Source organism: Sparus aurata, chromosome 23 (genome assembly GCF_900880675.1).
Source record: "Sparus aurata chromosome 23, fSpaAur1.1, whole genome shotgun sequence".
NCBI lineage: Eukaryota > Metazoa > Chordata > Actinopteri > Spariformes > Sparidae > Sparus > Sparus aurata.
The window spans coordinates 376,633-520,811 of record NC_044209.1 but is presented as its reverse complement, the minus strand read 5'-3'; the positions used below and the strand labels follow the sequence as shown (position 1 = coordinate 520,811).

At 41.9% G+C, this 144,179-nt stretch overlaps 4 protein-coding genes and 2 long non-coding RNA genes across 13 annotated transcripts; 3 read left to right on the top strand and 3 right to left on the bottom strand.

The window, feature by feature from the left end:
* Nucleotides 1-25,537: 25,537 nt before the first annotated feature.
* On the bottom strand, nt 25,538-48,272 carry hspb9 (heat shock protein, alpha-crystallin-related, 9). 2 transcript variants are annotated; one of them, XM_030407802.1, is made up of 4 exons: nt 47,859-48,272; nt 46,475-46,879; nt 26,011-26,334; nt 25,538-25,632 (listed from the first exon to the last, which is right to left on the bottom strand). In XM_030407802.1, exons 1-3 carry the CDS (start codon nt 48,071-48,073, stop codon nt 26,289-26,291), a joined length of 666 nt encoding a protein of 221 aa, XP_030263662.1. In that variant the 5' UTR covers nt 48,074-48,272; the 3' UTR covers nt 25,538-25,632; nt 26,011-26,288. The 2 variants fall into 2 exon arrangements, with proteins under 2 accessions (XP_030263662.1, XP_030263661.1); XM_030407801.1 differs by lacking the exons at nt 25,538-25,632; nt 26,011-26,334 and having other exon boundaries at nt 44,699-46,879.
* A 30,348-nt stretch (nt 48,273-78,620) lies between these two features.
* LOC115575606 (uncharacterized) lies at nt 78,621-84,167 on the top strand. The gene is made up of 3 exons (XR_003982702.1): nt 78,621-79,109; nt 80,716-81,789; nt 82,868-84,167. It is a non-coding gene; the product is annotated as an uncharacterized LOC115575606 (long non-coding RNA).
* A 2,995-nt stretch (nt 84,168-87,162) lies between these two features.
* Nucleotides 87,163-91,971, top strand: LOC115575601 (guanine nucleotide-binding protein G(I)/G(S)/G(O) subunit gamma-5). 2 transcript variants are annotated; one of them, XM_030407809.1, is made up of 5 exons: nt 87,163-87,217; nt 87,507-87,731; nt 88,195-88,347; nt 90,868-90,994; nt 91,183-91,971. In XM_030407809.1, the coding sequence occupies exons 3-4, from the start codon at nt 88,255-88,257 to the stop codon at nt 90,991-90,993; spliced, it is 219 nt and encodes a 72-aa protein (XP_030263669.1). In that variant the 5' UTR covers nt 87,163-87,217; nt 87,507-87,731; nt 88,195-88,254; the 3' UTR covers nt 90,994; nt 91,183-91,971. The 2 variants fall into 2 exon arrangements, with proteins under 2 accessions (XP_030263669.1, XP_030263668.1); XM_030407808.1 differs by having other exon boundaries at nt 87,507-87,858.
* Nucleotides 91,972-93,832: 1,861 nt separating this feature from the next.
* Nucleotides 93,833-95,306, bottom strand: LOC115575608 (uncharacterized). Its single transcript, XR_003982704.1, has 2 exons — nt 95,174-95,306; nt 93,833-94,410 (listed from the first exon to the last, which is right to left on the bottom strand). It is a non-coding gene; the product is annotated as an uncharacterized LOC115575608 (long non-coding RNA).
* carm1 (coactivator-associated arginine methyltransferase 1) lies at nt 94,275-135,332 on the top strand. 6 transcript variants are annotated; one of them, XM_030407774.1, is made up of 17 exons: nt 94,292-94,465; nt 107,711-107,836; nt 110,502-110,594; nt 113,375-113,481; nt 121,558-121,662; nt 123,619-123,729; nt 124,353-124,530; nt 124,714-124,804; nt 125,114-125,195; nt 125,613-125,698; nt 125,822-125,911; nt 126,043-126,180; nt 127,005-127,094; nt 127,214-127,326; nt 128,663-128,740; nt 129,814-129,882; nt 131,427-135,332. In XM_030407774.1, the coding sequence occupies exons 1-17, from the start codon at nt 94,324-94,326 to the stop codon at nt 131,564-131,566; spliced, it is 1,839 nt and encodes a 612-aa protein (XP_030263634.1). In that variant the 5' UTR covers nt 94,292-94,323; the 3' UTR covers nt 131,567-135,332. The 6 variants fall into 6 exon arrangements, 5 of the variants coding, with proteins under 5 accessions (XP_030263636.1, XP_030263635.1, XP_030263634.1 ...); XM_030407773.1 differs by having other exon boundaries at nt 129,814-129,894; XM_030407776.1 differs by lacking the exon at nt 110,502-110,594 and having other exon boundaries at nt 94,275-94,465.
* A 3,712-nt stretch (nt 135,333-139,044) lies between these two features.
* On the bottom strand, nt 139,045-139,812 carry LOC115575596 (uncharacterized). The gene has a single exon (XM_030407800.1). The coding sequence runs from the start codon at nt 139,800-139,802 to the stop codon at nt 139,059-139,061; it is 744 nt and encodes a 247-aa protein (XP_030263660.1). The 5' UTR covers nt 139,803-139,812; the 3' UTR covers nt 139,045-139,058.
* Between the last annotated feature and the right edge of the window lie 4,367 nt (nt 139,813-144,179).

Sequence of the window (144,179 nt, the reverse complement as noted above, 5' to 3'; positions counted from 1 at the left end):
TTCATGATTCAGCCCTGAGGTTCCCGTTCACTTACTGAGGGACGGTGCGTTCACGGACTATAGTACACAATCATTCGCAGGAGATGCAGCGCTGCTTTGAGTGGTATACATGCACTAAAATTATTACATGGTGAAAGTGTCCTCTGTGCACAGTAAAATCACTTAACATGATGCTACACAGATGTTAGCAACACAGCGCTAATTTCAGCAGTACGGTTACTGAACGTGAATCAACTCCTCTGCCCTGAGTGAGTGGGTGAGTGACACAGCGCCACTTTCAGCACAGTAGGTGAACGAGAATCACGTCCTCAGCAACAGTTCTCTGTGTGCAGTAAGTTCGCTAATCATGAACGAATCACAGCGCGAACTTGAATCATGTCCTCACAGTTCTCTGTGTGCAGGGCAGTTGGAGTCACTCAGAGTCAGAGAGTGTTGTCGTTCACTGAGTGATATGTGTCATTCGTTTGCAGTGAACGAATCACGAGTCACGTTCGCCCAGGCGTCAACAACAGTACCTCCCCACCCACACGCTGGCTGCGTCACTCGCCGAAGATTCACGAGTGAGTCGCGGCAGTTCCACTCCTGGCCGGCATGCTTGCAGCTGAGCTCAACTGAACTGAGAAAGGAACGAATCAGTTCATGAAGTGATTCTGTTCAGTTCGTTCACTCAAAAGATTTTTTCGTTCGAACGACACGTTCGCGACCGACACAACACTAATCGTGTCCCAGCCGCAGAGGACAGAAGAGCGGCATGGATTTATTCATTTTTGAAGGCAACGTCCCAGCTACAGTTAGCAAAAACTGTTTGTGTGTGCTAACCACTTCCAGACTGACTGTTTCTCCAACCTAGGTCAGTACAAGGCAGGAGTAGTCGGGAGACTTTTTCCAACTTTGCGTGGAATACCTGCAGATGAGGGACATGTAAGTATACAAATAATTAGCTGTGTGTTTCTGTAGATAAGGGTGAACTCGTGCGTGATGTAATGTGTGTTTTGCCATTGAGAACAAGGTATGGTTAGCGGCTAAGCGCTAACATTAGCTTTTCTGACCACACAAGTTAGTGCTACAGCAGAATCATTGTGTGTAGTACGTTTCTGATCTTGCACATTATGTAATGTGTGTCCTAGGGAAATGTCTTCATGTACAAATATTTAGCTGTGTTTATTTAGCAATTTTACACAAACTAACCAAGCAGTATCACATAGTACCAGCTAACGCTAACCGTGAGCTTCTAAGCTAATGCTAACCGCAAGCCTCTAGTTCGCGATCAACACGGTTTCCACATGCAAACCCAGAGACGCGGTTGGTCAAGCAGTACATACACACACCCTCAACTGGGTCTAAGTTTTTAGGATTTTGTGAAATAATGCATTTGAAAATGTTTTCTAAACTGGAATATGTTAGCATAGGCCGGGGCAAAACGAGTGTATTGTTGACTGCTACATAGCACAAAAGGTTGAAAACACAAACACTTAAAATCTGAATTCTTTTAAGATGGTTTTCAAAATAAATTTCAAGGAGAATGTATAAATAAGAAGTAATTAGGAGAAATAAGAGAAACTTTACAACACTACAGCACAAGGCTTTTTGGTTTTACTGCAATTTTCCTGTAAACATACATTTTTGTTTATTGCACTGCAGACTGCTGTGATGCTCTGTTGGACCTGATCTTCGAGAAGGTTTTCCAGGACCCTGCCCCATATGTGAACAAGGTGCTGAAACTAACAATCCCTGAAGACCTCTCGGACCACACAGACACGCAGCACAACTCTCACTCTCGTCCCAGAGAGCCCCAGCACCAGCTGACAAAGCTGCTGTAGGCTATATTGGCTGAACACAATTCAGTATAAAGTCAGCACTGAATGTTTACACCCATGGCAACTAGATACTTTCTTTGTTATTATTTTCATATTGATATTGAAGTTAATATATAAAGTCAAACTGATTCATGTCAACACATGTTTACAAATGTTTCTTACAATAAAACATCTTTCCTAACTGCTCTGTGTTTTCATTGTTTGATATGTGATTTTCATGTTAATAAGTAAAAGATAATAAACTATAAGCAATGTAAGATAGAGGAAGCAGTTATGTACTTTTCATCCTAAAAGAGTATGGTTTTTGGGCACCATATTTGCTTGAACAAATTGATCATGTTATATTTGCGAAAAAATGAATGGCGTTCTGAAAAATCACATTCTCAAAATCTGCCAACACACAGGTCTAAATTGGGTAGCGGTGCTTCCGCTTGCATTGATGACGTGACGTTCAAGCGCACTTCGGGATTTGCATATGACACCTCATGATTTGGTCACAGGTAGACAAATGCCGACACCCTGTTTGAGCACAAGCGGAAAGGGTCCAAGTCTATCCCTTTTGGAAGACGACATGAAGGCGTATGTCAAATATTTGACTAATTTACATAGGAGTATATCCACGTATGTCTCCGACAGGCAAAAGCAGGAGGAGGTGCTAGAGAGGCTCGAGAAGCAAAAAAGGGACAGAGTGAAACCTGGGGACAAGGTCTTCGTGAAAGTGTTCAGAAGAAAATGGTTCAATGAACGCAGAGAAGGTCCTTATGAAGTTGTTCGTTGTACTGAAACAGCAGTCCAGGTCAAAGGATCGCCGATGTGGTATCATCTATCACACTGTGTCAAGGCACCATTAGAAGAAACCCTACCTCCTGAGGACCAAGATTTCGAAAGCACGGGAGCAGCAGGGGAAGAAATCAGAGAAACAGAAGCCCGAGAGGACACCCACGTTCAAGACCCAGAAGGAGGTATTGACGATGTCATGGATATTCAAGATAATGGTGTGTGTGCTCCTGGCGAGACCGGGAATGTCCTCTCAGATAATGAACAAGAAAGAAGAGTCGATGACATCGATTCACAACATGGCTCAGAGGCAGCAGAACATACTGTCCCAGGGGATGATTCGTCAAAGACTCCGGAGAGACACAGTGGTGACGCAGAAGGAACTGGAGATCCAGTCAAAGCAAGGAGCCCGAGGCCCGTTCGACAAAGAACCAGACCCAAACGTTTCGAAGACTGAGATTCAAGTGACCAGGGGAAAGTCTGGATTGGATCTGGATTTCATCAGGGATTCACGTGTGCTTTAAGTAACTGACAGTATGCCTGAAACATCCCATGCAACTTTAATCCCTGGATGGACAACAGTAAAAGCTAGGTTAGGACATTCGGCTCAATTACCTTGCAGCTGTACTAAATGGAATACTGTTAATAGAATTCCTCCAGTGTGGAGAGAAAATCAGGATAAAAACATGAAGGTGACAGGAATTATGGTTGATGGTGTATCTACTATTCAGGGAAAATATTCTTTGTTTACCAAAAATACGTGGGTGAAAGCTGAAGATGATTACTCAGTTGTATTGAATGATGCTCAGTGGGAAGACCAAGGTGAATACACTTGCACTTATTTTGCTCCCTTGGGTCGATTTATCCCAGAGTGTAATTCATGGGTTATATAGCTCATAGAATATTATTATAGTGGAAGATGGTATTTCCATTTATCCTCTACAGAGGTTGAAAAGATTGCTGAAGAAAACACTATAGTGACAGGTTTCACCTCAACTGTGGAAGCCAGCAGTGGTGCTAGTACACCATCCTTAGCTACCTCACCATGCATGACTATAAAAGAAACAGATGTAACATCGACGACGACAGTAACTTCCACTGAAACTTCCAGTGAGATGGAAGGACAGATACAAGTAGCAGGAGACGTTGAAGTAGTTGCTAACAATACAACAATGTTATCCTTGGTACAGACAGAGGTTGTAGAGACAACACCGGAATCTATTATGATAGCCCCAGAGCCCATCAATTCACATAAGTCCATCATAGAAGTAGAAATTAGCTCGAATAGTGTTATTAAGGAATTGGGGAGTACTTCAATCCCATTTGTTGGTAAACTAGTGACTGAAGAGGATGACACAAAACTGCCTGTTACGACTTTGACAACTATGACTGAAAAAGCAAGTGATCTAACCGACATTGATTGGTCACAAGATGATATAATTGAATCTGTTCATACAGTACGAAAGCGAGAGGCTCAATGGAAGGCATTTGGGTTTGATTCCTCAGTATTACAGATCACCGATCCGTGGGAAAGCAAGAATATGTGGTACCAACAGCTAACTCACTCAGTAAGAGCGTCTACCAGACAGGGTTGTCCGTGTGTAGTTAGGATTCCAACACCAAATACCTGGCCTTCAATAATGGAAACAGTCCCTGAGCCGTTGAATTGAGTCTGTCAATCGTATGCACTGTCATGGTTGCTGTATAAACAAAATGCTCCAAAAGACAAGTGGATGTCCAGATCGACAGGGTTATTTAGACCCCAAGGTGCATGCCGGTGGTTGAGCCAACTGCCATATGTAAATTTGCTGGATCAGCTTGAGGATATAACAACAGCAGTCCCTGAACCAATGGACGGAAAACCTGTAAAAGCAGAAGATTGTTTTTGTTCAAATAACACTCATGGGGGAGTCGGCATGTTTAGGGAAATTTCTGAATGTAACGGTTACATAATGCAATTTGGTATGCAGGGCTGACGCATTGACAGAGGGCCGCATCAAGTAACCTTTCATGCGCCAGATCGGCGACTGAGTAAGACCTTAATGGTGATAAACCAAGAAATTCCAGTTAATGTAACTATAGGGAGTTTTAAAGACATCTAGCGGGTTTGTGGTAAAACAGCCTACTTATTTTTACCCTATTGATGGACAGGATGTTGTTATATGGCAAAATTGAAACTCCCGTATGAGGTTTTGACTGTCGGGCAAGGACAGGAACCAAACATAACTAATTTCAATAACATTCCTGGTAGCAGAAGAAAGAGAGAGTTGGCACAATTTCACAGTCTAGAGGCCTATCATTGGAGGATAAGCCTGGGTGAGAAATGGGGATTGGACTACTTCCATGGTATGGTGTAACATTTTTAGCTGATCATATTGATAATGTCATAAGGGGATTTGAGCATTTGTCTAACACTCAGAGAAGCCATAGATTGACATTATTGAAACACGACATGGCTCTTGATTCTATTCTAGCTAAGCAAGGAGGCCTGTGCATGGCTTTGAATTTGACAGGAGATGCTTGTTACACTTTGATTCCTGATAACTCGGATAATATGACCAGTGAGCTGGATGTGTTGCGTCACATCAGAGATAATTTGGTGCCTCTGCAGGGTCAGGATGGTCTGCAAATTCTTGGTTACAAGATAGATTTGGACCAATGGGTGCCATGTTGGCTCAATTGCTGGCGGTGCTCATCCTGGCATTGTGTGTGATGTTTTGGTTTTGCACATTGCTGTTGACTTTTGCTAAAGCCATGATACTGCATTGGGTTGGAGTAGTGATGCCAGGGTGATCAAACTCAGATGCCATTACTGGATAGGAATGACTCAGAAGGGGAGGAGGAGGAAGGAGTAATAGAAGACGAGATGATGGATATGTACCCAATCTGAATTCTTAACCTTGGTAAACTTTATCATTTGTTTTGATGTTATGTTATTTTTAACCTTCAGTTATCCATTATTTGACTGGAGTTATACCTCTTTTTGTTTGGTTTGTTTTGATAAATACATGTTTCTTAGTTTGCTGATAAAAATGAAATGACAGATGAGTTGTTATAAATAACAACAAGGGAAAACAGCAGCGTTGCCTAGAGCAGAGGTGTCCAAACTTTGAATGGGAATCAGAATGGACAAAGGGGGAAATAGAAAATAAAACTTTGCCAAAATGTAGATTGAATGCAAAATCGAAAATTATAAATTTTAACTTTGGAAAATGCACGATATTAAATGGGAGGATAGTAAAACATGCTGTAAGTGCTCTGTTTCTAATCCTAGAATTGGAGTTTGGACATGCCTGATCTAAAAACAGTAACAGTGGTGGATGTTTTACTCATTATATATTGTTTGATGTTTTTGTCTGCAAAGATACTGGTTGGTGTTTACTCTCTTTCTAGGAGGACAGCAGAGACATTAACCTGTCCAGGGACCCGAGTGTGGACTCAGAGGATCAAACATGGACAGTAAGAGAGACTTGCGGGCCCTGGACAGGAGGAGACAGGAGGATCGAGAGAGAGAATGCATTGATTTGAGAGTGTTATAAACAACATGCCACCCTAAATGGCAACACTGCTGAAGAGCGAGAGTTCAGTTAATAAAACCGGATGATATATTTTTATGTTATGTAGAATCAGACAGATTTCTATGTTCTCATATATATGTATATCTATATATCATTATGTGGAAATTGTTGTGGTTTGTTGTAATGTATGCAAATGAAATATGGAATGAGCAATAATCTTTATGATATAATACGTTAATAGGACCTGTGAAAGGTTTGGAGTTCAATGGCCGATTGGCATATGGTCATTCAAGTAGAGGACAAATTGTCATTGGTACTTGTAAATTACAAAGGAGTTTTCCTGCCTGGATTGGCTTGAAGGTGTGGATACTCCATAGTTGATTAGTAAGGTTTCCTATTTCTTTTTGATACTCCTTAGGAGGAGTAGGGTTTGGAATAGGATGCAAAGGCTGATTTGTGGGATTCCCTCACAACTACACCTGAGAAGCCATAAGCAAAGATTTTCGAGAGTAAGAGGTACTTTTCAGAGTTTGCTGAAAAGAAGTGTACTTGAAAGGAATCCTGCAGATGAGGCTAAGAGTAGCCGGATTCGACCTAATTAGAATAAATAATGAGTTTACTCAGTCATAAAGTAACTTAAAATAATGTGCTATAGAGCCTAATAAGAAATTAATTAAGTAGCTTTCCCTAAATTGTAGTTCAAAAGAGGACTCCGAACTTAGTATCAGGATTGGATGAGAAGGACTTTGTTGAAACCAGACAAGCTGCGACAAGAGTTGCATGAAGGTGAATTATCGCGAATGTGCTTGTAGGCCTTTTTCGAGACCTAGTTGGTCTCGAAGGGGGGAATTATGTAGTGTCTGTGTTTTTCTTACACATCCTGGGCACCAAGACAATAGTGAATAGAGGGAAGACAGGATGGGATAGGACCAGATGTTCCCCTGTAGACAAGTGTGGGAATACGACAGGATATGGGTCCCCAGGACCAGGAGCCCTGATCAGCCCTGTGGTGGGCATCAGAGATAAGCTACAGGACGGAGCCCACACTAGAGGTTTGGAGCTGACTCAACTACACATTGTCATCTAAGTTTAAGAGAGACCATCCTGTCTACTTTAGCTGACATCAGCAAAGTTAAGTAACACACACAAGAGATATTTCATAGGGGATGTGAGGCATACCCATCCTTCTTCTTTCCCATTGGATAGATGTACCTTTAATCTATCAAAGTAACCAATTAGGAGAAGTGGGTGGATATGGACAATAGGCTCTAAAATGGCCCCACACACCAGAGAAGGGTGCTGGTTTTTGGTAGAATTCCTAAGATCGAAGGCAATGATAGAGCAGAGGGCAAAGCGTTTGGCATAACTTTGCCATCAATTTGAGAACACCAGACGTGCGGCCGCACTCTTTTGGATGCAGGCATTTGAGATCTGTTTTTAATTGAGATTGCTCTATCATTCCACCCAGCCTTGCCTCCGCAGAATTCTTTTGTCAACATACTACACGCCGACACCTTTGAAGACGAGAGCCCAGAGACGACATCATCATAACACTTTTGCGATAAATGAATAGTATTTATGTGACTAAAAGCTTACTGCACTATTCCCCCCAGACGTAAAGGTCCATAGTCGATAAATGTTCAGTGCATTCCGCAGTGCAGATACATTCAGGCAGACAGGTTCCAGGCCAGGATGATCCACCATGCATGATGGTGGCTCAGGATGCTGCTGTAGTCTTCGTGTCACCTAGAAATTATGAAAGGTAAGTGAGTGACAATAGATTAGAGAAAAGAAAGACTGCAAAATGACAACCTTGTTTGTTCACACTTAATTGTGGTATTTCCATACAGCAGATATTCTCAGGTTCTGTAGTCATTTGTTCACAATTGCCACAGGAACACCTGTTTTTATACAGAATTTGTATTATTCATTGGAAACTATGATCGCTAGTCACGTCGCATTGTTCCTTTGGTAATATATTTAAAGTTTATAAACCGTTGTAACTGGTTACAGCTAATCACATGCTAATAGTAGCTAATTACAGGTTGTCACTGCAAATAAGACGAGGTTCTCATCAACTGGCTACATAAAGGTAAATAATAATATGGGGTTACGCTTTTCTCTTGTAACGGCTATTGCTAAATTGCATCCGCGTTACTGCAACTGAACAGCAGTAATTGCCAGCCGAGGTTTGGCTAAGCTTTATGATGTAAACACTCGAGGCAGGAGAAGGGGGCTGTTATCTGTAACAACGCCGGGCAGACGGCCAGTAAGCACGTAAAACTTTCGTTAGTCTGCAGCAACATAAAAGTAATGTTGAGGTAACAAACTTAACTACTAACCACTCAGAAACATCAATCTTCATTCTTGGCTGCTTACTTTCTTCTGGAGCCTCTGTTGTTCTGTGTCAGACCGCAGTCTGTTACTCCCACAAACTCAGCCGTTGCCATGGTCACACGATGCACGTCTTCCGCAGGCAGGAAGAGGTGAATGGTACCGAGGGTGGCGCACGCAGTAGCTCATTAGCATTTAAAGGGAAAGGCACTGAAACCGGCCACCTGGAGCATGGCTGTGAAACTGGTGTTTCAAGAACCCTGCTGTGCTCAATACTTCAGCTTTTTTCAACCAAAGCATGTTACTAACATTCCATTTAGACATTAAGGAACCATGTCAAGAAGCAGAAATGACCATAATATGGGACCTTTAAGTGGTACAGGGAATGTCAGGCGGGTTGGGGAAAAGAAGGGACTCCCATTTCTGAGTACCGTGTCTCCCGGGGAAACAGCTTGTGGCTTATGAAAGCCACCAGTCGTTGACCAGACTTTCTGGTCAGGTCATTGAGGTGTGCAGCTTTGCACGCAAAGTTTGGCACAAACCACCTGTACCAACCAGCAAGCCCCAAAAAGGACCGGATATGCTTCTTGGTCAGGGGCTGCGGGCAGTCGCGGATAGCCTCAATTTTGTCCTTCTGGGGTCTGATTACCCCACGACCTAGGATATGCCCCAGGTACTGCACCTCCCGCTTGGCCAAAGCACATTTCCTGGGCTCGGCTGTCAGCCCTGCCTGATGTATGCACTGTAGCACCTCAGCAAGATGCCTAATGTGCTCATCCTAGGTGGCACTGAAGATAACAATGTCGTCCAGGTATGCCAGTCCCATCCAGCCACGGTCCATCAACCGCTGGAAGGTGGCTGGTGCCCCTTGCAGGCGAAACGGCACAACTTTAAACTGAAACAGTCTCTGGGGCATCCTGACGGCAGTGCAGGGCCTTGCCTCCTTAGCCATTGGCACCTGCCAGTAGCCCTTACACAGGTCCAAGGTGGAAATGAAGTGCGCCTTTCCAAGGCGCTTGATAAGGTCTTCCAGCCTAGGCATGGGATATGCATCAAAGTGGGATTGATTATTTACCTGGCGGAAGTCAATGCAGAAATGCATGTTGCCATCCTTCTTTGGAACAAGGATGACAGGGCTGCTCCAGGCGCTCTCTGACCGCTCAATCACGGCAAGTCTTTGCATCACCTGCAGCTCCTCCTGGAGGGCAGGCAACATTTGCTCCGGAACTTGGTACATCCACTGCCAGAGGAGTGTGGTGTCCTTCACCAGGACATTGTGCTAAGCCATGAGTGTGGCTCCGGGCTGGTCGCTGAACAGGGATCAGGGATGACAGTGTGTAACTCCTGCTGCTGTTGTATGGTGAGATGTGTGATGTCAATCTCAGAAGAACTGGCCCGGAGTGTCTTCCTCCTCGTTCTTGCTTGTACCAGCAGCTGTTGGCTCGGTGGCAACTCTCTCTCATGCCACTCTTACAGCAGGTTAATGTGAAATACCTGCCGCTGTTTTCTCCTCTCTGGAATTTCCAGCTCGTAGGTGGTGGGTCCCAGTTTTTCTACTGATGCTGTTATGTCCCTGCCACTTGGCCAACAGCTTGTTCTTCTGCATAGTCTGGAGTAGAAGAACTTTCTGGCCTGGCTGGAAGGTTCGCTTCCTCGCTCTCTGGTGATACCAGCTGGTCTGGGTCTGTTGTGCTTGCTGAGTAAGCAGTGGTCCTAATACCTTAATCCCTAACAGCACATACACCTTCTTCATTGTGTGTGACAGAAAAGCTGTTCCCTGATCAGTTTGAATCTACTGGGGAATCCCTACCATGGAGAATAACTGTAAAAGTACGGGGGCAAGAGTTCTAGCTGTGACCTTTAATAGGTATAGGTAGCTGGTGGCGTAATCACAGACTACCATTATATATTGGCAGCATGCCTGTGTGCGCTCTAGGGGGCCAACAATGCCCATTCCTATCCTAGTGAATAGCACATCAATAACTGGGAGACGCTGTAGTGGAAAAGGCTTGACTTTGTGTTTGCTTGTGAGTTGACATGTGGGGCAAGTTTTGCAGTGTCAGTATATATGCCCGGCTCAACCTTCTGACAATGCCAGCTTTAAGCTTGTAAGTCTGCTCTTGTACCTTAAGACAGATCTCAGCTATAGGGTACTCATGCTCATCTCCGTTGACACAGCACACTCTGAGGCCTCTTGTCATTGATAAGAGCCCTTGCTGGCCTGCCAGTCACTGTGACCTCTATGGTATGTACCTTGCCAACATAAGAGGGTTCCTTTCTAGTTCAAGGACCAGAACACATGTTAACACTTTTTGCTGTCTTAAAAGGGCATTCTCGGATGTAATTATAATGTAATTAAAAATAATTTCCCAGTCTGGGATCATTAAAGTAATTCTATTCTATGTGTCCTGGCTTACCACAAAAGTGACATACAAAGCTGTCTCTACTCCTGGGGGGTGTGGTTGTAGGTGGGCTGTTAGGTCTGGCGTGAGTGTTGTGCAGTGGTGGGTAATATCTGGTGCTTGGCCCCTACTCTGCTCGCTATATCTAGTACCAACTCCACTCCCATAACCCACAGACTTACTCTTAATCATCGGTCTGCTGGAGCCTTGTTGGCGGAAGTCCTTTGGTCCATGGCGAGCAGCCAGGAAAGAGTCAACAAGCTCGGCTGCTATTTGTCCAGTGTGTGGGTCGTGCTCCTTGACCCACACCTGCACATCTGGAGACAGGGAGCGCAGAAACTACTCCAAAATTAGGATCTCCCCAATCTCCTCAACAGTCTTTTCAGCTGGCCTTAGCCACTTGTGGTAGCCCTTCAGCCTGTTGTAGAATTCCCTTGGGGTCTCCCTCGGTTGCAGGTTTGGTTCTCTAAACCTTTGCCGGTTTGCATGACCTCTGCACTTATTTCATATTTTGCCAATATGGCTTCTTTCACCTTGTTGTACTCCACTGTGTCGTACGGATCCATGGCTACATATACAGCCCATGCCCTACCAGTCAGATATGGCGCCAGGAAATAGCCCAGTCAGCTTTGGGCCACCTGTAGGCTGTAGCCAGTCGCTCAAATGTGGTCAGGTACTGGTCCAACTCGTCCCCTTCCTCCAGCCTCGGCACGGCTGCTCTGGTCCACGTCGCTGGAGACGGCACCACTAGTGGTGCAGCGCTTTTACATACGACATACAATGTACATATGACAAAAATCTTTTGGGGAAATGAGATTGCAGATACACCAGATATTTATATTCCTCAACAGTGTCCGCAGGAACCCCATGGGTGGAAATATCTTTAGTATAACCTGGGTGTATGGGGGTAAGGTCACTGAGGAAATGAACCTGCACTGACCAAACAATGCTCAGTCACTGCAGTGAACATGACTCAGGTAAAATATACACTGTCAAAACTAAATTGTTTTATAACATTTATGTATGTCTATGTAGAAAAATAGACAGCCTTACATATGGTGGTTTCAGGTGTAGTTAAAGGGTTCCATAGGTGCTTGAACTAATACAATAGTACTTATTTTTAGGAATGCACCATTGACAGTAAAAACTGAAAAACTTTTGAAACGAAAAGCAGACTTACAGTCTCAAAAAGCAGGATCATTTAAAACAGGGTTTAATTAATCAGATCAGAATCAGAATCAGAAATACTTTAATAATCCCAGGGGGAAATTCTTTTTGTTACACACTCCAGATATACAAACAACATATATTATACACGCAACATATATTAAGAACAAAATATAAATATATATATATATATATATATATATATATATATATATATATACACATAACAATATATAAAAGATCAATGTACAGTTTAAATAATGTGCAAAAATTGCAAACAAAAACAAACAAAAAAAAAAAGAAAAGAAGAATGATTGTCCATATTTTTGCTTGAGTCAGGTTACAGAAGGAGGGGTGTCTGACTCTCTTAGAGAGGCGCTATAAAGTTTAATGACCACAGGCAGGAATGATTATCTGCGGCGCTCCGTGGTGCATCTGGGTGAGAGGAGTCTTCCACTGAATGTGCTCCACTGCTGGGCCAGTGTGTCGTAGAGAGGGTGTGTGACATTATCCAAGATGGACTTAAAGGAGAACTTCGGTCGATTTAAACATGCAGCTTCATTGCTCAAGCTACCCTTGACTTGCCAGTACTGAAGACGCGAACAAATTTGGTCCAACCATTACAGAGCTCCGTGAACGGAGACTTAGCATTGAACGCTAACAGCATGGGGTCAGAACTTTACACTGTGTTTTAAGCGTCTTAACATGCTCCACATCTCACACCAAAAGTTATGCAACATCAGCAGACACCTTAGCACACAGCACTGTAGCGTGTATGACTCAAACTGAATAAAAAAGTAGTTAAAACAGTGTGTTTGTGCAAGCAGCTACTTGCCTGTTTGTTGACATCCGTGTCTTCCGGTAGCTAGACCAAACTAGTCAATCCGTCGAGTGTGCACTTAACAGGCGTAACAGGCTATTGTAAGGCTCATGGCTCATGACAGGCTGTAACATGGACATGTACATTATGAATATAAACACGAAAATGCTGGATCACGTTGTCGTCTCCGCCAGTGAGGGTGTAAGTGCACGCTCGACGGATTGACTAATAGTAACTTTTGGTGTGAGTTGTGGAGCATGTTAAGATGCTTAAAACACAGTGTAAAGTTCTGACCCCATGCTGTTAGCGTTCAATGCTAAGTCTTCGTTCACAGAGCTCTGTAATGGTTGGACCAAATTTGTTCACGTCTTCGGTACTGGCAAGTCAAGGGTAGCTTGAGCAATGAAGCTGCATGTTTAAATCGACCAAAGTTCTCCTTTAAGCTTGGATAGCATCCTCCTCTCTGCCACAGTCGTCAGAGTGTCCAGCTCCTCCCCCACGACATCACCAGCCCTCCTGATCAGTTTGTGTAGTCTGTTGTTATTTGCTACCTTCAGCCCACTGCCCCAGCATGTGACAGCGATCGCACTGGCCACAACCGACTCATAGAACATCCTCAGCATTGTCCGGCAGATGTTAAATGACCTTAGCCTCCTTAGGAAAAAGAGTCTGCTTTGACTTCCTTTTTTATAGACCGCCTCGGGGTTTCTAGTCCAGTCCAACTCATTATTAAAGTACACCCCCAGATATTTATATTCCTCAACAGTGTCTGCAGGGACCCCATGGATGGAAACAGGGGTCACTGGTGTTTTCGCCCTCCTCAGATCCACTATGAACTCGTTTGTTTTTGTCACGTTGAGCTGCAGATGATTCCGTTCACTCCAAGTGACAAAGTTGTCCACAACAGTCCTGTATTCACTCTCATCACCCTTCTCGATGCAGCCAACTATTGCTGAATCATCAGAAAACTTCTGAAGGTGGCAGGACTCAGTGCAGTAGTTGAAGTCAGAGGTGAATAGGGTGAAGAGGAAGGGAGAGAGGACAGTCCCCTGTGGGGCCCCAGTGTTGCTGACCACCCTGTCAGACACACAGTTCTGTAGGCGTACGTACTGTGGTCTGCCCATCAGGTAATCAACAATCCAGGACACAATGGGGGCCTCAACCTGCATGGCAGCCATCTTCTCACCCAGTAGAGCTGGACGGATGGTGTTGAAAGCACTGGAGAAGTCAAAGAACATGACTCTCACAGTGCTCGCCGGCTTGTCCAGATGAGTGTAGACTCTGTTCAGCAGGTAGATGATGCCGTCCTCAACTCCCAGGCGGGGCTGGTAGGCGAACTGTAGTGGATCAGTAAAGGGCCTGACCATAGGCCTTAGCTGCTCCAGGATGAGCCTCTCCAGGGTCTTCATGATGTGGGACGTCAGGGCCACCGGTCTGTAGTCCTGAGGGCCACTGGGACGTGGTGTCTTTGGCACAGGAACGAGGCAGGACGTCTTCCACAGCACAGGGAACCTCTGGAGGTGCAGGCTCAGGTTGATAACTTGACTGAGTACTCCACACAGCTGGGGGGCACAGGCTTTAAGCACCCTGGGAAGAACACCGTCGGGGCCTGCAGCTTTGCCGGAGTGGAGTCTCGTCAGCTGTTTTCTCACCAGGTCAGGCTTGCAGAACACTGTAGAGGTGACAGTTGGGGGATAGGTGAGGTCCTCAGGTTGTGGAGGACATGATGCAGGGCAGGGGGGAGGGGTGGAGTAGGTGGGTGTGAATTGAGGTGGAGGGGGGCAGATAAGGGGTCTGTAAGGAGGAGGAGGGAAAGGTAAAGTGGCAGTTGTTGTTGGGCAGCCAGCAGAAGAGTCTTGTGGGAGAGGGGCTGCAGTATCAAACCTATTGAAAAAAAGGTTCAGTTCATTGGCCCGGTCCATACGGCCATCCAACCCCATTCTACCAGTCCTCTGGAACCTGGTGATGGTTCTCATGCCACTCCACACATACCTCATGTTGTTTCTCTTAAGTTTATTCTCCAGCTTTCTCCTGTAATTGTCTTTAGCCTCCCTGATGTTAAGTTTGAGTACCCGCTGCACTCTCCTCACCTCATCACGGTTGCCCTCTCTGAATGCTCTTTTCTTTTCATTAAGGATGGCCTTGATGTCCTTAGTGATCCAAGGTTTATTATTAGCGTAACAGGTTACAGTCCGAGCAGGGACATTGCAGTCCACACAAAAGTTTATGTAATCCGTGATGCACTCTGTGAGCCCATCAATGTCCTCCCCGTGGGGCTCACAGAGTGCAGGCCAGTCAGTTATTTCAAAGCATCCCTGCAGTGCCTCATGAGCCTCCTCGGACCACCTCCTCACAGTCCTTTTGGTCACAGGCTTCCTCTTCACCAGAGGCACATAGCAGGGTTTGAGGTGAACCAGGTTGTGATCTGACCTGCCCAGAGGGGGGAGAGAAGAGGAGATGTATGCATCCTTAATATTAGCATACATGAGGTCCAGGGTCCTCTCCTCTCTGGTAGGACAGCTGACGTATTGTTTGAATGTCGGCAGAACTGTATCCATGGTGACGTGGTTGAAGTCTCCCGACATGATGATGAGGGCACTAGGGGTGTTTAGTTTGAAGCTTGGATGTTAGATGTTGGGTTTGCAGAGGGAGGGATGTACAGGATAACAATGATGACATGTGGGATCTCTCTAGGCAGATGATATGGACGGAGTCCAATGGCAAGCAGTTCAACATCCGGGCTACAAAGCTGTTCTTTAATTGTGATGTGACCAGGATTACACCATCTGCTATTCACTAGAACGGCAAGCCCCCCTCCTTTCCGCTTACCGCTCTCGGTATAATCCCGGTCGGCCCGGACGGTGTGGAACCCATCCACGGAGACGTTCTGGTCCGTAATGTCCCTGTGCAGCCATGTCTCAGTAAAACACATCAGACTGCACTCCCGGTACTCCGTGTGGCTCCGTGTTTGCGCCGTTAGCTCGTCCATTTTGTTGCTAAGGGACCGTACATTTCCCATAACAACAGAGGGGAAACAGGGCTTAAATCGTCTTCTTTCCATAAGCCCGTCCCGTCTCGACCCTCCTCTCATCCCCCGACGTTGCTTCCCTTCTCTGCATCCCCGGCGTGTTTTTCTCCAGAGTTCAGGTGGTATGTCAGCTGGTCTGGCCACAATGCCGGCCGGCATTAGCGCGATCAGCTGTTTTCCAGAGTAAACAAAAACAGCGTGTCCCGGTGGAAGCAGCATTTAATAAAAAACAACACGAAAAAAGCACAAAAACTCAATAAAACAACCTTGTTAGAGAGGGCAGGACTTCACAGAGTTACAGTGAAGAAAAATAACAAACAAAAAGAGTAAAAAGAAAGTTAAAGTTCAAAAAGTGAACTCAAAGGCTGGAGCAGCGTAACAGGCAGCCTGCAGCTTTTCGCGCATGCGCACAATTACTCAGCAGGCATTGAAACATTATACAGACAGGATGAACGGGTAAAAAAGTGAGGCAGGCAGGAAAAAGCCAAAACACTAGTATTGTTCAAAATCACAAGCGATGGCAGGCAGATTCATTCAAAAGGGGTTTAATGCTCCAACTAGGTGACAATGTGCAATTTCAAAATCCATACCTTGCGGCGAATTCCTACCGGTGTAACATACATACTGTTCATACTGTCCACCCCTATTTTACATTGGCCTATTAAAAAATATAGGCCCATTTTTTTTTAGGATATCGGTAGCAAGAGCCGAACCTCGTCGACATCAGAGCTGGCTACGGCCATGTATTATACTTTACATAGTTTCTTACGTTTTCCAACAACCATCCATTCATATGATGTAATGTAGCTTTCTCTGTGTACTACACACATATAGAAAAGTAGTACAAACATGTCAGAGATTAGCTCTTAACAGTTGTCTGACCCCTTAGCAAACACAGGAGCGTGCCGCCCCACTATGTATATGTGTGTGTGTGTGTGTACTCAGTGGGGAAGCAAATACACCATAGTTCCACAAATAATTTTACCTGTGTAATGCTGTACTAAAAAGGGAAATTATTGACTTGTGTGTATGTGAGTCTGTATAACCCAGTGGCTGAGTTTCATGCTTCCAGCTTAATGTATGAAATGAGACAAATAAAAATCAGATTTGATATCAGTGGCGACAAAAATGAGGAATTGAATGACACTGCACAGGATGAAACTGAAAAGTGATATTGAGATAAAAACAGAAGCGCATACAAACATAATGAGGATGTCGACAAAAAGTCTATTTATGGAGAGTGTTACACTGAGCCTGATGTAACTGCTGATCAAACTAAATTGACCTTTTCCATAATCTGATATTGACTTGAATGTTTGTTGGCCACTAATCAATCCTATTTAAGGTGTCTATAATAAATATTTTTACAATAACAATAGATTGAATGACCACAACTCTTTGGGGGGTTTTATCATCTTTCAGTTCCTTCCTAACTGTCACTGAATTATTCTAGCTATTGCAGCTAGAAAGCTCAAAAAGTGACAGTATTTTACCTGCCTTCACAAAATGACAAAGTGGTGACAAAGTAAGCGACTACTTGGTGCCGCATCAGCAGCAATTTACCAGTGGGTGGTAATCAAAAGACAGGAAATGTTGGTTAAGCATTCCTAAAGTGCTAAGAAACATAAGTCCAATGCTAATGTTGCTCTAGGCCTGTATAAGCCACTGTTGATCGTATCATCCATTCTAAAATGCGATAATAACCACTTTCGAGTTTACAGCTTATGCCTGCTGCCCCCAAGTGGCCAAAAGGTGCTTTTATAATTATAATGACTCTTCATTTCAAGTGATTTTCCTAAATAATAACAAGAACTTTTCAAGGGATGTATAAGATATTTGCCCAGTCAGAGTTTTTCTGCTCTATTGCCATTTTCTCTAGTGCTAGCAGTGCTTTTAAAAAAATAGAAAAAAAAGAAAGAAAAAACATCATCTGAAAACATTTTTAGGAGTGAAAATGTAATATGTAGACAAAATGATGTAAACACAGGAACACACAGTAACGGCGCATTCATAACATTTAATTTGTTGCCTTGGAATTGCTCCCATATTGTTTACACATGTTTAGTGTCCTTAGTAACCCCATTCACACTGGTTTTTGGGTGCGGCTTTAGTACGCCAATTCCTCGCCTCCGTCTCAGCGTGAATATCTCGGAGGCGGCGAGGGGTGAAATTTCGCTCCGGCCCTGATACGCCTCTGGAGGTAGTATCAGGGCCATATTACTGGAGAACCGAACCAATGGGAACGGATAAGCCTGCTTCGCGTGTCAGGGGCGTCTCGATCGGACCGTTGTTAACTACACGGGTCCTTAATACAGAGAAATGTCCCACATAGCAACATTACATGACCAAACAAAAGTAACGTAGTAACTGTAACTGTCTTTGGCAACTTATATGAGGAAAAAAATACCGCAGATATACGTGGAGAAGCTTCTGTCCTTCCGCCCGTCATACCGACTCTTAATTACATTTCTGCCCAAAAAACAGCATCTGTCACCGACAAAAAACTTTAACTCACTGAGTGTTTGTGATGAAAATAAATCACGGTCAGCCCTCCAGACCGAGACTTCAGTGAACTTCCCCCCATAAAACAGTCTCCGTCCCGCGAGTGAGGGAGTCTGATTGACAGGGGGACACAGGGAAACACCTTGAACGTCATCACCATGACGTGTAAAGTCATGCCTCTTTAGGAGCCGCAGTGCCGGCTTCATGTGTGAATTCACAGCAGAGATGCTTTGCTCTGTGTGAATCACCATCGGTGGAGAATTGGTGAACCGCGGTTACGGCTTTTATGCTTAGTCTAAAAGAACTTGCCCTAAGGGGTGTTGAACTCAGAGGAAGAAGACGGCTCCACTGCCGAAGCTATTTTGCGAAAGAGCCCAATTATATTTGGCACTTGGATTCTTATGACAAACTGAAACCATTTGGTATCTTTATCAATGGCTGCATTGACGGGTTTTCCCGGAAAATTATCTGGATGAATGCATTTACAATCAGCAGTGACCCAAAAATCATCAGTGGCTATTACATGGAGGCAGTCCAGAGATTAGGTGGTTGTCCAAGGATTGTCAGAGGTGACCGGGGCACAGAGAAGACACAGAGAGACTTTCAGTGTTTTCTCCGTCGCAACATTCACGACGGCTCCAACATTGACAGCTACATCGAAGGGGCAAGCACAGCAAATCAGCAAATAGAGAGTTGGTGGGGCTTCCTCAAAAGGGAATCAGTGGAATTCTACATCTCTCTGTTTAATGGTCTGACGGACCGTGGCTTGTTCGATGGTGCATATTTGGACAGAAGTCTAATTCAGTTCTGCTTCATGGGAATCATTCAGGTAAGCTACAAATGTATCATATCATTATGCAAAACCTGCTTTCATCTTAAATTGTGGCCCACAAATGTTTTTTTGTTGTTGTTACATTCGTCAATGAGCAGCTGCCATTGCCATCATCCATGTGGTGTCCTACAATAATAATTCACAATGAAACGAGAAAATGGCCCTAACGGGGTTTTTTGAGCATGGAGGCGCCGAGCACCGGTCCGCCAGACCGTCACATCATTTCATTGTTTGTGTTCACAAGCACAACAATAGGCCTAATGCGTTTTTTAGATGAGGTTACCAGAAATGTACATAAATAAACAAAATATTGCGTAACAGAGAGCAGGATCAACAATCTCTGAACTGCCATTTTACTCGATGATAAACTTCCAAAGAATACTTAAAATATTTCTCTTTATTCAATGAATCCAAATACCTTCTTATTCTTTCTGATAGCTTTTCATTTCCTTCAGGTGTCTTCACTGCTCTCAATTTAAAATGATGTGATCATGCAAAACACAAAAGAAGTACCAGCCGTGCCAAAACACTTCAGTATTTGATAAAATAATAAATAATAAAAAATTATATATAGTAAGCGAACTCTATTAGACGGAGCACAAAATAACAGCAATGGCTGCGCATCCATCTCTCTGCTCTTTGGTATTTTGTCTATTTCTCCTAACTTCATCAGAAAATTCAGCATTTAACATGATTTATTTCAAAACCAGGGTTTTCCCTGCCATTATACGGCTTAGGCGCGGCGCCCAAGCATTTTTGCCTCCTGCCTAAGCAGGGTTCTCCCAGACAGTGGAACAGCGGCGCTGCGCCGCTATACTCCGCGCGTGACAGTGACGAGTGTCCGTCCGTCCCCCGGTTGACGGCTAGGAGCTCCTGGCTGACGGCGATGAGCGTCCGTCCGTCCCCCGGCTGACGGAGTTGATGACCGTCCGTCCGTCCGCCCCCCCCCGGACTGACGTTGACGAGCGTTCGCGCACTCCCCCGGACAGACGGTGCGCCGCTACACCAAAAATTTCTGGGGAGAACCCTGAAAACTTATCTAAAGCCCACATGAGAATTACAAATTGCATACCAATTAACTTGTTTTCTTACTTTCTAATATACCGTTTTTCCAGGACGAATCAGATGAGACCATCCAATTGTGGGATACACATGTCATCAGACCATCGAAGAATAACAGGGTACCCAGTGGTTGACCTTGAATCATGTACATGTTCCCAGAACTCTACACAAGTGATGACCGCATTTCCCCAGTGGACAGAGTTGATGTTCAGTTGTGTCAGAGTAACTGCACATTTCGATCAGCAGTGCCATAGACATCTACAACATCTGCAACATTCTGATGGTGGAGTCACAGCTGCATCTTCCAGTTGATGCTTATCAAGCATTGGATTTGTACCTGCATTTGAGGGATGAGATAAGATCCGCTCTCTAATTTGAGACAGAATAACATTTGTATCCATCTAAAGTGAACATGTGATCAGACAATTCTTCTACAGTCCACCATGCTTTATTAACCAAACATTCTCAGTTGTAAACTTTTCCCAGGAACTCTGTAGAAGCTATATTTGGAATTTTGGATTATTTCTCCTTGGAAAAGGGATTAATCTGTCACTATGTGCACACTGAGTGTTAAACATTAAGAACTTTTGCAGCGATATTGTGCACAGTTTTTCCAAGGTATTTGGCAGGTTTTGCCTGTCATGGATAACTTTTAGCAGTTCTTGTGTGGATTTAGGCTGTCTCAGTTACTTCTGTCTCTTCGGGTAATCCCCATTCAATGAAGCACAGAAGTGTACATTTTTCAAATGACAGAGTATTAGCTCTTCTCAGTAATTTGTGCTGGAAATAGAGACTTACATTTGTTTTACAACTATAGTATTGTCGTAGATGTTTTACTTTACATCAGCCATGAATAGGAAACGAACAAAATCACAGCAAAGAAAAACAACAAGGCAGGACATGAAAGAGCAATTACATTTTTATTCCACAATATTGTGCTCTTGACAGTTACTGTCTGTATGTTTACCATATGACACTCCAGCAAAAACAGCCATGGGTAGCCATTTGAAATGGTACTGTATGTGTATCGAACAGGTATCATTTTGTTGAAGCTGAACTTCTTTCTTAATAACAATTGCAAAAAACATGCACAGGATAATGTGAAAATGATACATGCCTGAAAAAAGGGATGCTCACCTATGAGAGCAGACCTTGATGACTTATCAAAATGATTTAACTTAAGGTGTCAAAATGTTAAACTCAGTGTGCTGACAAATAATATGGCAAAATCATTAAAAATAAGAAAATAACAAAAACAAGACAATGTAAAAACTGTTTCAGTTTTAAGAGTAATAAAGCATTGTCATCAGATTATGCATCTGATTTCATCTCCTCTTCTTGTAGTACACTTTTTCTTAGTTGTAATACATGAATGAACAAAGTTTTTTTTAAATATATGTGACTAGACCGTGGCAAGGCCCGCAATTTCACCATCCACTTCAAATCTTATTGGTACTTTAAATACTTCAATCACCTAATAAAGGTGCCACAGATTCTTTTACTGATACAGATCGACAAGAATGATGGACTGAGACAAGGGTGTTTCCCACCAAGATTACAGTTTTATTTACAGAGCTGCCAACAACAATTATTAATATTAAAAGAGGCAATTTATTAAAGCTAGCAGTTAAAAAATGACTAGGAGCGTACTGAGGATAGGCGGCCGAGGCCGCAGACGGCAGAGGGACAATTCACACTGGGACAGAGTACTCACCCCACTCCAGTGCCCTACACACATGCACACAGCAAAACCAAACAAAGAAAGGGATCAACTATAAAATCGTGAGGGACGTGCAAATATAATTACCAAGCACACAAAATCAGAGGGGGTGTGAAGTACAGGTGAGAGACTCTATCACCAAACCCTCCACCATCGGCCGGCCTCACTTGCCGCTGCCCCTACAGCACTCACAGAGAGAGGGAAACACATTAGCTCTCCATAAAAAACGCACAAATAGGCAATGCAGCTCTGTTAGTTTCTTTTCCTCCTTGGTGGGAAATAATAAACAAATTAAGTGGGACAAAACAAAATAAACCCAATCTAGAAGAATTAACTTTAAGCCAAAGAGAGCAAGAATCTACATGGAAACTAAACAACCAAGTCACACAGGGCCGGCCCAAGGCATCAGCGAACTAAGCAGCTGCTTAGGGCCCCGTGACCACTAGAGGGCCCCCAAGAGCAATTCACTTAAAAAAGAAAAAAGTAATTTTTTTTTTCCATGTGTGAGTAATGATGATTCATATATTATCAAATGTACATACTTGTACAAAAAAACAACAACAACAAAACCCCAACAACAAAGAGTGTAGTTTCCTACTGCCTCTCTGCTCGAAATGTTAGAGTACTGCTAGAGATGTGTGCAGTGCAGCCAACCGTGCAGTGCGCACGCAGCATCCAGGAGCTAGAAGCAGGTGAAAGATGTCGCAAAAAAGGACTTACCCTTCAGGGGCAGAAAAAAGAAAAAGGAAGAAAGATGAAGACGACAAGATAAAGGTATGTCTTAGTAATGTAACATTTGTTGATATTTTGTTCCAAATACTGTATATTAGTCTATAATAGCAAATTTGCTAGCTAACATTAGTTCAAAACGTCTGACTAGGTTAGATAGCTTACTATTCAAGCTAACGTTTTTGTGTTTGTGTAATACTTTGAATTAGTTGATTTTCAGTGTATATACATTATTCTGGGTCACTTTTTGGCATCAAAACAACGTTTTTGATAACACTGTTTGATAGCAAATGTTTAATAACTAACGTTAATTACAAACGCGGTGACGTTTGCTAGCAATATGGTTCTGCATTAATTAAATAATTTAGTTAACTAACTAGTTTGAGGTATGTTGTTTGCAATTGTTTGCTGCAGAGCACAGTAACTAATGTGACTAAATAAACATATTCCTTTTACATCATCTCCCTAATATGCTCATACCTTATATGAAACTTCCCCAGGAGCACTGTTAAAATATTTTGGAGGCACTGACTCAGCCCAGGGGCAATCCACCTCCTCAGGAGCAGCCAAGGCTGATGAATGAGGTGATCAAAAAACTGTCACCATATATATTTAATTTCTAGTCAAATTATCTCATTAAGATATACTAATATAAGATATAATCATATGACAAGGGATATGTTTTTTTTTTTTTTAATCTCAAGTCCATCTCTAAAACAGCCTTTAATAGCTCAGTGCACTGCAGAACATTCTGAGATGAATTTTCTTTTTAATATAACATATAATTATATGACAAGGGACATGATTTTACGCAAATCCATATTATTTCAAAACTTTTCTTATTACAAGCTATAGCTGTACTTTTTTTATTTAGAAAATAAGCTGCATCATTTTCAAGTGTAATATGACTATAACATGGCTAGCTTGTTTTTCATCTTAGGTCCATCTCTATCCTCTGTGCCCACTGTCCCTTTTGTGTCTTCTGCAACCTCAGCTGTACCTGGTAAGTTAACAACAAAACAGCCTTTATAATTGCTCAGTGTACTGCAGAATATTCTGAGATGAATAATTTTGTCCAAAATATTATTGTAATTTCCCTGTAGGTCCTTCATCTTTGGTCATCGAGATTGATTTGTCCTCATCAGCGTCCAGTTTGGTGCAGGGATCAGCAGCTCCGCCAGTTGACCCAGCTGAGTGTCCCTCTTTCTTGTCAGACTCAGAAAGGACTGAACAGGTATTAAGAGGGCCACTGCCTATAGAGGACACAGTCATATTCCCAAAAAGACACGATGGCCGAAGCCCCCGTCCCATTTTACCAAAGATTTTGCACATTTTTACATAGTTTTCAGACCTAATTCATCTTAATATTTTATTTATAAACCATTTGTGTTACCTTGTACCTAGTATTTGTCTGATTTTTTAAAAATTTATTGTATTTAATACTGTCTGTTTTCATACATTTGGTGTTGCAGTTTATTCAAAAAAATAATGATAAAGCAGATTGTGTTTGCAGTAAACGATTAGTTTATTTTGTTACTTTTAATTGGCCTAGATGACATTCGGTATCCCACTTAGTACTATATCACTTTGAATATTAAGTGTTAATCAACCCCAGGCTGCTCTTGTAGCTGAATTTGCTACCATTTCAGAATAAAAACCATAGATGGGTAAAACATGTTTGGCTGCTCTTTAAGGTTTTATGTATTGACTACAAATGTGTCGCCATTAGGGGGAGTTGCTGACTTTGCCAAATATTAATTGAAAGATTTTTCTGTAAATTTGCAAATCTGGTGTCTGCTTCCATGGCATTAATCACTGTGGATTACAATCTAACTACAACAAAAAGTTCTCACATTTAGTTCTACAAGTGTATTCGTAATGATAATAATGACAATAATCATTATTATTGGCAGTAATAGAGGGCCCCAAAATCAAATTTTGCTTAGGGCCCCATGGAGGCTTGGGCCGGCTCTGAAGTCACACAAAACAAAACAAACTAAATCCAACAGAACCTAAACAAAACAAAACAGCAGTGGCAATCTGCAACAAAACAGAACAAATAATTCAAACCACTGTAAAAAAATAAAGTACACCATATAAAACAAAGTCCGCCTTTTATCTCCATACACCACTTGCAGCGTCCGCAAAGTTTGTCATACAAGCTGGCACCAAACAGGATCAGGACCGCAGACTCACACACACTAACGCGGAAGCGGAGAAGCAGGGAGAAACCGGCACCACACTAGACCAGAACAGCAGACTCACACACGCTGACACCGTCGGAGCCAAAGGGGAGAAGCCGGCACCAGGCTGGACCAGGACAGCAGACTTGCATGCCCCGACACCGTCAGAGACGAAGGGAGAAGCCGGCACCAAACTGGACAGGGACCGCGGACACGCTGACACAGTCACGGACCAAGAAGCAAAGAGAGGGAGAGCATCGACATGCCACAGCTTATGTATGATGGTCCAGCTGGTCAATTAAGACCCGGAAGTAAAGTGTGGCTACTGGCGAGGGACGTTTTACCCAACTGCCGCTATCTACCTGCTATATATAAATAAATGTAAATCTGTAGAAACAGTGCTATAACAGTGTCAGTAGAAGAGGAACATGTGTAAGATCCCTTACATTCTGGTCTACTGGTCTGGTAGTCTGGTTCATCTTCCCCCTCACACTGTTCCAAGAAGTCTTCCCAGAACGCAGAGTATGCCTCACTTGACACACTATCACTGTCCACAGCTTTCTCATTTGTAAACTCCATTTTTAGATTAGAATTCAGTAGTTTTGGTTCCATGAAGATATTAAGGACATCATCAACTGTGTTTACCCGTCTTACTTTCACAAGAAGGAGTTCTTTTTCAAATGGGTCTGGTGATGCTGGAAGGCTGCTTGATGATACAGGTCCGTCATTCAGTGTAGAGTGCTGCAAGATTTTTTAAAAAGGCAATTAGGCGTGATTATTGATCGATTAATCAATTGGTGAACAGAAAATGAATCAACGACTTTGACAATCAATATATCAATAAGCATGCAGAAATGAATTATGCTGTCGTTCTAGATTTGCTGCTTTTCTGTTTTATATCACAATACATGGAATATCTTTTGGTTTTGTAATGTTTGGATGAAAAAAGTAATCTAAAAACATCAGCTTGGTGTGGGAGAACTTGGGATGACAGTTTGTCACTGTTTTTGTACATTTCATAGACAGAATAATGAATAGGGAAAACTCTTTAAAAGAATCAATAATGACAGTAATATTTGTTTGCAGCACTGTTAGAAATAACTCAGTTCTACACTATACCTGCATACTGTTGAAGCCATATGGATTCCAGGGAAGGGGGGAGTCTTGATTATCACCATCATCACCACAAATGGGTCCAAAGTGTACTTCAGAGTCCTCAAGACATACTTGGATGGCAAGGGCAAGAGGGGAATCTGACTCGTCACTTAACAACAGGTCTGCATCTTGATTTGACACAGGCATTAAACAGTCATCTTCAGATCCATGCCTGCTTGTCGACTGCCTAATATGACTGCCAACATCATCAGAAGATGGTAGATGCAGGACCTCTGTGTTGCTCATCTCAGGAGTTGCTGGTCTTGATTGACTGATTGGTTCTCCTCTCTGTTGATAATTAAATGAAAAAAACAAAAAACAAACATATTATTACCTTATCTTTGTTTTTGAACCATCTGATCAAAGCCGTCATGTGTACTATCACATTCATGTGATTTAAACACCTTGCACCTAGCAGATTTTTTTGGTATATGCATATTGAGTTAATGTGGCATTGAACTCAAAACCTTTTGCCCACTTCCATCATCTTAGCTGCAGTTAGAATTTGGTTGGATTTACATTTATTGTTTGCAACACAATCATGGTCTCTTAAACCCTATCTCTGGGGTGAGCACAAGAAACTTTTCTCGTGAGCAAGAGAAACTTTTCTCGTGAGCAAGAGAAACTTTTCTCGTGAGTACAGGAAAGTATCTCGTGAGCATGAGAAACGTTTCAATTAAATTTTTTTTCCCCATGTCCCTTTAGGGGCTTTGTAGCATAGCTCTCTTTTCAAATTGACACACTGCTGAAAAGTTACACTGCAACTTAAATTTACAGTGCTCTTCCTATAAATTGGCTGGACATTAAAGGGATATTCCAGCCTAAGTTTAATCCATGGTCTAACGCACCGTGACACAGAGTAAGACCCGAGTGCAGTTAGAAATGCTCAATTCCGTGTCCCTGTCAGCTCTCGATAATAACTGTTATAAACTGGTAGGCAAGACACATATGAACTTTGATTGCATTTCCATGGAGTAATAATCATACATTTTCATCCTTGAGCTGCAGAACTCTACTGCACTCCCTAATCGACTCGCCAGGGCTTCCCAACAATGAGCAAGCTACTGCAAGAGAGTGGTGAGTGGTGTGCTGGGACCCTATTTGTACTATTACTGAAGTTTGGTGCTGTTCTGAACATTATTTGTGGCTATGAGTGGCTTTTTGATGGCGGTTTCTTAGGCATAGACTGCAGTGTATTGTTATCGTGCGGTCTTTTCTGAGGTTGCTAAAACTACATAAGCTAGCAGTCAGAAAATGTGATCTCTCGATGGGGGTCTTACTCTGTGTCACAGTGTGACAGTAGTCTGCAGCAACTGACTCTGCCCCTCTTGTGTGTCAGTGCTGCACACACATACACAGGCAGTGCAGTGAATAATAACCTGAAGGTTGACGGGAACTACGCTCGTAGTTACTGAAAGTAAGTGCAATATAACCTTTGCAAGTAAAATGCCAAAACTTAATCAATACACTTGTTCAACCTGCATAAACGTTAACATTTGGAGAGCCTTGCTGTGCAAGTGAGAAAGATGGGGAGAACATGCAAATACCCCACAGAAAGTCTCACTAGCCCCTCAGGGCTTCCGTATATAACATGTAGAACATGATATTAGAATCTGCTCTGTCTGTCCAGTCACAAACAAGGCTCACAAGCTCAGCAGCTTACAGCTAATTGTTGCAAACAAGCTAAAAAGAAAGCTGTCTGTATGCGGTCTAACCATTTAGTTTAGTTTGCCACAAACCTAACTCATCTAACTATTTCAAATTCTTGTATACCACTGCCGACTGAGACAAGCAGCCCTCCCTTCCAGCAGTACAGCAGGACAAGAGAGGATCTGATACTGAACCATGTTCTTCATTCTTCTTATTCTTCACTCACTACTTTGATGTCAGGAATATGATTTAATTTATTTAAATTTTTAGAGTTGTTTCTAATGAGATATGTAGATTGTGTTTATGTAGAAACATTTGGAAATGCAATTAGTATTACCCATGCACTGTATCAACTAAAGCCTAATATTTAGCCTAATCTATGAAAATTCTAATAAAAAAAAAGATAACGGGCCAACGGAGGTCTGCTGCCTAATCCCTCACACTGCATGTATTTGCATTTTTAGAAATGTTTGTTTTAATTTTTTTTTTGCATTTTCATTGTTATGTTACAGTAGGCCACGTGTTCATTTAAAGGGCTGACGAGAAATGAAAAGAAAAAAGAGAAGATGCTTTTATTTTTTGCTATATTACCTTTTTATTGTTTTCTTTTTAAGTGTTCTATATAGTAGGCTTAGTTCCAGTTCCAAGTTTTAAAGGTAAAAAATATGAATATATTAAGACTACAGTTCTGCTACTGCTACTTTCTACTTTCATCCAGCAGGACATTGTGTGCAGTAGCGGAAAACACTGCATGTCTCCAAAATCCATTTTGCACTGAGTCACACATTCAAATGAGAATGTTGAACAGTGAAACTCATTTTGCTGTTTTGCTGTCTATTAGGTGACATAGTGAATCTTACTGGGACGGTGACGTAGCGTTGTTTTCTCATAGGAACAAAATACAGTGTTACATTTAGTGAAAACTCAGTTAGGATTTCCTTGCCTCGGTGAGAACAATTCTGCTTATGGTAATTCTATGGAAATTACTTGATTTTAGGCCACTGTTGGTGGGAAGGTGACCTTGAGTGTAGGTGTGTTTTCTCACAGCAGAGGACGAGGGATAGTGCTGTCTGGATGCAGATTAAATTCAACAGCTCTTTCCTTTATCTTTCTTTTTCATTCATTACCCAGGAATGTAGTCTGTTATGGCAGCACCGGCTGCAGGTCTCACACACACACACACACACACACACACACACACACACACACACACACACACACAAACCATGACACTCGTCAACATGTTGACGTTCAAACTCATGACAACTCTGTCACCCGTATTAGCTGCTCAGTAACTACCATCTTTGAGGTCAGCCTTCAGTTTGATCACAACTGCACACCTGTGAAGTTAAATGACTGCATCTTGCAAAGTTCTGTTTCGCCAACTCGAGCTGAATGGGGGTTTAAGTTAGGATGATTCAAAAGGCCTATGACGGACAGGGCCCCCCAAAAATTCGGTAAAAAAAAAAAAAAAAAAAAAAAAAAAGAACAATACTAAAACTGCAAGCAGTTATGAACAGGGGCCAAGCCCCCCCCGCGCAAGTTGGACCCCGCGCACCGCAGAGCCCACGGAAATTGGCCCCAAAGGATGACGGGCTCGGGGCAAAAGTGAGGACACAGGCCTACGTCTGAGCCGTGGTACTCGCTGTAATGGGAAGTGCACTGGAAGTGCAAATGGCTTAATGTGTGCCGATTTGGATTTGTTGTAATAAGCCCTGCCCACATTGACCAGTAATGACCACTTTCAAGATATAGCCTCAGGATTGGCCCTACATCATACCGACCACATTTCTTAAATCGGTGTAACTGTTCAAGAGATATAAACTTCCCATCTTTTTAGCGCCCCCTAGAGGCCAAAATTCGTAAAATTCGGCTCATCCCTTCCCAGTCTCGTGGTTAACAAGGATCTCAAATTTGGTGTTAATAGCATTTAGTTTGACCGAGATATCAAACAGTTTCCATTTTTATAGCTAGCTACAGAAATGTGTTTGTTAATAATTTGCGCATTTTATGACCAAGCAAAATTCTTTTGATAACTTTAGATCAGATCAAGCTGAAGAGTGTACGTGCCAAGTTTCACGCAGATCGGACAAAATCCCAAGGAGGAGTTCGAAAAAGTAGGTTTTCCAGTTTTTGCGATTTTGCGAAAAAAAAAAATTCTAACCGGAAGTGGGCGTGGCCAATCGCAAAGTGATTCATCTCCATTCAGGGAATCTGGGGATAGAAGGTTTACAAGGCAAAAACGTGTTGGCCTAGGTTAAAGCGCCCCCTGCAGGCGGATATATGTAGTTTTTTGTGTCTGAGATATTCGCAGGAGTCTGGTCCAACCCTCCAAATTGCACCGCCCTCCCTTACACAGTTTAGCCTGCAGCACCACTTTTAGCCGGAGGAAAATAAAAATAAAAATCTTTACAATTACAATAGGGTTCCTAGCACCACTGGTCCTAGGAAACGCATATGCTTGCATACATGTTCCCTCGGCCCCCTAATTAAATTATTAACAGCTAGGACCTATTTTCTTACCAATACATATATTCACATTCAGGGCATGGTACGAGCACAGTCTCACAGTACAACCATGCAAGCAAAGCCCATAGTTATAAAGCTGTTGCTGTCTATACTTGTTCTGGGCAAAAAGTAAATATCCATATTAACCAACCCCTTGTATCTGCATGAAACCTGGTCATGCCTGAGTGGTGCTTGCTAGCAGATAGAAGTTGCGCTCTGAGTCCCAAGAAGAGCACCGTGGCCATGCGCCCCAGAAGAAAATCTGTATACTTTTATTTAAAAAGGGAAGAAAAAAAAGGAAAGTCAGGCCAGAGAAAAGAAAGGGTGACAGTATGTCACTCAGTTTTTCTCAGAGAAAGGTGGGTGTAGTCTGAGTGGTTCAGTGTAACCTGTTGGCTTGATGTCCAGTAAAATAAGCTACATTTCACCCTTTCCAACCTAAATTTAATCAGTGAAGGTAAGCCTTTAGCAAGGTAATTATACTAAATCAGTTGTTGCTGCCACTCCTACCAGATTCAACAACAGATTTATCAGCAGCCCTCGCTCCTCATACCCCTCTCCAACCCAATGAACCATCTCAAGAAGGTGAGCAACATTGTGTTGAATTCACATGTCAGCAATCATCTTTAGGTCTGTTTGAATTTCTCAATTTTTTACTATCACAAAAAAGAAAAAGAAATCTACTCCAATCAAACACAATAATAAGTCATAATGATAATGTGTAAAGGGCTTCTAAAGTCACTCTTTCTTTGCTGACAAAAACTCAAGAACATGTACTCTTTGGAGCTAACCAACACACTATTTATTTTCTTCTCTCATCCATGAACTCTGTAAAAACAATGTCACCTCTTGAAGACGTCACACTCGCGCCCCACTCCCACTTGCGTCCCCACTTACAGTAGGAAATGACCTCAGTTCACAATACACAAGGAAATAGAATACACAGGGGGAAAAAGTTTGCCTTTGTGACCGGGGCAACTGTAAGCCCCTGACAGCAAATGCGAAAACGGCACTCTGGGAATTTCACCCAGAGAATGCCCACTTAGCACGCAAGTTCTGATACAGAGAAAAGGAGCAGAGATGGGAATTCCAGTTCAAACACTTTTCCACTTTTATTTAGACACCAAGGCCCGTATTCACAAAGACTTTTATCTTAACGTTAGGAGTACTCCTAAATCGAACTAAAAGTTTTATGTAGTAGTCGTTTATTAAAAGTAATTCACAAAGCTGCTGAGACCTACTTTTAGTTATGAAAACAGTGAACTCCTAAACTAGGAGTAACTCTCTGTTGCTATGGATGACGTCATTTTATAAGGACGCACTTAGAAGCAGTGACAATGGTGATTGGTTGTTGAGTGACAGGGCAGCCCATTGAAAAGTCATTTAGGCTACGCAATGCATGAAGTGAAAATAAGGAAGATGCCTACAAGCCCATGACAAAGCCTATGAAAAGATATTGGATAAAGAAATGTATTTATGAGGAGAATTAAGTGCACCCCCCACGGTGGGACAAGTATAACAAGGGACTAGTATAACCTGGGGACCTCCAGTAATTTGTAATAATTGCGGAGGTCGTCTGTGATCTTAATCCCGTGCGAATCTGCCATGTCCGTAATTTGTAAAGTAAAAATTCCACCTCAAATTACCTATCATATTTCACCAAACACAGAGGTCATTTGATAATATTAGTCCTATGCGAATCGGCATCTCTGTAATTTGGGGTAATTTTTTGTTTTTCTTAAGGTTTTTTGTGTTTTCCTCGCCTTTTTCCTGGTCGAGAATCATGGAGGCTGTGTTGGGAATTATAAATGAAAGTTTTGACAGCACTTTGGGTGCCAATCAGAAGAGCAAAATCTCGAAAGATGATTAGATGGATTACATGCATGGCAGCATGCGGTGAGGAACATTTTTCCATCTTTCAACAGGCTCACCAGTTATATTAAAAATATCCATATCTAACCGTTGTGCTGCTCCAGCAAGGGCTCCGGTGCGATCGACCCGGGGGATAATGTCAGTAAATTCGAGTTAAAACACAGACTTCGCTTATCCTGTGCAAATGTGCCGCACGAAACACAGACGTGGTGGGATAATTTCTAAATCACTAGAGGTCCCCAGGTAATACTAGTCCCGTGCGAAGAGCTGCATTTTCCCCGTAGCCAAACACCGGAGTGTTGCCAAACGTTTTAACTCCGGCGTTATTGGATTGTTTCGGTTGGTTGGGGACGTTATTGCGTCCCTCACCAACTCAACCACAACTTCAACCCCTTCACGGTCCATCCGACATCGTTTTAATAATTCCCTGTTATGTAGTGTCTCCAAAACATTCGGCTGTGACCAGGTCTTAGTGGGATAGGAGTCCTCTATACTACTTCTCAGGTCTCACAGACTTAGGTGCTACTTTTAGGCCTAAAATGTTCTGTGAATAACTCTTATTTTCAAAAATTAGGAGTCCTAAAGTTACGACTGACACGCCCATTATTTTTAGGAGTTGCTCCTAAATTCGCCTGTTAGGAGCTACTTTTAGCCTTAAGATTATTTGTGAATACGGGCCCTGATCAATTTGTAGACCAATTTAATAAAGATAAAAAGATAAGATCATGTTAAAAGTAAATTGCTTTATTTCAAAATATACTTAAAACCCTTAATGCTAAAAGGGTTATCAGTGCAGGAGAGAGGGTGCCAGAGAAAGTCACAGGAGGGAGTGAGTGAAGGGAAAGGGGGGAGGGTCACCACCACCAGGCACAGGAAGGAACAAGCCACTCATACTGCAAAGCAGAAGACACACAGGTTACTCATGCAATTATAATAAGCATTTGCAAGTTACACCAAAACAACTTATGTGCATGGTCTGGCACTAAATGCACCACACTCCTCTCACTAGTGCCGCACTGCTTTGGGGAAGGGGGGAGACGCCACCTCTACCTTGGTTTAGCTCTCGTGTTACTGCAAACACCTGCAGACACCAGGAAGGTACCTCATAAAGAAAAAAGCCGACAATATGTATGTGACAGACAGGACAAAACTACATACCTCAGTTAACCATTAGCATCCCTAAAGCAGTGTGGTGTCAAGACCAAGCGAGGCAAGCCTGCTGCTGGCTGCTTGCATCTACCTTTCAAAAAGGAACTGAGAGATTAGGCATCACCTGGCGCTAATCACTGATTGCAAGGTGTGGCTGAGACAGGAGGAAGGAGAAGGGGGAAACTCTACCTGTCACACATGTAAAACACAACACATATAGCCTAAACAGGCCATGAAGAAATTATTGTTAAATAAACACAACTGTAAAACACAGCCTAGGTAACCCACAACAACAGAAGCACAAACACACCCACACACACACACACACACACACAAAACCCACAGCATACATGCCCCCCTTAAAACACAGGGAGTCTGTAAACATGAGCATGTATGAAACAGTCACTCCATCACATAGTCCCTAAAGTGGGCAGGGGGTCATGATGAGGGGTCTCTTCCCCAAATGGGCAACTAATTTGATAAGTGACTCCCACCTCATCATCCCTGTCCATTCGCCGTTGGACCAAGTAAGGTCACTCCCAGTTTATGGCGACTATCTGTGGGGTCATTCAACCGCACATGACCCTGACCTCGTAAGGTTCGTACCTCAGCTTGGTATCATAGAAAGTCTTTCGTTTTCTGCTTGCCACATTGTTGCTGTCCTTTGTCTGACTGAAAGCAGTGTCCAAGAGCCTGAGGAGAGAACTAGCAAAGTCCTCCGGGGACCCATCCATTGGCCTGCCTTGCACCAGTGGCCCCAGCACCACATCCACCTCCCTTGTGTGAGTAAGTATGTCATGAACCTGGTGCTGGAGTGTACACTGGTATTGTATGCAAAAGCAACCTGCAACAGGAAAGAGTCCCACTCCCCCTCACATGACAAGAGCGTTTTAGCCAACTGGTTGAATAGTGTTCTATTAAACCATTCTACCATACCATCGGACTTTGGATTGTATGGAGTGGTATGAGTTATTTTCACACACAGCATCCTGCACAAATGTTTTACTATATCTGATTCAAACTGTCTCCCCATATCTGTGTGCAGTGTTTCCATTACACCATGTTCCAAAATGTAATTCTGAAAGAGACACTCAGCAACTGTGGTGACCTTTTGATCAGCGATGGCATACAGGTTAACAAACTTAGCGAAATAGTCCTCAACAACCAAAACATACTGGTTGCCTTTAGCGGTGACTGGCAACTCAATTATGTTGGCTGCGACACGTTGGAAAGGCCTCTCCGCCGGCGAAGTTCTCATAGGGGCATGATGTCGGGGTACTGGGGACTTCCTCCTTTGACAGGCATAACACTGATCACACCAAGCTTTAATGTCACTGTACATAGTGGGTCAATAACATACATCTCTGGCACGAGCCAAGACTCGTTCATAGGCAAGGTGAGCTGTCAAAGGTGCACCATGCAGGTGTCTGGGGACCTCGGGGACCAAGAAAGCAGGGACCACAACTTGTGTTGTTCGCCCCTCATCAGACAGCCACACAAACCTGCACAAAAGTCCATATTAAAGTCAGCTGGGGAAATTCATGCCACAGTCTCTTTAAACCCCGACCAGCATCCTTTAACCTCCACCTAGAAGGGTCTCTGACCCTCCTCCAGCCAGGCCAACACCTGACTGATGCCAGCGTCACTCTGTTGGAGCTCCCTGACATTGGGGCCATTGTGTGACACAGTGTAGATTAAGGCCCGGTCCACATGAGTCTGGGGGTCGCAATGCAAATGGGGGCTGGGGTTGGGGCCAGAGCTGGCATCTGCTGTAGGGGCTGTGATGGTGACGGGAGTCTCTATGGCGAGCATGGTGTTAGGGTACATTGTCCATAACTACTTGGGTACCTGTGTGCACGAGAGTGTGGGTAGCATCAGGGGCATCATCTTCCACTAGCTCTGCACTGAGGTCAGGTCTGTGTGAAAGAGCATCCGTGTTAGTGTGTTGACTTCCACTTTTGTGCACAATTACCCAGTCATAAGGGTCCAGTTCCAGGGCCCAGCGGCTGTAACTCCCATTCTGTCACTATGAATGGGAAGCCGTTGGAGGCCCAACAACGGCCGGTGATCTGTAACAATGGTGAACGGGCAACAACTTTAATGATAGAGAGGGCCATAAAAATGTTATCCTCACTACCTGAGGGCCAGATTGTAATCACGCATTTCCACCAGTAGGATACTGTATCCCCGTCATTCAATTAGCCAATTCAACACAGAGACAAAACATTCAGATTCATGAGTAACATATAATTATTTCAGTGCAATGGCATCTCAAAAATCATCATTCAATAAAAATAACACAGGCACAAAGTGCAACAATAATAACAAAAAACAATATTCATGTTTGACGTGCATTTCTATTCTCTGCCCTCCCATTCCGTGACGTTTCACATTTATGGCGTGATATTTGTGCCACATTCGTGAAGGAGCAATGGGAGATTTTGAGCACAGAAAAATATATTTTGCTAGCATATGAATTATATTTTGAAGAGAATTTTTCCCCAGGCAAAACATAATTTCATTTCATAAATTCTGTGCTCAATAAATGTATTTGCATGTTTGCTTTTATGCATTTTAAGGTGCAATAATAACCTCTGTGCTCTCACAGACTCTTGCTGGCTGTGCTGCAGACGGCTCGCTCCTGCTCTCAATCTCTCCTTCTGTGCACTCAACTTTGCCAGCACATTGGCTCAAGCTATTTATATATATATGTATATATATATAGCTATATATATAAATATATATATATAAATATATATATATATATATATATATATATATATATATATATATATATATATATATATATATATATATATGTATATACACATATATTAGAGATGCACCGATCAGGATTTTTGGGGCCGATCACCGATCACCAATCACAGTGTCAAATCCATAAATTCTTCTATATTGTTGTCTTGTGTAACTTTCATATATTTAATTAATGATTCTTCTTACACAACATTGACATTGTATTATTAAGTATATAAATTAGGAGATGAGAAAGTATCATGAATTGACCACCGTTTTATTGCAGGCTGAGGCAATGTGCAATATTTCACACTCTAGAGACTCTCTTAGAGACAACTTGGATTCAGCTTACATAGAGTAACTGTAGATTACTAGTGGGAATGCATGCAGTCAGGATGGGAATTTTGTCATTTTAGGGGCAAGTCCATTTGGCCTGCACTTTTGTTTTCAGGGGCACCAAGGCCACATGACAGGGCACAAAGGCCACTGAGTAAAATGTGTTGATTTACCTTTCAGACTGATACCATAACATCCTAATTTATAATAAGACATGGATTATGTATTAACACATTTTCTAATACCAAAATCAATTTAAAGTTACATTAGAAAGTAGTTTTTGTTAAGTAGGGTTAGGGTGAGGTGATTTTTGTGACACCACACTGAATATTAGTGTTATTGAATATTTCTCCCTATAGAAATTCCCCAAAATTATGGCAAAGCACATTTTTTCCAAACAAAAAATTGTAGAATAACAGCAGGAGACCATGGATGTGTGGAGTGATTTTGGTGACACTACACTCTGAATAATAGTGAAGTTGTTGAATTTTTTTTGTAGTTTCCCTTTTCAGTGCTGCACTTTGTAGACGGTCCCTGCGCCATCGTCTCACAGACGGCTGATCATACAGACCAGAGTTAATGTCCAGACGCTCGTTTAGATGAAAATCTTCCTCACTACGGTAGGAAAGTTCCGTCGTTTGTGTTTTAACAAGGTTTCACTTATGAGTTATTGATCCGGGAAGTTCAAATCTGTGAATATATTTCCAACTTTACCAAACTAAATCCTACCACATAAGTCAGTTACGTATCATGTCAAAACCGGCTGCGCTCGCTCGCTGTGCTGTAAGTTTCGTTCTTCTGTTTTGAGACGCTGCTGCAGTTTGAGAGGCTTTCACGTGAGATCATCGTGATGATGAGACTCCACTTGCGCGAACCGCGGACTCACTGAAGTTACTGTGAGTGACTACTGTGCACTCAGGTGGCTGTAATTGAAGGCAAGCCTGCTACGCTGACCGGGCCAGGGGCACAGAGGCCACTGTGGCCGTACGATGAGTCTTTTTTCACGCTGCATCAAGGCCAAAGTGCGGGGCAACAGCGGCCATGGCCGCCGTGAAATTCCCACCCTGCATGCAGTCAATGCACTGTCTCTATATTGAAACGTCATCTGATCGGCCTGATTTGATCTATTTTGAGAACTCCGATCAAAACCGATAGGGGCATTATCGGCTGATTGCGATCGGTTGCCGATCGATCGGTGCATCTCTAATATATACATATATATATATCTAAATGGCAGCAGGAGCTCAACTCTCACGCCATCAGTCCATATAGCAGTACCTCCGAAATAATCCTGGTCCATGTCACAGTCCATAACATCGCGCTTCACTCCTCTGAACATGCAGCTCCAAAGCAACCACACAAGTGCAGCTAGCTGGTCAGCAGGACCAACTAGAAAGTTCAGTAACTGTCGAAAGAGAAAACTGCTCCAAAAGCCAGGACACACTCCAATTACCGCTGCCACCTATGTAGCGTTCCGAAGTGTAAAGGGCTTCTATAGTCACTCTTTCTTTGCTGACATTTATTTTCTTCTCTCACCTGCGAACTCTGTAACAACAACAATGTCGCCTCTTGAAGACGTCACACTTGCGCCCCACTCCTACCATAATTATACCTTGTTGTGCACGATCAAGACACATTATTTGTTGAGCTGTTATTTGAGAAAAAAGTTACCCAACCTTTTAATTGGACTTACTGAAACCTATTGTTTGTTTGTTTTGGTTTCATGTATACTACCATGTGTTTTGACCATATTCTAATCCTCATTTTCCATAAAATTATTTTCCAAGACAAATTACACTGCGGCTTTAGCAGATTTCTTATGAAGCGTATTAGTCTTGCATCATATAGTGAATTCCATTGTATGTGTATCATTGTATGTATGTAAAATTGTATCCAATTTAAGTAGTTTCTGCAGTCTCCTTAGATGTTTTCTCTGCTTGATGCATGCCAATGATTTGACCCTTCTCAAACAGACTAACATCTTTTCCACGACCACGGGATGTGTTTCGGTTGATGCTTTTGGTTGTTTAAGAAATGAGAAGCTACTCATTGCATCAGTTGGGGTTAAATAACTTGTTGCCAGCTGAAAGATAATCGCCCATGCAGTCATGGGCGACTTTTTGGCCAGGCAGTGTAGTGCACAGCTCACTGGCAGTAAACATTATACTATAAGTAATGAATCCTTATTCAAATGCTTTTTTGTGTGTGTGGCCTGTGGTGATGGGGCACGATGTGATATTCTTCATGGGGCCCAAGATCCTTGGCAGAGCACTCCTGGCCCTGCTGCCTAATGAGCCCAGAGACACTGCAGCTGCCACAGCCAGACATAGTGGTTTTTTTACCGGGGAAACTACAGCTCACAGTCTGTTGCATTAGCTCTATCACTGGCTGGTTGTTTTAAACCACAACAAAAACACAAGCACATGCCATTAGCACCAGACAGCCACTGAACATAAATTTGTTTGTAAGCTTAAAAACTGCTGAAAACAGATATTACCAGAGGTACTGTCTGAGTACAGTACAATTTGAATCTAGCATAGACAATGCAACCAACATAGCCAACCAATCAAAGGAGGAGTAGGGTGGGACTTGCTTGCTTGGTTGTACACTACTGTGCATATACTATGCCTTGAATGTGAAAATATGTATTAATAAGAAAAAATCCTAGCAACAAAAGGGCATGTCAGTGCGTCTACATCAGTGTGGGTACGCATCTGTGTGTTTGTGTCTGATTGTATCAGCAGCAGCCTTGTAAAGGTTAGAGTGACTGAAGCGGGGAGGAAGAGTGGCAGGAAACATTTAACCAGCACTGATAAAACACACAGTGCTGCTGCTGTCATTCAGTGTTACCTCAATCACACTGACACAAACAAATACACAAAATACTAACAAGTTCTATAAATTCAGGTATCTTGGCACATTAATAAGCATGTGTATGCACTCACAAAAAAACAAGCACAACAAAATTCACACAAGACACACACAAATGCTTTTAAAGCCCATCTCTCGCTTGATGTTCAGGAGCCTTTCAGTATTTATTCAAGTCTGTGATATTTCTATCTGTATCTCCGCTCTGTCAGGACAGTATGACAGCCAGACAAAGATAACCAGCCGTATCAGCACCAAAAACAACACATCACTCCAATGGACTCTGTGTGTGTGTGTGTGTGTGTGTGTGTGTGTGTGTGTGAGTGTGTGTTTGTACTCTCACGTTGCCTCTTATTGTATATTTTTGCATGCTTACGTTAGTTCCTGCTCTGCATTGCTCTGTTCCAACTGCAGTGATTGGAGCAAGTCAAAATCCCAATAGTGTGTCGTAAAACATGCCTCAGCCCTTATATTAAATAAAATATCAGATAATATAATGGCTGAGATTATTGTGCTTAGATTTGATAGTCACGTTATTACACTTTTGTTTTCCTTTTCCACTACCATGCAGTAAATTAAATTCTACCTCACTGTTAAATAAGTTATCTGTTCCCATTGATTAATCACGGTTATCACAGTCTCTTCTCCCCTCCTTTAATATCAGCATTGCATCAGTAAGCAACACATGCACTCAATGACTACTAAAAAGTACTATGAATACTAAAGAAATAAAAGGAAGAAGAAAACTTTCTTCATATACTGCTTTAACATGTACATGTAAGTTAAAAGTGAGCTTGTGAAGTAAATTCATATTCCACAATAAACAGGAACTGGTTGTTCCTATCTTACTTAAATGAGTACTATAGACCTTTTAGTCAGAGGCAGTAACTAATGGATTACAAATACTTTGTTACTGCAATTAATTAGATTTTCTGATATCTGTATTTTTTGAGTGTTTTACTTTTACTACCTACATTTTAACACAAATCTCTACTTTCTACTCCTTACATTTTCAGAACCTTTGAGGGGAACTATTAATTCATTTTATTTTGCATCATTGAATACCGCCTTCCCTACATTACAAGACCAACCCATAAGTGCATATCACACACGGCATACATAATAAGACGAAGCAAAGTAAAAGATGTCACTAGACAGAAACAGAGAGAAACTAATCGCTTGGCCAAATCTGACTTATTCTACCTTTAAGTTTGATAGTCTTGGAATTAGATTTGTTAGATTCGCACAGAAATGAACAGTATGGCCAAATTGTTCTTAATAAAGACATTTATCTGGGCAAAAAATACGTTTCATGTTTGAAAATAGTGTAGCCATTTACATTTTTTTTTCTTCTTACAGGAGTAAAATGCATTTTCAAGGGACTATGTTAATCTGTGGAGTAATTCAGCTTAATATTGATTATTTCAGTTCTTCAGAGTATTCATGACACTAGGATGTTGTATGTGGGGTTGGCTAAAACCACAGTACCAAGTTTCACTTAATTAAAGAACACGTTACTTCATACTTATAGTTTGTAACATCTGTAACCCCTCTTTTTTATTAAGATGATATTAGTTTGTTCTCTCTACCTAAATTAATTCATATTGAGCAACAACCAGGTTTTTCACCAGTGTCAAGAGTACAGGTGTCAAGAGTACAGTTAAATATAAACACTTGGAGTTCCTTTGAGCAGACCCATGCCTAGAGTCCTTTCTCTATGTGAAGAAACCAAATGTTCTTTCAGGTTAAGGTGAGATGTGCCAAAAGTTGATTTGTGTCAATATACATGTGTCATGACTGACAGCAGAGTGACAGTTGTGACTGAAATGTAGAACATTTGGATACAAAAGGAAAATATGGGTATGTTTTGCAGGCTAATTAGGTTTACTGTTGGAGACTGGGTGAGGAGCGCCAATATTCAGAAAGACAGTGGGGTAGGACCACTGCACTGTTGCATTTAAAACCAGTTCAGGTATTTTGGGTAAGCAAAGGTATAGGATCAGGGTATCTGGACTTTAACCCTAAATCCAAATTATAGGACTCTGAAGGAGGAATAAACTGGAGGGATTATATGTCTCATAATGTCTGGTTTGGGAACACCTTTGGATCCACCAAGGAAGATCTAGCGGACATGGTTAGGTAGAAGGTAGCTCAAACTTCCAAAGTAATCTGCTACCCAATCACTTGGACAGGATAGTGGCAGCAAATGGTTGAGGAACGGAATATTATAAACCTTAAGATTAAGTCTTGAGACACTTCTTTGACTTTCAAAATGACATAGAGCAGTTACATTTTTTGGCACTGTAGGTTGTTATGTCGGGTCCAATCGCAATACACCCCTTGCCCTACAATTTAGCCCTATGGCAGAGTGTCACGATTCTTGTTCTTGACATGAGCCTGATCCGATTCAAATGGAACAAAGAAGTTAAAATGTAAGGTCCTTTACTGTCCTGTGTGTGGTTTCATTAAGGACACTTGTTTGTTTGTTTTTTTAACAATTTATCAATGATGGTTATTATAAAGTGTGATCAACAAATGCCATGTGCTATAAACAGCCACAGGGAAGACTACTCTTACATATTCAGTTTACCCAAAAACAGGCCAGTAATATTTGCACAATGTAACTTGACCTGTCACGTCAACAGACCCGAAGAAGAGGAATAAAATGTGAAGAGAGATTGTAATGAGATGGTGTCATGGGACTTCGAACTCCAGCCCTGAAATGGCCAAAAAGAATAGATAGAAATAGACACAAACTTTCCTTTGTGTGTTAATTACCATTGATCCTGCAACTGGAACGGATTTGCAAGTTAGTTTAATGTGGTTATTTCCATTTCTTTAGGGTTAGGGAGTTGGTGGAGCCAGGCTCAAAATATAGATTATACTCTTATATATACTATTTAATTGCCATATCCTCCCTGCAGTGGGGGTTTGTGCATTCTTTGTGCTGAGTTAAATCAAGTACAATAGAGCCACTTAAGAAATGTTATGATTGGTAGGCTGAAGTTCAAGCGTTTATAAGGAGAAAGACATCCTGAGAATTGGAGATGCCAATAAATAATGTCATTTAGTGAAACATGTTTTTTTCTTGGTTGAGAAACTTATATATACATAAACAAAATACACCAAAATTCCCAGCAAGATTTTTTAATATTTCAAAATGTGTACATTACTCCAATTTTCTGCACATAAATGCCGTGAATAGTTGAACAATGCAATAGCGTGAAACCTTTGGCAGGAATGTGTAGTGTTATTATTGTCTGCATTAAATTGTGCTCACTGAACGATACCAGCCACCTAAATTTCTTGCATCCTCATCATCAAATGTCAGAAAACACTAAAATCTTGCAATGTTACAGAATGGATCCGTCCCTTTATCCAGATCCACACAAGTTGATAGGGTCTATTCTATCAATCTTCTGTTTAATCTATCAGATCTTGGCAGTTTGTTATAGGGTAGCACACATGGTGATGTGAGTTAGAGTGATGACCTGCTTGTCCTAGTGTGGGAAGAGAGGAAGAAAATTAAGCCTGCAGGATGAATCCTTCACAACTATACACTCTAATGCTGCTGTAATATTAGTGGTGGGATACAACTCCAGGCAGAGTTGTAGCATTTAAATGCAACATCCAAGAGCTCGGAAATTATTTTGAATAATTGAGCCATGCCTCTCTCTGTGTGTGCTCTCATAATATTTTCATACTTGATATAACTGTATTATGAGTAATGAGTAAGTATCCCATCATAATCACCCCTAGAAACTGAATAACTTGTATTTTTGGTTAAACCCGCACTCCCTTAGTTACCCTTATTACATCTGTTAAGCTTTCCATTGCACATCTGCAGTTTAAAATGATGACGGTGGTACATTTTGCCACTCCCAACAAATTGTGTATTTTTTTAAATATTATGTACAGGGGTAAGGAGTTTTTCCTGAATAAAGTTGTGTCCGTGTGTCTTTTGTTACCAACTACCTAGTCTCATTCATGGCTTGGAGCCACAAAAGGTAATTCTGTCAAGAGGGGTGCTGTATAAACTACAGAAGACTACTCTCTCCTGTGTTCCATTCACATGAAATTACCAAGACAGTGTACAGTCTAGTGCAGTTTTTCAACCCTGTTCCTCTGGGAACACTGTCCTGCATGTTTTAGATGTTTCCTGCTCCTACACACCTGATTCAAATGAATGCCTCCTCATCAGGCTTCTGCAGAGCTTGATGATTGGCCGATAATTTCAATCAGGTGTGTTGGAGCAGGAAACATCTAAAAAATGCAGGACAGTGTTCCCTGAGGAACAGGGTTGAAAAACACTGGTCTAGTGTACGCATAATAATACAGCATAGATCACATAATTCAACCCTTGGAAAATTTGGTATAACTTACAAGGGCGCAAGGGAAGGACGAGACGTTATATCTGATGGGGATGAAGAGGGAGGAGGGATTGCAGTGATCATTCAGTTGGCCTCTGATGGCATGGTTTCCTGCATCTCTCTCTCACTCTGTTTCATTCACCCTTTGGAGGGTTGTGCCGGCAGTCTTTAGTTTCTTCATTCCTTAATTTGTGGAGTCAGAAAGGTGCAGCAGGCCTCTGGTACACCATGCATGCTCTTGTTGCCAGCATGCATCTGAGGCCAGTTTACCAGTCACATGAAAGGAAAGCAGGGTTGACAATTTTTCTTACATATTTGACAGCTTGCCCTTGCTGCTTACACTGCTTTAGCCAAAGGAACACTCAGACTGGAGAATAGATGAGCATAAATCAGATTATTGAGCTGAGTTTTGTATGTTTAGAGTAAACTAGCTGCCAGTGTAACAGCATCCTTCTCTGAGGAAATTTGTCTCCAGTGGAAACAAGGTTTGCTACCTCACTGGCCTGGAGAATCAATGATCATTATACCCTCATGACATTCGCCATGGAAGATGTACAGTGATTTCTTGCAAAGTGTATGTGTGTGCGCTGGAGTGTCCCAAATCATCAGTGATGTCAAGGGATGTCATGGGAAGTCTTTTGAGCCCTCTACTCCACACACACACATACACACACACACACAAACACTTACATAAATGTTACAACTGCTTTCGTCCAAGAAGAGAAATGTTACGTCCCAGAAAAATTATAATGAATATGATGAAAGTACAGAATAGAGAGAATAAGAAATAGAAATATGTAAGAACATGTGTGTCCCATAGCTTGCCAGTGTATTTATATCCTCTCCTTTAATTAAAAGACCCTCTACAGTCGTGAGCATGAGTCCTTCCAGAGTGGGAGTGTGTGGTCGTAGGTTCAGAGTTGGGCCTTTGACCGGTTAAGAGCTTAATGTATCTGCCCAAGTGTCAGAAGATGAAATGCCTTTAAAGACATATCAGTTAAAAGTGTGAAAGCACCTCTGACATGATCAATAACACAAGTCCATATAAAAAAGCAACTTAACAGCAACACACCCTCATACATCGACAACTGAACAGGTCGATTGCCAGTGACTCCCAGAGCAAAATATATCACTGTTAACAAAAGGTAGGTGTACTGTACCTTTATTGTGCAGGTTAACTGTCCTCATAATAACATTGACCAAGATGTGTTACCAAATCAATCAAGGAGTCCAAGAATATGTTTCACCACAAAGCTAAGCTAACTCATCCATTGTCAGTCTCTTCCAACATGCGGGTTAGCTGATGTTAGGCTACACGCTGAACACCACAACTTTCACAGCTTGCTTATCAAACAACCCAAGCAGTAGCTATAACTATATCCATTATCACAGCAACAGCAATGTCCTTGGTCTTTAGCACAGCCAGATCTAAACACAACAACAATCACAACCTGTCACAGTCCCACCAGCCCATCATCATATTTATCCTCCACTAGTTCCTATTACATTAGCTGTATTAACTAGACTTGTAGAGTTACCTTCATGGACAATGATACATCACAACATAATGACCAGCGCTAGTCATTTTTTAGCATTTTATGCTCAGGTCAAATGATCCAGATAATGTTTACCACTGTAATGAAATGACCACTACCACATCGCCTTCTGAGATTTACATACAGCCAAAGTACAACAGATTTATAATTAGGTGTATTAATTAAGTTTATAATTAAGTGTCACAGAAGTTTTACCTGAGACATACTACTGCTGTGAATCCAGTTGAATTTTGTGTCAGCAGATTCAGAAACAGCAGCTGCACAGATTTGCCCTGTGATCGCAGACAGTGGCTCTGGCTACAGGTAATGCTTGGTCCTGGTGGTCTAAAGATTTTTAACATTTAAATATATGCATTAGGTATGAGAAAGAAGTGCAGATATCTTTGGATTTCATTATCTTCACCCAGGAGGGCTTTATTTTACCTGTGTCAGTTTGTTGGTTGGTTGGTTTGTCAGCTGAATACAAAACTACCAAACAGACTTCTACAAAACTTGGATAGAGGATGGGGATAGACCCAATACATTTTTGATATTGATATAAATAAAGGGGCAGATCTTGTAAAATCGTGTACACTGTGTTGCTGGCTTTTTTTTTAAAAATGTCATACATATTTATGCATTTTTAAAAAACGAAATTTAATTTACCTTCACTGGGAAGCTTGCAGATGTAAAGAAAATATTTGGATGTGTAGATAGCACTAAAAATTAGTAAGAATATAACTGTTTTAAGGCCTTTAAAAACAGTCTTTATGGGTTCCTCTCTCTTTTTTTATTTTCTCCTAATGCCTTCATTTCCTCTCTGTCTTGGCACCCTCAGGGCAGGACTCATAAAACATTAAACTGCTGTTTTTGTTTGTCACTTGCACAAGCGCGCCAACAAATTACTTCTCCCCTGGACAACAGATGTCACCGGAACCTTTTAAAGTTACTAATTTTGTCACCTGAGGGGAGTTAAATGTAATGCTGGCATTTAGAACTAGTGCTCGCTCTCCATGGGTCCATTCTCTGTGTTAGTTGGAAACTGGCACCACCATGTGTTCACAGAGGTCCATAATAATGTAGTTCATTTTCTGAAAATCAAACACTATAGGTAATACACATCTTAAACAATTATAGAATAAATATTATCTTCATTTTGATATGGTAAACTGTATTCATTATAAACAGTCCTTTAGTGTAGGCTTGCTCGTGTGTGTGTGTGTGTGGGCGTGTGTGTGTGTGTGTGTGTGTGTGTATGTCTCTGTGTGTACAGTTTGACATAAAATAACATGTCAAACAGTATGTATGGAGTGTGTGTTGTCTGTGCATTAATCTGTGCGGTCCTCCTCTGCCTTGTCCTTTGTAATGGGAAATTCAAGAGATGACCTGAACCGAATGGGCACTTGGCGTTCCAAAGTGACTGGCTGCCTGGCCCTGGGGGCGTAGATGCACAGCTGTCCATCATCCATCAGGGAACAGGAGAGTCCAGACAGATCAAGGTGAGCTGGCAGGTCGAACTTCTGGGCGAATCCTATTTGAGACGAAGCCGAGGAACAGACAGAGGCACAGGAGGAGTAGGAGGAGCAGGACTGGCTCTCCTCCAAACCGGCCTGCTTCACCGCCACCACTGCCAGGATCCTGCCCTCTAGCTTGACTGAGATGTCATTTGGGGTGTAACCGCGAGCATCTAGGGTCACCAGAAGGTCGCCATTGTTTTCTGTGGCCGGCTGAGCATCCTTGCATAGCTCTATGCTGGGCGTCTCTCTCTGCTGCTCTTTACCATCACTAAGCCTGTAGGAGAATCAGGGACTGGATCAAAATCAGCTCCAGGACTCCACTAGAGTTATTCTTTTTTTCAAATTAACAAACCTCTTGGCCTTGATCTGGTGTCATACCAGTTCTGTTTCCCATTTCAAATGACAAATACAGACTATTGCTAACTTGGGGTATGGAGAGGTATTGCCTTTCATGAAGGCGCAGAACTTACGAGCAGCTGTAGTCTTTGCTGCTTGTGTAATCAAAATTTGCTCACAGCAAGAGTGAGAATGAGGTCTGGTCTGGTCTGACAGTGAATTAGCAGTCTTCTACATGTTAGGGTTAGGGTAACTTTCCATCCAGCTAACATCTAACAAGCTGAGGTGATATTTTCAAAAGAATTTAAATTATTTAAACACATTTTGGTTCACTTATAAAAATATGGTAAAAGTATTTTGGTTTGAAAACACCCTAAGACTGCTTACAGACCAAATCCTGTCCCGTTGTAGTGAAAACAAGTGTTATGTGTATTCACTAATTTTAGTCTCGTGCACTAATTTAAAAGACAGATTTGCTGTCTGGCGAGGGATGCCAACGATCACTGTAGGACCAGCATGCTTAACCCACTCTAGCACAGGCACAACAACAGATCAGAGGCAGAATAGAATGGGTCAGTTGTATGGCATAATGCTACAGCGGAAACACAACAGACAGTTGTAGCACACAAGACATATCATTAAGTTGGGTTAACTTATGTCCTTATTGTTTACCAATTTTTTAAATCTGTTGATGAGGACAAACGATCAGCATTCTAGTAGGAAAACAACATAACAGCTTCTTCTCTCTGCAAACTGATCAGCGGGGGATTCACGACATGTTACACACAGCCAATGGAGTGACACGCCAACAACGCCGCGCCACCCTGCGGTGTTTAGCCACATTGCTGAATTTGGTCTGAATGTAACACAGCCAATCATGCGAATCAACTACTGAGATACAATGTAACTGTACATACCTCACCAAAGTAGAGAAAATGAGGGGAAACTGCCAAGGTTTGAGAATATGGGGCCCATCATGGAGCTCCCTTAGAAGACTGTCGACCAGCTTGGCTCTCTGGTTAAAGAAGTCTTGCTGCAGAGAGGACAGGGCCTTGTGACGCAGCGGCCACAGCAACCTCTCCTGGCTGAAGAAAGGGTCATCATTGTACAGGCTGGTCAAGGATTCCATCATGTCAGTGTCAGAAGACAGTTCTTGACAAAAACTTCACTTTTCTTTCAAGGCAACCTTTGTGTGTGTGTGTGGGTGTGTGTGTGTGTGTGTGTGTTTGTGTGTGTGTGTGTATGGCAGCTTCTTTGTTTTTTGATTGCTGGACTCCAGTAAAGATTGAGAGTTTCTAGAGGTTCTTCTTGGCGTCAGTGTTCTACAAGGTTTTTTGGGAGATGACTCCAGACCTCTCTCCTTTATATACCCCAGCTGTCCTTCTCCGTCCCTCTCACTGTGATATATACAACACATGAGCTCACTGGAAGCATGTGCAAGCGAGGTCAGGAATGCCCTGTAACTTATCCAAAGGCTGAAGGCAGTTCATGGTCATATCCTGTTTGGGTGTGTGTGCATGTGGCCTTGTTCACACTGAAGTCTTATCTGACTTTTACCTTATATATGACATAGATCATGATAGAGATAGAGATGGTAGTGAAATTAACCGATAAAGTGAAAAGAATGTTTCTGGCACTTAATTCAGTCTTGGTTGTTGGAAGCAGTGGCAGCTCGTTAATGGTTGTGCTAGTGCTCCGCCAACCTGTCCTAAATGAAGAAGAATCATATAGCCCTTTGTTAAATAAGACTTTATATTTTTAAATGAGCAACCTAAATATTATACAGTTAGTGAGTGAAATGTATAATTTGCAATACAACTAGAGATTAAAAATGTTCTATGTTGTGTAAAGTTACTGACAGGTGATGTATTTTCGGCACTGGGCACAACAATCTTTGGCCATAGCTCCTCATTTTAAGCTGTACATGTGCACTTCACCTGCTGTAATACAAGAGATGGCAGGTTGCTGTGTTGGGTACTGACTGTTACCGCCCCAACGCCCCGATTAACAGTGCGAAAAGGAACTGACACAGGAGTAGATGACGTAGAAGTTCGTAGAGATTTCCCACAGAAAATGATGTAAGATGTAGTGAGAAATTCTCCTTGTGAGGTTGAGAGTGGTCAAGTCTTCAAAGAATTTAAAACTTCAGCGTATGAATCAGATCTCTTTAATAACACGCAGCGTGGAAGGAAGGTCCAGAACGTTCCCTACAGCTCTCCAAATGTAACTGACTCAACTACAAAACAGAGAGGAGGTTACCTTCATTTACAACAGTCATAAATCATCTCCTCCCAAAACAGTGACTCCCTGAGGTTTGGGTTGACCATGCTTTTCCCAGAACAGGGACCCTTTGATGTTTTATTTGGACAGTAAATGTCATCTTATCTACTTTCCTGTAACCCGTAGAGGGAACCCGTAGAGGGAATTTCCCAGCATGTGACTTTCTGACACCTTACAAAAAGGAATTCTCCCCTCCTCCTCTCACATTCTGATCCTGCTGTTAACAGCACACTGATTGCTGAATGGACAACTATGTCATTTCTTACACAGAGCAGATGTAATTTCCTTTAGTCTGGTTCCAGGTGGATGTCCACTTTTGTCTAGCATGAGAAAAAATATAGTTTTTTGGCCAAGATATAACTGTTTACAGTTCAAACAGAAAACAACTCAAAAATCCAACACAGAATTAAACAATAAAAATTAAATATCAAAATTATTATTACACAATCATCACTAACAATGACTTCAGGAGGGTGATGCTGTAAATTTCATCACTGGACACAATTATCAGGTGCCCAGTTGTTTTAACGAGTGTAATGGTTATGCTGCAGTTTCAATGAAGATATTTGAGATCATCATAAAAAGCTATCTTTCATCCTTTTATGTTTAATTAATTTGTTCCTTCTTTTCTTCTTATCCCTTTCTTTTTCTCCCTTTAAGTTACATTTACCATCTTTCATCGTCTTTCCTGTCGTGTTCCCTTTTTCCTGGCTTGCTGGTTCCTGCTGCGGCAGAGAGACGCACCTGACAGTCATCATCTCATCACCTCCTGCTATATAACCCTTGCCTCTCCATCACTTAAGTGCCAGATCTTTCCGACCATCCAGCATCCAGTTTATAGAGCCCTCCTGTTATGTTTTTTGCCTGTGCCTTTTTTTTTTTTTTGCATCATCTCATTGAATATTAGGGCATTTATCAGATGCTTTTGTCCAAACCAACTTACAAATTCTTTCACATTCTTACACTGATGGCACAGGATGCCCCATGCAAGGTGCCAGTTGCTCATCAAGAGCAATTTGGGGTTCAGTATCTTGCTCTAAGACACTGTCACGCAGCCAGGATTTGAACTAGCGTCCTTCCAATTACTACACTACCCGCTCTACCTCCTGAGCTTCAGCCGCCTCATGCTTCATGTTTGTCATCATCTCATGCTTTGTGTTTTTTCATGTTTCTATGTTTTTCATTTTTAGGGCCCGAGCAGGGAACCTGCAAGGACCCTATTGTTTTTCTATCGCTTTTTATTAGGGCCCGAGCAGGGAACCTGCAAGGTCCCTATTGTAATTGAAATGTTTTTTATTAGGGCCCGAGCAGGGAACCTGCGAGGTCCCTATTGAAATTGTAATGATTATTAGGGCCCGAGCAGGGAACCTGCGAGGTCCCTATTGTAATCGTAATGATTATTCTTATTTTTTTTTTCCTTAGCACAAAATGATCGCATATTTCACTGCCTGAACATACCCCAAAACTCACCAAACTTGGAATATAAGTCACACCTGGCGAAAAATTTTATAATCTATTGTCGTCCTGAATTTCTACCACTAGGTGGCGCTGTTATTAGGGAAAGCACGTTTTGGCTAATAACTCCCATATACTTAGTCGCACACTCAAAAACCTTACATCGACGCGTTCAGTGAATTGGGCTGAATCTCGTGGTATAGGCCACGCCCATTTCCGCCTACCGTTTTTTTTCGCTACGTCGCAAAATGTCGAAAACCTACTTTTTCGAACTCCTCCCAGGCGATTTCACCGATTTGCACGAAACTTAGCACACAGCATCTCTGGACCCTCCTGACAAAAAGTTATTAAAGGATTCTAATTAAAATAAATAATTTTGAAGTTATTAAATAACAAAATCCTGCAGATTTGGCTCAAAACAGGAAGTGTTGGATATTTCCACAGTAGTCTTATCAAATGACATGAAACTCAGGATACTACTTCCCCATGAGCCCCTGAGGCCCTGTGCAAAATTTTAGGTGATGACCACAAGGTGGCACTCTTTAAATTGATGTATTTTATATCTCCACAACGGTGCATCGGAATAAGACGAAACTTGGTACATTTATTGTCAGTGCCCTCCTGAGGACATCTGACAAAGGGTTTGCCGATCCACCACTAGGTGGCGCTCTGGCGTCACTTTAATTGTATAATTGGCCCTGTGCCCACACCATAACACTTATGGAAATGAAATTCATAGAGGTGCTATAGAATGGCCCCTGTGACTCACTCACCGAAAATGACCACCAGGTGGCGCTATTTTCAATGCAAAAGCGTTTTTGGCTCATAACTCCCACTTAATATGTTGCATATTATAAAACCTCATCCCTACGTGTTCCCTGCATTCAGCTGAATTGTTTGGTGTAGGCCACGCCCACTTTTGCAGTAACTTTCCGTTTGCAAAATCGCGACAAAAGAAAAACGTACTTTTTCGAACTCCTCCTAGAGAATTTGACCAATTTGCACCAAACTTTGCATGTAGCATCTGTAGACCCTCCTGACAAAAAGTTATCAAAAGAATTTTGATAGGCCTTAAAACGCCTGAAATATAACATGACAAATTCCTGCATATTGTGTTGAAAACAGTCAATCTTGCATATTTTTACAAAATACTATCCGATCATCACATAAATGTTCATAATTGTGTGGTATCGCCTATTGATGGTCTGTGTAAAATTTGGTGCAAATCGGCCCTTAGATGGCGCTCTGGTCGCGGTCTAATCATTTTGAATGGAAAGTAAATGGGGAAATCTTCAAGTCCTCTTCAAAACTCATCGACCTTCAACCTCTCCTTATCCCTCATACTTTGAGCTAGACACACCATTCTAACTTTTAAAGAGTCAGAAGACCTCAAACTATTGGGCATGTATTCAGTTTTTAAAGCACACGTTAGCCACACCTGGCCTGCTATCATCATCAACAGCGTCAGCAACAGAGTTTTGTCCAGTGTTAGTTTTGTAGAAGCGTGTGCCTTTTAGAGATGCTTCATTAGATCAGAGTTGCTTACAATGGACGTGGACAAATGAGATTAAAACAGTGTCTGTACTTCCATTTTGAAAACATCAACTTTCCCTCCGGACTCGCCATGGCCGCAGTTCCCCTCTGCTAGTTTGAGTGTGTGAGGCTGCTGTGTGCGTGTGTGGCTTGTGTGTAAACAGAACATTGCCACTGATTGGCTTAAGAACTCTCACTCAATGTTAGGGAGCCAATCATCATCACTTATGCGGTTGTCTCGCTCCTCCCTCCTCCCTCACCGGAGGAAAAAAAATTTCAGACCATCGACTCAGTCTTTGTCCGGGGAATTATGCAGCAGTTCGCACAATTTTTCTGACTTCAGCGTACATTATTCACACCGACAATAGCAGGCCACCGAATTATAAAGCAACGACTTCCTCAGCGGAAGGTGTTGCTTGAGCAAGCCCCGACGGCAGCATGCATCGACAGCAGCAGGCCCCGACGCGCGTGGACTGCGAGGGCCCGTTCAACGCTGCTTGCAGCTTTAATTAGGGCCCGAGCAGGGAACCTGCAAGGTCCCTATTGTAATTGAAATGTTTTTATTATTATTATTATTTTTTCTTCTCACAAAAGGATCGCATTTTTCACTGCCTGAACATACCCCAAAAACTCACCAAACTTGGAATATAAGTCACACCTGGCGAAAAATTTTATAATCTATTGTCGTCCTGAATTTCCACCACTAGGTGGCGCTGTTATTAAGGAAAGCGCGTTTTGGCTAATAACTCCCATAAACTTTGTCGCACATTCAAAAACCTTACATCGACGCGTTCAGTGGATTGTGCTGAATCTCGTGGTATAGGCCACGCCCATTTCCGCCTACCGTTTTTTTTCGCTACGTCGCAAAATGTCGAAAACCTACTTTTTCGAACTCCTCCCAGGCGATTTCACCGATTTGCACGAAACTTGGCACACAGCATCTCTGGACCCTCCTGACAAAAAGTTATTAAAGGATTCTAATTAAAATAAATAATTTTGAAGTTATTAAATAACAAATTCCTGCAGATTTGGTTACAAACAGGAAGTGTTGCATATCTCCACATTGGTGTGGTCTAATGACATGAAACTCAGGATACTACTTCCCCATGAGCCCCTGAGGCCCTGTGCAAAATTTTAGGCGATGACCACAAGGTGGCGCTCTTTTAATTGATGTATTTTATATCTCCACAACGGTGCATCGGAATAAGACGAAACTTGGTACATTTATTGTCAGTGCCCTCCTGAGGACATCTGACAAAGGGTTTACCGATCCACCACTAGGTGGCGCTCTGGCGTCACTTTAATTGTATAATTGGCCCTGTGCCCACACCATAACACTTATGGAAATGAAATTCATAGAGGTGCTATAGAATGGCCCCTGTGACTCACTCACCGAAAATGACCACCAGGTGGCGCTATTTTCAACGCAAAAGACTTTTTCACTCATAACTCCCACTTAATATGTTGCACATTATTAATCTTCATATCTATGTATTCCCTGAATTCAGCTGAATTGTTTGGTGTAGGCCACGCCCACTTTCGCGCTAACTTTCCATTTGCAAAATCGCGACAAATGAAAAACCTACTTTTTCGAACTCCTCCTAGAGAATTTGACCAATTTGCACCAAACTTTGCATGTAGCATCTGTAGACCCTCCTGACAAAAAGTTATCAAAAGAATTTTGATAGTCCATAAACTGCCCGAAATATAAAATGACAAATTCCTGCATATTGTGTTGAAAACAGACAATCTTGCATATCTTTACAAAATACTGTCTGATTATCACATAAATACTCTTCATTGTGTGGTATGGCATGATGAGGCTTTGTGTAAAATTTGGTGCAAATCGGCCAATAGATGGCGCTCTGGTCGCAGTCTAATCAGTGTCAATGGGATCTTCAAGTCCTCTTCAAAACTCATTGACCTTCATCCTTTTCTTGTCCCTTATACTTTGAGCTAGTCACTCCATTCCAACTTTTAAAGAGTCAGAAGACCTCAAACTATTGGGCATGTAATCAGTTTTTGAAAATCTTTTACGGTTTTCAAATCATCACAGTTTTAGTTTTAAGGATTTTTAGGCCGTCTTCTGATTTGTGTAATATGTTACTACTAATTGTCAACATTGTTCTGCTTCTAAGGCAGCGGAGCAAAACAACCCACCTTTTCTCCTGTATTCTTTTCAGTTTCATGAAACCTTAAGATCCATATAACATTGGAAGTTTAATGTGCAGTGCTGTTGTTTTCATCTGACCACTACATGTCAATACAATGTTTGTAACAGTATTCATTTTACTTGATCTGTAAGTGTTAAAAAGATAATATTACTAATGATAAATGTTTGGAGATTTGTTTTGACATTTTATGTGATATATAGATATAATCATAATACATATCTTTATAGTAATAATGGAGTTTGGGAGGCGTTTTCCCATTTCTTCTTGTGTGGACATTTCCTACTTTGCCTCTGCTAGTGCTCCAGCATATGTGCAGCCACAGAAACTGTAAGATAGCTCTACAGGTAAAGGTCCAACAGCTCCCTCTACTGGTGCAAAGAGTCAGGACATGCTCAGTCACAGAAACTGTAAGAAAGCTCTACAGGTAAAGGTCCAACAGCTCCCTCTACTGGTGCAAAGAGTCAGGACATGCTCAGTCACACTAAAATGCAGCAGACCAGTCAGTGAGTAGACCGTGTGGAGCTGCATGGACTTTCTGTGGGTTTCCCTAATGATGTGTGCATTCTTGAGGAAATGTACGTGGTTTCTGCTTGTAGTTATGGATAATTTGATCACTATTGCAGTTTACACATAGCCTGTGTCTCAGTAGTAGTTAGCTGCACTTTGCTTGCACTGCAGCTACATTTGGATTGTGAGGACTTAATGATGAATATTTCGTTTTTAATGCCGATTTTTCAACTCAGTCTGTTTCTTGGGATTGTGACCATGCTCATTACAGTTTAAAGGTCGAAATATGTACTGTGGTTAACAGTCAGTATATAAAGCTATCATGCTGTTTAGCCTTCTATAGGGTCGAACACTGTACTCGTGAAACCCCCCCTTGAGCTGCAATTTCATCCTCTTCTTCAGATTTCATCATGCAGCAGGTGACATCTCACATCCCATCAGTTAATCAGTTCTTCTCTGACCTGGCATCGACTCAGTCTTTGTCCGGGCAATCATGCAGTAGTTCACACAGTTTTTCTGACTTTAGCGTACATCATTTCAGACCGGCAATAGCAGTCCATCGAATTATGAAGCAACGACTTCCTCAGCGGAAGGTGTTGCACGAGCATGCACCGACGGCAGCAAGCCCCGACGGCAGCATGCATCGACGGCAGCAAGCCCCGACGGCAGCAAGCCCCGACGGCAGCATGCATCGACGGCAGCACGCCCCGACGCGCGTGGACTGCGAGGGCCCGTTCAACGCTGCTTGCAGCTTTAATTAGGGCCCGAGCAGGGAACCTGCAAGGTCCCTATTGTATTGTAAATGATTATTCTTATTATTATTATTTTTTCTTCTCACAAAATGATCGCATTTTTCACTGCCTGAACATACCCCAAAACTCACCAAACTTGGAATATAAGTCACACCTGGCGAAAAATTTTATAATCTATTGTCGTCCTGAATTTCCACCACTAGGTGGCGCTGTTATTAAGGAAAGCGCGTTTTGGCTAATAACTCCCATATACTTTGTCGCACATTCAAAAACCTTACATCGACGCGTTCAGTGGATTGTGCTGAATCTCGTGGTATAGGCCACGCCCATTTCCGCCTACCGTTTTTTTTCGCTACGTCGCAAAATGTCGAAAACCTACTTTTTCGAACTCCTCCCAGGCGATTTCACCGATTTGCACGAAACTTGGCACACAGCATCTCTGGACCCTCCTGACAAAAAGTTATTAAAGGAATTTTGATAGGCCACACAATACTCAAGTTATTAAATAACTACTTCCTGCAGATTTGGTTACAAACAGGAAGTGTTGCATATCTCCACATTGGTGTGGTCTAATGACATGAAACTCAGGATACTACTTCCCCATGAGCCCCTGAGGCCCTGTGCAAAATTTTAGGCGATGACCACAAGGTGGCGCTCTTTAAATTGATGTATTTTATATCTCCACAACGGTGCATCGGAATAAGACGAAACTTGGTACATTTATTGTCAGTCCCCTCCTGAGGACATCTGATAAAGGGTTTACCGATCCACCACTAGGTGGCGCTCTGGCGTCACTTTAATTGTATAATTGGCCCTGTGCCCACACCATAACACTTATGGAAATGAAATTCATAGAGGTGCTATAGAATGGCCCCTGTGACTCACTCACCGAAAATGACCACCAGGTGGCGCTATTTTCAATTCAAAAGCGTTTTTGGCTCATAACTCCCACTTAATATGTTGCACATTATTAATCCTCATATATTTGTATTCACTGAATTTAGCTGAATTGTTTAATGTAGGCCACGCCCACTTTTGCAGTAACTTTCCGTTCGCAAAATCGCGACAAATGAAAAACGTACTTTTTCGAACTCCTCCTACAGAATTTGACCAATTTGCACCAAACTTTGCATGTAGCATCTGTAGACCCTCCTGACAAAAAGTTATCAAAAGAATTTTGATAGTCCATAAACTGCCCGAAAAATTAAAATGACAAATTCCTGCATATTGTGTTGAAAACAGTCAATCTTGCATATTTTTACAAAATACTATCCGATCATCACATAAATGTTCATAATTGTGTGGTATCGCCTATTGATGGTCTGTGTAAAATTTGGTGCAAATCGGCCCTTAGATGGCGCTCTGGTCGCAGTCTAATCATTTTGAATGGAAAGTAAATGGGGAAATCTTCAAGTCCTCTTCAAAACTCATCGACCTTCAACCTCTCCTTATCCCTCATACTTTGAGCTAGACACACCATTCTAACTTTTAAAGAGTCAGAAGACCTCAAACTATTGGGCATGTATTCAGTTTTTAAAGCACACGTTAGCCACACCTGGCCTGCTATCATCATCAACAGCGTCAGCAACAGAGTTTTGTCCAGTGTTAGTTTTGTAGAAGCGTGTGCCTTTTAGAGATGCTTCATTAGATCAGAGTTGCTTACAATGGACGTGGACAAATGAGATTAAAACAGTGTCTGTACTTCCATTTTGAAAACATCAACTTTCCCTCCGGACTCGCCATAGCCGCAGTTCCCCTCTGCTAGTTTGAGTGTGTGAGGCTGCTGTGTGCGTGTGTGGCTTGTGTGTAAACAGAACATTGCCACTGATTGGCTTAAGAACTCTCACTCAATGTTAGGGAGCCAATCATCATCACTTATGCGGTTGTCTCGCTCCTCCCTCCTCCCTCACCGGAGGAAAAAAAATTTCAGACCATCGACTCAGTCTTTGTCCGGGGAATTATGCAGCAGTTCGCACAATTTTTCTGACTTCAGCGTACATTATTCACACCGACAATAGCAGGCCACCGAATTATAAAGCAACGACTTCCTCAGCGGAAGGTGTTGCTTGAGCAAGCCCCGACGGCAGCATGCATCGACAGCAGCAGGCCCCGACGCGCGTGGACTGCGAGGGCCCGTTCAACGCTGCTTGCAGCTTTAATTATTATTATTTTTCTTCTCACAAAAGGATCGCATTTTTCACTGCCTGAACATACCCCAAAACTCACCAAACTTGGAATATAAGTCATACCTGGCGAAAAATTTTATAATCTATTGTCGTCCTGAATTTCCACCACTAGGTGGCGCTGTTATTAAGGAAAGCGCGTTTTGGCTAATAACTCCCATAAACTTTGTCGCACATTCAAAAACCTTACATCGACGCGTTCAGTGGATTGTGCTGAATCTCGTGGTATAGGCCACGCCCATTTCCGCCTACCGTTTTTTTTCGCTACATCGCAAAATGTCGAAAACCTACTTTTTCGAACTCCTCCCAGGCGATTTCACCGATTTGCACGAAACTTGGCACACAGCATCTGTGGACCCTCCTGACAAAAAGTTATTAAAGGAATTTTGATAGACCACACGATACTCAAGTTATTAAATAACAACTTCCTGCAGATTTGGTTACAAACAGGAAGTGTTGCATATCTCCACATTGGTGTGGTCTAATGACATGAAACTCAGGATACTACTTCCCCATGAGCCCCTGAGGCCCTGTGCAAAATTTCAGGCGATGACCACAAGGTGGCGCTCTTTAAATTGATGTATTTTATATCTCCACAACGGTGCATCGGAATAAGACGAAACTTGGTACATTTATTGTCAGTGCCCTCCTGAGGACATCTGACAAAGGGTTTACCGATCCACCACTAGGTGGCGCTCTGGCGTCACTTTAATTGCATAATTGGCCCTGTGCCCACACCATAACACTTATGGAAATGAAATTCATAGAGGTGCTATAGAATGGCCCCTGTGACTCACTCACCGAAAATGACCACCAGGTGGCGCTATTTTCAATGCAAAAGCGTTTTTGGCTCATAACTCCCACTTAATATGTTGCACATTATTAATCCTCATATTGTGTATTCCCTGAATTTAGCTGAATTGTTTGGTGTAGGCCACGCCCACTTTTGCAGTAACTTTCCAGTTCGCAAAATCGCGACAAATGAAAAACGTACTTTTTCGAACTCCTCCTAGAGAATTTGACCAATTTGCACCAAACTTTGCATGTAGCATCTGTAGACCCTCCTGACAAAAAGTTATCAAAAGAATTTTGATAGTCCATAAACTGCCCGAAATATAAAATGACAAATTCCTGCATATTGTGTTGAAAACAGACAATCTTGCATATCTTTACAAAATACTGTCTGATTATCACATAAATACTCTTCATTGTGTGGTATGGCATGATGAGGCTTTGTGTAAAATTTGGTGCATATCGGCCAATAGATGGCGCTCTGGTCGCAGTCTAATCAGTGTCAATGGGATCTTCAAGTCCTCTTCAAAACTCATTGACCTTCATCCTTTTCTTGTCCCTCATAGACACTCCATTCCAACTTTAAGAGAGTCAGAAGACCTCAAACTATTGGGCATGTAATCAGTTTTTGAAAATCTTTACGGTTTTCAAATCATCACAGTTTTAGTTTTAAGGATTTTTAGGCCGTCTTCTGATTTTATAATGGGTGTGTATTGGGTGAGCTAGAGTGCGTGACATCATAGCTACAGTGGAGAGCAGATGGAAGAACTGGAGAAAAAGTTCTCTTCAGCTTGATTTGGATCCCACGTCTTTTACTTCACATAGACAATATATACAGGGAAATGTAGGAAATCTCGTTGGCTTTCAGCTGATGGTCTTATTTCAGATGTAGGACTTGCACTTTTGGCTGTTTGTGGTTTGTGACACTGCTGCATGGAGACAAATTCAAACAGTACAAAAGTCAGTTCCCTGAAACAGTGCTGAACACCACCATGGAGGCTTACCCACTCCTTATCAAGAACAAGCTGAAAACTGAACTGTCTCACATCTACAGCAATGATGAGTTCAAAAACCGTAGTGGAGCTGTGGCTCTGTACCAGCTGGTCACAGAGTGCAATCGTCAGGAAACCTTTTCAGAGACTGTGGCTCTGCTAAACATCCTCATCACAACTTCTATGACTACAGCTGAATCTGAGCGGTGCTTCTCAACACTGAAGAGAATCAAGACCTTCCTCAGGAAGATAATATCTTCTTAATGCAGTTGCCATGCTCTGTATGGAGAAGAAACGTATCAAAGACATCCACAACTTAAACCACAAAGTCACTGAGAAATTTGCATCTTTCAAGAAGAAAAGTGCTAAATGTATGTATAAAAAGTACAACTGAAAACACCTGAACAGTTTCTTCACAGGTTTAATATGTTACTACTAATTGTCAACATTGTTCTGCTTCTAAGGCAGCGGAGCAAAACACCCCACCTTTTCTCCTGTATTCTTTTCAGTTTCATGAAACCTTAAGAACCATATAACATTGGAAGTTTAATGTGCAGTGCTGTTGTTTTCATCTGACCACTACATGTCAATACAATGTTTGTAACAGTATTCATTTTACTTGATCTGTAAGTGTTAAAAAGATAATATTACTAATGATAAATGTTTGGAGATTTGTTTTGACATTTTATGTGATATATAGATATAATCATAATACATATCTTTATAGTAATAATGGAGTTTGGGAGGCGTTTTCCCATTTCTTCTTGTGTGGACATTTCCTACTTTGCCTCTGCTAGTGCTCCAGCATATGTGCAGCCACAGAAACTGTAAGATAGCTCTACAGGTAAAGGTCCAACAGCTCCCTCTACTGGTGCAAAGAGTCAGGACATGCTCAGTCACAGAAACTGTAAGAAAGCTCTACAGGTAAAGGTCCAACAGCTCCCTCTACTGGTGCAAAGAGTCAGGACATGCTCAGTCACACTAAAATGCAGCAGACCAGTCAGTGAGCAGACCGTGTGGAGCTGCATGGACTTTCTGTGGGTTTCCCTAATGATGTGTGCATTCTTGAGGAAATGTACGTGGTTTCTGCTTGTAGTTATGGATAATTTGATCACTATTGCAGTTTACACATAGCCTGTGTCTCAGTAGTAGTTAGCTGCACTTTGCTTGCACTGCAGCTACATTTGGATTGTGAGGACTTAATGATGAATATTTCGTTTTTAATGCCGATTTTTCAACTCAGTCTGTTTCTTGGGATTGTGACCATGCTCATTACAGTTTAAAGGTCGAAATATGTACTGTGGTTAACAGTCAGTATATAAAGCTATCATGCTGTTTAGCCGTCTATAGGGTCGAACACTGTACTCGTGAAACCCCCCCTTGAGCTGCAATTTCATCCTCTTCTTCAGATTTCATCATGCAGCAGGTGACATCTCACATCCCATCAGTTAATCAGTTCTTCTCTGACCTGGCATCGACTCAGTCTTTGTCCGGGCAATCATGCAGTAGTTCACACAGTTTTTTCTGACTTCAGCGTACATCATTTCAGACCGGCAATAGCAGTCCATCGAATTATGAAGCAACGACTTCCTCAGCGGAAGGTTTGCTCGAGCATGCCCCGACGGCAGCAAGCCCCGACGGCAGCATGCATTGACGGCAGCAAGCCCGACGGCAGCAAGCCCCGACGGCAGCATGCATCGACGGCAGCACGCCCCGACGCGCGTGGACTGCGAGGGCCCGTTCAACGCTGCTTGCAGCTTTAATTATTATTATTCTTCTTTTTTTTTTCCTTTGTCCAAAATGATCGCATTTTTCACTGCCTGAACATACCCCAAAACTCACCAAACTTGGAATATAAGTCACACCTGGCGAAAAATTTTATAATCTATTGTCGTCCTGAATTTCCACCACTAGGTGGCGCTGTTATTAAGGGAAACGCGTTTTGGCTAATAAGTCCCATATACTTTGTCGCACATTCAAAACTCATATATCCACGCGTTCAGTGAATTCTGCTGAATCTCGTGGTATAGGCCACGCCCATTTCCGCCTCCCGTTTTTTTCCGCTACATCGCAAAATGTCGAAAACCTACTTTTTCGAACTCCTCCCAGGCGATTTCACCGATTTGCACGAAACTTGGCACACAGCATCTGTGGACCCTCCTGACAAAAAGTTATTAAAGGAATTTTGATAGACCACACGATACTCAAGTTATTAAATAACAACTTCCTGCAGATTTGGTTACAAACAGGAAGTGTTGCATATCTCCACATTGGTGTGGTCTAATGACATGAAACTCAGGATACTACTTCCCCATGAGCCCCTGAGGCCCTGTGCAAAATTTTAGGCGATGACCACAAGGTGGCGCTCTTTAAATTGATGTATTTTATATCTCCACAACGGTGCATCGGAATAAGACGAAACTTGGTACATTTATTGTCAGTGCCCTCCTGAGGACATCTGACAAAGGGTTTACCGATCCACCACTAGGTGGCGCTCTGGCGTCACTTTAATTGCATAATTGGCCCTGTGCCCACATCATAACACTTATGGAAATGAAATTCATAGAGGTGCTATAGAATGGCCCCTGTGACTCACTCACCGAAAATGACCACCAGGTGGCGCTATTTTCAATTCAAAAGCGTTTTTGGCTCATAACTCCCACTTAATATGTTGCACATTATTAATCCTCATATTTGTGTATTCCCTGAATTTAGCTGAATTGTTTGGTGTAGGCCACGCCCACTTTTGCAGTAACTTTCCATTCGCAAAATCGCGACAAATGAAAAACGTACTTTTTCGAACTCCTCCTAGAGAATTTGACCAATTTGCACCAAACTTTGCATGTAGCATCTGTAGACCCTCCTGACAAAAAGTTATCAAAAGAATTTCGATAGTCCATAAACTGCCCGAAATATAAAATGACAAATTCCTGCATATTGTGTTGAAAACAGACAATCTTGCATATCTTTACAAAATACTGTCTGATTATCACATAAATTCTCTTCATTGTGTGGTATGGCATGATGAGGCTTTGTGTAAAATTTGGTGCAAATCGGCCAATAGATGGCACTCTGGTCGCAGTCTAATCAGTGTCAATGGGATCTTCAAGTCCTCTTCAAAACTCATTGACCTTCATCCTTTTCTTGTCCCTCATACTTTGAGCTAGACACTCCATTCCAACTTTTAAAGAGTCAGAAGACCTCAAACTATTGGTCATGTAATCAGTTTTTGAAAATCTTTCACGGTTTTCAAATCATCACATTTTCAGTTTTAAGGATTGTTAGGCCGTCTTCTGATTTCATAATGGGTGTGTAAATTAATCTTTTCAGAGACTCTGGCTCTGCTAAACATCCTCATCACAACTTCTATGACTACAGCTGAATCTGAGCGGTGCTTCTCAACACTGAAGAGAATCAAGACCTTCCTCAGGAAGATAATATCTTCTTAATGCAGTTGCCATGCTCTGTATGGAGAAGAAACGTATCAAAGACATCCACAACTTAAACCACAAAGTCACTGAGAAATTTGCATCTTTCAAGAAGAAAAGTGCTAAATGTATGTATAAAAAGTACAACTGAAAACACCTGAACTGTTTCTTCACAGGTTTAATATGTTACTACTAATTGTCAACATTGTTCTGCTTCTAAGGCAGCGGAGCAAAACAACCCACCTTTTCTCCTGTATTCTTTCAGTTTCATGAAACCTTAAGAACCATATAACATTGGAAGTTTAATGTGCAGTGCTGTTGTTTTCATCTGACCACTACATGTCAATACAATGTTTGTAACAGTATTCATTTGGCACAGTTTGGCACAAAGTGTGCCTAATTGTGCCAATATGAGTGTCCGCCTGGTTGTATCCTTACTAAAACCTTTGTGGAGGCTTAGCCCTTTGCTCAAATTCTATCATATTTGATAAATATGTAGTCAAGGATTTGCTGAAGGTAATCAATGGCATCTGTCTGCATGGAATCATTGTTGGCATAGTTTTAGCCTCTGTCAAATAGGGGGGAAAATCAGGCGAGGATAGAAATTTCAAATTTTTTCACTGGTTTATTCCAATTTACTCAGGCATAGTGGCAGACAAAAAAAAAATTTACACTGGGAATACATTCTCTGAAGTCCCTAGATGTGGAGTAATTCTTCATTTACTTTGGGTATGTCTTTTTCAGTATTTTTTCTGAAAATATGGCCAGGGCTTAAGAGGTTTTAACATCATTTCTTTGCAAATGTGTCTCCTGAAACATAGCTAAATCAATGTTGTTTCTTGCTAATAGATCTAAACAGGCTACTCTCTTATTAGGGGAATTAAGGCCCTTTAAGTTGCAACAAAAAATATTCAAACTACCCATGTGGGTTTCAATACCAAAGCATTCAGGGGAAGGGAATATATAAATGGAGAGTGAGTTACAACAATATTCTGATAAACCAAACGACCAGGCGCTGGATGGTGCGTCTCACTTAGAAGCTGTGTAGCCGGGTGATCATACAGCGGCTCTCATTTTGAGCAACTGGTCCGGTGCGATGCGCTATGCTCACAAGTGGTTGCGGGCCCAGTTTTTCTTCCCCGAACAGTTCATACAAAAGCTTGGTAACAAAGGCAGTAGGGTTACCTGCCTCTATCCCCTGTTGTAGGCCAATAATTCGGAGATTGTACTTCCTGCTGTGATTTTCCAGTGCTTGTGTTTTTTCTTTTAATTCTTCGTTCACTCCCAACAGAGCTTTGTAGCTCTTCTCCAGATATTGCATGCGTTCTTCCATTGAATTTGCAGAAATTTCCAAATCCTCCACTTTTGATTTGCATGCTGTTAATGTGAGATATAATTTACTTAGCTCCTCCTGCATCGGCTTCAGTTTCATGTCAAAAGCCGTTGAGATTTCCTCCCGCACAATGGCCCTCATTTATCAAAACAAACGTTCCCAATAACAATCCATGGGGTGCCCGGCGGTCTCGCTATCTCCGGTGGGATGCCGTGGGTCCATGCAAAGGCACCCGTGATTTCTATTTTTGCCTGAAAGCCAATTCTTATCAGGTCTTGGCGACTGTAGATGGGCCGCTGTGGCATGTGTGTGCCAGAAGAACAAAAAAAAGACATATAAAACACAAAAAAGATGCAAAATAACAGGGAGCTCTAAGCCGCTGCGTCTGGACGCGTCGCCATGGAAATGCATTTTTTCACGCATTTTTTCACCTGCTGTATTCATTTATACAGGTGATTTTCCACTCTGTTAACATGATCTCTTTGCAAATGTGTCTCCTGAAACATAGCTAAACCAATGTTGTTTATTGCTAATAGATCTAAACAGGCTACTCTCTTATTAGGGGAATTAAGGCCCTTTAAGTTGCAACAAAAAATATTCAAACTACCCATGTGGTTTTCAATACCGAAGCATTCAGGGGAAGGGAATATATAAATGGAGAGTGAGTTACAACAATATTCTGATAAACCAAACGACCAGGCGCTGGATGGTGCGTCTCACTTCGAAGCTGTGTAGCCGGGTGATCATACAGCGGCTCTCATTTTGAGCAACTGGTCCGGTGCGATGCGCTATGCTCGCAAGTGGTTACGGGCCCAGTATTTCTTCCCCGAACAGTTCATACAAAAGCTTGGTAACAAAGGCAGTAGGGTTACCTGCCTCTATCCCCTGTTGTAGGCCAATAATTCGGAGATTGTACTTCCTGCTGTGATTTTCCAGTGCTTGTGTTTTTTCTTTTAATTCTTCGTTCTCTCCCAACAGAGCTTTGTAGCTCTTCTCCAGATATTGCATGCGTTCTTCCATTGAATTTGCAGAAATTTCCAAATCCTCCACTTTTGATTTGCATGCTGTTAATGTGAGATTTAACTTACTTAGCTCCTCCTGCATTGGCTTCAGTTTCGTGTCAAAAGCCGTTGAGATTTCCTCCCGCACAATGGCCCTCATTTATCAAACGAACGTACGGCAGAAAAACGTGCTTACGATCATTTCCACGCAAACTTCTGCATTTATCAATTTTGACGTGAGCTGAAGCTACGATCAGATCTCACGTCAGGTCTGAGCTCCTGTACACAAATCTGAGTCTGTGGATTTGCGGTGCAGCACAGCAAAATCTGGCTGAGTCTGAAAATAACAAACCTCAGCTGTCATTAAGCATAAGCAGTCACATATTTAGTTCTGATCAAAACGGATTCTTAAAACGAATAAAACAAAAACTTTTTTTAAAAAAGCCCACGTTTTTACTGATACCACTTTTTTGTAATATGAATATGATAGGCTAAATAGCCTAACATGACAACTAATTAACGGAATACCTAATAACCCGCTGGCAAACCTGCCACAGAGCCGGAACGGAGATTCAATAGTGCGCACACACGCACACGGGTCACAGTGGAGCGCTGCTTCGGGTTGCTGAAGGGCAGGTGGCTCCGTCTCGGACCAGCAGGCGGACTGCTGTATACCCCGGAGAAAGTGTGCGATATTATTTTGGCCTGTCAAGTTTTGCACAACATTGCATTAGTGAATGGAGTGCCTTTGATGTGCCGGAACAGCCAGATGAGCCAATGCCCATGGAACCGTGGCCAGCAAAGCCTCCACTGGGGGCTATACGGAGGAGACAGGACCTCATTCATCGCCTTAAACCTACCTTAAACTCTTGCAAATGCTCTGCAGGATTTAATCAGTAATGTGAAGTATTGGTGGAATTGGCTAAAGGCATACTAAACACAGAAAATGGACAACATTTAGTCATTTTAACACTTTATTAAGGCTTTTTTAGAGTTTCATTAATTTCTTTTAATGTGTTATTTATTGCCTCAAGTGTGCCGACAACTGAGGCCGAATAAACTGCATATTTCTATGTCTGTCCAGGACCTCTGCCGTGATGATGTTTGGTCTGGGCGCAGCACTGGGGCCAGAGGGCACGCGCTCTGGGGAGGAGACCTCGCCGACATGATGCTGGTGCCTGGCTCTGAAACATTTAAAAATACAATAAAAATGTATACCCATGTAACATGTGTAAGCCTAATTATTTGTAAGAAATGTGTACAGTCAGAGTTTGATAGATTTTACAATGCAGGCAAAAGGGGGTTGTTAGTTACCATTCTGCTCTGGCTCGGACGCGAGTGTGTCTGTGTCACCTCAGCCGGAGTCCGTTCCTCTGGCAATGCTGTTGACTGCCTCCGTTATTCTCTTCCATACAGCTCCTTTAATTCCATTTTTCAGACTGCTAAAAAGCACATCTTTGTTTTGCTCCACCTCGGATGTCTGGATGCCAATCTCTATCTCGGAAAAGTTTCTCTTCTTGCCAGTGTTTCTTCTGTCCATGTTTGACCTCAGTGGGCGAGGCCTCCGAACCAGGAATATTTAAGGGCGTAATTCAGACGCCACATTTATCAAGACTCGATCATTCGTATGCTGAGATTGGTCAGATACGAATGTTTCATAAATCACACGTGTGTCCTGTCGTACGACCAATTCTGCGCTCAGATCTGCAACCGTTTTCATGCGAGATTGATAAATGAGGGCCAATGTCTCTAATCATTTTCGCAAGTGCTTCGGGATCCATTGTAGCACTGCGGAGTGTAGACGGCATAAGTTTGACGAATGATATAAATCACCAGAAAGTGCTGACTTAGGGGAGATATAAAACTCAATCTTTGAACTTAATTGTTTAAAGGAGCGGCGAGCGGCGTTTGGCGTCCTCACAGCATGTCACCGGAAGTCTCCTCAGTTTTTCCTGCTAGTCACTAGTTTCTTCTTACAAAAAGTAACTGAGTTAGTAATGGAATTACTCCACTATAAAAGTCACTAGTTACCAGGAAAAGTAACTATTGCATTACTTTTAATTATTCCCCCTTTTGAGCTCAGCATTCATTTTAGCATACTCGGCATCCATGTATTTAGAAAATGTCTTTCTGCATGGCGGACCGGCACCTGCTCTCCCCGATATTTTTGCCAGTGAGTGCTCTGAAGAAGTCTGAGTCAGCTGTTGATAACAGGAGCATGCCCAGAAGAAAATTGTACTGCTCAAAGCTTGCTCCTTTATGGCTATGGAGCCGTAAAGGAGCTCAATGAGAGTTCTCATTTCAGTCTCGTTGTAGTCTTTTTTGGTCTCAAACATTTCTCATTTGTTTCTCCTAAAATTCCTTAGGAGCAATAGGTGAGACTTGAGACTTTACCACTTAAACCTTGCTCCTTTCCAGCACTGGGGAGACATTTTGAAACTTCAATGAGAGCTTCATGAGATCTCCTTTGAAACTTACAGGGAGCCCAAGTTGAGATTTTCTGCACCTGTTTCTCAGGTGAACCAATTGAGAAACAGGAGAAATCAGCCACAGCCTCACTTTGGTCTCACATAGATCTCATAGTTGTCTAGGAGAAATGAATGAGACATTACTGAGATCTCTTTTCCAATTTTCGTTTCCTCTGGGTGTTCTCAACAACATACCTGCCTATCATTGCATTCAGTTCAGTCTGTGTCAAGTTTTTGTGAAGCTGGAGCAGAAAAATCCAGCTGTAGCTGCTTGGACAGCTCTGTGTCCTTCTTTGTTGGCGGAGCTCACTGCTATCATCATCAACAGTGTCAACAACAGTGTTTTTGGCCACTAGTTTTGTAGAAGCATGTGCCGTTGAGAGATGATTCATTAGATTAGAGTTGCTTACAACGGACGTAGACAAAAGAGATTAAAGTAGTGTCTGTACTTCCACCACGCCAACTTTCCCTCCGGACTGGCCATTGCTGCAGCTCACCTCTGCTAGTTTGTGTGTGCGAGGCTGCGTGTGTGGTTTGTGTGTAAACTGAACACTGCCTCTGATTGGCTTACGAACTCTCACTCTACCTTAGAGAGCCAATCATCATCACTTATGCGGTTGTCCTGCCCCTTCCTCCTCCCTCGCCAAGCTTAAAAAAATAATAAAATAAAACAGCTTTGCAGCTCCGGTGGCTGAGAGCAGAGTTGGATGACAACAGCTTCAATGAGCAGCTTCAGTTTGTAACGTGCCACATTTAATAGTCGGTAACGGTAATGGTGTTGTAACGATGGAAATAATAATTAGTTAGATTGCCAGTTACTGAAAAAAACTAACGCCGTTTATTGTAACGCCGTTATTCAAACAAGAAAGGTCAGAGCAGACTGCACCTGCTGAAGACGCTCAGGTTTCTCTGTCTTGTAATGTTCTGCTGTTGCAACAAACAAGTTTCCCCGTCTGCGGGACATTAAAGGAATTCTGATTCTGATTCCCAACGCTGTCTATAACATCCTCGACCTGGCTGGGATCAATGCCCGCATCTTATTTAAGGAGTGCACCAGCAGCAGGAGAGCTCAGAGGAAAGTCCTGCAGCAACTTGCAGAGGAGCTGAGGGCAGAATACATAGAGGGGAAAGGGGCCGTGGCAGTCGGCACAAGGTGGGCAGCAGCAGAAGCAACCACCGCAGCAACAGCAGACACGGACACAGAGGCAGTGCTGGTCCGAAGGAGCTGCAAATGGAACCAAAACATCGAACACTTGAAACTCGAAGTTCCATAATCCCCCCCAGTACTTCAAGATTATTACTGATGGATGTCGGATAGCAGAGATTGGCTGGGTTACACACTAACCTGTTCACACCCACCTATTTTCGGTAATTTTTGTCTATATAGCATACCCAAATGGAAAAGCTTATAACACAATGACTACAAGTCCTAGATGGATGTATGATACTTCATTTGAAAGCTGACAGCCTCTAGTTTCTGAAAATCCAAAAATTCAAACATGGCTTTAAAACATTTTTTTTGTCTTCGAAAATAATAGGTCATATTTGAATAACAATAACTAGGATGTGCTTTATGTAAGGCATATGGCAATATACCACATACCTTCTACATCTTGTCAACTACACCTGGATGAAATTTTAGACTTCTAGGCCTAACCTTATGGGAGTTATGGAGTTTTTAGTTTGTGGTGTCACTGGCGTCCACGAACCTCTCCAAAATGTCTCCAAATGGCCAAATTGTGCCAAATGCTTTTACTCACTTCTGTGACACTGAAAACATTACTGAAGCATTTTGGTAACTATAAAACCTTTCTCAATGATTCAAAACATAATTTTTTCACACATTCATTTGATGGGTGGTTGGAGTGGTTTCCACACGCTTCTAGGTGGCCATATTGAGATACTGTCATGTGACAAGACACTACAGAATAGCAACCATTATACAAAAATGACAGACTATACTGAACTGAATTTCAAACAAGGATTTTATTATCTTTCAATATACTATTACTGTATGTACAACGGTGCCAATAACAAAATATGAACAATGAATGAACTATATACAAAAAATATAGAATATGAACTAAATATACTGCCTGCATCCCGCTTAGCCACATTTTGTCCCTCTGAGAAATAATGCAGCTTGTGGGATGCTGCTGGGTTTGGGGGTGCAGTGATACATGAGGTGGATTGCTGGGATGTTGATGCGGGTCCTTGGGCTGCACGCTCCGCAATAAGGGCCTGACGGGACTCTTTCTGCGTCATTGACCCTCTCTGACACTGCTGGTACAGGTACTGGTGGATGCTGAAGAGGATCGTTGGCGCTTCTGACGACCGCCTTCAGCAGGAGAGGGGGTTGGGCGTCTGACTGTCTCACTTTGAGGCGCCCAATCCATGTCACTGTCTTCAGACTGTGACCTACAAAACACAATGCAATGCACAAATGTTACCAAATATAATGAAAAAATATATAAATACAATTCAATGGGGTGTTATTTACATAGGAAACAAATAAACACAGATATATGATATTACATATTACACAGAAACATCAGGAAAATAACTGTACATAAACAGAATAATTGAACTGGGGGAATATTCCCAGTGTCTGGTCAGTGAAAAAGATCTAGTTCAGTTTGTTTACAAGCTTGATAAAAAAAATCTAAATAAAAGGGAATTAGAGGCTCAAAATGAATTACATTATAGAATAGAATTACAAGGATTACATAACTTTAGTTGAGTAGTTGAGTAGCTAGCTAGCTAGCTAGGCTTAGCTAGGCTAATTAGGCCCTGGGGCGCTAACCATTTAGCATCATTCATGAAATGCTAATGTATACTGTACTGTTCACTGTAAGCATAAAAACCCCCCACCCACTAACTTTCAATCAAATTTCACTCATGGCAAAATAAATAAATCAAACATCATCAAAGATAACGTTATTCACCGATCTAAGATGTCATCGAGTCCCTGAGCAAACATCTCCTCTCTCTCAGAGTCGTGCTCACTATCTTCATTTTCATCAGATGATGCCATGATCAATTCCAGGTCTTCTTCCCGGACATTTTAGTTTTCTTTGTGGCTTTCGCCATTGTAAACTCTGAAAATTGCCGTACAAAAAAATTTAAATGTCCGATGCGTCCCTTTACCGTGCGTCTGCTGCGTAAAGTGAGCCCACTAGTCGCTAGACGCAGCGATACCCCTCGGCTCATACATAACTGACCTGGGCACGCCTACCCTCGTTGGAAAGTTAAATAATTGTAACGCGTTACGTAACGCGGCCATGATTTGCATAAACCCGGCCCAGCTGCGGAAGTGGTATAAATACATTCAGCGCATTAGCTACGGTGATTTTTCCGCCCACTCTCGAGTCTTGGATAGCATCTCTTAGTTTGCAGCTAGCTAACCAGTCAACCAGTCAGCTAAACAGTCATGTCTCCTCCCCATCGCTCCTGCATCTTTCCTGGATGCCACAGTGTGCAGGGTAACTGCGCTGTTAGCTTATTTACGTTTCCTAAGGAGGACAACGTAAGGAAACGGTTGATCGATTTTGTCAAGAGGAGCTACTGTGGAGTGTTTAAAATCACCACTAACACCCGTCTCTGCAGTGTCCACTTTACCCCCGATAGTTACAGCAACTATCACCAGGTAAAGTCTGGATATGTGCAGTGTCTGTTGACGCTGTTCAGTGGGGCCGAACCGACCCTCTCCGTCCCCAGCTTTCATCCTCCCATCGTGCCGACAGCGCACGCTCTCATCTCCGCCGTCCGCATTATGTGCCCGCCAGCGACCGTCGTTTTTTTTAATAATTCAAAATGATGACTGTATTTCCAGCTACAAAAGGCACATCTCTCTCCTCCCTCCCTGTTGTTTGTGCCGCTGCATGGTTTTACATGTGAGTGAGTGTCCTCGTGCTGAAAACGTGACTTATCGCGCACGTGACGTCACTCCCTGAGACGCAAGAAGAAAGCAAAAATAAATAGTTTTACTAAGGAAAATGACAAAAATAACAGTAACGCACAGTGATTTGAATAAGTAACTTTAATCTGATTAGTGGTTTGGAAATATTACTGCGTTAGATTACTCCTCACTGAAAAAAGTGATCAGATAAGAGTAACGCATTACCGGCATCACTGCACGGGCTCGGCTCGGGTCAGTCGGGCTTGATTTTTAGGGGGGCAGATCTAAGCTCTAAGTGTAAGTGTGTGCTTATGTATGTTATACATATTGTACATTTGGGCAATTAAATGCATTTTGCTGAAGGTACAAATGCTGAAAGTGATTTTACATCGTGCATCCTGTCATGCCCATGTAATGTTGGCAAATGTTATTGCGTTTAATCATGACATGATTTGGCCTCATTCCCTGAGCGGAGTCCATCTGACAGCACAATGATAATCTACAGGTAATATTTTATGTCCACCAATATAGCTATGACAAGGAATTATATGTAGACTGGGGTTTTACGTTTTGTGTGTAATGTAAAACATGGACTGTGAGGAACGAGGCTGAGCACTATCAGTGTCTGACTCAGAGTCAGTTTCTGGCTCTAATGGCTCAAACAGGTCGGGCTGGGTCCGTCCCATGATGCTGCTAGCTTCCATTGTTACTGTAGGTTACGTCCTTGTACAGTACATGGAGGAGGCTCCCCTCTCGCGCATGGGCGTGGTTCCAGCGCCTCTAACTGACACGCCCCCAGCGTTTCACAGCAGAGAGAAGTGCTTGTTTTTCCATGATTTTGAGACCTGATTTTATATACTTGGCAATTTTTTTAATCTTTCAAATTTGGCTCAGTGGTCAATGACACATGTTTCTGTGGTGTGACAAACTCATAACAAAAATGTATTTCTGCTTTACACGGACTATAAGCACTAAGGTATCAACACTTTCGCTTTGACAACAGACGCGACAGGGCCCACTTAGCAAGCGGCTACTGCTAACATTAGCTACGTCTATTTAGCAAACCCTGTGCGCGGACATAATGACATAAATCCATTTTTCAAATGGTCAAAAGTGCATGAAAACACAACTTAAGGTCATCTTGATATGTAACACACTGAAATACAGCAGAAGCAGTCAGTTAACAACACTTTCGGTTTGAGCAAAATAAACAAGTTATAGAGCGTACTTACCAAGCTGCTACTGCTGCCGATGGAAGTCTTGTGCCACTTCCTGTCGCGACAGGAAGTCCAAATTTCCAACTACAAAATTTGGAATTCCCTTTGATAAATCCCATGTTGACGTCTATGTCATTTTAACCACAATGTGCTCCCCCACAATGCTAGAAATTAAATTGATAAAGGTTGAAGGTGGATGAAAATGCCACCGAAGGTGATATTGATATGTTACACACTGACACAGAGCAAAAGCAGTAACAATATGGAAGTGGAGTCGTATTAGCATTAATGCTATGTGAAGTAACACAATGGGGATGGGGTTGCGTTCGTCTCTTCGAAGCATTTCGCAATATCCCATTCCCCTTCTTGTATCTGTTTCCATTACACACTTTGCTCACAAGAGCGCCACCTACATGGCATTGGCATATGTCGTGGAGCCCATGGAGAGCTCTGGAAATAGGTCTTTATCTTGCTCCAAGGCCCCTCCGTTGAGGAGATAGAGCACTTTGAAAAGTGGAAAAAGTTGAACCTTTGCTGCCCCCTAGCTGCCCACAGGAAGGGAGTAGAGCCACGATTCGCACACGGGGCGACTTGTCTGGACGAGACCTTTCCATCGGTGAGTCATGAGTCTTCATAGGCTGTGAGAGTCTGGGGCCTTGTTGGAAATCTTGACCAAAACATTGACCTATAGGGCTGATTTTCACATATGTTGTAGAGCTCCCGAGAGCGAATTTACAAAAATATATGTTCAAACAAAAGACCAAATAACATGAAAAAAACACATAAAAACAACAAAAAAATTGTAATCACATCTTGTGGATTTAGATGTCTTAGGATAGAGGTATTAAAAAAACAGGCAGGGTAAGTCCGGAATGGCATCCTGTTTTATTTTTTATTTTGGACAGCCTCATGGTTTTTATTTTCTTTTTTCAGCCACTGACATCTGAATTTTGATGTCTTCACATAGAGGTCTGCAAATAACAGGCAGAGTAAGTCCTGAATGGCATCCTGTTTTCTTTTTTTAAAATTTGGACAGCCTCATGGCTTTTCTTTTCCATTTAGAGCCACTAGCTTCTTTTTTCTTTGTTGTTTTTTATACATACTTACATTAAACAAAAAATATAATGTATATATATATATATATATATATATATATATATATATCCACAAGGACTCTGCCTTGACGTGGCGTGGAGGCTTGTGTGCCCCAGTGATCCCAGGGATCCCCCTTACCACGCAGGAGTAAACTGTGCTGGCTACAGCCACTCTGGAGAATCCCTGGGACCACTGGGGCCAGACTAAAGGGTCCAACACTTACCTGTTGCAGAAGCACTTACATGTATCACTTACCTGTTTCACCTACCTTATTTACACCTGACCTTGCCGTTTTTACTAACCTCAACCACTCCCTGCTTTGTGCTGGATCACCACTTGCTTGCTGGACCATCCATGGCGCCACCTAGTGGAGAAAATGGGAAAATCATTTTTTGACATGCATAAAACACACATCATATAACACCGCAATGCGACCCTGAGTCCGACGCACCAACTCCCATCTTCCTACGACCTTCCTATCAAAAGTTATTAGACGATGTCCCTTCTCCCGGTGCCCCCTTGGTTGATGTCCCCTCGGCCAGTCTCATCTCGGCCGGTGCCCCATCCACCGGTGCCCCATCCACCGGTGTGGACGCCTCAACATCTGCCGGCCTGACCTCCACCTCCTCGGGAGCTGCCATCGCCGCAAAGCTGCTGCAGTGCCAACAGGGTGCCAGCACCCCTAAAACACCCAGAGGCGTGCCGGCAACCCTTACGACCTCGGCACAAAAATATGAGCGCGTGGGGAAGCTCAGCAAATCAGGCCACTTGTTTGGTGAGTTTTAACATCCTGATTCCTTTTTCTCATCTACAATCATCATATTCACATGTATTTACATAGCAATGTGGAATATTCCAGATTATAATGTATGGCTTCCACGTTGCAGTGTATTACAAGAGATGTATTTTTGAACTCTTCCACTAACTTCTTTCTGTATGTTTCATTTCAGAGCATCTTGTGGAGGACTACCGCAAATTCCGCCTCGGCACAAAAACTTCCGCCAAGGAGAATGAAAACGCCCGGCAGTCAGCGAGCCACGCGCTGTGCTTCTGCCTATACATGGCGTCCACTCTTCCGGCGAAGGCAGTCTCTGTCAACTTGAAGTTTCTTCTCTAGATGGACAAGTTGCGGTCGTAAGTGTGTTTTTTGGTTAGAATGATCAGATAATGGAATTGGGTCCTGTAAAGTAGGGGCGGTCTTTCATCACTTCTACCTGCTAGCCTTCTTTTTTAGGTGGCCCTTGTATCTTCAGAAAAAGGGGTACGTGGCTACAACTGTCAGAAACATGCTCAACAATGCTGTCGGCTTCATCCGGCACATACAGTGCTCGTTTGCAAGCGAGAGCAAGCTGAGGTCGGCAGATTTCCCTAAGCTGCTCTATGAATTCAAGCTGCTTATGGCTAACGTCCACAAGAGCGTCGTCGTCCACCGCCAGAAGGTGACGAAGAAAAAAACAGGTAATGTGTTATTTCTTTATTGTGTTATTGTTGTGTTTATATTCTGTCATCTCAAAAGTTGGGATTTTGAACCTCTAAAATCGGTGGCATGTGACACTGTTTTCACAGATGAGCAGTTGGAGGCGAGAAATGAGGTTATTTAGTTCCTCCACGCCGCCAAGGTGAAAATCCTGCAACTGCTTGGTAAGTGCAATTCAGCGCATCTTTGCATTTGGAGACAGAGAGAGGAGAATTGACATGAACCTAAATTCACTCAACTTCTTGTAACTGTGTCATGTATTGTAGGACTCTTGCCAGACGACGGCAGCCGCGGAAAGGAACACTGTCAGTTAATGGGGTACGTCATGGGATACCTCAGTATCCTGACGGGCCACCTTGCCGTCGTCCTGACCAACATGACACGGGAGCACGTCCTGGCCGCCGGCTCGTGGAGCAGCGGCACAAAATTCCGCGTTCTGGTAAGTATTTAAACTAGGTTTTGGAAGAGAGAGAAATCTGCTTACCCACAGAAATAAGGTAATATTCTGCATGTTCTCCCTAGGTGGACGAGCACAAGACGGCCGGCTCATTTGGGCAGGCCGCCGTCTGCTTGAACCACACCGAGTTTGAATGGTTGCGCAAGCTCGCGATGGGGGAGTGCTGCCTGAACAAGGAGCTGATCACCCACGTCTTTCATACCATCTTGGGCAGGGAGGTGAAGAAGCCGTCGCTGTTCCTCTACATGGCGTGGTCAAACTGCGGTCTCCAGGGTTCCATCACCTTTGGAAAGATACGGAGCAGTGTCTCCACCCAGGTAAGTACTCAGGAATGTCATAGTTGTTAGGGTCATGGAATCGTTCCCTGAATTTAGCCAAGTACTTCACAATTGTCAGCTGTAAATTCCAGATTTCCAGCTTATTTTATCTGAATCTGGACATGGTAGTTGGGAATGTGGAAGTCTTTCAGATGATGAAACACGTGTCTTCATTTGTGTTTACAGGCCAAACAACACCTCACCGCGGGAGGAGCGCAGCCAGGTGGCACGGGCTATGTGCCATGATCCCTCAACGAAAGATACTTTTTACGTTGCCTTGCTGGACAAGGCAATGGGGTATGCCAGCCGCCGGCTGCGCCTGAAGGCCCTGAAAAAGGCCCTGGACAAGTCGTGTAACCCCACGGAAACTCCGGGGGAGTCGTCGTCCTTGGGCAGTGACAATAGTGAGGACACCCCGGAGTCCAGCTCTGAACAATCTCCACCGGTGCTAGATGACGCCAGCAGCCCGGGCTCCTCGTCCTCCTCCAGCAACGACGTCCAGATGTCCAAGAAGCGGAGCAAGCTGAGGACATCTGGACGTCGGGATGTGTCCCCGTCATCGTTGGAGGACTGCCGAACCCCCCGTCGTCCTAGGCCTAAGAAGACGTCGTCGAAGAGGCTCGACTTCATGGCAAAGAGAGGTCAGAGTAGAATGAAACATTAGATAAGGTATTTGGTGAAAATTGTCTTTTGAGTGGAGTTGTGGATTAAATTTGCCTAGGGTCATTTGCTGCTGCTCTGGTGGTGAACAATAATACCTTGTGATAGCAATCAAAGCTGTGATAACAATAAATGCAAATACTTTATTTGAACACATCTATGCAGGATCTCTCTTTACTGTATGGCAAGTTAAAGATGTGAACTTGTGGGCTGGATTGTTGTCTGATTGAACTTCTGGTTTGATGCCATTGGTGGTTGTAGCTTTTCTCAGTTTAATGTTATGGAATTCAGACTATTTATTAATTGCAAATGTGTTTGAATAAATGTAAGCTAGTTATAATGTTAATTTGATCAATGTGATTAAAATGTTGATCATTTCTGTCTGACTAGCTACTGTCTCCCTTCGGATGTCTCTATCCGCAATGTTTGTACATGGATATTACTAACAATATCTCATACTCCTAAAAAGGGCTATAATGCTTACATAACCAGTTGGGTGATCGACGATAAGATTTTTTATATACAGTTCGGTTTCAGTTTGTAAAGTAAAATTATACTTAATAATTGCTGTAGTTTATGGTCTTTGGGTCCAGCTTGTTACTGAAAGTTACTAATCCCCTCTCTTTTTTATATGTACAACAGGAAGTTCTCCTTTGGCAGCAGCGCACTTCATTAGGGCTGGGCGATATGGACTAATAGTCATATCCCGATATATTTAGGCTGAATATCGATATACGATATATATCCCAATATTTTTATGCAAAGTAAGAGCAAATGTTCAGTCAAAGTCAAAGCCAAATATGACATGTGGGTGGGAATTTCGTCATTTTAGGGGCAAGTCCATTTGGCCTTCACTTTGTTTTTGGTCAGGGGCACCAAGGCCACTGAATAAAATTGGTTGATTTACCTTTCAGACTGATACCATAACATCCTAATTTATAATAATAATATAAATAATATTTTTTTAAAATACCAATATCAAGTTAATGTTACATTACAAAACAGTTTTTTTTTTTAAGTAGGGTTAGAGTGAGGTGAGTTTTGTGACACTACACTGAATATTAGTGTTATTGAATATTTCTCCCAAATAGAAATTCCTCAAAATTATGGCAAAGCACACTTTTTCCAAACAAAAAAAATTGTAGAATAACCAGCAGACCACTGATGTGTGGAGTGATTTTGGTGACACTACACTCTGAATAATAGTGAAGTTATTGAATATTTTTTGTAGTTTCTCTTTTCAGTGTTGCACTTTGTAGACGGTCCCTGCGCTCTCGTCTCACAGCTGGCTGACCATACAGATCAGAGTTAATGTCCAGACGCTCGTTTTGATTAACATACGGTTGTAGCTCGTTGTCTTACTTACTACGGTAGGAAAGAGTCGTCTGTTGTGTTTTAACAAGGTTTCACTTATGAGTTATTGACTGGGAAGTTCGAATCTGTGAATATATTTCCAACTTTACCGGACTAAATCCTACCACATAAGTCAGTTACGTATCCTGTCAAAACCGGCTGAGCTCGCTCGCTGTGCTGTAAGTTTCGTTCCTCTGTCTTGAGACGCTGCTGCTGTTTGAGAGGCTTTCACGTGAGATCATCGTTATGATGAGACTCCACCTACGCGAACCGCGGACTCACTGAAGTTACTGTGAGTGACTACTGTGCACTCAGGTGGCTGTAATTCAAGGCAAGCTCGCTACGCTGTCCGGTGGCCGTGCGATGATTTTTTTTCACGCGGTATCAAGGCAAAAGTGCGGGGCAACGGCGGCCACCAAAGTGTTTGTTGAAGAGTGCCGGAGTGTCTGTTCCAGCTCCTCTACTCTCTGTGCATGAAGGAGGAGGGGCGGGGGGAGCAGTGCAGAGAGCTCCGGGTCAGCAGCTTGCCCGGAGCAAGGATCACAGCGCAAATTTGAACTATATCGATGTATGCGATATGGTCTAATTCCATATCACATTTCAAAAATATATCGATATAAGTTTTATATCGATATATCGCCCAGCCCTACACTTCATGTTATATGTGGACCAGACCATTGTGAGCAGCCAAATCACCAGCTTCAGTGATGCTGTTGTGTTGCTGTTTACTTCCTACTACTGCCTGAACATCTCTTACCCCAGCAGCCCAAGGAGCAACATTGGAGTTCTTGCCAAGGTAAGAAAGCATTAGTCAATTTTACACATCAAAACCGATATAAAATGACCAGAAAAATAATAACCCATCCATAATTATCACACTTAAAGGGGTATTCCGGTGTAAGTTTAATACATGGTCTAACCTTTTGGTGTTTCTGGTTTTGATGGGTTTTGGTATTCAGCTTTGATTAAAATAAAGCTTGTTCTTATTTCCCCCTAATCCTTCCTCCTGTGTGTCTGCTTCTGGGTCCACCTCTAGTTTCCCCCTAAAAGGGATATTCCGGTGAAAATTTATTCCATGGTCTAACACACTGTGACACCAAGTAAGACTGCCTCTCGAGAGATCAGGTTTGCAGACCGCTAGCTGACGTAGTTTTAGAAACCTTAGAAAAGACAGCACGATAACAATACACTGAGGTTTATGACTCCAAGAAGAAACCGCCATCAAAAAGCCACAATTAATGCTCAGAACAGCACTAAACTTCAGCAACAGTACAAATAGGGTCCCAGCACAAGCCCGACGAGTCTATTACCGAGTGCAGTAGAGTTCCACAGCTCAAGGATGAAAATGTGTGATTATTACTCCATAGAAATGCAATCAAAGTGCATATGTGTCTTACCTACCAGTTTATAACAGTTATTATTGAGAGCGGACAGGGAAAAGAACAGAATTGAGCATTTTTAACTGCACCCGGTAATCGACTCACAGGGCTTCCCCACAACAGGAAGCTGCTGCAGGAGAGTGGTGAGTTGTGTTCACTTTACAATAGAAATCCGGCTAAGCCAGCTGCTGTTTGATGCCTCGAACTATGTGCTGTTCTGAGCATTATTTGTGGCTTTTTGATGGCATTTTCTTGTTTGAGGCATAGACTGCAATGTATTGTTATCTTGCAGTCATTTCTGAGGTTGCTTAAACAGTGTAAGCGAGCGGTCTGCAAACTCGATCTCTCGAGGGGCGGTCTTACTCGGTGTCACGGTGTGTTAGACCATGGAATCAATTTTCACCGGAATATCCCTTTTAGGGGGAGACTAGAGGTGGACCCAGAAGCAGGCACACAGGAATAAGGATTAGGGGGAAATAAGAGCGAGCTTTATTTTAATCAAAGCTGAATACCAAAACCCATCAAAACCAGAAACACCAAAAGGCAGTCACCAGGACTAAACAGAGTAACAACTAAGTCTAAAGCAAAGTACAAATAAACAGGGAAAGCCAAACACAAAAATAAGAAACATACCACACGGGACACAGGAGACACTGGAATAAACACGGGGTAAATCAAGGAGGACACCACAAAATGAACTGACAAGGAGTGCAGGGAGAACACAGACTAAATACAGACACTAACGACGAGACGAAGGTGAGGTGAGAGGGGAAACACGGGGGGGAAAACACAGAGGAGACCTGAAGAAGAGACACACACGGGCATAATATTAAAACATAATTACTTGGGTTGGAGCCCTGCACAGGTCCAGTTTTAAAAAACCTGTTCCCGCCTCAAACCTGCTATTTCTCAAATTCAAATTCCCACTATTCTGCTATTCTGCTTTTATTGCCAATATATGAAAAGAGTATATTAGAGTACACATTTTGTTAATGAAGTTGTTTGTCGTATTTCATTCGACAGATGCCTCTTCAAGATAAATCCAGACAAGGGATCGAAAGTGGAGAAGAATGCTTCCAGAAAGCAGCTGGCGGTCAGTCCAAACATTCTTTCCCTAATAACAAAAATTGTGGACTACAAATGGAAGGAGCAATAAGAACAGTTATCAGAAGAGATTGTTGCACTCCATTGTTGCTGCAGTTACACCTGAAGTTTTGTTTTTGTTTTTGCCCAAGATGGGCATCTGTTTGTATTTCAATGTAAACCGTAGTGGTACCTACTGTAAACTGTTCCTGGTTTGAAACACAATTTCTCTCTTCACAAGCGGCCAATTGTTAAGTATTTTCATTTGTATTTTTCATTTGTTTTGTAAGCATGAACATTGCAAGAGGGGCAACGTGTTTCTGTCCTGGTCTGCTGTCAATTCAACAAAATTGAATAATTGTTGAGAACATGATGTGTGTCCTGATTGTTTAAGAGCTGTTATTGTAAGCTAAATCTCATCATTGTTTAATTTGTCAAAAAACCACAATGTCGGATTGGAGGCAGAATATTGTAAATATGAATGTGGTAATTGTAGTGTATAAAATCTGAGCTGCAATACCATCACCCTATTTAGAAATGCTCAACTGTGTTGTGTAAGAGTCAGAAAGTACCTAGGAGGCCTGCACTGTGCAAAACACTGGAGAAGGAATCCCCAAGAAGGCCACTAGAGTCACAATTGCTGTATATGGAAATTATAAGTGCTATGTATGAAATAAACAAAAGGTGACTATTGCCACGTCACACCCAAGGCCCAGAGGAGGGAGGGGGCCGAGGGTGGGGTGTCTGGCTATATTTTTAAGGCCTTATTTGGAGGGAAATACACCAGTATAATCTAAAAATGGAAGATTATCGAGGATAAGGATATTGATCAGGCCTAAAAGAAGGAGGATCCAGGGGCGTGGAAACCCCCAGATCAGAATAGTATATAAGTTGGAGCATCAGACAGACAGTTCAGTTCATCCTGGGAGAGCTCACTGCATGTATCCTGCTGTGTGAAATAAATATCTTTGACCTGAAGACCAGCTGTTTCATCCTTGATTTAGGACTCCATCTGTGAGTGTTTTATAGTTGATAAGTCAGATAATAGTAAACTTTAGACAAGTAGTTTGACACTACATAATCTGTATTACAACAGTATTATGACTTTTTTTAAGTTAATCCATTGTTTTTATAGGTGGGCATACTTTTTTTTAACATTAACGATCTATTACATATACAAGGTTGTTATGTAATTTTACATGTAAAAACTTGTATTACACAGTATATGATCTTAAATTAACAGTATATTGTTGCAATTGTAACCCAATTACCCGTGTTACAACACTATTTTGACCTTTTTTAAAAGGTAAATCAAATAATTTATAGGTGGTATATGATTTTATTACATTGAATATGTATTAAATATACAAGATTTGTATGTAATTGTACATGTAAAAACTCATCACACAGGATATGATCTTAAATTAACAGTATATTGTTGTAATTTTAACCCGATTACCCGTTATACAACAATATTTAGACTTTTTTTAAAAGGTAAATCAAATCATTTATAGGTGGTACAGATTTTATTACATTGAATATGTATTAAATATACATGTTATGTAATTGTACATGTAAAAACTCATATTACACAGGATGTGATCTTAAATTAACAGTATAGTGTTGTAATTGTAACCTGATTACCAGTTTTACAACAGTATTTTGACATTTTTTTAAATGTAAATCAAATGTTTTATGGGTGGTATATCATTTTATTACGTTAAATATTGATTAAATATACAAGATTTTTATGTAAAATTATATAATAAAACAAACTAATAACACTCTTATGTAATTTTAAGCCTAATTATTTGTGTTATTGCAGCGTTCGACCATATTTTTAGGTAGTTTCATTGTTTTTACAGGTGCAAAAGTCCTTCATTAAACATTAAAAAGCCAAAAAAATCTCATGTAAAATTAAAGTTATTGACTGTATTTTAATAATGGCAAATTACTGTATTTTTACGAGAAAGTTATTTTCCGTTATTTTCCAGAATTTTTTTGGGCCCCAGCTGCCGGACTATTACCGTTTATTTATGATTTTTTTTACAGTGTACGTATGTGTCTTATGTGTGTGTTGTCACTCCTACAGAAAGCACGTGAGTCACTTGGAGAGATACACAAACCTCACCGCACCTACTTTGAGGAGGAAGTCGACCTCAGATGAAGGCCCATCCAAGCAGCATAAACTGTGGGAAACCAAGCTAGAGTCCTACCTGGCCTGCCCGGATGATACCATGGTGACCTGAAATCTTTCCCAGCAGTCTGCAACTTGAAGCACTGAAGCTCAACACACCTCTACCTGCCTCAGCGGCCTGCCAGAGGCTTTTCAGCACTGCAGGACTGATTTTCAGACCCAAAAGGGCCTGCCTTGATTCAAAGAACTTTGAGAACCAGCTTCTGCTGAGGCTAAACAAAAGATTTTGGGGTTCCTGTAGAGATGAGTGAATATCTCACAAAGAAAAACAACTTGATTAAACTAGTTTCCATGGTGATCATAATGTTTTAAGTTCTGTTGCTGAAATGGAAAACTGATTTGCACACTGCCGTTAAGTAAGCCTGTCAAAACGTGGCTAATTTTTCTATATAAAGTGTTAAAAGATACAAATTCTGTTAAAAGTAATATGTTAAGTATAGAATTGAGAGTACCAAAGCTGTTATAAAGCTGAATTATGCAATTCAGTCTTGATTATACTGTCTGAAATCTAACTTGCAGCAAACAGACTTTGTGCATTGATTTTGCAGGTTGTTCATAAAAAAAAAAACTATCCTATTTTGTGTGCCAAGAACTTTTTGTTTTGTTGACATCAAAAGAGGTATTGTGTATTATTGAGGGCCAAAAAATATGTTTTATGTTTTGTACTTAAGTACATTTCAGAGCCTGTATGTCATGATTCCATCATGGCAGCCCTGCTTTTTCCCTTGTGTGTTTTTGTGTCCCTGTCTGTATTATTCCTCCAATGTCTCTCCCCCTGTCTGTGCTGTGCTGTGTGTGTGTGCATGTGTGCATGTGGGCGTGGCTTCTTCTCCACAGGCAGTGCCAGGTGAATCCACTCTACAAATCAAGTCTCCCATAAAGCCACTGGTTTCTCTCCTGCTCATCGCCAGATCGTTTCGTCAGTCAACGTGATTGCTGTGCCTGCTGTGCAGTCTCGAGCTTTGCTTCGTCCCTGCCTGCCAGTGGACCTGCCTGCCTGCTACCAGCTCCCCTGTGCTCACACTCTGCACCGCCATTGTCCTACAACGGACCTCACGTCACGACACCTTCCTCCACGCACTCACCATTGACTCCACCTACCATGTCAGAATCCTGGGACTTCGCACCACCCCTCCACCTCGCACCTATTCTTGCACCTTTTTTTAACATTAAAGGCTGTTTGTTGCACTGTTAACCAGAGTCGAGTCATGCATTTGGGTCCTGATCCAACACAAACCTTAACACTGTACTTTCTTACTTTTACTTGAGTAAAGCAGCTGAATCAGTACTTCTACTTTTACTAGAGTATTTTTTTACACAAGCATCTATACTTCTACTTAAAGTCCGTGTAAAGCGGCAAAAAAATTGTGTTATGAGTTTGTCACACCATAGAAACATGTATCATTGACCACTGAGCCAAATTTGAAAGATTAAAAAAATTGTTAAGTATATAAAATTAGGTCTCAAAATCATGGAAAAACAAGCACTTCTTTCTGCTGTGAAGCGCTGGGGGCGTGTCAGTTAGAGGCGCTGGAACCACGCCCATGCGGCGGGGGCTACACGTCATGTTAATGACGTCGGTGTCTCCCCAGGTGTTCCCCAGGTGTTCCCCTTGTCTATCTAAACCCGCGGACAGTTTATAATCATATGGATGCTGTTATAACGTGTAGTGATTGAGATCCTGACCCACTAAACATTCTGGAAAGTGACGGAGTGAAGTTTTTCGCACTAAATTACATAATTATACATAATCACCATCAGTAAACAGGACGCTGTCTGACTCTGTCACTCGCGGGGACGGAGGCTGTTTTCTGGAGGACAGTTTCCTGTAGTCTCGGTCAGGAGGGCTGACGGTCGCGGTGATTTATTTTCGTCAAACACTCGGTGAGTTAAAGTCTTGTGACAAGCGTGACAGACGCTGTTTTGTGAGCAGAAATGTGAGGAAGAGTCGGGAGGACAGGGAGGGGACGGACAGGAGGACAGACGCTTCTCCACATACAGTTGTGGAATTTGTTTTCCTCATATGTGTTGCTAAAGACAGTTACAGTTACTACGTTACTTTTGTTCGGACATGTAACGTTGCTTTGTGGGACATTTCTCTGTATTTAGTTAAGTGAAGGACCTGTGCAGTTATCAGACTGTCAGACCGAAACGCCCTCGCTCCGCGCCTCCAGCTTATTTGTTCACACTGGGACGGCTCACCAATAATGCGGCCCTGATACTACCGCCACATACCGCTGGTGGGACCCGCCGTCAGCGGGACGGAGTGGGTCGGCTGCAGCTGCGGTGGTGGCGGCGGCGGGCACATCTCCTCGTCGGCGGGAGGAGAGGATGCAAGCCGGGACGGAGTTGACCAGCGTCAACCGACTTCCCCGTTTCCTTACGTTGTCATCCGAAGGAAACTTAAATAAGATAACAGCGCCGTCACCCTGCACACTGTGGCATCCAGGAAAGATGCAGAGGATGTGGAGGAGACATGACTGGTTAGCTGACTGGTTGACTGGTTAGCTAGCTGCAAACTATTGTAAGCAATGCTATCCGAGACTGGAGAGTGAGTGGGAGAACCGCTGAAGCCGATGTGCTGAACGTATTTATAGCACTTCCGCAGCAGGGCCGGGTTTATGCAAATCATATGGCCGCGTTACGTAACGCGGCCATGATTTGCATGATTTCTGACCCGCCCATTAAATCCTGAACACAGAAATGTTGAAAAACTGTTTGTGAGCCTAGCTCCAAAATTAAATTCTACATGGCCGAATGGCTTTTACATGTTTTAAGTAAACACATTTATGACCTGTTTGATGTGTTTAGAAGAAAATGGCTGATTTTGGTTTACACGGACTTTAAGTACCAAATGTGAGTACTTTTGCCACCTCAGCTGCGTGATTATCTTCTTTTTTTCCCAGACATATGAACATGACTGCAATGAAATTATGTCAAAAACACAACAGCATATCATTTAAATAGTTAAAAAGTATTTTGACAGTTTATTGGCAGATTAATTAAGGTGAGTTTGGAATCATGTGAAAACTATGAATCTATTTCATTTCATTTTGGGGTGATACTATACACTTGATTTAAAATTGGTAGGTCATATCATTCTTGATGGAATACCTATGTTCCTACAAAGGAATTCACGTTACACTTTAGTGGAAAGGAAATAATAGTGTGACCAAAGTACCAAAATATTATGTCAGCTAATTCCCATGTAATTACTAACCAAACCTCATTATTCTGCATTCATTTTATCTAGAATTACATAATACTGTACAGTATTTACCAGTAGATCTAAAAATACAGCTTGTCAGTGTATTGATCTAACTGATTTAGTTTAGTTATTTCTCCACATTCGCTCACTAACTTACATTATTAGCAGTCTGTCAATTAGCGGATGACAGATTTGTTTTATCACCTTCACTTTGTCGGTTCCATTCTTGTTGTGCCTCACTTAAAGCAGCATTATGTAGAAATTTGCATTTTGTTTGATTTGGCAACCGTCCACAGTTTCTGAATGTATCATCGCTGTAGGAAATAGACAGTGTACCATCAAAATGATTTCAAAGCTGTTTCTATAATGTAAAAACCTTACACAATGTAGCTTTAAGCTTTGAAAAATAATTTATTGTGGTGTTCAAGGATCAATTTAAGAATTAAAACACATTAATTCCTGTTATAACAATTATATAGATTTAAAGGAATGCCTTTTCTATAAGTTGGACATAGAAACAGGCTGTTATTAATTAATAATGTTACGTTTTCACCTGAACCCCTGCTGCCGACTTCCATCAACATCTTAAACCTGGAATTGGATAAGATTCTTTTAAAAGGACAGAAGAACTGCGTTTTGACTGTGTTGTGTTGTCTTTTCTTATTTGGTTGAAATTAATGATGTTTCTGGGTGTCATGATTCTCTGTCTTGTGTTTTCTTGTATTTGATTTCCATGCCTTTGTGTTATGTCTTGTGTCTTATGTTTACATTTTCCATGCCCTCATGTGTCCTTTAAGTTCTCCTGTGTATTCCCTTGTTGCAGTTTGTCTTCCTCTGTCTGTGTGTTCTCCTCTGTGCTTCCCCCCCACTCGTTATCACACCTGGCCTCCTCCCTCTTCTCTCTCCTCACATGTTCCTTGTTTTGTCATTAGTGTCCGTGTATTTAGTCTGTGTCTTCCCTGCACTCCTTGTCCGTTCATTGCCTCTGTCTGCGCTTGCCTGTGCGCCTGCTCCTGCCTGTTTCCAGTCCCCTCGTGGTATGTTTTGAGTTTTGCATTTCTGATTTGTACTTTGCCTTGTTTGTTGCACTTTGTTGAACTGTTTTTTGTTGCTACTTTGTCTTGCTGTTGTGTTGCATTATGTTTGCTTCAGGATTGTAGAAAGTCAAACAGTCTGCTTTTATTAATCAATATGATTAGTGTGTATGTGCGAAAGCTGCAGGCTGCCTGTTGCTGCAGGCTGCCTGTTGCTCCAGCCTTTGAGTTCGCTTTTTTTTTTAAACTTTCTTTACTTTTATTCTCTTTTTGTTCGTTCTTGTTTCTTCAGTGGACATGCTGTTTTTGTTTACTCCGGAGAACAACTGATCGCGCTAATGCCGGCCGGCATTGTGGCCAGACCAGTTGATCTACCACCTGAACCCCAGAGAGAACAAAACACCGGGAGTGGAAAGGAGGGAAGCAATGTCGGGGGATGAGAGGAGGGTCGAGACGGGTCGGGTTTATGGAGAGGAGAAGATTTAAGCCATGTCTCCCCTCTGTTGTAATTGGAAATGTAAGGTCTCTTGGCAACAAAATTGATCATTCAGATCAACAGAGCGGAGCCGCAGCAGACAGAGAAGCGGCTTTAGGCTCAACACACAACACCATATTACAAGGAAATGTGTACGAAAATGCGTAAGGTAGTTTTTCTTTTTTACATCCTTATGCACAACAGGAATTTATTTATTCATTAAACGTACACAAAAAGGGCACTTTTTAATACGAGGCAAAAAGGGCAGGGGCTCAATCACCCCTTGGGCCCTATGTGTGCACGTGCCTGGTCCCAGCACATCCCATTGTTCTGATGTCATGAGTTTAGTTTGTAGTCAGCACCTACATTACATATGAAAAAACTGCAACACTGTGTGTGTGTGTGTGTATGTGTGTGTGTCTTGTGGGTGGAGAGAGTAAAGAAGCAGTGAGTGAATAGGGTTTTTGTTGTGAAGGCTCTCACCGGACGCTGTGTTTTATTTTAGGCCAGCAGTGAATGGGTTCCGTGATTGCTTGCTTACTCTCCCTGTAACTTGGACTCAGTCATGTCAAACAACAGCGCCACCAGCAGCAGCCTGGCCCTTGCCCAGAAGGCAGTAAAGCAGCTTCGTCTTGAGGCCAGTGTCCGTCGGATAAAGGTATGTATCCACAACTCAACCCTTCCTAAAACTGGATCAAACCTCTCCTGTGTGCGTCACCACCACCGTTGAAGTTCATCATAAGCTTAGTGTCGGGTGCTACATCTGGGTTTAATTATTTCACTGCTGTCAATTTACTGGTTTCCCTTTTTTTTTTTTTTTTTTTTTTTAACTATCTCAATGTCACAACAAGAAGCATCATGCATGTTTACGATGAGGAATTTAGCTGCTGAAAATAAAACTCAATGGCTATGCTGGCATAGAAGCTCTTTGATTGGGTAAACCAGCTGTTAAGTTTAGGGTGTGTGTGTGTGTGTGTGTGTGTGTGATTACTAAGTATCTCACATTGTATGAGTCTCATATTTTAACTGCAAATAAATGTTTCAAGCTAGCTTGTATTATAAGTCATTGGAAAGCCATGTGAGTGTGATTTCATGGTGTGCAGTGAAATGGTAGCAGACAGTCTTCTGTGTGCCAGTGCAGCACATTGATAGCTTTGTTGATTGTGCTGCTGTGTGACTAGTGTGATTGTTGGGTGGCTACTTATTTTAGAACAGAAGTCAGACTAGCTTCAAGTGTGTCTGTGTTAAGCACTCCAGCAGAATTTCACTCAGCCAACAGATTCTTGTTGTTAGTGACAGTCCACAGCAGCGCATTTATAATGACTCAACTTACTTTGATTCAAGGGCATATTTACAGCAACAACCTGCAACAATTTCATATCTATGGCACTGTCTTTGTGAAAGTTTTACAATAACACTGACACGATGTTAAAGGGAGATTGTGTTTATATGTAATAACAAGTCATATGTTACTAAGGAATAACCAACTTCCTGTTACAAATAAAAGGTTACATTCATAAACAAAACAAGCCTTTGCTCAGGTCCATCCACTCAGAGGTCTGTAGTCAGGATGTGAGCTGGAAGCTGTAATAAAACAAAACCTCACTAAAATTTATGGTCTGACTCTTAGTCCCTAATATTTGACACAACCCCAACAGATTTACAGTATGAGATCCTGCACTTCACATCAGGCAAAATACATTTGCCACATCATATTCTGAAAATCACCCATCACGAAGGAAAACAATCATCACCAACACCGAGGTTAGCAACCACCATTTTTATCACAGGTATATACTTTATAAGTCAAATGTGGAGTATTTACTGATGTTTTTATATTGTAGAACAAAATGGAAAAATATCATACTCAGACCTTATGTTAGGCATTTAATTAAAAAAAATAACAACGGCATCATTCCTGCACCACTCTTTATGCAACCAAGGGCTGAAAAGCTAACAAAATGCATATAAAATATGTACAAAATGCATTGTAGCAGCTGTGTTCTCGCTTTATTGGGCACAATATTCTTCAGTTTACATTTTCTACAATAAACCAGTGTCATCAGACAGGCATTTTATATTTAGGCCCTGTGGAGACCATCTTGAACATACCACATAAAGAAAAAACGAAAACAAACCTATTTGAGTGAGTCAGAAGTCTTGCTAGACACATAACGTTAGCATGCTGAAGATCCACCAGGTTTCACGTTCTTCTTGATGCCCATTGCCTGTACTGACCTTTGTCTACATGAGGGCTCAGATTATTAGTTCAGCAACTCCTTTACCATGTCGATAATGGAACAAGGAAAAAAAAAATCTTTATTTGTTCACATACCAAACAATGAACATCATAGTAAAAGTGGTATGTGGGCACCAACTCCAGATCTGAGATCTTTGTCAAGGTCAGTTACTGGAGAACCAGCCCAGTGTTTTGATGGTGAACACATCTGCATTTCTTACCAAGAGCTGCCAAGATATTCTGACTTTTAGCCTATAATATCTCTCCAGCTTTAAAAACACTGGATCCTACACCTGACCATGATGCAGACTTGTCATTCAGTAAATATTAGACTCATTTGAGATTTTGGGATTTTTTTTTTTTTTTTTACTTCAAAATTACATAGTGCCCCTTTAACTTTTGACTCATTTAGTCAGGGATATGAGGATTCTTAAAATAACCTGTGTACAGATGTGAAGCCCTGACAGCCTCAATATCGGACATAGCATTATTGAAAGCTATTGTCTTGTATTTGCTCCCAATGTGTTTGACTGTTAATGTTCTCAGTTTTATTTATATAGTTTGAGAGTGTCAGCTCAACAAACTGAGGTGAAGCTGATTTACATGACAGTTCATGTAAAATCGAGGTTGATCCATGAACAGAAATCATAGATCCATTGTGTAGTATTTTAAAAGGCTGCCCTGCCATGATTAACAATTAGACACAGTAAGCAGACTGATAATTGTGTCTGATGACACTTTAATCAATCTAAATCAGGAACCTAACAGGATGTGAGTGTTTCTGTGACGTCCAGTACAGGCGGAAAGCAGGTGGAAAACTGTCTGACTTGACTGCAGCTTTTTATTCCTGCCCCTTGCTGCTGCTGATCTCATCCCCTCTCCATGTGAGGTGCTGTTTATCTCCACTGAGCCTAATGTAATATATGGAATAACTTACAGGTTTCACAGGCTGCTGCAGAACTGAAGACCTTCTGTTTGCAAAATGCCCACAAAGACCCCCTCCTCACCGGGGTGCCCTCCAGTGATAACCCATTCAGGCCTCCGAAGTCATGCGTCCTCCTCTGAGGTGTGAGTGAAGCTCTCTTGGCATGAACATGAATTTATCAGATATTTTTAATGTTCTTAATGGATTTTCTTTAATGTTCTAATACTTTTTTTTTTCTATCATACCTCTTTGAGCAAAACAATAACCCTGCTTTCTTCTAGAGCACAAGACACATCGCTTTAAGCTAAATGTGTTTCTCGTCTTTTTAGGGCCGTGAAGGAGTGCAAAAGACTCCGACAGATTTCTGTCATGTGCCCCACTGCCTCTGAAGATAAAGAAGCCAAGATCTCTCTCACACACAATCTCACACACACACACACACACACACACACACACACACACACACACACACACACACACTTCTGTTTTTATAATGTTTTGCTCCTCTCAGGTCTGTTCTATGGTGGCTTTACAGTAATGCTGAGTCTGTTTTTATGACTATTCATATATTATTTTGACCACTTGATAACACCTGCTTTGACAATAGAACTGAACATTTTCTGAAGTGGTTTCTATTGGAAAAACAAAAGTCCTGGAGTTGATGGCAAGTTGAGTGAAAACCCCACTTATAAGGTTACAGTGGCAGATACCAGCTTCCCATCTTATTTCTTTCTTCCTTATGGAGAAATCATCTTAATCATCCATGTGTTTTTCTTTTGTACATGTTTATAAAACATATCCAATCTGTGCCACGTATGAGCAGAAAACTAAACTGGGTCATTTACACTCCAGATGATATATTTTTATCATACTTTTTACACATTTGATAAAGAAATGAAGTATGCTGCTGATGGGTAATTGCTTGTCTTGTCCAGCTCTTACAGATCAAAAAGCTCTCATCATATGTGCACTGTTATCGTTCATTCAATTCTTTAAAAGTTGCCCTCTGTTTGTTTGTCATCTGTCTGTGATGCTGTATCTGGTATGGACTCTGCATCCTCGTTCTAACAAATACTGACAATAATAAAGCACCATTATGTCACTTTTTCACCTTATAATGGGAGCTTCAGAGTCATGTTGATGGTACAGTGTGGTGTAACAGGGTGAAAGGTGTCTGTCTCTTGTTTCTGCTGAGGGGAGGATCACAGCGATCACATGTTTAGTTCATACAAGTTTTCAACACATCACATTGTTCGATATTTAAGAGTCGGCATTCCTGACTTCAAATCTAAATACACGCATTTGCTCAGGAAAACATGGACACTTGCTGCAAACGGGTGTTTTTGAGCGGAAAGTCTGCAAACTTCAAAAGCAGCTAAAGCAGCTGATTTAACTAATTAGGGCAGTTATTAAAAGACAGGAGGAGTCAGCTCTCACTGCACGCTCACAAAGACCTCTATTGAGAAAAAAATCACATGAATGGAAGTGAAAATGACAACAAAGTTGTATTTACTGCATTTTCATGACAACAGAAAAGATTGAGTTTCTGACTTTTTGATAAAAAAAGATCACATAAATCACATCTTTATTCTTAACTTTGAGACCTTTCAGAGCTCAGTTTTTCAAGCTGTGATTATCTGAAGCCACACAAAACACAGCAGCATAATTTGAGTGTGTGAAAGCAAAAAGGCAGCACTTACAACTGGCCAGCTGAGCTCGCTGAGTACCTTTTACAAAATATTAAGGAATGAAATATAGTTGAATGAATATGCAGTTACCGTGTGCATGCAAGTGTTTTGTCTTACATCCACAAACTGAAGAAACTGAAAGAGACAGTAAAAAAAGGGAGATACTGCATTTCCTTTCAGCAGAAAACTTATTTCTGTTACATTTGATTGCACCAGGCATGTTAATGATTAATCATAAATCCTTTCAGTGCCATTAAGACTTTAATCAATCAAAACTCTAAATTAAAGAACGCAAAATACATAAAAATGATCTTGTTACAAATTAAAATACTTGCTAATCAAGTGTATCAACATAATATACAAAATAATGGTATGAGAACGGGTATTTGTTTTAACAAAAATACAAATAATTATTTGCAATCAGTCGCCTTGATATAGAGTGGGTGTTGTTGGGCCAGTGGTCGAATAGTGACAGACAGGAGGTAAAATTAAGTCATATTTTGTGCTGATAGGTTTATATTTAAGTCACTGGGTTTCAACATGTGTCTCTTTTGCTCCTCTGCAGTGTCTCCCTGTACCTTTGAAAAAAACAATTGTGGAAATGAATAGTGGTTGTTTTTAACATCATGACCACAGTAGGCCTCAAGTGACTCTTACATCCTCTGATGGTAAAATGCATCCTTCACACAGAACAGTTTCTGTGCTAACAAGATGCTGCCTTACTTGGCTGAGGGAAGAAAGAGGATTAGTTCTAAACTGGAATGAACTGTAGTCCAATGTAAATTGAAACAATGTTTTTGACTTTTACTGTCTTGAAGCAAGCCTGCAGCCAAATGATTTTTTAAATATGAAAGGAATCAACTTTTTTATATTGTCTTTCTCACAGGTATACAGGGAGGACTAAAGCAGGCCTGCATATAGTTCTCTATATCAATATAGGCCTACACATGCCTGAGGACATCTTCCACACTTCATGTGTTCAGTTTTGTTGGTTACAGCTCACCCTAATGAAAACACAAAGCATGTCAAATGTTTTCTCTATTGTAGGCTATTTCTATAATTTCTATCAATACACCAACACATGGTATTATTGTACTGAAAAATTCAACTAATAAGCATTGAAAGCCTACAGTAGAGGAGCCTTGTGAAAATATTAATGAATGGAAACAGACATAATTTATGAATGGGTGTATTAGTACAAAAATGAAATGATCAGAGGTCAGAATGAAGTTGTTAAAGGGCTGCCAGTTGATTGTGTCTGTCCTAGACCCCGCATCCTCGACCAGTCAAATTACAACCACAGTTTCACAGTTTAATGTTAGTGAAGCACAAATCCTGATTTCTTCTTTCCATCTTTCAGTTCTGCACAGTAATTCTACAATATGTACATATAATGGATATGTTATATACCTATAACATGTATGACTATGTTTCCATGTTTTATGACTTGCTGTAAAGAAATAGTTTCATGTCATACATATGGGTTTTTATTAGTCTAGGTTTTGGGATACACATTTGTGGAACGTCCTCCAGCCCAGTTCGATGGCGGTGGATGGGATTTAACGTGAAGTGGGGAAACAACGTCACAAGTTTTCTGGAAAAATCTCCTGGATCATGTGACGTCATGACGTGCGCCGCCTGTGTTTACGCATTACCCGCTTCAATCCGCAAGGTGGCGCCGTTGGAGCGTCTTCTCGTGTTGATGCCCGGTTTGCCTCCAGCAGAGAGCAGTGCGTGGTTGGATGTGAGCGCCACCGACCTGTCTCTACTTCCAGATCGAAGATGGCGGTCTCGGTGTTCCCCGGCGTGCGGCTCCTCTCCATCGGAGACGCGAATGGAGATATCCAGCGGCACTCCGAGCAGCAGCCCCTGCGGTTAGAAGTGAAGAGCACACAAGATGCTGCCCTCATCAATCTCTCCAATGGTGAGTTGACCTTTACTGAAGCTGCTCTTCGGATGTTCGGCCTGCATTAACTGCCAGTGCTAATGCTATGCAGTGCTAATGCTTATACGGCTAATCTGGCCGTATAGCGTTAGCCACCATGAAGCTAGCCCGTCTTGGGAGACCACGTCGCCTCCCCCTGCTCATCACGAGGGAGCCCCAAAAAGTCCACACTTTTCGCATTCGGATGGGGCCCGAAGGCTCGCCAACTTAAGACTTCATGCCTCCCCACATGTTAACTTCGGCTCCGGACCTCGACAGATACACAGCGCAGCTCACTCTCCTACGCCGCGGCAGTCACATCAGTGAGCGGTGTAGTTTAATGCTAGTTAAACAATGCCACTAGCCCGATGTATAGCAGCGATGCGCTAACGAGCAGCAGACCTCCTCGCGTCTGCTGCTCTTCATGTTTCACCAGCGCTTATTCTGTCACGTAACTGTGCCCTGTGGCTTTTGTAAATGAACCCTCACCGGTTTTGTTCCCAGGAGACCCAGGTAATGTTTTTTGGCTGTTTAGCTTGTGTGGGTTGTTTCGGAGCCGAGGGCAGAGGACATCCGTTCTGACCCGCCGCCTTGCACCGCGGTCCGGGCGGGCTGCAGCACCGCATGTAGCCGGCAGCCCATTCAAGCAACACAGCGGCGGACACATGAACTTTCGAAGCTTTTACTTTTGTGGAAAAAGGTTCTTACCTTTTCGTGTATCGGAGAGAGAGCGGGCCCTCATTACTTATGCATTCATCTTTGTTCTCATTGGAACAATAGCCGGGTCCCCTCCGCCTCTTTCACTCCGTGTGGCGGGAGGGAGGCAGGCAGCATCACAGTCTCTCCGCAGCCTTTCTTATTCAATGGGATGTCCCGCTGAAAAGAAACAGCCTCACGGGCCTCCTTCTGCTGGGATGCTTGAGTTAAAGAAAAGCACCAGTAAATCCATTGTAGACCTGTGAGCAACTCTGCCACAACTCGTCTTCTGCAGCACACATTAAAGGATGAAGTTTTATTTATTTATCCCTGTAGTAATCCAGGCCATGGAAAAATAAGTTACTCGATTCACAAAGGGAAATCACTGTAGAATATGAGCATATTGTAAGGAGACTATACATATTACAAAGAGTTATCATAACAATTTGGACATGGTGGTCTCAGAGTGTCTTTTGGTATGCATGCCACTAAAAACAATATTAATATGAAGACAAACTTTGTAGTGCAAAGGTTTTCCTGGTAGATTGCTGATTAGTGTCATTTATAACATTCACTAATAAAAATAGAATTGATAATAAAAAAACATCTGGTATACAGAGAGTGTTGCAGTTAATAGTGGAATAATTGATCCAAACTATTAAATTAATCACTAGCTGTTTTGCAGAATTGATAAACCCTTTGAGTACCTTTTTTCTCTGATTCCAGCTTTTTAAATTTACACTACTTAAATTATATGATATGATATGATACACATTTGACAACAACACAAGTTGACCAAAGTGCTTTACATGGGGCAACCATGGCTCAGGTGGTAGAGCGGGTTGGCCTATGTTCGGAGGGTCGGCGGTTCGATCCCCGCTCGGCCAACTGCATCATGGTCATTGTGTCCTTGGGCAAGACACTTCACCCACCTTGCCTCGTGTGAATGTGTATGACTGCTGTATGTTTGAGGTGGTGGTCGGAGGGGCCGTAGGCGCTGAATGGCAGCCACCCTACCGTCAGCCTGCCAGGGCCAGGGCAGCTGTGGCTACTGTCATAGTTTACCACCACCAGTATGACTGTGTGTGAATGAGCGACTTTGGATCATTGAAAAGCGCTATATAAATAAAATGAAATAAATAATAAATAAAATACAAAGGGGGACAGTATAAAATAAGGTCAACAAACAGAGACAATGAAAGATGATTCATAAACTCGGAGTTCAAGATAAGATGAACAAGGAAAGATAAAGTATATGAGGAGCTCATATGCCAGTGATACCATAGACCAGTGCTAACAAAACACATTAAAAGCATCTGAAGGCCCCACACTCTGACCTCTATTGCCGTTTGTCCCATTACATCTGCCAGTCCTGGCTCTACTCTGTTTTGTGTTGGCAAGATGGTTGCATTTCCACCCAAACTGAGCTTTCTGCTTCAAGGTGTGTCTTCAACCAATGACATGCTTGTCTCAATCCTTGCAGTACTAAATAAGAATCGTGCCAACAAAGTGGCCCCACTGATTCTATTACAGACACGATTCAGCTTCATAAAGCAGCATCACAGGAAATGTTTTGTTTTCACCAGCAGTAACTGAATATGACACCTAAAAATAGATGAACACCGAATTGAAATCAATGAACTAGTGGCTGACTGTTGAATCGCCTCACAGTCAAAAAGCTGCACTTGAACACAGCGCAAAGACTCCAGCTGATGCCAACTGGCTCACAAGTTCTGAGTGAGCGAAAATAACACTCCATGCCACCAGGTGGGGATAGTCTGTTTTCATCATTCAAAAAGTCTGTGACAGACTGTGAATACACAAATGGTCATCATGACAAAGCAGCGTTATGTGGTACCACTCCTGCTAATAAGGCTACCTTTGATTGTGAATATTGGAACATTCCGTTTGAACTGGGCAGTCTGAATTTAAACAGTCCACAGGACTGAACTGAAAAAAGACAAATAGCAGAGTCGCTTCATTGCACAGCAAAATCCAATTCAATTGATGTAACCCTGAGCCAGGTCCAGCCCTGTCGCATCATCCTGATACATTTGTCTACAAAGTACGTGACAAGGATGCAGGAAACACCACAAAGACTAGGACCACATATGCTCACCAGCAGCCCCTTATTGGCCGAGCACCAAACATCGGCCAGTGCTGTTTTTCTATCGCCAGTTTTACTGCACCATGCCACATCGACGATGGACCTGCTCCATAGTAGGGCTAGGCTTAGCCCGCGGTGACGAGTTACGGCTGCGAGCAACCCATTAAAAGCTCCCGTCTCGACCTGAAAACGATACTCGACTAATGTCTGTGTAGGAAACCCAAGAGAAAGATGTTTTTTAAAGTCAATGGCCTAGTTTCCGTAAAGAACTTTTATGAGCATTTTTAATGATATGGAATCAGAGAATGTATGGAAACGGCAAAATGCGAGAAAAAAAAATTGCTAAAACCGCACACTCACTTGAGGGGGTTTTTGTCTATTGTGAATTGGAGATAATGCGCAAAATGTTTGATGGAACAGATTTGCAGAATAAACTGACCTACTGAACGTTCAATTCACATGACTAATCAGCTGTTTTATAGTCATTGTTATCTTATCGTTCTTGTTTATAATCATTGCATTGCTTTCTCTCTGGACAGCAGGCAACATAGTCAATGCTCGCTGACATGCAAGAACAATTACAACTTAGTCCTATGAAAAGTAATTCCTGAAGGCCTCTCCATTGTGTCTGTTGGTTTGTTTACCTCTAGCCTCTGTTTACTTTTACATCGATACTAGATGTAGCTACACAGCCTACACCTCCATTAGTACTGTGAGGGTTGGGACAAGTGCATCATTAGTTTAACACACACACCTTCAAGCAGGTAGCCCAGCTGTGGTGAAAATGCAAATCCCGGCCATGCCAAGTCAAACTGAGTAGAGCCAGGCAGGCAGATGTGATGGAAACAAGGCACTGGTGTGTCAGAGCCTTAAGTGTGTTGCCTTTGGGCGCCCATAAGCTCATTTGGTAGAGCGAGAAAATGTCATTCAGTTTCAGTTGATCGGAAAAGACTTGAGAATTTTAGTAATACGTTTACTTAGATATTGTTGTGCTTACACACAGTACACAAACATCATTGTATTTATCTATTCAATAAAAGCTAGAATTGTAAGCCCTCAATGTTGGGTCAGTTTTCCCCTTCTATCATATATTTAAAAATTTCAAGCTATTGAAGTTTGCTGTCAGTGTTTCTTACAAATTATTTATTTGTGGCAGTCCACCAAAATATCAACACTGTCCCAAACATATTGAATTTCCATTTCTTGAGCTCAGCATCCCGTTCTCACTTGCTCATGACAACGCACCTGTCAGTTAATAGCATGATGTTATATACTCCGATACATACAGTGAATGGAAAAGAAGAGAAGGAGGACTATTTAACACAGTTAGCTGTGTTCCTCCGCAGAGAAGATGGCTGGCCTCATCGTTGAGATCAAGCCCCCACAAACAGTGTCATGCCTTGAAGCCAGTTGCTGTCGTGGCCAAGCCGTGTAGTTACATCGCATGTGACGTACTGGGGACTTTTTCCCACAAGCTAATATTGTGAAAGACGCATCTGTAAATCGTAATACAAAACCTCTCAACCTCAGCAAAATGACTAATTTTACTGTTAGAATTTGGATTTTTGCAGTTCGGTCCATAAGCTTTTTATCCACATACAAGTTAGCTCGGCGCGAAACAGGAAGTTAGCAGACTCGGTTGGCAGAAGTCTAGAGTGCACATGCTCTGTGGACAGCCACCGCCACAATTAAAGTCTGATTCGGTGGGAAACACTGTGTGATGATCAGATCAGTCCAGTGTTAAGCTGTCAGCAGCAGGATAGCACGTGCTCACTCTTTTTGCCTCCTGTTCAATTGTGAAAATGTGTAGTGATGATGTAGCGCAGCAGAACTTATCACAGAATCTGCCTGTCTGTGTGACGCCTGAGCTTGACTGTCATAGTTTGCAAGGAAAGAACTAATGAAGAATGGCTTAGTGAAAACAGCTAGATCCATTTAGTCAAGGTTCAAAGTAATGTCACATCATGCAGCAAGAAATGTTGGCTGTGTGTGTGTGTAAGATGTAGTACTTTTGCTTTGTCTCCTTTTATTTGAGAGCAGTGTGTTTTTATCAGAACGGAATCTACTGGAAGAGAAAAAATAAAAGCCAATCATCAAATTTGAATGTAATTTACTTGACAATTATTCAAATATCAGTGAAAGGGAAGGATATTTCTTATCTTTAGTTGTCCCATCAGCTGTGTGGACATGGATTTTTTTCTCACAAATTTCCAAAAGTGTCTTATTACCTGGTCAACTGTGATTAATAGGAAAACTGAAGTGGCTGGCTTCTTTTCCAGGAGGAGCATCTCTCTAAATCTGAAGTGCTGCTCTTAATCCTTTAATACATGTTGGATTAGCCCAGGCTGCTTGGCGACTCCTGATTGGGCCTGTTACATGACCAGGAGGTTTCTCCAGCCTTGAGTTTTACAGTATAGATACTATGATGAATATGCCAGACTTTCACTCATTAATCATGAAACACTTGATTTCCCTGCCTTTGTTGTTGACCTGTTTGAGTTTAGTATTTCAAAGTGTCATGATAATGGGAGAAGAAAACTGCAATAATAATAATAATATTAATGTTTTGAAGCTGGGGTCAGTTGTTCCACTTGCTGATGTCAGCACACAGTCATCATTTATTCTTGCATGGTGTAGAAGCCAACGTGCTTATAGTGAAAATTCCCATCACACAAAACGTTGGTTTTATCATATTTTTTTTTAAGGAGAACGTTGTGCTTTCATATCAGTGGCTGCTTAACTGTCAGCTACCTGCCAGGGAGGTTACTGACTGTGTGCAGGAAGGATATCATGTAAATGTTCCAGGGTTTCCCCTACATGTAATTGACTGTGGCGCACCGCCACGGCAAAATAAAAGCTGCCACAGCTTAAAAATTCAGGCATAAATAAATCCAGTGTTAGAGAAAGGAAATATTTTACCGTCGTCTTCCACCGCAGTCCTTGACGTTAACTAGCATGTTGGATATTTAGCTTGATAATTAGAATTAAAATGGTCACTTAGAGCAGAGTCCTGCACGGGTCTTATTTTGCAAACCCGCACCCGCCTGAACCCGCCATACTTTAAACCGCGTCCGATCCGTTTTCCGACAGTAGCACAAGTTAAATTCCGTACACAAGCCGACCCGCTATAAATTGATACCGACGCCCGAAAGAAAATTGGACAGACGCAATTTTTAAAAGTGAAAGTAAGACAGCGTGGGGAATGGGAGTTCAGGGAGCGTGCAAGCACGCATGAATGAGCTCATATTAAATATAAATGCTTATTATTTGTATCGCTAATAATGACTGATAAGTGACGCCTTGAAAATGGCAATCGTAAAACCCGACCCGCCTCTCACTCACAACCATACCCAGTACAACAAAGTGAAATCTGATCTTTGGAACGGTGTGCTATCCTGGAACAAACTCCAGGTTCTGATTAAAGGAGAATTGACCAGGCCAGGGAATCAAACCGAGGACACTTGTAGCTGTGATGTGACCATTGGGCCACCATACTGAAAGTCAAAACTCGAACTGAAACGATTACTCGAGTAACTCGAATAATTTGATTACAAACAAATGGTCGAAGCAAAATCTCTACATCGAGGCTTCATTTAATTCCTATCACCGTCGTCATGTGGCCTGTTTAGCTCAGGGATCATTTTTCCAAACGGACTGTTATTGCGGACACACACCACTACGTTCACAATTGAGCTGGCGCTATGGCGGAGACCCAAGAAACGTTCTGTAAAAGAACGAGAAGGTCCAAAGTTTGGGATCATTTCACAATTAAAGAAGATGGTAACAAAGTGCAGTGTGTGTACTGCAAAGTAGAACTGGGGTACCGTAACAGCACGTCAACAATGATTCAACATCTTAACCGAAAGCATCCAGCTGTTAACACCAGCTCACCAAGTGTCGCAGACACAAGCTAACTTAAACATTGATGTTAGCTAATTTAACGTAGCCTACCATCGCTGGTTAGAATGTATGGTATTTGTGGAGGCTGTAGCCAGATGTCGGTCTAGATATCATGTTAAGATGTGGAAACTAATTTGTGTTAAATTGCAAGAGAGTAATAGCAACACCAATATAACTCCTTTCCACACACACACACACTCATCTCGACTCTCTCATTCTCCCTCACACACAGCCCTATCTGCCTCATCTAGCTACCTTTGGCAGTTTGTTTTGTGATTACAGCTACTAAGGCCAAATTGCCTGGAATTCTTATTTATATTTATTTTCATATACATTTATTTTTTATAAATTGTATACCTCTTTTGTTATGGGGGTTATTCTTACATTTTTGTTCATTCTTTATTCTCAGATGGGTTGTTGCAGGAGGTGCAATCCCTTTTCTCTTTTGTCTTAAGAAGACAAAACTAAGGCCAAATAGCCTTTAGTTGTATTTCATAGTTTTACATGTTAAACACATTCCACAGTAAGTTGAAAATTGAAATTACTGTATTATTTGTTTCTGCAATGTCAGTTGACACTTAAATGCACTTATTGCTAAAAGTTGCAATAAAAAGGGGCTTAGTTTTGAAGCCAAGAGTTTGAGTTGGAATAAATACCTGTATATTTTTTTCAGGAATAAAAGCCAATTGCTTGTCTATTTAACAGGCCTGTCGTTTTTATGTAGGCCATCTTTATCAAGCAGATCACAGACCACTGATTTGCAGGACAGGTTTAACAAAATCAATATTTTGTGAAAAAGTCAAACACCAGTTAATTTGATATGCTGGGGTCATTATTTAAAAATCGACAGTCAACCTTCATTTTCCTGGGAGATTCTGTCCCTGGTGGAGGTCAAGTTTAGAGAGTCAATGTGGTCACTCAACTTATGAGTGAACATAAGAGAGTTGAGTTTGTAGTTCAGTAGGTATATTTCAGAAGCCCACCAAAGGCAGCTAACCTAATTTTGTTTGTCTTTGTACAGTTTTACTCCAACTCAATCTGAGTGATGCTAACACTGGTCCTGTTAATAAAGTGCTCTGACCTGGACAGAGCTTTTTTTGTACAATTCACATCAACTGAAACATGAATTGCAGTACTTTATAAAACAAAACAAACAATATACCTATTCATTCTCATTTCATTTATAATGCTACAACCATTTCATTGTATATATTTCAGATTGTATACTTTACTATTTTATTATTTATTTGTATTTTATTGTCTATTTTGATATTTTATTTTATTTTATTTTAATGTCTACTTTAATATTTTATTTTTATTTACATCTTCATCGCTTGTTTCCATTCATGCTTGGTTCTATTTCTAATTTGCACAGAGCATTGGAACAAAAAAAAAATTTCCCTTAATAAAGTACTTAATAAAGTATTCTGAATCTGAATCTGAATCAGAATACATCTCACTTTATTTAACCTGTTGTAAGCTATGTTATTCAGTGATCTGTTGGTGAAATGGTTTCAGTGAATTGAAGTTCCCTCTGACATGCATGTGTAACTCTGCGTGTCTCAGAATCTGATATTTTGGACACTGGCAGACCTGCCTTTGCCTTAGTCGGTCATCCCCGGTCATGCCAAAGATTGTCGATTCTGATCCCTGACCTCGCAAGTAGGGACCTATTTTTTCCGCGATCACGGAATTGCGGACGGAATCGCTGAATTGGCCAATTAAAATGGAATCTATTTTTTAGCGCGGAATATCGCGGAATTTGACATAATTTCACTGAAATGCTGTTTTCGTGTGGAAGAGGAACGTATGTCTGAAGAAAACTGCACGGAGGGAAGCAAATCTGGGTGTCAAAACAAGCCCCCTTCACAGACTGAGCCCCTCCCCCTTGCATGCATGGCGAAGCGGCTGGCCACGGCTCCGTCTTCGTCTGCGAAAAAACTGAGAAACTGGACATTAACCCGTCAGTACAGAGCCGTGCAGTTCCCAAACGACTTGTATGTGTCAGGTGAACTTTATTCAGTCAATGATAACATATAATTTTCACCCTTTATTGCTATAACAATGTAATAGGATAACTGAATATAGGTAATTGAAAATAAAAGATGATTAATAGCTGATGCATTGTCAGAAAACAACTGATCCCACAGGGGAATCTGGCTGACGTGCACATTCAATAAGATTAAAAAGTATTAATTTCGGGACATGTAAATCAAGATATCAAATTCCAATAGAAGTGGAAATATTGTCCATTTCCTTTCCCTGTTTTTTCCTTTTTCTTTTTTAACTGATCTTTTATTTAATTTACATGTTCAAAATAAAATAATCAAATCAAAATCATGTCTGTACAGCCACACAATATGTATCATTATTATTGTTATTGCTGTTGATGATGATGATGATGATGATGACAATAATAATAATAATAATAATAATAATAATATTTACATCAGTAAATGACAGGGACATTTAAAACTACATGCGCAAGCTGTGTTTTTTTCTTCTTTTATTAATAATAATCCAGTGTTTTGGTTTTTTTTTAACGAGGAGAGGTGGAGAGTGGGCTCAGGGGCCGTCCACACGGACGAAAACAATCTTTTTTTCTACGTCTTCCTCGGCACTGTTCAAGAAAATTTGCATCCATACGGATCCACTGAAAACGACCGAAAACGCTGTAGTTCATATTCCAGGAACTCCAAAAACGGAGAAGAAGAGACGGAGCATGCGCATTAAGCTTGCACGCTGTAAACAAACAGACAGTAGACGGAGAGACCGAACACAACAAGAATAAGATGAATATGGCTAGTGCAAGGAAACCAGAATCGTTCGTGTGGACCAATAATGAGGTCAAACTGCTGCTGCGACTCACACTCAACTACATATATATGTTCTGTGGCACAAACACGAGCATGTAGTCCGCCATAGTTGTTGTTGTTGTTATGAGATTTCGCGGGGTTTATAGGACGGAGGCTAGAGGTCGAGGGTTAGGGCGATGGCGTAATCGTTTTGGAAAGTCTGTGGATTCGCCGTCCACATGAAAACGGGAGGGCTGTGTTTTCGGATTTTTCCACCCTGAGACCCGTTTTCAGGCACCGTGTGGACAGTCGGCCAAAACAACAGCCACAGCAGAAAGTCTCGTAACTTTCCAAAGACTTGTGGCTTTTAAACTCCTGCATTGTGTAGTAACTTACACCAAAAACAAGGTAACTGACGATGTCCATGTATGTGCATGGAGGTAAATGATCCAGGTCTCTGTGCCATTCCTCTGCAGGGAGCTCGTATGGGTCGATATTTTGGATGTCCGAGAGCTTCTCCAAATACCGCTGTTATGCGCTTGGTGTGAGCTTGTTCCTGTAAGGTCCCTTTTCTTTCGCCTTATCTTTTTGCATTGCTTTACTTTCTTCCTTTTCTTTCTCGTATTCGTAGATCCGTCTCTGTCCCGCCGAAATAATAAATGCGCAGAAATTAAAGAGCTCTGGACTGTTTAGTCGCGCCTCTGTGAAGTTCTGCAGGCGTTGCCCCTGACAACCGATAGCGTCTCCTACCATCATGGCCGACCGGCTCAGACCCCACCCAAATCAACCCAAATCAGCACGTGACTCCTCAATCTCAATACATGTGTGTTTTCGCAAAAGAGCGTTTTCATCTGGACGGCCTCAGTCTTGTCTCTTTAGAAACTAACGTTATATAATTTTGCGCTATGACGCTTCATATCCAGGTCAATTACGCGTTTGAAATGATTTATGAAAATAAATCGCGAACCACAATGGGCCACCTATAGAGACTATGAAGCCTGTTACGCTATTTCTGACAGTTATTAGAATAATGAACTTTAATATAACAACTTTGGCTGCCAGTATCCATTGTTTTATTTTCATATTAAGCTTGGCAACTGTCTCTATACCATTAGCGTTTGATGCAGGTGCTGCGCTGTGCCGTCTGTCAGCATACACCACTACGGAGGTAACGTTAGCGCCAGATTTGGAGAAGGTGCAACGAGAAACTTTGAGTTTACTTGATAATGACAGTACAACGATTTTAACAAGCACCGGGTAGATGTCAACCATGAAGCAAGCAACACTGATCACAGATTCAGGATTATCATTCGGGGTAGATGGATTTGTGCCGAGTTCACAAGTAAGGGCTCCGACTTTGAGTGGCATTCCAGTGTACTTTTTCTAGTAGGAGGTCGGAAAATTCCTACTTTCTTGAATGCAGCATTACTATGTGCAAGGGCCACTGTGAAACGCGAAAGCTGTTACTGATCAAATCTCAAGTTACTGACAGATTACTTCACAGAGGCACAGACCTTTTGGATTGTTCTAGTATTTGTGTTATGTGATTTTACTGTATATGGTTGGTTGTTAATATATATTTTGTGAAATTACTGTCAATAATTGTTTTAAAGACTATTGCAGTGCTCGTAGGAAATATGTATTCCTATAGAAAAGTGGGAGGTTAAGAAGCTTTTTCATGGATGGCCAAATGAGGCTGTGTTTGAAGGTGGGGCGTCAGGGATATTTAGGTTTGTTGTGAAATCTGATATTCCAGGGTATAATTGGCCGTTTTTGACTATTTTTGATTTTGCCATTATATTTCACCTTAAAAACTATTTAGGCTACTTGGTGTCATTATTTTCAGCACAACCTCACATGTGTGACTGTTCAGTTATTTTTTGATTTTGACATACTGTATGAACACAATGGACCTAAATCACAGTAGAAAAAGTTAGATTTTTTTACTGTGAAAACCACTAATATGTTTAACAAACCATTTTTTATTACTTATAATGCAAATATAAATTGTTGTTTGCTAAATATGTGCATACATGTTAAACATTTACAAAGTTATATGTAACTATTTACATTTAAATGCAGGCAATGCTCAGGTCTGCCTGAGCTCCTTCCAGCTGAATAAAGAGCTGCATTGCCTGCTCCACATTCAGCAGTCTCCTCATTGTTTTGACTCATTAATCAAAAAACCGACTCCACTACAACAAACACTACATAACACACTAACTATACACTCCAAACACGCTAAATGTCACAAATCTCTCAACTCTAAATATCGCTGTCTCTATCGCTGTCTCTACACCGTCCGTCGTTGCCTGTCAATCATCTGCCTCCGTCCCTCCCACAACTTCCTGTTCCTCAGCAACCAAACTTGCTGCTTGGACACTTTCGTGACAAAAGCCAGTTTTTACCATTTCTTGCACCAGACACAAAGCAAACGTGATGGCAATGTTTGCGAAAAAGCGTGGCGGACATTATTTACCCTAAGTCCGGTTTTGGACGTGCCGGTGCGTCCGGTCCGTCACCTCGGGAGGTGGGCCGTGTGGGTGGGCTAGCAGCTAGCTACACACGAACATCCGGACTCGGTCCGGACTCGTTTAGTCTCATTAATCCACAACAGTCAGTTTAGATGCACAGAACAGAACGGGACCGAACCGCTGGCAAAATCCCGGTCCAGCTGCAGGTATAAATCCGCTTGTTTCTTAAGGTGGGGGGTTGCGGTGGGCTCTGCAGTGATTGGCTCTGGTGCGCACGTGACTATGGTGGCTATGGTTAGCAATGCTAGCGGAATTTGTAAAGCATTTCTGAAATAATTTATTCACGGTATCATTGCAGTCCAAACAAATGCGACGTTGCACACCCTTGAACCACGCAGCAGCCATGTTGTAAGTCTCAGGTCAGTGTGATCCTGATCCGCAGAGATATTTGAGGCACACACACACACACACACACACACACACACACACACACACACACACACACACAGACAGACAGATTCCTTGCTTTTATAGAGAGATTATACTTTTATTTTGTTCAATAAAAGTGTATTTTCCTAAAGCTTGAGACACCTCATATGTAAGCTAGACAGACATTTTCCCTGCTCATTACTGTGCACAAATGTACTGTTATGTACTTAAGCTTAAAGAGCCCCTCTGGTGCCAGCAGACACATAGAAACCTCCCGGCTGGATGCACTTTGCTTTTGCATGCAGGCAAACACTCACCTCCACCGCTACAACTCCATTCTAGGGGAAACACTGTAATCTATAATTTCTATTTAATTTGTGTACATTTTAGTCATTTACATTTAAAACACACAGTTTTTGGTAGTAGAATAAGAGTAAAAGGTTAAAAAAAGGCGGATTCCCAAAAATTCAAACAGAAAAAAACAATTTCCCAAAAATTAAAACGGATATTGTAGGGCCCTACGCAAGTCTGTTAGTTGTATAGTGATTACTCTGATATTCATTTTAAATTTAAGCTCCAAAAAAAAAACAAGATTCAGTGTTGGTTGCAATCTGTCCATAATGTGTGTGAGCAGTGGATGGAGATGAAAAGACTCAGCAGGTTATGCTGACGCATATTTAAAACTAAAAATGCATGTTTTGGAATTACATGTGCTGCTCTCAGTGCTGTTTCATTGAAATCCGGCTCCTCACTGCTTGTCTTCAGAGCTTTATTTTTTTAGTATTCATTCTTCAAGCATGTTTCATGTTTCCTAACTCTTTCCATCTGCTCTTGTTCTTTCCAGGAGAAGAGGCAAGTGTGTTCAAGTGTTCGGTTTCCAGGGAGACGGAGTGCAGCCGCGTGGGGAAGCAGTCGTTCATCATCACACTGGGCTGCAACAGCGTCCTGCTGCAGTTCTCCTCACCTGCAGGTACACACTGACGCCCCAGTACAATTGGACCATTACATATATACATATGTAAGGCATACAGACAATAATCAGAATCAGAAATGGTGCTCAAACCAACCTACGATTGTAGAACTAGTTTCTTCTGTCAGGAATCATCAGAAAATCAAATCTCATTAATGTCTCTACATGGATGCATTCCTCAGTGGCCACTTTTAAATATCCCGCTCAAGCATCACATTGTCTTTGTTTTCTCTGTAAGCTCAGAGGCAGCCAACATGCTGGAGTTTGTTATGTAAGCAGTGAGCTTAGCTTCCCACACACTTGGTACAATTTCTATGAAGTGTGGTGAAGATCTAGAGAGTCTTGTCCTGCTCCAACAAAAATCCTTTTACTCCAATGATTCAGCTGATGGTTTGCTTCACCCCACCCCTGAACGGTAATCATCCAATCTTATCAAAGCAACTTTAACAAGACTTTGTTTTAACTACTCCTCATGTTAAAGCGGTATACATGGAGATGTAGTTACAACGATACAAGGACCAGATATTATTGGATACGCACGTTTTTTTTTCCCTCTCTTCAGGGGCGTAGGAATGAGTTTAACATTGGGGGTGACACATATCGGAAACCTGACAGATCCGCTAATGGTTTGAACAGAATTATGTCAAAAATTAACTACACTGAAGAATACTGATCAAAATTTGAATTCAGATTTTCTGAATAAATGTTCTTTTCTTAGTTGTATCTTATGCCTCAATGAACAGTCACAGATACAGGCAAAGGTTAAGGTGAAAGGTAAAAACAGCATCAAGAATTTTAACATATAAACCAACCTGTTTTTTACTCTCAACTGTGATATCCTTCTATATTTCCACGAACTAACTGGCCTGTGAAGGTAAAGGTAAACGAAAAAAGACATTAGAATAGATGTAATGAACTGATACATATCAATTCCTGTGTAGTTTTCTGTTACAAATAAAAGTTGGATAGCACTGTACAGTCCTGCATTCAATAATTTGCCCGCTATGTGATTTTTCAGTGTTAAACATGTGCCATGGCACACAAAAGGTTGAAAATCGCTGGCCTAGGCAAAAGAGCCAAAAAATGTTTTCCTCCTTAGCCACAAATTGCTTGCAAATTGACTTCTTGTCCATTAAGTCGGGTTTATCCTGATGGACATGACAGACAGCAACATGTTGATGTCTGTTTTGAGTCATTGTGGACCGGAGCCAAGTTTTGAGCCTGTGGAGGACACTAAAACTTCTCTCTGCCTCAGAGGATGAAACAGGGACTACCAAAAGCAACCTGACCAGGTTTTCCACTTGCCCAAAAAGTTTACGTACCTCTACAGGCAATCCAGGAATGATCCCTGCAGCCTCTGCACGGTTGCTAAATGAGTAGATGGGATGTTTTTTATATTATTGTTTAAATTAAACCGTGTTCACTTCTTATCACGTTTAAACCTTCCTCTCATGATCAACAAACTAAAATCATCTCACCCTTCATAATAGCACCTACCTGCAACTCTGCAGTGCTGGCTCTCCCTGCATCACCCTCACCAGTGTTAGCTTCCAGCTGAACTTCATCTGATCTCTAATATGAAAGCAGTGGAGATGAATAAGGTATAGAAAAATACTGATGGGAATGTCAACAATAAGCGAAAAACACACAGACAGACTAACTCCTTTCTAGTTGTGAGACATGTGTATGTGTCATATCCTCCTGGACAAAATTATTACCAACTCACATTTCCTTTCTTTCTTTTCTTCCCCATGAGAAAGAAATCACTTAAACTGAGCTGCTGCTGTCTTTTCATCTTAATACTTCTGACCTGTAGCCAGCTGCAGAGTCCCGCCTCCCAAACAGTCCGAGTTATGAGGGGGCGGGGCGGGCTGGTGACAAGATGCTGTGTTGCGCTCTCAAAATAAAAGCAACTGAGTTAAAGATTTCAAAATAAAACACTTTTCTCTTTCGCTGTATAATTTTTGGGTGGAACAAATGTCTGTCTCCAATATTTGAGGGGACACGTCCCCCTCGGTTCCTACGCCCTTGCCTCTCTTACTTTCTCTGACAAAAACTCTATCATGATGGTGACGTTTCATATCAGTCAATATCGATAATTGCTGTGTCTCAATTCAGGGTCTGCATCCTTCAATGTACCCGGCCTTTGTGATCTTTGAAGGCGAGTCCTTCGGAGAGACCTTGTTAACTGCGTCAACCATTGTTAAATGGGACAGTCTAGCCTTTGGAGCTATTTTCGCCATTTTCTCTTTTTCTTTCTTTTTTTTCAGGTGCGCAAAGAATCTTGGGATATGTGAGGCCATGAAGGATAGTAGTGGTGCATCCTCAAAAAAGAGGGTAAAGAAGGAGCATTTGTGGGGCAAATTTGGAGGAGCCTTCGAATTGGGACAGCCTTCGTGCGGCGTTGTGATATAATTGGCCTTTAAAGGATGCAGACCCTGAATTGAGACACAGCTAATATTTGATGATCTGTTCTTTTTTTTCTTTTTTCATTTTTAAAGATCAGGCAAAAAAAGATTTTGAAATGAAATTGAAAAGACTGCCATTGCTCTTTCCTTTCTCAGTAATTTTCCTATCTGCCAGCACTCATTTTCTCATTGCACACTCTTCTGTTGTCAGTCACTTGGCAATGGCGCAAATAACCTGCACATCTATTAAATGACAGGCTGTCAGGGAAAGGTGGATGTAAGAGTGGATGAGATGGATAAGGGAAACTTTGAGGTGCCAATGAAGAGGACTGTGATCTGTAGTTTCTCCAGTAAGCATGCAGCCCCTTTTTACTGATATAGAATTTAAGTTTTTTCAGAACATGATGCAGAAAATGGTGACAGTGAAGTTTGTTTTAGTGCGCTGTCACTTAGAAAAAAAATCTGTGGAATATCCTGCCTCATTACGTATCTTTGTCACAATGGGTGACACATATTTATTAATGAATATCAATATAAGTCAATATATCTATCAGGATGTTTTATTCAATGGTATCTGTATCAGCATCTGCTATAAAATTCCAGAATGAAGGGGGCTCTACCTCAGATATTGGCATGTCCAGTAGCTCACTCCATTAGTAATTTTCAAAGAAACATGTCACTCATTAACCAATTTAGTTTATGGGATTACAGGTTACTTACAGATTACAGAAAAAGTCGCGACTCGCCCATCCACTGTTTGGACGTTCCTCTCCTGCTGGTCCTGGACCTTACTTTAGGCAAATGTTTGCCGCTCTGTCCCACTCTTGATTTTGGAAATTTGGGACCGCGATTGTCATTATATCACCACTTTCACAACAGCCAATAAGAGGGATATCCCGGAGCAGCTGACAGTGTTGCCAGGCAACAGTACACAGCCCCATCCCTTGAGGCTAACATTAGCTAGCATAGACAGATATTTATACTGACTATGGCTGTCACTTTTTATTTGAAATTCAAACATTTGTTCAAACGAGGGAGGAAAATGTCATATCAGAATGTATGACCTGGTAGTAAAAAGAAATTACAGTCTTGCAACATACCGTTTGAAGTACACTACTCACAATAAGTTGGGGATATTGTGAGAGACTCAGTGGATTTCATACATACAGTGTTTGTTTCACTTCAGAGAGTTTTGGGATAAGGAGGCAATTGTATTGGGGTGATAGACACACCTCATTTTGTGTTTTCCACGTAATGGTCTCACTGTGTACAGTGTGCCTTACATATTGGGGCCAATACCAAAAAACTAAAAGACAACCCTTTTCAATGTGGCATCAATTTCAACATTCTATATAATGGGTATAAAAAGCTGGTATTGTCCGTAAGTCATTCCAAGTTCATCATTCAAACAGCCATGAACACACGACGTCACTTAACGGACGAGCAGCGCCACCTGGCCATAGCGCGCCTTCGGGTCGGTGGCAGGCAGTCAGATGTTGCTCGTGAACTTGGTGTGTCTCAAAGTGTCATCAGCAGACTTGCATCAAGACACAGAACTACTGGCAGAGTTCATGACAGACCCAGGAGTGGAGCCCCACGAGTGACAGACCGCAACGATGACCAGTACCTAAGGACCTATGCACTCAGACATCGCTATGCAACTGCCACACAGCTGCAGGCCCAGTTACGAGATGTGAGGGGTACTAGGGTTTCCAGACAAACCATTCGAAACCGACTCCACCGCTTTGGCTTGAATGCCAGACGACCGTTGCAGGTGACTCCACTGACACCAAGACACCGCCGTGAACGTTTGCAGTGGGCACAAGACCATGTGACCTGGACAATGCAGCAGTGGTCTACCGTCCTGTTCACTGATGAGTGTCGGGTCACCTTGCACAGAAATGATGGTCGTCAGCGTTGCTGGAGAAGGCGAGGTGAGTGATACACCGAGGTCAACATGGTCCCCAGGGTTTCCTTTGGTGGAGGAGGTCCACACCCCCAACTTTCTGTTCATGGATGATAATGCTCCACCCCATCGTGCCAGAATTGTCACAGCTCGACTTCAGGAAGTCGGAGTGCATCATATGGTATGGCCAGCAATGTCCCCTGACCTGAACCCCATAGAGCACGTCTGGGACCAGCTGAAGCAGAGACTGGATGATCGTACCCCACCCACACATGACCTGGCAGAACTGCGTGTAGCACTTGTGGAGGAGTGGAACGCATTGCCTCAGAACAACATCATGAGGCTAGTGAGGAGCATGAGACGTCGCTGTCAAGCTTTCATTGCGGCGAATGGTGGAAACACCCGCTACTGACATTGTCAATTTTTGTTATTTGGGGCTATCCTTGTTATTGTCTAAATTTTTGGGGTAATAAATATTAAACTAATGAAAATGGTGTTTCTTCTCATTCATTATTAGTAATATCAAAGGGAACTTTTACTTATTTCATTAAAATTCAGACCAAATAGGAAAAGCAGTCATGTAAATAACAATATCCCTAACTTATTGTGAGTAGTGTAGTTTGCCTTGTGATCCAGCAAAGGGGGGCTCTCAAACTTCACTATCAGCTTGACCTATTGCACGCCCTATTGACCCTTGACCTATCAATTCAGCTAGTAATGTTAGGTTGTTTGATACAAAAATTAAGGAAGAAATCTGATTTCACAGTAGGTCTTTAAGGATTGTGAACACTGCCTTAGTCCTAATCCTTAAATCCTTTTCTTTTTTTTCTCAAAAGTGAATACTGTTTGGAAATATGAACAGAAAAAGCAAAGTCTTTGTCCAGATACATACACTAAGCTGACAGGTGTTATGTTCGAATAATATAAGTCTACCTTTACGTTGTTCCTTTTTACAGTATAGCACAAGGGCTAATGAGCTCTACAGGGTTGATACGAGAAGGGTTGTGTCCTTACTTCCATGGGCTCAGCTGGTGAGGATGCTGACTGTCTGAAGTGGCCTTTTCACATACAATTTAACATCAACTTAAGGCACTCAGCAGAAGGGTCCTAATACTCTGTAGCTACACTCCTGTGTAAGGCGTGACCTTTAAGTGTTTATTCCTGTGTGAAAGGGGCTGTTTTGAATAAACTCTTCTCAAATACTTCCTGTATTCCCTGCTTCAGACTTTCAGTCCTTTTATAACGTCCTGAAGAACAGTCGTGGGCACAGCAGTGAGCGCTCAGCTTTCAGTGACAGAACAGAGGAGTCGTCTGCTGTACAGTACTTCCAGGTGAGAGGAACACACACACACCACTAGGGCTGCACGATATATTGTTTGAGCATCGCCATCGCGATGTACGTGTGTGCAATAGTCACATCGCAGAGCCTGCGATGTAGGACGCAAATGAACTCATCTAATTTCAAGGGTAAGGACAGTCTGCATGCAGAGCGATCCACCAATCACATTAGTTCTTAATCAGTGTTCCGAAGCAGACCATGCCCCTGCACATGGAGTGAGTCGCTGGTAACAACATTGAAAAATGAGCAACGAACAAGAGAAAATCGTGAAAACGAAGACTTTGTGCCAAAAAGAAAAGCAACGTCAGTTATCTGGAATTTTTTGGCTACAAGAGGGATGATATTGACCAAACACGTGTTCTGTGTCGACAGTGCCTTGCATCTGGTGCCACAGCAAGAGGTTACACAACTAATTTGTTTGACAATTTACGTCGGTGCCACACAGCAGAGTCCTGCACGGGTCTTATTTTGAAAACCCGCCCGTACACGGCATACTTAAAACTGCATCCGACCCGTTTTCCTACAGTAGCACAAATTACATTTCGCACCCGAGCCGACCCGCTATGAATTGTTACCGATGCCCGACCCGCACCCGAAGGAAAATTAGACGGACGTAATTTTTATAAGTGAAAGTAAGCCAGCTGGGGAATGGGAGTTCTGGGAGGGCGCAAGCACGCATGAATGAGCTCATATGAAATATAAATGCTTATCATTTTGAAATGCAGCATAACATAAAGTGCTATTCAGGTCATCTGATGAAAATTCCTGTATTTTTTCATATTGCAATATATATCGCAGGGTTAAAAAAAATTGCAATGTCAGTTTTTTCCAATATGGTGCAGCCCTACACTCCACGGTACTGCTCTTTGAGGTTCCATATATAAAGCAGACTTCAGGTTCACTCAAACATTTAGTAAAGGACCTGGGTCAGATTTGTGGGCACTTCGTTTGGGAGAGAATCTCTCAACTGTTCTAGACTAATATGACCCTAAGGAATAACATGGGAACTGTGCGAAATTTGCTATCCGGGACGAAACCCCCTAAAATGGCCACGCCTTTTTTGACCAACAGATGAATGGGGCATGAATGGGGCAAAAATTTTAACTTATAGATATCACCACGAAACTTCACATGTTGATCACTGAAATCAATACAAACATCTTTTGTATTGGAAGTCTTCATGGATTTTATGTTTTAATATGCAAATAGGCCATTATCTGATTAAACGTGTGCTAATTTGCATAACTTTCAGAACAGATATGTCAAAATTGGATAAAGCCAGGTTCAAAATTCTATCTGCATTTTGTCGATATTAACCACATATTTTTAAATAGGTAATTTTGGATATTAATAGTACTGGAAGAAAGAAAGCAAACATTTGAATAATATATACATTTTATTATTTCAATTAAAAGTTTGATAGATGTAGATGCTAGATAGATATTCCCCTTCTTGTCTGTTTGTCACCCCTTTCTTCTTGTCACTCCTGGTCTGCAATAAGTCACTGTTCATTCGGTGTGATGGGATTTTTACAAGAATTCCCTCCCTTGCACTTGCAGTACTTGCAGCAGTGTATCCCAGCTACCCGGCAGCGACAGCTATTCTTGTGTGCACACATGCCACATTTGCAAGGATCTGGCAGACCCTCAGGTTTGGAGATCACCATCTCGGGCACCAAGATTACCACCACTTCTTTCAAAACCATACATCTCAGGGTTCATGATCAAGGTGGCATCTCTAAATGGGGCTTGAACCCATAGCTGTACTTGATAGTAACTCCTCTGAATGTGTTTTTTTGCGTTAGCTGAGGTACATGGGGCTTTCTCCAAATCCATTTTCAAGGAACTATCAAATTCACTTAGTCACAGGTCATCAAAGGTCTCCGGGTTGGTGGATGGTTTGAGACACTTCACCAAGAATGTTTCTGCCATCTGAATCGTGCTCTCAGTTAGCTGTGGACTGGCGAAATGACTGATCAGAATGGAATTTTCCTGTTTGCGGACAGCATTCATGGCTGCAAGTTTGGTAGATATCTTGCTGGTTGTGTCACACCCAGTCAGGGCATGGAGTGCTGGGAGACACTTTGAGAGTTCAGCTCCTACAGCTTTGCAGATGTTATGGAGAGGTAATATTGACCTCTTCACTCCTGAGTTGCGAACCAGCTAGAAATCTTGGAGACCAAGATGTCTACAGTTGTCTGCGATGTGGTACAACAGACACACAAAGACATCTGTGTCACCGGAGGTGGCTCCATTACCACTAGTTGAAATGGGTACAGCGCCACCTATCGTACTGGGGTATGACATGCTTCAGCCAGTAATTCTATTTTCTCACCGGCATGTATACTCAGACAATTGCAGTTGTCTTATTGAATAGCTTAGTTGAACTATGGCTGTAATCCGACTAAGCTGTGCATGTAAACGTACTGACTGATATCACATGTGGGTGTGATATGCTCTAGCCTCAAGGAACGTGTGTGTGTGTGTGTGTGTGTGTGTGGTGTGTGTGTGTGTGTGTGTGTGTGTCATGATGCCAGGTTATAGAAGATGGTTAGTTGCATGCAGAGACCCTGAGTCTGTGTGAAGCATAATAACGTCGAATTAGCCGTCTAGGAAAGCAAACTACCAATAACTTTAGGTCACAATAACACCAAACACATAAATTGAACACATGTGCATCACATCAACCAGGGCTTAAAGTCCTGTGCTTAGCTGTGCAATGCTATGCTATCTAAGCCCAGTTCAGCGTTACCAGTCTTTGAAGAAAAGGTGCTGGTGGTTACAGTAGAAGGTTGGGGTTCCAGTGTTGAACAATGCTGTCCTTGCTGTGCAAGGTTTGATGAAAGGCGGCAGAGGAGAAAACTAGTTTCCTTTGCAAGGATAGCAGCTCGGTGCTAACCTGCTTGGTGTTCCTCAGATCCATAGACTTCGTCCAGTGAGGAGAAGTTCTTTGGGCCTGCTGATAAGGCAGCTTGCAGTTCTCCACAGCTTTGTTCGGCAGCCCCGTGGGGGGGGGGGGGTCGGAGAGGAGCCCTTGAAGATCCGGAGTTGAAGAAGTAGAGGGCGTTGAGTGAGAGAGAGCGAACAAAGAAGGCGCTGGGGTTTTGACTACCTGATCAGCAGGGGGTCTGTCACCCTGACCAACAGTAGCTCAAACCTCAATTTTGCACCTAGGTGTGAAGAATGAGAAAGAAAATTTTCCACTTTGAAAGCCACAATGAATGACTTCATCTGTTGGTCCCAACATATCCAAATATAAAAAGCTCTGTTTTGTCCGTCTTTCCGTCCAGCCAGTATTCTGCCCGACGCAGTAACCACAGCGAAAATGACACAAAGTTGTGTAGTCAAAACAAGGGCTACGCGATATATCGTTTGAGCATCGCCATCGCGATGTACGTGTGTGCAATAGTCACATCGCAGAGCCTGCGATGTAGGACGCAAATGAACTCATAGTTTCAAGGGTACCTGACACACACTGTGTATGCAGACTCTGCATGCACAGCGATCCACCAATCACATTAGTTCTTAATCAGTGTGCCGAAGCAGACCAGCCCCTGCACATGGAGTAAGTGGCTGGTAACAACATTGAAAAATGAGCAACGAACAAGAGAAAATCAAGAAAATGAAGACTTGGTGCCAAAAAGAAAAGCAACGTCAGTTATCTGGAATTATTTCGGCTACAAGAAGGATGATATTGACCAAACACATCTTCTGTGTCAACAGTGCCTTGCATCTGTTGCCACAAAGAGAGGTAACACAACTAATTAGTTTGACCATTTACGTCGGTACCACACAACAGAGTCCTGCACAGGTCTTATTTTGAAAACCCGCCCGTACACACCATACTTAAAACTGCATCCGACCCGTTTTCCTACAGTAGCACAAATTACATTCCGACCCATTTTCCTACAATAGCACGAATTACATTTTGCACCCGAGCCGACCCACTATAAATTGTTACCGATGCCCGACCCACCCGAAGGAAAATTGGAAGTAATTTTTATAAATGAAAGTAAGCCAGCAGGGGGAATGGAAGTCCTGGGAGGGCGCAAGCACGCATGAATGAGCTCATATGAAATATACATGCTTATCATTTTGAAATGCATCATAACATCAAGTGCTGTTCAGGTCATCTGATGAAAATTCCTGTATTTTTTCATATCGCAATATATATTGCAGGGTAAAAAAAAATCGCAATGTCAGTTTTTTCTAATATCGTGCAGCCCTAGTCAAAACACACAACCAGAACTGAAGAAATTTGAAGAAGTATTACGTTTCAACATTAACACCAATGCCATTGTGCTCTATTGATTCTGAAATGCATCAAAATCAGTCCACTGGGAGTTAAAATATGACTACTTTAGGTTTAAACTGCCACTTTGAATTTTGATATGGTACTTGCCTTTGTCATCTCAAATGTCACCTCAGAGTGTAACGTTATGTGAATTAAAATGTACATATTCTGCATCATTTGGATAATAACATTTGGTGTTCATAAGTATCCTACAATGTATTTTTATAGATTCAGCTAAAACTTCTAAATTGACTCAAAATTCATAAAAATCGGTCCACTGGGAGTTGAAATTTTGGTTTAAACTGCCATTTCGAATTTTGAAAATGTCAGAAATGAATTCCGCATCCTCAATAACCCCCAAAACCATGCCAATATTGTCCAAATCGGCCAAGCAGTTGCTGAAATATTGCCAATGTAGGCGATTAATGCTAATAAAGCTAATTATGCAAATTGCCAAACATATGCAAGTTAGCATCTGGCAGTTTCTTAATGCTGGGGACCCATACTGTACATTTCTAACATAAAACTTTGGTGTACTCAACATTTCTAGGTTCACAATGGGGCTCTATTGGCTGGAAAAATAGACTAATATGTCTAAAATTCTATTGAGGTTCTGAGCCTGTCGATCGCCAACTAGTAGTGAAATCTCCACAGATCCATTGATTTTGCTTGGAGGAATAATTGATTGCCAATGAAGTAAAGATAAAAATATTGGAAAAAAAGTGAGAAAACGCCTAATTTTTTTGCATTAAATTGATGCAAAATCATGTAGTAATGTGTTTTAAGAGTTATTTTTTCAGTGGATGTTGTCAGCACATGTGTTCTGTGTATCTGGAATCCATTTATTGACAGCCTAACCAACCCACTGAGGAGTTGAGGGAAAAAATAATTCTCGATATTTTTATGCAAAGTGAGAGCAAATGTTCAGTCAAAATCAAAGCCAAATATGACATGTGGGTGGGAATTTCGTCATTTTAGGGGCAAGTCCATTTGGCCTTCACTTTTTTTTTTTTTGTCAGGGGCACAAAGGCCACTGAGTAAAATTTGTTGATTTACCTTTCAGACTGATACCATAACATCCTAATTTATAATAAGACATGGATTATGTATTAAAACATTTTTTAAATACCAATATCAAGTTAATGTTACATTACAAAACAGTTTTTTTAAGTAGGGTTAGAGTGAGGTGAGTTTTGTGACACCTTACTGAATATTAGTGTTATTGAATATTTCTCCCAAATAGAAATTCCCCAAAATTATGGCAAAGCACATTTTTTCCAAACAAAAAAATTGTAGAATAACCAGCAGGAGACCACGGATGTGTGGAGTGATTTTGGTGGCACTACATTCTGAATAATAGTGAAGTTATTGAATATTTTTTGTAGTTTCTCTTTTCAGTGTTGCTCTTTGTAGACGTTCCCTGCGCCCTCGTCTCACAGCTGGCTGACCATACAGACCAGAGTTAATGTCCAGACGCTCGTTTTGATTAACATACGGTTGTAGCTCGTTGTCTATCGTACTACGGTAGGAAAGAGCCGTCAGTGGGGTTTAACAAGGTTTCCCTTATGAGTTATTGATCCGGGAAGTTCGAATCTGTGAATATATTTCCAACTTTACCGGACTAAATCCTACCACATACGTCAGTTACGTATCATGTCAAAACCGGCTGAGCTTGCTCTCTTTGCTGTAAGTTTCGTTCTTCTGTCTTGAGACGCTGCTGCTATTTGAGAGGCTTTCACGTGAGATCATCGTTATGATGAGACTCCACCTGCGCGAACCGCGGACTCACTGAAGTTACTGTGAGTGACTACTGTGCACTCAGGTGGCTGTAATTAAAGGCAAGCCCGCTACGCTGTCCGGTGGCCGTGCAATGATATTTTTTCACGGGGTATCAAGGCCAAAGTGTGGGGCAACGGCGGCCACCAAAGTGTTTGTTGAAGAGTGCCGGAGTGTCTGTTCCAGCCCCTCCCCTCTCTGTGCATGAAGGAGGAGGGGCGGGGGGAGCAGTGCAGAGAGCTCCGGGTCAGCGGTTTGCCCGGAGCAAGGATCACAGCGCAAATTTGAACTATATCGATGTATGCGATATGGTCTAATTCCATATCACATTTCAAAAATATATCGATATAAGTTTTATATCGATATATCGCCCAGCCCTAGGATACATACACTAAAATGGCCACATTTTTTTTTTTCGCGATATTTCCGGCAGAGCAGACCCTCCAATTATTGGTTCTTAGGGTCAAAGTTAACAGAAAAAACACAAATAAAAAGTATGGCAGACCATGTCAGGTTCAACCCATTTTTGAGACTTTGGCTCCCCCACTACAGGTACCTCAGCTAATGCAAAAAAACACATTCAGAGGAGTTACTATCAAGTACAGCTATGGGTTCAAGCCCCATTTAGAGATGCCACCTTGATCATGAACCCTGAGATGTATGGTTTTGAAAGAAGTGGTGGTATCTTGGTGCCCGAGATGGTGATCTCCAAACCTGAGGGTCTGCCAGATCCTTGCAAATGTGGCAAGTGTGCACACAAGAATAGCTGTCGCTGCCGGGTAGCTGGGATACACTGCTGCAAGTACTGCAAGTGCAAGGGAGGGAATTCTTGTAAAAATCCCATCACACCGAATGAACAGTGACTTATTGCAGACCAGGAGTGACAAGAAGAAATGGGTGACAAACAGACAAGAAGAGGAACATCTATCTAGCATCTACATCTATCAAACTTTGTGTAATTGAAATAATGAAATGTATATATTATTCAAATGTTTGCTTTCTTTCTTCGAGTACTATTAATATCCCAAATTACCTATTTAAAAATATGTGGTTAATATCGACAAAATGCAGATGGAATTTTGAACCTGGCTTTATCCAATTTTGACATATCTGTTCTCAAAGTTATGCAAATTAGCACACGTTTAATCAGATAATGGCCTAATGGCCCTATTCACCTGTTGGACAAAAAAGGCGTGGCCATTTTAGGGGGTTTCGTCCTGGATAGCGAATTTCGCACAGTTCCCATGTTATTCCTTAGGGTCATATTAGTCTAGAACAGTTGAGAAATTCTCTCCCAAATGAAGTGCCCACAAATCTGACCCAGGTCCTAGACTAATTAGTGTGTTTTAGTTTTTTGCTCTTCTTTTTTGCTCTTCATTTTTTTGTATTATTTAATGACAGGTTTCGAATCCATTCTGCAGTCTTTGTCAAACATAGAACAGTTGTCTCCTGTTAATTGCAGCCATGCTGACATTGTTGTTGGCTGACTATAGTTTCACAACTTTCAATAGAAAAGTCTGTTGGAACTTTTTGAATTATTTTAGTTTTACAACAACACAGCATTAAAAATTAAAGCATACAGATCTACTCTTCAAACACAGGTCCATTTAAGGGGAAAACAACTAGTGCGTGAAAGGAAGAAAGGTGTATTTAATGTTGGTCTTATAAATAAAATCCCTGTCTGTCCATACTAATGGGTATATGATGTTTCTTTGCATATCACCAATCGGATAACTGAATTATTTTTTTACAAAGATGAGGCCAGTATCAGTGATGTTGCTGCCAGACAGCAACCTGCCAGTCCGCACAAGGCTCTTTCTCTTTCTACGCCAATCTCAATATCAATTGGACCAATTCTTTGACTGCTAAACGGAATGACGGTTATATTTAACTAATTAAAATGTGTAGATATTTTTCTTTATCCTTACTTGTACAATGTTGACTTCATAGAAATACATATAAAAAAAAAAAATCAGTTTTTGTTCCTGTGTCTCTGCAGTTTTATGGCTACCTCTCCCAGCAACAGAACATGATGCAGGACTACGTTCGGACAGGAACTTACCAACGGGCTATTCTCCAGAACCACACCGACTTCAAAGATAAGGTAACCTTAAACTACAGTGCAAATTATAGTTTTATCATAATATGTAGCTTAATATTGGAAAATACTCAAAACAAATACTTCTGATATGAATCCAGTTTGGGCAGAGTGCAGAGGTAAAAACAGTGTTATTGAGGATCATGCTTCAGTGTTCAAACCAACCAAAATGTGAATGTGTGCCTGATGCTTATGAGCATCTTAACCTTCTGAATATTATCATACAGTAACTGTTTGCTAAAATAATCGTTCATTTCATTAGCTAATTAGCTTATGACCAGCAGTAGGATCCAAGCATGACCTCCGACAAGGTTGAGGAGCCTTTCATACACATAAGTTTGTGGGGATTCAGGTTACATTAAAAAACATTTTGAATGACTCGCCCATCCACTGTATAGCATTTATTCACTGTAGCGTATGGAAGTTTAGACTAATGTTAGCAGTTCTGTTATACTTTTTATTTGATTTAGGAGTGCTTACACTCCTGCAACCACAGCCAACAATAACCAAGATAGAATTTCATTCAACAAACACATCAGCTGCTCTTAATCCAAACGGACTTATTTTTTTTAGTAATGACAAGAAAACCTGTCTTCAGAATATGAAATATTGAGTATGTGAGATAAAAGGGGAAAGATGTTTCTGAAAACATTTCAGGAGCAAGGCAAACAGTGAACAAGATCATGTTTCATATTTGCTCATCACTGCCTGATTTTACAGTTCAATCAGTTTTTGAATTGTTGAGCCTTCCTTCTCACAGCACATAAACAGTGTGGTGGCAACATCCAGTTCTTTCTTTATTGCTTTGCCTCTCATGCCTCAATTCCACCAGATATGTGTCCGGGCCGGTTCCGCTCCATCACAGCTCCACCATGGCAGTGGGGCTCATGGATTTCACTCTAGTCTATGTTTTAACTTCCATGGGTCCACTGCACTGCGTATCTGCTTTGTCCTAGCTCTATTTTGGAGAATGCCAGAGCCACGGTGAAGCAATTCAGCGTAGAGCAGACAGGAAGTCACGCATCAAAACAACAACACAACATCCGGTTAATTTTTAAATAAAACACTACGTGTTGTCGCCAGCACAAACATTTAAAAAAGATTAAAAAATAGAGAGAGACAAATACATGCTCTTGTTCTAATCCTTCAGTTGGAAACACTTTGTGTTGTTGTGTTTATAACACATACATATAACTGTGATGTCGCATGTGATGTAATTATCCCTGCAACTCCTATATATATTATTCGTAGAATATACAAATGAACAAAGTTCCTGTTTACTTTCATTTTCAGTCTTCAAAGAGAAAATGTTTTTGGAACCCCTGCTGTAAAGGTTACTGGGGAAAGGATGTGGATTAAGGGGGTGATCCAGATTACTCCTACTTTTTCTCTCCTATAAAGCACAAAGGAGCAAAACTACATTTTAATTTTGAAAGTTTTTAAAATTACAAATTACCTTGCAGCCTAGTGTTTAATTAAGTCACTGTTCATTTTCCTCTTAACAGGGTTCGTACGGGTGCTTGAAATCCTTGAAAGTGCTTGAATTTCAATGTTGTGTTTTCAAGGTCTGAAAAGTGCTTGGATTTTAGTTTAAGTGCTTGAAAGTGCTTAACATTATAACTCTGTCTTTTACAAAATTAGGATCAGACTGGATAATTAATTTCTGAAGTTTTTGCTATTATAGAATATAATTTTAGATGTTTACAGCATAATACAATGTACATAATTGTGATTAAAAAGTGAAGAAAAAAATCACAAGTGTATATATATTCCTTTAGACATGTATTTTACCCCAGCAGTAAGGTGCTGGAAAATCTTAAAAATGACCCTTAAAAGTGCTTGAAAAGTGCTTGAATTTGACCTTGAAAAATGTGTACGAACCCTGTCTTAATTAGCTCTCAAAAGTTCATGTAAAACGTGCTCAAGTTTTGGGTTTGCATGTCTCTTGATCTCTTCCTCCAGGTGGTGCTGGATGTTGGTTGTGGCTCAGGGATCCTTTCTTTCTTTGCAGCCCAAGCTGGAGCCAGGAAGGTCTACGCAGTGGAGGCCAGCACCATGGCACAGCATGCCGAGGTCCTCACACACACACACACACGCACACACACTAGCCCCATTCACACTGGCTTTTGGGTGCGGCTTTAGTACATCAATTCCCCGCCTCCGTCTCAGTGTGAATCTCTCAGGGGCAGTGAGAGGTGAAATTTCACTCGGGCTCTGATACGCCTCTGGAGGTAGTATCAGGGCCGTATCATTGGAGAACCGAACCAGTGTGAACGGATAAGCCGGCCTCGCATATCGGGGGCGTGCCGGTTAGACCGTCTTTGACTACACAGGTCCTCCACTCAACTTAATACAGAGAAATATCCCACAAAGCAATGTTGCATGACCAAACAATAGTAATGTAGTAACTGTAACTGTCTTTGGCAACTTATATGAGGAAAAAAAAATGCAGATATACGTGGAGAAGCTTCTGTCCTCCCGCCTGTCCTACCAACTCTTCATCACATATCTGCTCGAAAAACAGCATCTGTCACCGACAAAAAACTTTTATGCTTCTTCTCCTGTGTGAATGGTGCTACTTACACACACTTACACACACACACACAAATTATTATGAATATTAGTTCTGTTTACTCTACTTTGATCAATCCAGAGCTGGATTTCCAGCCTTTGTAAAGATGTACTCTCCCTCCCAGGTGCTGGTGAACAGTAACCGTCTTGGTGATCGTGTAGTCGTCATCCCGGGGAAGGTAGAGGAGGTGACGCTGCCTGAGCAGGTTGACATCATCATCTCAGAGCCCATGGGCTACATGCTGTTCAATGAGCGCATGCTGGAGAGCTACCTGCATGCCAAAAAGTTCCTCAAACCCAACGGTGAGGAGCTTGTGATACAGAAGAATTTTTTTTTCAAATTTTTTTATGGTAGAATGGTTGGTAAAAGTGTTTGCAGTATAGCAGCACAAACTACCTTTGGCTAATGGTTCAGAATCATGCCTCACTGTGTTGCAAGCTGCTAGTGTTTTATTGGCTGGCCTCCTGTGTATTTGTGTGTTTCAGGTAAAATGTTCCCAACTATTGGTGATGTCCACCTGGCCCCTTTCACAGACGAGCAACTCTACATGGAACAGTTCACCAAGGCCAACTTCTGGTGAGGAGGGAGATTGACCATCAGGGAGGGAGGGGAACAGACGGGCAGCAAAAAAAGTTTTATTGTTTACACACATCACATGATCTAGTAATTCAGGCTTTCTTGCAAGGTATTGGATTCTATAATTGGCAAAACGGCATAACCGGAGCAGGTTTGTTTGAATAACAAGTGACAGTGATAGTAGCAATTTTGCCATTCAGTCATTTTTTACAGAGGATGTTGTTTAAGGAAATTTCCTTTGGTTATCATATTAACACTTACTTAACAATTAACAAAAAATGTAGAAGTAACGTCTCCTTTGGACCTCAGGTACCAGCCCTCCTTCCATGGTGTCGACCTCTCTGCCCTGCGGGGGGCAGCAGTGGACGAGTATTTCCGTCAGCCCATTGTGGTATGTTTTCCCTTTGCACACATAAACATGCATTTTCACACTTGTTCATGAAAAGCATGCACTCTGCAAATAGCCAAGAAAGGTGTGGAGAGTTCTGAGTTGATGACTGATAATGATGATGATAATGATCGTTGTTGTTGTTGTTTTTAAAAAATCTTTTTAAAATCTTACATTTATGACCCAGTGAGGTTCAGCTTCTGTGCGTGGTGCAGCGAATCAGTCTCAGGTTCATCTCACAACAGCGAGGTTAACAAACCAATGTAAAACTGCATAAAACCCAATATATAAACATCATGTAAACCCTAAAGGAGCAGGACATCTCTGGCAGATGCATGCTGGGAAATGAAACAGCCTGTTGGACAGTCAGGTCTGTTTGGTTGCCCTTGAGTTATGTGAACTTGTGATCTCTCTTCACAGGACACATTTGATATCCGTATTCTGATGGCCAAGTCAGTCAAACACACAGTCAACTTCCTGGAGACCAAAGAAGAGGATCTTTACAGGTGTGTTTGGGGGTGTGGGTGGGTGGGTGTGGGTTCATGTGTGCGCATACTGTAAATAGCTATATAAATGTATGTGTCGTACCCAGCGTAACTAGCATGTCTTCCTTTTCTTTTGGGTCCCAGGATAGAGATCCCCTTTAAGTTCCACATGATGCACTCAGGCCTGGTGCACGGCCTGGCCTTCTGGTTTGACGTGGCTTTTATGGGATCAGTGTAAGTCAGCCAGTCAGACAGATTCCTGACACCTCCATTTGGAGTGTGTTGAACCTTGAGAAATGCCTCTAAGTAGTCCATCACAGTTGTCTTGGCCTCACACCAGCACTCCTGTTGCATCCTCTCTGCAGGATGACAGTATGGCTGTCCACAGCACCTACAGAGCCTCTCACCCACTGGTACCAGGTGCGCTGTCTGCTGCAGTCACCCCTCTTCACCAAGGCTGGGGACACACTTTCCGGCACTGCAATGCTGGTGGCCAACAAGAGGTATGATGCTCTGAAATGTGCTGCTTCTGTGTCACATGAGGGTCCACCATAGTGATAGGCTTCATAGTGTACTCATTCATAACATTGGCCCTGAAGTCAAAGGCAAGGAGCATTATCTGTTAACTGATGAAACTGGAGACTAAAGGAAGAGAAAAGGCTGAGAAAATTGTGCCAAAAGGAAAAGAGCAAACCACAAAGAGCTGTTGTTCAGGCGTTTGTTTAGCTGCAGATGAAAAATAAAATGTCTATCACTGTGTCTGAAAGCCGAAAAGGACGCTCTCAAATGTCTTTTTTTGTTCACAACCCGAAGATATTCAGTTTACTGTCAAACAGCAAAGACACTATGAAATATTCAGATTTTACAAGCTGGATTCAGAGAATTTTAATCAATTATGAAAATAGTCATTAGCACCTCATTGAATAGTTGACAACTAATTGATCAACTAATTGTTGCAGGTCTAGATCAAATTGTCTTGCCCACTATTTTTGGTCATTTGTATTCAAGGTAACTGTCATTGAGACATGATTTACTAGTTTCACAAAACTAACAATCATCCAGCTTTGTAAAAATGTGAATAAAACCAAAACCTCAGCATTAATTTCTCAAGCTGACAAGAGACATGAGTGGTAACAGAAGTGGTAACTAAAACTCTATTGTCACACAAAGTTGGCCTTTTACTGAGAAAGCTACAGGCTGTCACATGAGTGGAAATAAAAAATACAAAAATGTTATGCAAAATTAAACTTGTTTGTAATAAAATGTCAACATTATGCGATTTGTATAAATTAGACAACTAATGCAAATCCGATCTCCTTCCTAATAGACAAAGCTACGACATCAGTATTGTTGCCCAGGTGGATCAGACAGGATCAAAGTCCAGCAATCTCCTGGACTTGAAGAACCCCTTTTTCAGGTGAGTTGGTGTCTTGAGCCCAGGAGCACACCAGGATCTGGATGGCAAAGTTTCATGGTTGAGGTGGGGAGCGCTATCTGCTTCTCTAATGTTGAGTGTGTGCGTGTACGTATTTGCAGGTACACAGGCTCCACCCCAAACCCCCCTCCCGGCTCACACTACACCTCCCCATCCGAGAACATGTGGAACACGGGTTCGGCCTACAGCATGAGTCAGGGGATGGCTGTATCAGGTGAACACACACATAAACACATCGTCAGTGTGTTTACAAGGGGCACACAGCTTCACATTGCTCTGTTATCATGGAGGTGACAGGGAGTGGCAGAAGGAGCTGACACATTTTGAAGTTGGGCACATTAATTTAATTTCCAACTTTCTTTACACAGATACAGTGTGATGTATCTTTTGGGGTCGGTTTCATAGACACGTTGAATCACATACACTTTGAAACTGTTAACCACAACATTAATAAGGCAGAAAGGGAGATATTCATTTTAGGTAGAAACTTCTGAACCCATCAGCGAACTTGGTCCTTTGGCCGAGACCGTAGAGATCCACATTGAGACCCTAACTGATGAGCAAGTGGTGTGCTGAGGTTGGAGTGTGAGTCTGGAGCTGTGGAGAGGCCCTGGAGCCCACATTCTGTGTCTGCAAGAGTATTCTTTACAGGGAGAAAAAGATAAAATCACCAACACCAATATCTGATCTCTGTCAGGTTTATGTCCACATATGAGTGTGTCCAAAAACTTCTGCTGACCAGAGAATATTGATTAATGAATTAGTTGACTGACAGAGCAAATTGATCTTAAACAGCTAACGGTGTGCTTTCCATAACCAATTGCAAACCGGACAATTTTGGAATCAGGTAAGAGCAGGCACTGCACCTGCGCGGGGGAGGGGCATTGCCCAGTGCGTGCTGTGTGAGGGAGGGGGGCTGCCAGCAGTGTATGCACGAGAATGATTGACACTTCTCAGACACTCAACTTGTCTCTGATTGGTTGTGTTGATCTTGGAGTGGTGGACTCTTGCAAATCAAATTGGGGCCACTGGGTGGAGCCACAGACAGTGGACTTTTACACAGCTGACCTGTATCTTAGTCTACTGTCAGATCATAATGGCAATTCACAAGATTCAGTACAGACATGAACAATGGGGCAAGCATGGGGATGTATTAGGGTCAGGGGTTGGCTATTGCAGCAGCACCAGGAACAACAATGGGACAGCAAGCAAATGTGTGCAATCTGGTGTGATTCTCCAGTGATGTGCAGTATATAGGTAGAATATGAACAATTATGTTGATGTTGCAGCTGGTTATGTGTGGCTAAAGAGCAAGTATGTCTTCGGCCTTATGGTTACAGCACTTAAAGCCTGAATTGCCCTGAGATTGTCTGTGTAGAATGCACAATGTCCTTGTTGCTTTTATCACTGCTGTAGACGCAAGTCACATGGTGTCTCCAGGCCCTGTACTGCGAGAGTGTCTAAAATGAGAACAGTAGATATGATGAAATTCAGCATCTTTGTCTTTGCAGTAAGTGTTGATTGGTTTGTTTCCTGTCTCTCTGATCCAGGGATGCCAACAGCTTATGACCTCAGCACAGTCATCGGCAGCGGCCCGTCAGTGTCTCACAACAACCTCATCCCCCTGGGTACGAATCACAACTGCAACTGACTTCTCAGCATCTCATGAAGTTAATATAGAGGGGAACAGATAGGGCAGAGACAGAGACATCTGTCACACAGCACTGCAGCCCTGTATGTCATGAAGAAAAATGAGAAAGACAAGGTTACATGTTAAATATTTACCCCATCACAAGCCTGAAAACATGTTCTGTAGGTTTACAAGTGTTATTGAATGACACAGCTGTCATATGGAATGTATGTGAGCTCACAGTGGTGGCAACCTTTGAGTGACATGAGATGAGCTTTTTGGCCAATTCTCTAACTTAATATTGATAGTGTCAGATAGTAAATGTAAATGATGTTTATGTTACCAATCAACAAACTCATATCACCTGTTGTTATTGTTCAGTCTTGATCATTACAGTTTTCTACCAATAACTGTTCAAGTATGTAGTTGCTGTTGTGTGTTTTTTTTTTTTGTTTGCCCAGGGACATCAGATGCAAATTAGCTGCTAGCGATCTCTGGTGCAATTACTTTTAATTGTGCGCTGTCCCTGTAAAAATAAACAATAAAATACAATAAAAAATACATAGCCCCAATTTTCCCCTTCAAATTCTTTACTTTAATAACACTTGGCTCTTCATTGATTATGGAACTTCTGTCACCACCTACATGTCAATGTTTTGACTGCATTCATGTCTTTTCTTCTGACAGTTCAACTCCTTTCAATGCTCACACTTCAAACACAAACTCTACCAACACTTCAGCTGACCTCAACTGGAACTTCTGTCTCTGTCTCTTTTAAGGCTGACCAAACTGTATTTCAGCTTTTCAAATGTTTCATCTGCAAACTTCCAGCGGGGAGCACACACATATAATCTTAAGAAATGTGTACCTTAAGTATTACAAACAGACTCTCTGCCGTCTGATTGTTTGTTGACAGTTAGATGTTGCTGTGAGTAACTAGCCTCACACAGATAGTGTCTGTGGTGTGAAGGGCTCTTACAGTGTCATCTTTGTGATTTGTAACTTCTAAACAAAATGCCGGTTGTATTGCTGCGCATCATTAATTGTGCTTTCCTCTCTGATTGGTCACAGTGAACACAGGAATTGTAAACCACACCCACTCCAGGATGGGCTCCATCATGAGCACAGGAATTGTCCAGGGTATGTCCACCGGTCAGTTTCTAAAAATACATTGGTGGAGAGTAATGAAGTACATTTACTCGAGTACTGTACACTGTACTGAACTTTACTCGAGTATTTCCATTTTCTGTTACTTTCTACCTCTACTCATACATTTCAAATGCAAATATTGTACTTGCCACTATTTTTTCAGTAACATTAGTTACCTTGTAGATTCAGATTTAACAAAAGATATAATCGACAAATAAATTATGTTGTATTATATCATCATCATTACAGTGTATTTACAGGTCTGGGGGTGGAAAAAAAACTGTGTAAAGCCTTCTGGCTCCAGAGTATGCAGCAAGGCAGCTTATAAACTGACTTCACTGATGTCATTCAATGGTTAAATTGTATTGTGGGTAATGTAGGCTCCAGGTGTTGAAAAGCAGCCCACTCCTATAACACTGTTGGACTCATTATTGACAATTTAAAAACAAATGCTCTAAATTTATACACCTATGTTCTTATTTTTCAAAACGTGGTGTCTACATTACCCACAATGCAACTTACCATTACCATTTAAAGATAAAGCTAAAACTTTGTGATACTTACACTCAGCATTAGGCATCATAGAATAACTAATATGAGCTTCATATTTACCAGCTGCTTCATTGGAATGATTAACACATTAATGCTTGACTCATTACTGTATAATCCAGTAAATATCCTTTATATTACTATGAAATTGGCCATTCTGCATAATGAGTACTTCTACTTCTTGTACGTTGTGTAAACATGTTGCCAACACTTTTAGACTATTGCTTGAATGCAGACCTTTTTACCTGGAACAGGGTATTTCTTCACTGTTGGAACACTACCTTTTCTGATTTACTTTACACTGCAGCTGTCGTACCTAAATGATGCAGTTTTATAGAATGAGATGCTTACAATCAAAGCCATGAACAACCGTTGTACGGAATTAAATTGAACTGCTGTAACTAAGCCTGAAGTCCAACCTTAAAAGGCTGCTTAATGAAACGCTCCAGGGAGGCTGCTGTAGACGAGATTGTCATTGGATTTTGTGACTCCATAGACAGGTGACTACTCAAAGCTGCTTAATTTTTTTTTCTGAACATGCGCTCTGCTGCCACACCGGAGACTGGGATTACCAGCGCTACTTTGATCTTGCTAGCCATCGCTTCAACAGGATGAAATTTCTCAATGTCCTGTAGTAATCTCAAATGTTCTTGTCTATAGCTCTTCTGTGCGCTGTCAGGAACCAGAAAGGGATGGGGACTACTACAGGTGGTCTACATGTAGTAATTCATAGTTTTGGATGTCAGTTCCTGACAGTAAATCACCCTCAGTTATATAATATGTCAAAACGATGGACAACCTTCTGACTTTTTCTTCATTGTTATAAAAAGTCAGTCAAGGATATTTGGATCACGTGTCCTCTGGACTATATACGTGAAAATACCACAGTACAGACAATGAAATCCATTCATGTTCCTTAACAGAAATGTAACATGTAAGCATCTTTATCAGGAATGCTGAATGTAATTCTTTGTTCTTCCCTCCAGGAGCCACTACAGGCCAGTCAGGCCTCAGCAGCAGCGGTACTTACTATCCTGTCACCAACCAGTTCACCATGGGGGGCGCTGCCATCTCCATGGCCTCACCCATGGTCATCCCCAGCAACACCATGCATTACGGCAGTTAAGACGAAGACCTCACAAAGACCACTTCGTCCTCCCCGTCCCCGCATGACAAGAAATCCCTGACCCCTCCCAGTGGAGCCCCTCAGTCCACAGCCGACCATTCATCCCTGACTGACCCGCCAACCGCAGCCAAAACCAATATACCAAAACCAGTGCTGTGCCGGCACTTCCTCCCCTTGTTGGTCACCTCGTTCTACTCTGTTCAGGTCATCACTATATGAACGGTTGAACGCTCTTATATCCGTCCAGACTCTTGTCTTAACAGACGAAACCTCCCGTTCCTCTCCTTGGATCGATTGGGATTGTAAACGTGCACAGCCGAGATGCACTGCAGTTATCATCTATCCCCTTCCTCCATCAACACGTATCTCAATCCCTCCTCCGTTTTTCTTTTTTTTTAATGTGTCATGATGACATTTATTCAACCCTTCTGTCCCTGAGAATCCACTTGTTGCCAGATACCAGCATTAGTCTATTCCTACAGTTCTCGACTTTGGGCTGCTATCTTGGCCTTTCATATCAAATCCAATCTTCAAAGCACCTCTGCACTTCTCTCAAGAGACGGACTCAAGCCAGACAAAACAGTTGCTTTGATTCACAAAAACAACATAGTTTCCCTGCTTACCGCTCGTACTTCTTCTAGTTTTAGGCAGAAGCAGATATATAACAAAACTGAAGCGGTCCAGGCACCCTGAGGATTGTGTGGAGATATGCTTTTTGTGACTTGGACAAACTGACTCACTCTTCATCTAATGTGTAGTTCTACTTTAGCAGTGGTGTTGAAGCTTTGGGAGAATGGCTTGCTGGTCACCTTCTTTGCTGAGAGATGAAATAAATAGCAGCGTCATCATCTGAGTCTGTTGTAGATTGTAGGTCGCAGTCCTCTTTGCTAATACTTCAGCATAAACTTGGGCTACTTCATCTCAAATTATTGTTGGCTACACAGTGATTTATGGGGTTGTATAAAGGGACACTTCTGATATTGATAAGTATTTTTTTGCTGCATGACTTGATATATTTGAGTACTTTGGGGCAGAATAGACTATAAACAGCACTGATACATGGACCTATAAAGTTATGGTCAACATGCTAGCAAAACTTACATCATTCACACTGAGCAGTATTCTGATTAGCAGACAAATTAAAATCCCCTATTCATTCTCCTTTTGAGGTCTGTTAAATCTCTACCTTCAGCTGAGAACATTTCTGATTCTGTAGCTGCCTAACCAGCTAGTTGCTAACTTTCCCATCAGATGTTTGTTGCTGGGCAAGTTGTGAGCAGCGGGTTTATTGATGAAAACGGCTGCAAAACAACAGGGTTGATGAAGGTGCTGAGATCAAACCAGAAAGGTAATACTTCAAAACCAAAACGAGGAGCTAAAAGCAGCTAAAAATGCTCCACATAAGAGAGGGAAACTAGATCTGCGTGGTGGTTCTCTGTGGGTTCATCACAGCGAATGGCACCTTTTACTTTACACACAGTCAGTTGATCAATCATTAATACAAAAATATTGGTTGGTGCAGCTTTAAACATGCTTGTACCTCTGACTTGTCTTTGATGTGGTTAGCCTAGCTTAGCATAACAGCTAGAGAGAGCAAAAACTGCTTTATGACTTGCATCTAAACTTCAAATGTACACCCCCCAAAAACTCCAAAGCTGTCTTGGTTTGACTTTATATTATTTAATTGATATGTAAAAACAAGATATTTTTGGCTAGGTATGGTATCTTTACTAACTACAGCTGGGTGCCTTGTCTGGGCACAGCATCGCCTTGTCCTCAGAGCAGGGTTGCCAGGTTTGAGCACTGTCCAAAGTAAACAAAAAGCCAGGTGACTCTTTGAACCTCTCACAGCCAGTCATAATGAGTTATTGGGAGGTTTATTTTGTTGTGGCTAACCTTTCGTCATGCCACCAATCATAGCACAGAGATATATCTTTGGACTAGCTATCTTTAAGCGATCTCTGAAGACTAAAAACTGAATTATTATCCAACTGTGGGTTTGATTGAAAATGAGCATATTTCCTGAAATGTGGGACTTTAGAGCAGCCACAGGTCTGCTGGACCTCGAATTTTCTCTCATTTCACCAAAGTCATACTGCCTGTCTTACAGTCATGACTAAAGGGAAGTGTCGTTCTAGCTGTTCTGAAGGGCCACATCTGTCATAGCCTCCTTGTGACTGCATCTCACTGCCTCCCTGCTGATTTTCAGTGTCTCCACACAGGCATTCATGGATTCGTCGCTGGTTGTAAAGTAAAGCTGGACCTAAACTGGATCTGTGCTGGTGCCAATACTATCAATGATAATGAGTAAAAAAAACGTAATATTCTTACAAACACGGAAAATATACACAAACACAGTTTCCGTACCCTTAGTGATGTTTTGGAACAAGAAGATATGTACATAATGCAGGCAGGATATTTCACAGTTTGATTAGAACCTTTACTGTCCTAAATTACGTGAGTACATTGAAATGGTTGACTTCACTGGGAATTGAATGATTCCACATCAATAAATATATTTGATATTGGTTCCCATCTAACAACATGAGCACCATCACTATCACATCATGTATTACCCGGCCAAAATATCAGACTCAAAACCGTAAATAATTTTAAAAAGCAGAGTTTGATGGAGAAGTTCAGACCCTGCTTTCACACCTTTGCACAGTCACAATATTGCTGTCTTGAGTTGGTGTGCTTGTCAGATTTGTTGACAGAACTGAGAGATCAGGCCTTTAGTGTTAGGTAATCCCATGAGATGCTGGTCTGTTAGGGATTTTATAGATGATACTTACTGCTGTATACTCAACACAGAAGGTGACTAATGAACATCTGCCAAAGACTTGTCTTTGTTAGAACTAGTCCTGTAAACCTGAAACAGGCCTTCTGCTGCTCCCATTGCCCGTTCTCTCTACCTAGTACCCAGTCTTTAGCTGAGAGGATATTGCAGCAGCTCCTCCCTAGCCAGCCAGTCATTTGCTGAGCCAAGTTGCTCCAGCACAGTTGGAGGAGGAAGATTGAGAACGTACCAGTAAGGACCAATGACCCGGGTGGCAGCCAGCTGGCTGTGGGAATGAGAAAAGCTTTGCTGGATTGGCAGCATCCTAGTTTACATCCTCACTTCCTTCCTTTGCTTCTCCTCCCAACCTCCTTTGAGACTGACAGACTGTCGCAAAGAGACTTCATTGTGGAGGTGTGGGAGACCAGGCCGCCTCCCTCCTCGTCTGTCCACTATGTATGACCTCCAACATATCATCCCCCCCGCACATGCCCTTGTCCCCATTTATCAGTCAAGGAGAGAAAGACTGATAATGTATGCATTGCTTCCAGTGTCACAACTACTGGACTGTGTTCATTTGGAATTTATGAGTTAGCAATTTAAGAGAAAAAAAATGTCTCTTTGTAGGATTAACCTTTTTGTTGTCTTTATTTTGTCTTTTTTTTTCTTTCACAAAAAACAATGAAAAAAAGAGGGCAAATTAAATGTGGGGGAGTTGTTCCAAAACCATCCTGGAATCATGTGTTGTAGTACTTAAGTCTGTTGCCTCTACTCTGTCAAAAAAGATGGTGGACACACTAGATGTTAACCATATGGTAGCTACCATGGCTTATAGCCATGATGTCCCTTTTGTCATAGAATCATTGCTCTTTATAGTTAAATAGTGGCCTCCACTTTAATCATGGAAAGTGTATGAGGAAGACTGTGTGTCATGTTCTGTCATTTTCTGTGTGTTGACTAACCAGTAATTACACCTTTCTCACTGTCTCACATCGACTTGTCTACTCCAGACCCCAGAGAGGGTCTCTGTCCACGATGCAGTGGTGAGATTTAAGGCCACGTTGATTAGCCGATTATTTCTTTGTCAGAAAAATTATGAAAAAAGGGCCAATAAGTGTGTCCCGAAGCCCAAGATGACATCCTAAAATGTCTTGTTTTGTCCACGACCGAGAGATATCCAGTTTACTGCCACAGAGGAACAAGAAGACAGAAAATACTCACATTTAACAAGCTGAAATCAGACCTTTTTGTCCGTGTTATACACATTTTTTTTTTATGAAACTAGAGGTGAGCGTGGTCGAGGCCCAGCTGCGGGAGAGGGCTCAGGAAAGCAGCGCCAGGCGAGTGATTGACGGAGCTGGCATCCGGGATGGAGAAAAGGCATAGGGAGGATTAGAGCAGGGCGAAGGGGAGGGCCGAGTGGATGTGTGGTGTGGACCAGGGGCCACAGGCAGTCAATCACTCACCCGGTGCTGCTCTCCTGAGCCCTCTCCACCTCTCTCTCTCTCCCGCAGCCACGCCACGACCACGCTTGCCTCCACAGAAACCCATTAATAGATCATAAAAGTATGTTTAAATGAATTTAATATTTGACAACTTCAAGATTTATTGTTGAAACACTAGTTGTTCCAAAACTTAAGCTTCTCCATCTGCTGTAATTCTTCAGTCTTCATTCTTAGCCCTAACATTCTGCACATAAGTATGTCAGTGGAGTCATGTCCTTCGGAAGCTGAGGGAGTTCAACTTCTTATGGCAGAGCCAGCAGCTCAAACTCTTAAAATTACAAGCCATTAACACTGCATCAATGAGTGGAACGAGGTTTAAAATGGGTTGTAGGGTTTTTCTTTTAAGGTCCAAGTGAGCTTAAGAAACAGTTCATCCAAACCGTAAAATTCTGTCTGCTCACCCCCATGTTGCTGGAAAGTCAGGTGAAGCTTCATAATCATAAAATGGCTCCATACAGCCCGTCCTGTGTAATCAGAGTTGTCAGCTGTATAATAATTATTGTATTTGTCCAGTAATCAATAATGCCAATGTATGCCATGTACATTGATTGCATTTTGAGATGCTTCTATTACTAGTTAGTCTACAATGTCTTTTTTTAATTAATTTCCTTACATGAAGATGGAAAAATGTGAACGGTACATCTCATGTGATCTATTTCTAGACGATCATGATTTGAAGCACATTCTCTCTCCTGTGGCTCAACACTCATTCAAAGCGACTTGGTGGTGGAGTTATTATCCTTAACTATGTACTCTGTAAAATAACGCTTTCAGTCTTATGTTTTCTGGTGGTCAGGACTAGTGTACAATGTTTTCTCCCCCAAATATTTTAACCCTCTGGTATGATGATGAAGCCCAGAGAACCCAAATCCATTGGCAAACAGGTTATGTACACCCTGAATGTTTGAATGAGCTCAATTCAGACAGGGTGCACACTAACACTTTTGGTTTACATTTACATTTACATTTAGGGCCTTTAGCAGACGGTTTTATCCAACGCAACATACAGTAAGTACATTTGTCACAAGAAAAAAACCTCGACATATCTCCGTCAATAAAATGAGGCGAAAGAAATAACGATTTTCAAGTCCTCGTCTGAGCGTCATAGCTGCTATTTATCAGTTATCAGTTTAGCAGCTTTAGTGATTTCATTTTAAAGAGGGTGTAAATAACATCTTTTCAGATCACTTTGTGATCTTGGAGCTTCTGTAGACTTGGATTACAGCAGACAAGCTATATGGAGATATTTGCTGTTTTTTTGGGTTTTTTCTGTTTTAAATCAAGTCCCCACTTAATTCAGTTGTTTAGGAGAATGCTGCAAGGTGTCACTCTGTGGACAGGGAAATGACCCTGAGGACATTATTGTCTCTTTACCGCTGCAGGATATTAACAAATGAAGGTGCAGCAATAAGACGGGTTCTGCTTGATTCCTTGGGTCTGCAGTCATACTAGCAGCTGTGTGGGACTGTACTCGCAGGCACATCACTGCTCTGACCTAAATGCTGATGACAGCATGGCAGCAAGGACAATGCAATAAGGCTTATTGCTGATATTCAGGTGTTCATATAAATATATATCCATCCAATTGCAATCGAGGGGTTTCAGTCTTGGGCATAGTTCACCAGCAGATTTTTTAAAAATGTACCGGAGGAGTCTAGAATCTGACAAAAGTGTGAGTATAACAGAGCTCTAGACGAGAGAAATGAAGATCAGTGCCTGTGGTGAGGGAACTCTTTGATGCACCTGGCTATATTTTGTGCCACAGCAGGGAGCAGGGGTCTGTTTGAGAAAGGAGGGTCAACAAACTGTGAGCTTCAGTCTACATTCTTTTCGGTTCCAGACCTGGATCAGGGGCCTCATGTACTAAGACTTGCGTGGATTTCCTACTGAAACATGGCGTACGCTAGAATCCAGAAACTGTCATAAGCACAAAAAAAATCAGATGTATCAAAGTGTGCGTACGCATGGATCCAAGCACTTTTCCTTTGTCCCTGTCCACGCCCCAATTTAAATATGCAAATTAATTTAAATAGGGCCTGCGCCGGGGATTCCCCTCTCTGCACCATCAGATTCACACCATGAGTAAAGAGAAGAAGCGCAACTTCACCGAGTCTGAGCTCGAAACTCTATTAAATGAAGTCGAGACGCGAAGATCTGTATTATTTGGTAGCCTCTCGTCAGGGATAAACACCCAAAAACAGAAATGTGAGTGGGAGTGTGTGTGTGAGGCAGTGAACGCTGTGGGGTCGGAGCAGCACACACTCACTTAAATAAAAATAAAAAATGGTCCGACCAGTGACGGCTGGTGGTGATTTTGGGTGGGTGGGCTAACGAATACATTACATTTATCAATACTTCACACAGCAGCAACAGTAGCATCATATCAAGTTGCAGCAACAACAGTGTATACTTTGTTATAGAATCAGAAACAGAATCAGAATCGGAATCACAAATACTTTAATAATCCCAGGGGGAAATTACTTGCTTATTACTTAGGAAGTGCTCTATGGCAACACTGGGGAGACATATAAGAATGGCCTGATGCCGAAAATCTCTCTCTCTCTCTCTCTCTGGTTCACAATATTGCCAAAGCATACAGGATTACAGAACAAGTATTAACAATAATAATGATAATAATAACAATAACATTAATGGCAATAATAAAAAACACTATATCACTTGTCAGGTGGTGTTGTGCAGCTTGTCTCTCCTTCTCTTCATTTACCTCTCTCTCTCTCTCTCTCTCTCTCTCTCTCTCTCTCTCTCTCTCTCTCTCTCTCTCTCTCTGGTTCACAATATTGCCAAAGCATACAGGATTACAGAACAAGTATTAACAATAATAATGATAATAATAACAATAACATTAATGGCAATAATAAAAAACAATATATCACTTGTCAGGTGGTGTTGTGCAGCTTGTCTCTCCTTCTCTTCATTTACCTCTCTCTCTCTCTCTCTCTCTCTCTCTGGTTCACAATATTGCCAAAGCATACAGGATTACAGAATAAGTATTAACAATAATAATGATAATAATAACAATAACATTAATGGCAATAATAATAAACAATATATCACTTGTCAGGTGTTGTTGTGCAGCTTGTCTCTCCTTCTCTTCATATACCAGTACCAGAAATAAAATTATTTACAAAACCAAAGCAAAAATAACAGTATTTGTAGAAGAGAGAGTTGTTTCAGAGCTGGGCATACCTTATTTAAAAAGCAGCTCACATCGACGGCCTTTCTGTGAGGCAAACAGGTTAATCACCATGTCATTAAAGTCCGCTGATTTTTGGATGAATTCCCGCTCAATGGACAGCATAGCCAGTGCGTTTAGCCTGTCCTGTCCCATTGTGCTTCTGAGAAAGGATTTGATCCTCTTCAGTGTACTGAAACACCTCTCTGACTCTGCAGATGTCATAGGGGTTGTGATGGCGATTTGCGTTAATTTCAGTGTTTCAGAAAAAGTGCTCTGAAGATTGTTTTCAGTCAGCATCCTCAACAGTGACATGGCGGACGTTAGGTCTGCAAACTCCACACTGCTGTACATCACCATCAGCTCACCTTTCAGTTTCTCCCTGCAGAGCATCGGGTAATGTTCACATGCAATGTCCAGCTGCTTCTGCGGGAAAGTGTTCTTAAACAGCGGAAAGAGTTCAGGGTCAATCAGTTGGAAAGACACCAAGTGCCTGGCTTTCTCAAAGCGAGCCTTTGACTGCTCAATCATTATGTCACAGCACTGTGTGGCTACTGACACATTGTCAGAGCGCCGCGCCCTGCGCGGCGTTGCAGCGGCTGCGGCAGTGTCCGCATCTGGATGCGGCTGATTGTCGTCTGTGGTCAGCTTGTCCTTCAGCTCCGGTATGGAGCACGAAAAATTCTCCAGGGCCTGTCTCGTTTTGAGAGAATCTGTGGTCCGTTTCTGAAGAATGTTGTAGAGAATATCTACATGCATGAGGGCAGAGTGGAAAAAAGATAAAAAGAAAAGAAAGCTATCGTCCCCCAGAAGTGCGGACAGGCCGTGCGCTTGTTGGACTGACACGCTGTCCCAAGACTGATCATCCCGTATTTTTCAAAAGCACACTTTTAAAGTGTCCTGGTGGTCAAACACGGTGTGGATGGTGCGGCTTTTAAAGTTCCACCGTGTCTGTCCTGACGCTGGGATCCTCTTGCCACACACTTCATCCAGGACTGCAGTTCTCTTTGGGGACTTGGAGAAAAACGTTGCAAAAGCTGAGACGTTGGCAAAAAATATTCTGACGGGTGTGTGAGATGAGCAGGCCTGCATCATGATGAGGTTTAACTGGTGGGCATAGCAGGGCACAAAGTGTGCGTGAGGAAACGTTTCCTTTAACCTGGCCTGCAGGCCGGATGATGCACCGCTCATTACAGCTGCCCCGTCATATGTCTGTGCGATCAGTTTGTTCTCCAACTTATATGGCTGCAGCTTCTCCAGCAGCAGTGTCTCGAGTCCCGCCGCAGTTCTGTCCACTAACGGGGAGAAAGTGAGGAATCTTTCCACCACCATGGAGGCTTCAGTGATGTACCTGAGCACAATCACGCACTGGTTTACACAGGCCACATCTGTTGTCTCGTCAGCTTGCACAGCCACAAAAGATGCCTGCGATATTTCAACCGCCAGTTTTTGTCCATAAATCTCTAACATACAGTCAAGCAACTCGTTTTGGCTGGTCTTGGATGTGTACTTTGCAACCTGTGTGTTTGACAGGTGATCGGCTAATTGGCTGTCTAAAAAAGAGAACTGGTCGACGAGGTCCAGAAACACGCCCCGCTGGAGTGAAGTGGGAGATTCGTCTGACCCCCGCAGAGCAAGCTCGTGTCCCCCACAAAATGTAATACAGTCCACAATCCTTGACAGTGAATGTCTGTTTTTTTTTACCAGCTCATTGTGTCTCTGCACAGCGATGCGGTGACCCTTATTAAGCTGACAGGCGATGTTTACTTTACCCAGCAATGACAACTTTACGGCATTTCCAATGTGGCTCGTGCTGCATTCATGTTTCCTTATTTTGTCAAACAAATGTTTCAAATCCACAATTCCTTGTTGGGTCCAAGCCGTGTCTCCTCCAAACAGCAAACATGGGAAACAGAAAAGTGAATTTCTCGCTACACTTGCCGTTAGCCAGTCCGTTCGCTGAAACCATGTAACACAAAAGTTACGATTTTGCCGTTTGTCCTTTTGTGTTATTTTTACATCGTTTGGATGATGTGCTCCCAATCTCTTCACTTCTAACTTTTCCTCCAAAGACATTAAAGAAAACTGATTAGAAAGTAAATAATCAACTTCATTCATGTTCATGCTAATGCCTGCCATATTTCAGTTGCTCTCTTCATGCTCTCCAACTTCTACTACAAACTAGAACTGCGCTGTGACAGGTTGAAGGTCACTGTACTGTTGCTACCCCGCTGTGATAGGTCGAAGGTCACTGTACTGTTGCTACCCCGCTGTGATAGGTTGAAGGTCACTGTACTGCTGTGATAGGTCGAAGGTCACTGTACTGTTGCTACCGCGCTGTGATTGGCCGAAGGTCAGCCTTTGGGCTGAATTAATTTAGCCCAAATGGGCAGCATATTAAGGGGGCGTGGCAGGGCACCTGTCAATCAAAAGTGAATGGAAGCTTGCTACTGTGCTTGGGCTGAATACATTTAGCCCATTCACAGGAAAAAACCCAAGATATATCATATATCCTGGGTTTTTTCTGCCACTTTTTGGTGCTGTTGTTGCTTTAGGTTCAACCAAAATTCAAAATGAATATGTTCGAAGGTTTTTAATAATATTTTTTCATTTTTACTGTAGAAGGTAGGGAGGGCTTAGCCCTGTTAGCCCATACATACCAGCCGCCCCTGGGTCCGACGTGAAGGTAAAGCGGAGGATTTCGGCCCACCGCCGAAGCGTGACCACAACGGGCGGGGGGACAGGAGTCAAATGAAGGAGGAATACAACATGTGAAATAGGTTTAGTTTCCTTTGTTCATGCACCACTTGATTGAATCACTATTGCTTTTATATAATAATAATAATAATAATAATAATAATAATAATAATAATAATAATAATATATAAGTGCTACCGTTAGTGGGAAACAAACAGAAGGACAAAACAACTTCATTAAAAGGATTGACAAGACTGATCACACTTATATTAATGACTGCAGAAGTGCGCCGTGGCTACTGCAGTGTGACATTTCCAACTTTACGCACGCGTTTATTGACACAAATACTGAACACAAGGAGACAATAAAGGGCTTGTTAGATAGCTCTGCCGCTCTATTTTCACCAGGGAAAAACAAATACACATATTTGAACGCACGTGCCCAAACGGGCATTGTGCTGGTTTACATTCGGGGCGCAATTAAACCGATACATTATTTACTCACAGAGAAGCCACCCATTACGCACCGTGCCAGCCTCCAGCGTGTTACCAACCCTGCTATTGGTAAGAATGAACGAGTCATGCGTTGAACCAGGCCACCTTGGTGAGCTGCATTTGTGCATCACATATTATTTGAACATTAATTAAATGAAAATGTTTCCTGTTGACAAAAACAAATCCATCCTGTGATGGCGCTTTTATAGCAACATGTGTGCAGTCAATAGCTCCGATTACATTAGGGAAACCGGCTCTTGCTGCAAATTGCGCTTTAATGTTGGCCTGTTCAACAGCATTGTATGGGAATTGCGCACGGACAACCCCGGGCTCCTGGCTGTGTTTCGTTCTACGGCCGGCCGCAGCTCTGCGCACAGCTCCAGTAACACTGGCCTCGGCAACCTAAAACGAATCATGAGCCAGTTGTCGTCATTTGCCAACAGATCTTCTCGTTCTCTAAACACCCTCTCACGTCTGATATTAACATTTGCGATGTCTTAAGGCTGCCATTGTTAATGCCATTTTTTCATCACTTTGCGCGTCATCCATCATCCATATGATTGCAAACACGTGTGTGTTAATTGTCCATTAATGTGTCTCTGATGTGCACATTACACTGAGGATTAATTGTTTTCACATAATTAACAGTTTCCCAGCATCACCTCTAAGTGTCGCCAAAGGAACAATAGCTGTAGAAACGTGCGTGCGCCATCCATGAAGCTGGCGTGGGGCACCGCACATTTCCACGGTCATTTCACTTTTGATACATCTGAATGTTGGCGTGGAAAATGACGTACGCCACGTTTTCGTGCGTACGCAACATTGATACATGAGGCCCCAGGTCTGCTCAGCCTGAGCTAAGTGCATGGGTGGGAAAGAGAAGAAGCAGAGTTCTGATACTCCACATAGGATTGGAGAAAGCACGTTAACACTGTTCTATTGAGTGTAATCCACATTCATCATTTACCAGACTTAAATTTCCAAAGTAGACAACAGTGCTGTGAATTTACTATAATTTCACCTCAAACTACCGTGTTTTTTAAATCATGATCTTTTTTTCTTGGGCCTTTTATGGTTTTATTGATAGCACAGCTGAAGATGTGACAGGAAACGGGGAGAGAGAGACAGGAAGTGACACGCAGCAAAGGGACCCAGGCCTGGAGTCGAACCCAGGTCCGCTGCAGAGCCTCTGCACATGGGACGCGTGCCCTACCAACTGAGCTAAACGGCGCCCCATCAAGATCTTTTTCATTGAAGTTTTCTTAATATATCAAATGTGCGGTGCGTTATAGCCATTACAGAGACATGAAATTAGTATGGTATAACAAACACAGCATGCACCAATGAGATGTGCAATAATCAAAAAAAAAAAGCAAAAAGAGAAATCGAACAGTGTACAAAACAATCCCTCCCCTGTCACTGCCAGAGTACTACTCATAGCATAAGGTCACTGTTAAACCAAAAGCCTGCACCAGGAGTGAGAAAGAAGTGTGCAGCGTAGTTGAGCTGTACTCAAGGGCCAAGCCTTTACAGAGTCTGGACATGACGGACATGACATGATATCTTCCAGCCATTGTGTATGAGTGGGAGGGAGATCATCCTTCCACCTAAGCAGAATTGCTCGTCGAGCCAGAAGGGAGGCAAAAGTGCGTTGTTTTGCTATAGTTAACTTTTTCTCCCCTTCCATGATCCCAAACAAAGCAATCAATGTGTTTGGTTCCAATTTAATGTTTAACACCCGAGAGAGTGTATGAAAAACTTCGCTCCAATATTTGTTAAGGCTTGAGCAGGACCAGTACATGTGAATGAGAGAAGCTTCCACATGTTTGCATTTGACACAGTACGGACTAGCTTTGGAAATATGAGCCCTGTGTACCACCTTAACCCTTGAGGCACCTTTAAAATGAACATACAAGTTTTAACCTCGGGACCCAAAATGGTCCCT

Excerpts from the sequence above, each read along its gene's own strand:
- LOC115575601 (XM_030407809.1), top strand. The coding sequence starts at position 88,255 with ATGTCAAACAACAGCGCCACCAGCAGCAGCCTGGCCCTTGCCCAGAAG. Across the intron at positions 88,348-90,867 it reads CCAGTGTCCGTCGGATAAAG|GTTTCACAGGCTGCTGCAGA; the intron begins GTATGTATCCAC and ends AATAACTTACAG.
- hspb9 (XM_030407801.1), bottom strand. The coding sequence starts at position 48,073 with ATGATGGAATCCTTGACCAGCCTGTACAATGATGACCCTTTCTTCAGC. Across the intron at positions 46,880-47,858 it reads ATTTTCTCTACTTTGGTGAG|GCTTAGTGATGGTAAAGAGC; the intron begins GTATGTACAGTT and ends ATTCTCCTACAG.
- LOC115575596 (XM_030407800.1), bottom strand. The coding sequence starts at position 139,802 with ATGCATGTAGATATTCTCTACAACATTCTTCAGAAACGGACCACAGAT.
- carm1 (XM_030407773.1), top strand. The coding sequence starts at position 94,324 with ATGGCGGTCTCGGTGTTCCCCGGCGTGCGGCTCCTCTCCATCGGAGAC. Across the intron at positions 113,482-121,557 it reads CTGCTGTACAGTACTTCCAG|TTTTATGGCTACCTCTCCCA; the intron begins GTGAGAGGAACA and ends GTGTCTCTGCAG. Across the intron at positions 129,895-131,426 it reads TGTCCAGGGTATGTCCACCG|GAGCCACTACAGGCCAGTCA; the intron begins GTCAGTTTCTAA and ends TCTTCCCTCCAG.